This window comes from Eleginops maclovinus, chromosome 14 (genome assembly GCF_036324505.1).
Source record: "Eleginops maclovinus isolate JMC-PN-2008 ecotype Puerto Natales chromosome 14, JC_Emac_rtc_rv5, whole genome shotgun sequence".
Classification (NCBI taxonomy): Eukaryota; Metazoa; Chordata; class Actinopteri; order Perciformes; family Eleginopidae; genus Eleginops; species Eleginops maclovinus.
In genome coordinates, this window is record NC_086362.1 from 14835618 (window position 1) to 14979796 (window position 144179).

The window sequence follows — 144179 nt, forward strand, 5'->3', positions numbered from 1 at the left end:
TCTGAGGCAGTCAAAATGACACTGCTATCCTTTAAATGTCACCTACTTATATATAAATCCACGTTTTCATGTCTCAAGTACATAAATTAGTTTAACTTCATTGTTAGGGACCTCAAGTTACAGGTTATAGCCTGTTCTTTTTGTCTGTAACCTGTCAAAACAGTGATCAGAGTACAATGTTTTTTGGGTTTGCACCATTAGTCACTAACCAACCAGTAACCCTGTCCACTTTCACCTGAATCCTGCTAAGCCTCCTGTGATTTTTTAAGACAATCACTTCTAAAGGGGCGTGACTACAGCCTCATTAGCATTTAAAGCTCACAGACAAGAACAGGGCTGAAACAGAGGCTTTATGGGAGCTACAATATCAGTTTGTTGTTTCAGCCATTCATGAGACATGTTTCTGATATACAGACACCTGTAGTACTATTATTGGAACAAGTATAATAGGGACTTTAAATCCATTAGCACAGCATAGTTTGGTTTAGCTTCTTACTCAGTTTCAGATCTTGAGTACGATCTCACTTGTACTTAAGTACTTCTCATCTTGTACTTAGTACAAAGAGTACTTCTACTTTTACTCAAGTACAAGATCTGAGTACTTCTACTTTTACTCAAGTACAAGATCTGAGTACTTCTACTTTTACTCAAGTACAAGATCTGAGTACTTCTCCCACCTCTGATCAAAGCCCAAGTTACCACAACAGCATGCAGAACGCTACACAACAGTGTTTAGCATGACAGTTTTTCTTCTTGAGACCAGTGAGAAAAGTAAGTGAATTAAAAATGATTTGGAGTTTAAGACAGATATTATGATCAAAGAAATGAAATGCCATAAAGGAATACAGTTCAACATTTTGGAACTATTTACTGAGGGACAACAGCAGTGACTGAGTGCAGCTTTAGTGTTGTCGTCATAAAGAGGATGCTAATGTATCTATGAGTCTATCTTGTCTTTACTGGAAATACATATACAGTATATATACATACAGTATACATCTTTTATCAAATGTCTTGCCTATAATCATCTGTTCTGCTTGGATTCATTCTTAAATGTCACAGAAAACATGTTCCCTCTCTAGTTATTGTCAGAAGCATAAAAATATATACCACATGTACCAGAGCTCAGTTAAAGCGTTTTAATGATAGCACAAATACAGTAATTATCTGCTCATGTTCTTGGCATGCGGGGGGTTTATACTTGGCCTCCCATGCTATTAACCATCGCCTTATGACCTTAAAGAGGCAGCGAGAGAGTGTGTGAGGTTCTGCTGTGGATCATCTTCACTCCGTAGAAAGACAAGACCACAGAAAAAAGAACAAGGGCTGAACCCAGAGCGGAGGCTCAACAGGCTTCAGTGTGCGGTGGCTGTATGAAAGGAATAAATGAAGTACTTAAGATCTGTGGTGGAGGCATGAGTCTGATGAAAGGTGCAATGTGTAATGCCAGGCCACATGCTCCAAACAAATATGGATGCATTTAAACTGCGGTTTATTTACTATTTGAAAGATAGTGTAGAGTAAGGCATGTGTAATAGACCTTGCAATGTATTTAAACATTTAAGGCAAACTTTCAAACTGGCCTCATCCCTTAAGAGTATTGCTAACGGTTACATTATAGGAAACCAATCAAAATGTATGGAGTCAGGCTTCAGCAAAATCAATTTGAAGTCATCTGCTTTAATCAATTACCAGGGCGGTGCAACAATGGACCAAACTGCTGAAGCTCTGAGGCAGTCAAAATGACACTGCTATCCTTTAAATGTCACCTACTTATATATAAATCCACGTTTTCATGTCTTTTATACATAAATATGTTTCACCAGTGTGTTAGGAGAACCTTCAAAAGTTTCAGGTTATATAGCCTGTTCTTTTTGTCCTGTAACCTGTCTGAAAAACAGCTGATCAGATGTTCACAATGTTTTTTTGGGTTGTGCAACCATTAGTCACTAACCAACCAAGCTAACCCCTGTCCACCTTATCACCTGAATCTCCTGCTAGAGCCCCATTGTGATTTTTTAAGACCAATCACTTCTAAGAGGGGCGTGACTAGCAGCAGCTCATTAGCATTTAAAGCTACAGACACAGAACAGGGCTGAAACAGAGGGCTTTATGGGATGCTACAATGATCTGTTTGTTGTTTCAGCCAATCAGAGACATGTTCTGTATATATCTGACACCTGTAGTATATTATTGGAAAAGAGTATAATAGGGGACCTTTAATATCCACTTATGGCACCAGGCTATAGTTTGTGTTTAAGCTTTCTTAGCTCAGTTTCAGATCTTGTGCATGAGTAAAAGTAGAAGTACTCAGGTCTTGTACTTGAGTAAAAGTAGAAGTACTCAGGTCTTGTACTTGAGTACAAGTAGAAGTACTCAGGTCTTGTACTTGAGTAAAAGTAGAAGTACTCAGGTCTTGTACTTGAGTAAAGTAGAAGTACCAGTGTGCAGGAATACTCTGTTACAGTAAAAGTCCTGCATTCAAAATGTTCCTCCAGTGAAAGTAGAAAGTACTCTCATCAAAATGTAATTAAAGTAGCGACAGTAAAAGTAGTCATTGTTTGATTGGTCCATTTCAGAATAATATCTCTGATCTGTTTTATAATTATTGATCATTAAAGTGTTCTCAGAGCTGGTAAAGGTGCAGCTAGTTTGAATGACTTTGTATACTGCAGGGTAGCTGCTGAATTTACTGCAAGTGAACTAAAGTCTGATTTAAGGGTTGATTTGATTATATTTACCATCATTAATCCAGATCTGTAAAGTAACTAAAGGGATTACATACATGTAGTGGAGTAAAAGTACACAAGTTACCTCTGTAGTGGGGTAGAAGTACAAAGTAGCAAGTTAATAGTTAATGTTGAGTACCGTATTTTCCGGACTACAAGGCGCACCTGAATATTAGCCGCAGGGTTCAAAGCTTGTGCAAAAAGTAGCGTTTTATAGTCCGGAAATTACGGTACTCGTCTTGCTCTTGCTTCTATCTCTTTTTCGCGCTAATTCGTACGGCACTACTTTGCCTGGCGGACGGGCATGTGACCAACATACCACTCTTTTCCCCCGGGACTGTGTGTCTGATCACGTGCCCTTCCGCCAGGCAAAGTAGTGCCGTACAACAGCGGAACAAACCAAAACAAAACCTCTTATGATATCACAAAAATCATGAAAAATCCATAGAAAAGCCGCACCGGACTATAAGCCGCAGGGTTCAAAGCTTGTGCAAAAAGTAGCGGCTTATAGTCCGGAAATTACGGTAATTTATTTTCTTTAAAAAAACGTGTATTTCAAAATCTACTGCTCAGTGAAGTGGGCCTACTTGTTTAGTTAGGCCTAATTATTTCATGTAATTTTTTGGAATACCAAAGCATGTAAATAATAGAGAGAAACCAAGAAGCCATGAGATGGTTGGAGATGACACACTTAAGTAGAAATGTAAAGCTTTTTCTGAAGTGATGCTGAAGGAAAGGTCGATTCAAATCAAAAGGACATTTTATGAGACCTTTGGATTTTAATATTCATGGAGAAAATGATACCCTAGTGGGACAAAGAAGTGACTTCCACAGGTTGAAAATGGACTGGAAAAGCATAGATTTTTATCTAAACTAAATATAGAAGCGCGGTTAAACACCGACTCCTCCACAGAGGCATTTTTAACATGTATCCTGCAGCAGGTTGTTCCTGGTGAGATGTGAGACCGAGGAAAGCATGAGCAGCTCTTCCTCGCCCACAATAAATGCGGAAACTGGATGGCTTCCAACTTTCCTTCGATCAGACCACCCACTTAGACTGAAAAACATGTATGGCATAGTTTGTGTCAGCCACTGTAAGCCAGAGATCAACATTTACATTCCAGAAACCAAGGACTCATTGTTCACTGACCTTTTACCCAAACACACTTTGACTCTGGTAAGTTTAATCAACAGTTCATACAAGAAAGAATATTAGATAGATGTTTCATAAGGTTTAAGCCCACTACTAGCAACACATTATTGTTGTGCCAGAAAAAGGGGATTCTCACCTCACACAAACACCGACACCGACACACACACACCCACACACCGACACACCGACACACCGACACACACACACACACACACACACACACACACACACACACACACACACACACACACACACACACACACACACACACACACACACACACACACACACACACACACACACACACACAATATATATATATATTATCAGTCTCAGTTATATAGCAGACCATGTCTCTGATTGGCTGAAACACCAAACAAAGCATCCCATAAACCAATCTGTTTCAGCCCTGTTCCTAAAGTACTGATTATGTGCCTGTAGCTTTAAATGCTAATGAGCTGCTGCTGGCCACGCCCCTCTGTGAGATGATTGGTTAAAAACACAAAAGCGCTCTCGGAGGAGATTTAGGTGGTGAGGTGGACGGGGGTTAGCTTGGTTGGTTATTGGCTAATGGCTGCACAACACATCATAAAAGTGACCAAAATCTGATCAGCTGATTTTCAGACAGGTTTTTATAAAGATGGAAGGACAGAAAGAGAGGGGCTTTTGTTACTGAGACTTTCAGAGTCTCTAACACAGAAGGACACATATTCATTTATAAAAGACATGTTGATTTTGCACAATAGGTGACCTTTAAGTAGAAGTATCAGGTACTTTACTTACTGCTACTTTAACATTTTATATTTTGGAGGCATGTTTTTCCTTTTACTCCATTTTAAGTTTAGTTACTAGCTCCTTTGCAGGTATGGAATTATAATACATAATATAAATCAACCAATACATTATTATATAACACCAATCACATATAATATCAAGTAGTTAAAATAATCCAAGTGCATAAATTGACATTTAATAATTATAATACCAAAATGTAATATTTTAATATTAATATTTTAAAAATTTTAATCTGGAAGAATTAGTACTTTTACTTGAGGACAATTTTTAATGCAGAACTTATTGTAACAGAGTATGTTTACACTGTATTGCTACTTTTAGCTAGTAAAGTGAAGTCTCTATATCCGTCAGACAGATGTGATACAGGTCTCCTGATGAAGCAGAATGGGGTTTATCTCAGCTATAACTAACACACCATGACTTCACTGGATTCAAGCCCAATTCCAAACCACACCCTACCCACTCCCACTCCGTGATGGAGTGAACTCCGTCTGTAGTCTCACGCAGCTGAATGAGGCTCCCTTCTTTCCGGTGGAGGGTGTGAATACAGTGGCAAGCTTTGGGATGAAAAATAGATCAAAAAATTAAATAATAACTAAAGTAAAAATCCCAAAATCTGTAATGGCATTTCTTTATTTGCAAACCTCTTATTTTTAAAATATGATGATTAAATTCACATCGTTTTCTAGACATGGGTGCTGTATATATTCCTGAGTAACATCTGTATGATATTTAATGAGCATCTTGATTTATGCAGTTCACTAGTCTAAATGTTCGCAGGGAACTGTTTGTACACAGCGTGTTTCCTGACGGACACACACAGCGTTGAGTCAATGCAGACTCGCTATTGGTTTGGAACGGCACTAAATGTGACGGAACCTCTGCGCGAAGATGCGGTGCGCGGTGCAGGGTGTAGCGGGCGGTTTGGAATTGAGCCTGTATTTAGGCTAAGGAAATATGTTCGGTTTGAAAAAGATGAATTGAGCACAAAAATAAATGCCTTTACCAAATGATTTAACAGGCTGTATGAACATCTTTTAAACAGAATGAAGATGTCACTGATGGTGGATTGTTGTGTTGGGTTTTGATTGTGTTTTTGGTTCCATGTTACTGTGAGCAGCTGTGGCCGACAGACCATTGATTTTTGAGTAAGGGGTTATAAGACTTTCTTCTCCCTGACCCATTCCATCATGGGCTACAAAAACTGCCTAAAGTGTACGTTTTGTTGGATAACAATTGCCATGAGGGGAACAAAAAGATGAATAATAACAATATGTGCCAAAATTACTCAACCACAAGTTACTTACTAAATCATCTGTACATCATACAGAATATTTATTGTATATCCTCAAAATACACAAGAAACCATAAGACAGAACACAGGGTGAGAAAAAACCTTTCAAGGTCATTTGGAAAGGACGGCACCGTCCTGAACTAGTTTATCAGACTGGCACACGTGTCCTTTGGTACAAATCAAACAAAAGCATTCTCCTTGGAAAACAATGTTGAGGTTCGATTTAACAACTCCAACATCCACAAAATAAATAAAATATTATTTTTTTCTTAAACCCGTAACAGTACCTGTCAGCCAAAACTCCCACTGGCCTTCTCTTTTAAATCTACCCAAAATATTTCACACATTTCAGAAATGCAGAGCACAGGAGCTGTCCATTTTCACCACATTCCCTCTTACAGGGTTTGGTCTGTTCCACAAATATTTTTCCCGGCAAAGAGAGGATGATGTTCTTTCTCTCCGTAGACACACGCGAGTATCCTAAACAACTGCTTCTGACTATGCTTTTGGCATGTTCCATTGGCCCTGGAGCAGAAAATGAGCCAACACAACAAAGCTTTCTCTTGTTTGCAGCCAATAAGCCGGTCGCACATTATTCCTGGATTTGGTAAAAATATACGTTTGATTCCATCATGAGAACTGCCACCTCAGTGATTTGTGCTCAGCTCACATCTGGAGCCACTCAAGTCTTACTTTATACAGTGTCAAAATATGGGAATAAAAAACTGCCAAGTGATGAAGGAAATTATTTGGTGGTGAGCTGATCCAGCGGGACAGCCAATCCCTGCGTCGGTATGACATCAAGAGTTTATGTGCATGCCGATTATAGATGTACGCATTGATTGAAGTTGCGTTAAAAACAAAAATCTATAGAAACAAGTAGGGTTTGGGTTTGGGTTTACATTTTTTCCCTTTAAAACTGTTTGTTTGAAAATGAGGATTATACACAGAAGGCCGTGAAGTAAAAGCAACATGTAGAGTACTTCCTGTGTCTGGAAACTTCAGTATGCTTCAGACACATATTATATACAATAATGAGACATCATTCCTAGGCTAGGCACATCATCTGAAATAGGCAATGTGTTCACAGTCCATTTATGTCTTTACACAATGTTGTTCCTTAAATGTATGTTTATTTTTTATTTTATTTGTGAAGCCCTCAGACGCCAGTGAGAAAATGTTTTATTCTGAATAACTTATGATGACTATGATTTAGGCACAGATTGAAACATGTAGTTCTGGTTTGGATGCAGGAGTGCTTCTGTAGGCTGACTTTGTGATGGATTGAAATATAAATGTTATTTTTAGCGTCACCTTCACACCTACTCTGGCAGTTTTTTTCCCCATTGTGATTATGCAATAGGACATTGAATTTTAATTCAAGTCAGCGACAAATCAAGTGTCCTCAGTAATGCCAGTTGTGAAGTGCTTCAACAAAGTCTCATACTGCTGCTTTTTTCCATTGTTTCTCACACACACACACACACACACACACACACACACACACACACACACACACACACACACACACACACACACACACACACACACACACACACACACACACACACACACACACACACACACACACACACACACACACACACACACACACACACACACACACACACACACACACACACACACACACACACACACACACACACACACACACACACTTCAATAAATAAGACTTACAATGTTGTAAGGCAATGTTGACCATGCATTTGTCCCAATGAATAACAAATTAAGGAACATGTATCGGAACAATTTGCACATTAAAACAACAAGGTCGCAGCGTCCCACTTTTAACTTTTTTTTTTAAATCAAGAGAAGGTTCAAGGCTTTCTGGGTGATCTCCTGATCCACAGGGCTCATTCCCCAAACACCAGGCTCTGCTTTCTGCAGCGGGACCCCCCCCCCCACTTCCATTCAGATAGCTGGTGCAACAGCAGGCAGGACACAACGACTGGCTCCAGCCCCAGTGGGGCTTTTGCGTTGCAGCCAAAGTTGGAGTTTTTTCAAGAAAAAAAGGAACAATGGAAATCCTCCTCAGAGACAGACATCCAGCAGCCAGCTGCTCATAGCCTCAGGACAGTCCAGAGGTTTCCAGGTAACTCTGGAGCTTCCTCACTGTACTTCTGTCCAGGGAGCAAAGGTCGAAGTCAAAAGTAGTGTTTGTGATGTGGAAGTGTCCCGTCTCTTCAATCAGGTTCACAATCTGAAACACAGAGGGGACAGTCAGAGCGCTGTGGTCCAAACCAGTTTGAATTAAATTACTGTCCAAACAAAGAGGGAACTGGACAGGTTATGCTTCAAACAGCTATATATTCATGTACTGAACTATACATAAGTCTGTGAATAACATAAGCACAGAGCAGCAATGTAATGTGAAGGCAGCGCTACACTGACATCAAACTAGCACAGGGAATTCTTACGATGTTAATATGTTTATCTCAAAAAAGGAAAAGAAAAGGAAAAAAGGCGCACCGCCTGAGACAACGGGTTGAAGGCGAATACAACAGGTCAGATATATAGTGGTGTGTCAAATTCAAATTGGTTAAAAAATATTTAGGAAAACAAGAAGTTCTTCACGAAAAACAACTACCTGAACTTCCCTGCAAAGTCGATAGGACATAGTTCATTTATTTATATAAAAGAGTCCTCTCCTGCTGATGTTCAGGTGTATATCAGTATGTAGTGTCTCTACTTTAAAGAGTCCTCTACTGCTGATGTTCAGGTGTATATCAGTATGTAGTGTCTCTACTTTAAAGAGTCCTCTCCCGCTGATGTTTAGGTGTATATCAGTATGTAGTGTCTCTACTTTAAAGAGTCCTCTCCTGCTGATGTTCAGGTGTATATCAGTGTGTAATGTCTCTACTTTAAAGAGTCCTCTGCTGCTGATGTTCAGGTGTATATCAGTATGTAGTGTCTCTACTTTAAAGAGTCCTCTCCTGCTGATGTTCAGGTGTATATCAGTGTGTAGTGTCTCTACTTTAAAGAGTCCTCTCCCGCTGATGTTTAGGTGTATATCAGTATGTAGCGTCTCTACTTTAAAGAGTCCTCTCCTGCTGATGTTCAGGTGTATATCAGTATGTAGTGTCTCTACTTTAAAGAGTAGTCTCCTGCTGATGTTCAGGTGTATATCAGTATGTAGTGTCTCTACTTTAAAGAGTCCTCTCCTGCTGATGTTCAGGTGTATATCAGTATGTAGTGTCTCTACTTTTAACAGTCCTCTCCTGCTGATGTTCAGGTGTATATCAGTATGTAGTGTCTCTACTTTAAAGAGTCCTCTCCCGCTGATGTTTAGGTGTATATCAGTATGTAGCGTCTCTACTTTAAAGAGTCCTCTCCTGCTGATGTTCAGGTGTATATCAGTATGTAGTGTCTCTACTTTTAACAGTCCTCTCCTGCTGATGTTCAGGTGTATATCAGTATGTAGTGTCTCTACTTTAAAGAGTCCTCTCCTGCTGATGTTTAGGTGTATATCAGTATGTAGCGTCTCTCCTGGGAAATGCTTTAATGTTCAGTAAGCTCTTTATTTTTCTCATATTGCCTGTGCTGCAGCACCTCTTTTCACCCTCTGTTTAAAACCAGAGCCCAGTCTGCTCCCCCGAATGGTTAACTGTTACATACTGATTTCACTATATAACAAAGTCCAATGGAGGTTTCAGTTCAGGTTTAAATTATTTAGCTAAAGCAGAAAATCTTCACAAAAACAACTACCAGAGTATTCCATCCCAAGTTGTTATTTTTTCTTAATTCAAGGCTACTTCTCTTGGATGCAGAACGTACCTCAGAATGCAGAGGCACTGATAACACATTATATAGTGAAACATTTCTTTGCTTCTGCTTGCATTCAGAGGTTTGAGGCTGCTGTGTTTAATGACATCATGTTATGGTGTAAAAGGTAAAGTGAAGAACACACCTCTACCACAAAGACACTATTCACAGTAGCACACAGACACACAGAATATACTGTTCTTTGTATCAGTGCTGCATATTGTTCCTTTGAAACCTTTTTAATAAAAAAAAATATATATTTTCTGGTTTGATAACTTTTATTGACTTTAAAAGAATATATCGTGCAGGTATAATTTGCTCTCTTTAGCAAATATTGGAGTTGTAGTTTAGGAGTCCCTGAGGATTACATGGTAACCAACCTACTTTTCTTGGTGTCGGTGCAGTTTTCACAAATGTGGGAAGGATTACAGGCATTATTATGACAGGGTAGATCTAACTCAGGCCCTCGGGCGTCCCTCTCTTTCTTCACTTTTGGTGGCAACTTGGCCCGTTTGCTCATTTTCATTGCCGGATTTGCTTCAACTGGAAACTGAACTCATGCCTTGCTCCTCCGTCTGGAGACATGGCATCTGCATTACAGGACAGGCTGCCAGTTAATCATTCCCATGTCTTGTAGCAGGAAGTGGAGCCACTTGGTGAACTCAGAGATTGTCTTGATTAGCGTGTTAGAGCTGTGCTGTGCTGGACGGGATTTTGTCTTCTCTAGAGCCAGGCGGGTTGTTAGGAGAGCGAGGCAGAACTTGGCAGCCGCTGCTCTGGAGATCCAACAACACCCGTCATCTGATCAGCCCAGAGAATATAAGTCAGAAACACGCAGTCTCTGAGGTGGAGAGGTTAACCAAATAATTCATTGCTTCCAGATGAGAAGCAGATTATACGGGATCTGGTACAGATCACCGCTCCTCTCTGAATCAATGCAGCAACAAGGCTGAGAGCACTCACATGCAGAAGCAGGGTTTCCCGCAGCACTTTAAAGCTTAGGCAGCCGCCTAAGCAACACACGCCTGCCGCCTTAACAAAGGTCTTCCAAAAAAAAAAAATATGAGCGATATTCGCTGTGTTACTCTGTCCTGTTTTCTCTCATTCCAAACCGTGACCAACGCCAGCCTCCTTTCTCTGCAGAATGCATTACAAAAAAAACCCCTAAAATTGCGAGCTTTTCATGCGACAAAGCAGACCTACCTCACCCTGCACGCCTTCTCCCCCCCTATGACCTGCGACTAAGACCAAGCTTTCTGACACTCGGCAGCACATTTCGCTCCAGAATGCCTTGATAGTCTTGAGATTAAATGATACCCTGCACAGAGACAACACACCCTGTGCTAGATGCAGCAAAGCAGCCCCAGAACATAATCGAGCCTCCTCCATGTTTCACAGTAGGTATAGTGTTCTTTTCTTTGTATGATTCATTTTTGCATCTGTAAACATAGAGCTGATGTGACTTGCCAAAAAAGTTCCAGTTTTGTCTCATCTGTCCAAAGGACATTCATCCCAGAAGCTTTGTGGCTTGTCAACATGCATTGTGGCAAATTCCAGGCTCGTTTTTTTATGATTTGCTTTCAACAGTGGTGTCCTCCTCGGTCAGCTTCCATTAAATCCACTTTGCTCAAACAGCGGCGGATGGTGCGATCTGACACTGACTTACATTGACCTTGGAGTTCACCTCTAATCTCTTTGGAAGTTGTTCTGGGTTCTTTGGTTACCAGTCGTATTATCCTTCTCTTCAATTTGTCATCAATTTTCCTCTTGCGGCCACATCCAGGGAGGTTGGACAGTCCCACGGACCTTAAACTTCTGAATAATATGTGCAACTGTAGTCACAGGAACATCAAGCTGCTTGGAAATGGTCTTATAGCCTTTACCTTGAACATGCTTGTCTATACTTTTATTTCTAAAATCCTGAGACAACTGTCTCCTTAGCTTTCTGTGCTCCATGTTCAGTGTGGTACACACCATGATACTAAACAGCACAGTGACTACTGTTCACCCTTTAAATAGGCAGACTGACTGATTACAAGTCTGAAGACACCAGCGATGCTAATTACAGGACACACCTTAGTTTAACATGACCCTGTGGTCAAATTATTTCCAGTCTTTTCTAGGGGTACCATCATTTTTTTCAATGCCAGTTTCCTTATTTTGTTCTTTAAAATGATTCTGTTGAACCATAATTCAAAAACAAATGTCTGATTTTCATTCGTTATTTTTCAATACATTTAATACATTATTTATTATAACTTTTGTCGGATTCAAGTTATTTCAGTGACCATTTTTCTTTCTTTAACGGAAGGGTACCAACAATTGTGTCCACGCATCCATCCATCTATCCATCCATCCATCCATAATCCATCCATCCATCCATCCGTCTATTATCGGCAACAAGTTTTTACAAGAAAAAATAAACTGGGGAATAAAAATAATACTTTTTGGGGAAATGATTTAAGATATTCATTGGGAGTCTGGTCAACATTAAGTGTAGTACTACACGCTGCACCTTTAAGTCCCAGAGTGTTAAATGGTAAATGGACTGTACTTATACAGCTTTTCATCAGGTCTTCTGGACTCCTCAAAGCGCTTAACAAACTACGAGTCATTCCCTTATTCACACCTCCTTCATAAACAGCAGCACCACTTGCTCTAGGGAAGCTAACACTCACACACACTCACACACACACCACTGGCCATGCCAAAACCTTCTGGTTGAAAGACAGCCGCGCCCCCTCGCAGCCACAGCTGCTCTCACTCAGATGATAGATTGCTCATCAGGAACACATACACACCTGTTGCAGTATGTGCCCCTCTCTCAGTGTCATCAGTCTTTTGTGTAGCTCCACCAGCTCATCCAGGTAAGCCTAGGACACACACAGCAGCACGTTGTTAACTTTATGGCCTTAGACATGACACTTTCACACAGAAACGTGATATAAGGCACAGCAAGAGGAACATACGCTCAACCAAGTGTCACCCATTCACACCAGACCCGTCCAAACTGCAGCCTGTCACACAACACGCACACACGCAACAGCTGGGTATGGTTAGAACTCCCAACGTTTACATTCTGAAATATAAATGATTTTCCAACTACAAAACCCCTTTTTTTTTACATTTAGCAAAAAACATTTTTTACATGTTAATGTTATGTTTCTAACCAGACATTGGAATTAGCTTTCAGATGTTTTTAACATGATGTTTTTAGCTGTCAACTTCTACAATACTTCATTCTACCGTTAGTGGTACAATTGTAAGGATTTTTTTTGTATCCCATAAATTCCCTCAAAAACAGCTTTAAGAAAGAAAGAACACCTTTAGACTGTCTGTTTATTGAAGGTACCTCCTGAACTGATAATATTTATTTCATTAGGTATGACGTATTAAGTACTTGTAGGCTATAGAGTAGTTCTCTCAAAGCCGAGTCTTACTCTGTGCTCAGGAGAAAGGAAGTGAAGTCAGTTGCAAGGCACTGTGTCAAAGTCCTATACGTTACTGGAAACAGTTCCTAATCTATTTCATTTGGGCAGATTTATACTGATAAATATAGAGCTTTGTGTACCTTGTCACAATCTATGTTTTTGTTCTTGTCCTGCTTGCTCTGCTTGGGGGGACTCTTCACCTCCAGTATCTGACAGAGAGCAGAGCACATGCAGTCAACCTGGGGTCCCTCTTGATATATAAAATAAACACTCAAATATTCTGATGTCATCTTACCTGGTTATTAGTAGTCTTTAGTATGGGTGGGGCTTCATGACGGGATGGGGGTGATGGTGAGGAGCTGTCACTCGCACTGCCATCACTCAAACTGACCCTGGGGGAGAAGAGAGAGGGAACAAATGCCTCAGTATATCAGAAGAAAACGTTTTAATGGGTGGTATATGTTCTGGTTATCATGTTTAAATATTAAATCTAACAGGTTTAACAAAGGATCACAGGGAAAGATATCAATGTAGAACTTGAACTTGAACTCTGAATCCTGCTCATATCTGCTGCCTGTGTCAATGATGACCTCTTCATGGTGTGTGACCACATTAGCAAGTCTATTTCTTGTGACTGCTGACTGACCTGCGTTGGTGGTGTGTGTGGTGTGTGTGCGCTGGTCGCTCCATGTCAGAGTCCATGTCGTTGTCGTCGTCGTCCTCTGAATCATCATCGTTGTCATCGGAGTGAAGATCCTGCATTACTGACTGCAGCGGGCCCAGCACTGTGTGACGGAGAACACCACAGCATTGGAATCCAGCTCTTTTATTATTCATTTGAAACACGAGTAATAACATGCATTAGCAGCTGATCATGCTGGGAGGCGGAGCCTGTGGCTCTGGTCACAGCAGTTTTAACGCTGTTATTCTATACCTCAACAAATCCTATGAAAGGCCCAACACTAACAAGGAGTCAGCCGATCTGACACTCCGACCACCTTGGAGACTCTAAGCCCAGAGCTGATTGGACTCTTCAAGGTGTTCATTTGGCTTGAAAATATAAAAAAATTATTTAGATGTCATTGTCAAAGCTTTTTTTGCCGTCATTCTGTGAGAAATTTGTGGTAAAAATAATGGGCCAATTTATTCCAGATTTCAGCATTTTTATTCCTGATTTGTTATTGATAGATAACTTTTGTCTTTTAACCGATGCAAATAAGAAACAAAAAAAGAATAAAACAAATATATCTCCCCATTGTCCCCCCAGATAATTCCATTGGAGATTGAAAAACCCATATTGGTCGGCCAGAATTTTTTTTTGCCTTTTCCAGAGAACTGAATAGCCTGGGGTACAGCTTGGATTGTGATATGGTAAAAGTTTATTATGTAAACAATCAGTATACCCCATCTCTAACACACAATTGGTGAGGCGGTGTGTATTCCTGGCAGCAGGACAGTGTTTGGTGGGACTAAAGAAACTACAGTGTGTGTTCATGGTAGTAAAGGAACATGAGGTAGTCACCATGATGACATAGTGCATCCCACATCTTAAAGGTCAAGAGGTCATACAGTATGTACACACAGCGTTGGATCAGCAGTGATATAAACACCAAACCCCCCCACCTAACGTGACTGCAGAGAGATGCATGAGTGTTCATGCATATCCACAGGCTGGAAAAATACTCTGCATGCACATTCTCCACACAGAGGTTGGGAGGGGGGGGGGACTCACAGGATGTGTTACCTGTGTGGGTGGTGGCAGGAATAGCCACCCTTTTCCTGATGATGAAGTCCACCACTGCATCCAGAGAAAATGACAAACACAAGCAGAGGTCACCCTCAAGAAAGCAAGCCCCCAATAATATATGTTTCCCAGATAATACAGACTTTGATAAGCACATAGTTTAAACCCCAAGCTGGTGCTTCTTACTACTTACTAAGCTTACTACAATAAAATAATATGTCTGCAGTTATAATATGAGATGGGGACATTAACATTTTTATTTTGATAAAATGACAATTGAAAATGTATGAATGTTTTTCTAGCAAAATGACACCTACATCTGAGAACTTGAGTTTATTTCCAATGCAATGTGATCAAACTATAATGACTTCATTCTGAGTGGTAGCAAATCGTTTTTTGTGTCAGCAGAAAAATTCAGCCTTTTTGTTCAGATCATGATAGCAGTCCCTCAATTGAAGGACTTTTGAGAATGCATTTAAATAAAAGCAGTTCTGCAAATATTCATTTATGTCAAAGTATGCACAAAGTCAGCAGGTGTTGCATACTTTTATCCATCTTAAAAACAGATCTCATTGAAACATTTCAGACTGTAAAGATGTTTTAACCTAAACTGATGCATGTTCAGATAGTTACCTTGGCGTTTGTGGTGTGTATGAGCAAAGCCTGAACTGGAGCTGGAGCTGGCTGGACTGGGCTGTTCCGACTAGGAATAAAAAGGGAGAAGTGTGAGAAACCAAAATACACACAAAACATTTTGATCAATGCAGTTACGACAAGTATGCTCATCAGAAGGTATTTCCTATTCTGACAACTCACTTTGGTTAGTTTTTTTCCAGCTAAAAAACATGAAACACCAAAACAGCTGGATATGCAGGGTTGGGGAAAAAAAAGATTTCATTTATACAATAATATCTCTGATATGTTTTATAATTATTGATCATTAAAGTGTTCTCAGAGCTGGTAAAGGTGCAGCTAGTTTGAATGGCTTTGTATACTGCAGGGTAGCTGCTGAATTTACTCCAGGTGAACTAAAGTCTGATTTAAGGGCTGATTATATTTACCATCATTAATCCAGATCTGTAAAGAAACTAAAGGGATTAAATACATGTAGTGGAGTAAAAGTACACCATTTACCTCTGAACTGTAGTGGAGCAGAAGTACAAAGTATCAAACAGTACAGTACTTGATTTTATTTGTTTTGCATTTCCATCATCACAGTAGTCCAAAATGATTAGTTATAAAAAGTACATATTCTAAATAAAATAAAGCAATATTCATTCTGTTTTCAAATTTGTTTAGTTTACCCTTAAAAAAAAAATTAAAAAACAAAACAATACCCATCCATAATATTGACATCACTATGTAACACTCAGGAATCTATTGGCTAGCACTCCGACACTGTACTCGATAGGCTTAGTGGCTGGACATCTCTAAGTGGTTGATCAATCACAACAGAGCCAGCAAGCTAACCAATCAGAGCAGATTGGGCTCTGGTTTCAGACAGAGGGTGAAAAGAGGTGCTGCAGCACAGGCAGTATGAGAAAAATAAAGAGCTTTTTAAACATTAAAGCATGGAGACATGTCCCAGGAGAGACACCTGAACATCAGCAGGAGAGGACTCTTTAAAGTAGAGACGCTACATACTGATATACACCTGAACGTCAGCAGGAGAGGACTCTTTAAAGTACATAGTGATATGAACCTGAAAATGAGCTAGATAGGGCCCTTTCAATTAGTCCTGAGGTCAGCACTAAGTGAAGACATATTGGTGTGTCAGAGCATTTAGCCACATCCAACCAACACATCCACACACACTTGCTCTACTTCTGGCTCCATCTGAAGATCCAGGTTATTTTACTACTCGAGCCTCAGGTCTAGACTGGACTACCTCTGTTGGTAATGTATTATCTCTTTAATTTAAACACGACATCTACTGCACTTCTGTCCGTCCTGGGAGAGGGATCCCTCCTCTGTTGCTCTCCCTGAGGTTTCTGCCATTTGTCCCCGTAACTCTGGGGTTTTATAGGAAGTTCTTCCTTGTACGTTGTGAGGGTCCAAAGATTGTCATATTCATATTCTGTACAAATTGTAAAGTCCCCTGAGACATATGTAAAATGTGTGATATTGGGCTATATAAATAAACTTTGAATGATTGATTGATGAGCGCCTCCCGAGAGCCCCGGGCTTTAATTCCCGCCACGTCAGGATTGTTGTCAGTCTGAAGAACTTCTTGTTGTTAAGCCATTGTTTCGATCTTGTAACTATTACAAAGTTTGCATGAAAAAGTGTATGTCTGTTTCTTTTTACAACACGTTTAAACAGCATATATCACAATAAATACTGTCAAGCACAATATAGTTGTCATAAATATAAGCTTGGCATGTCAGTTTTTTAAATGTCTAATAAACCAAAAAACAGTTAAGTGTCAATTTCAATATTAAAATAGCACAGAAATACGGGAAAAGAGACTCAAAGACTACTATCATAATGAGCTACTTGTTCAAACTGTTTTAAGAACCGTTGTGCTTTCAGTAGAACTGTACAGAGAGTATTTCAGATGCTCACACAGATGAGTTACATTTTAGACACTGCCACCTGTCAGCCACGTCTGCTGGCTGCTTTCATCCCAGATGTGCACAGGTGTGAGGAGAGGCAGAGTTTTAAGTGATTCACAGATTCTTTTCACCACATTCCTGACATTTGTACTTCTCATAATGCCTCAAAGCTTCTTAGAGAGAAGATATGGGAGAGAGCAGTCTTCCATGTGTGAAGATTTCCTAAAACCACATAGAATAGCATGTGATTTAAAAAAGGTCACATATTATACTAAATGCCCTGATCCACAAATTTAAAGTCCCATCTAAGGGACCCAATTGGGTGTCATATGGTAATTTGGGGTAGCCATACGGAAACCATGATAACCCTCACCCACCTCACCCACCTTACCAATGATGGTCAGGCATACTCTGTTTGATATCCTCCCCCTGTCGCTCTGTGAACAGTGCTGCTCAACAGTGCACAGCTGCATATCCCTCTCAGCTAAGACTAAAGAATGGATCCTTCCACCTCTCCATGACATCCATGTGCTTGTTTTACTGTTTGTTTAGCTTGCTTGGCTAAAGAAGCTAGCGTTAGCATATAGCAAGTTAGGTTGAGAGAGATCATAAACAATGCGTGATGCGCTTTGGAGCATAATGTGGTTCCACTTGAAACAGCCCTGTAGGTAGCAGGCAGGAACATCTTTTTGATTTCATTGTATTTAGCGGAGCGAGGGAAAAAGTGTGAGGCGACACGTGTGTGGTAAAGAAACTCCCTCTGGAGGGAACACAAGGATTTTAGCCTTTGCAGACCATTTTAGACTTGTTTTCAAAATACTACACATACAGTAAGCTATTACATAAATGTAGTAACTCTTTAATGTTAAAGAGAAAAGCATTTAAAAAAAAACAAACATATATTGTCTATGATTGTGTTTCATGTGTGTTTCTTCATGCTGTGTTTGCGTTGTCAAAGTGGTGAATGTATTTCTTTGGTGGGGTTTTATTAAAACAACTTTCTTTTTTTTAAATGCTTCTTGTGTGTAGTTTCATTCAATTGCAAGTTTTCGCTTGATCTTTCTAAGCTATCCATTAGCCTTGTCCATTAATCCCTTAGATTGAATATCCAAATGATATCTGCCTAAAGTAGTAATGCTAATAGGTTTTATTTCAAACCAATCGATTCCACTGCAGGAGAATAACAAAATATCTGTGACAGACTGTGCTTCTACCTTCAATGTTCTCCTGGGACCTAATTGAGTGGAGATGCTAAATTCAAGTTTCAGATGCTTTTTGATTGGTCGGAAATATTTGATGTCACATAACGAGCACAAATTGAACAACAGTAACCAACCCTTTAATAGTGTTAAAACTCTCTGGTTTCAGTGTCTAGTTTAAGATTTATTTTAATCCGTTGTGGTATTTACACAATTTGTTACAGAAGGGCAATTCATACACTTTTCTGACATGTTATTTAGTCAATAGATGATTGAATATTTTTTTACAGATTTATTTATAATTTACATAATAGTTGGATGCAACCCTACAAAGAAAAACACGAGTTGGACAAAAAGACTAATGGCCCACGTCAGTATTTTGTGGAGGGAGGACATTTAAAGAGGAGATGGAGTCAGTGCACACAGAACAATTAGCAAGAGTGAGCAACATGATAGAAAATAAATGATAAGAAATCACACAGTGGAGCGGTTTTGAGATATCTGTAAGGAAATCAACAACAATATCTATGTTTCTTGTTTTTTTGGTCAATACACAAATCCAAATGTATAAAAAAAGGAGGGTGTTACCTCGAAACAGAACTACAAAGTAGTGAGAAGTGACCTCTAGAAGAATCATGAGAGAAAAAGAGAAGTGACAACAAAAGACAGAGCGACTTCAATGGCTGTCACCTCCTGCCAACAAACAACACACAGCTGGTCTGTTGGTTTATGGGACAGCTTCTTCAGGGAGCCATAAATCTTACCAGCACTCCTTTTAAGGGCTTTTGTCCTGCTTTACTCAAAGCCACCAAAGCTGCCCTCTTCAAAGACGATAAATAGTCTTTAGTCAGAGTTTGTTGGCATCAATCTGGCTTCCACTCTTAACTCTTGGCACAGTTAGGAGGGCCAAAAGAGAAATGCCAGCAAACAAGACTCATCTGACCAAGAGCTTTTGGTTAGCTTGTGTAATTCAGCAGGGGCTGTCCAAACAGAACTGTTTTATTGTGAATTAGGAAGCCGAGATACATTCAAACATAGCCGACCCGTTTATACCAAAATGTTGTGGATTAAATGCATCAGCTAAATTTTTCCTCCTGTTCATGGTTTTCTCAACTGTTTGACAAGTGTAGTATTTAGCTATTCTTTGGTATATTTCCTTAACTTGTCTACCTTGAAGAAACCCAGGAGAATTATGGGATTTTCAAACCAGAACTTTTTGCTTAGTTTTACTTGATGTGTTAAATCGTTTAAGTTTATCCTTAAATTAAGGTTATTTAAGCTAAACTTAAATTAGAAGTTATTTATTTACAATGTCTATTTTATAGCTTAAATTATGTATTCATATTTCTTTCATTTTAATACTATTATTTTTCAGTTTAGGGGAGACTAATGTATCCAGAGGTTAAACCTGGCATTTATTTCAGTCAAACTGTTTAGAAAGAGGCTTAGAAAATATTAATGCAATACAATATTTGTTAGTCATTCCTTAAAATACCAAGCTTATCATGAAAATATGTTAAGCCATCTAGTACACATGTCTCTGTGATGATGTGAATTTGATGAACAAGGGCCCACATGTCACACACTTGCAGGTGACAGATCACTCACATCCAGTGTGCTAAAACAAAGTTCTCATGCTAACAGCCAGCCTGCCTTCCCTTCATGTCATCACCTACTCCACATTTCCTCCTCTCTGCTGTTTCTGGCCCCGCTTTCAGAGGAAAACAGCGAGATCAAACAAGCGGTCACATGAGAAATGAGAGCGGCGCTCTGTGTCTGCCCGCAGCTCGGCCACCCGACTTGCTAGCCTGGGGAGAATCAAACACCTGGCATTTGTCACCCCACATCCCTTTTACAACCAACTCGACCCCCAGTCTCTGTATGGGAAAACCTGAAAGGCATTTACATACAGAGTGGACAATAACACAGGTTCTGCTAGTGCTGAGTAATAACTCCCCTGGCTAAACAAGCTGCTCCTACGGAGAAACATGCACAAATACCCACACTTTATACAAGCTGTAGAGAATAGAACTGAAAATACCATCACATAAAAGAAAAGCGCTCAAAGCACAGGGATTTAGACCTTCCTTCACCCTTTTTCTTCCTTCAAAAGCTAAAAGGATTAAGGGGAACTCTATGCTATTCACTGCCGCCTCTCCCTTTTCTCCTCAGGTGTTGTAAAACCATAAATCTTTCTCGTCTATTATTTGGCTTTAAAACAGCCCGTCTTTATGGGGAGGTCCTCCACCAAATGAGTGTGGACCAGGCAACCCAGTCAAATGTCAGCTTACTTATGAAAGGAGCCACTGTCGTTGTTCTAATCCTGCTCTTAAAGTGGAGGCAGAGAGAAATACTTTGCGTTAGTAAGTGAGCACATGCTACGTCCAGATTTAACTGATTCCCATACGAACAGACTTTACGTTTACAAAAACAGTTATTTGCTGTTCATTCAGAAACAAAACTTCATCTTGATACAATCTCAATTCAGTTGTGTCCTCTTCCTGTTCGGCCACCCAGTTGAATGCAGCTGAACTAGTTAATGGAGCCAACCCCTTCTTCCAGTTCCCCTGCCCAGCCCTCTAGAGTCCACCAGACCTCCATTAAAGAGTATCCTCTCTGTTTGTCATCTGAGTTTATAGCATTTCTACACCAAGGAAGGACTGACCACCAACAAATTCCCCCGCTACCCTTGGAAGAATTGGATATCTTTCCGTAACCCCCTCCCTTCAACACTTTTTCTAGTAAAGTGGTCTGAATGCTCAGAGCAGTGAGTTCAATGTGCTGGACTTGTCCCAGGGTCAGACAGCTGCTTATTAAACCTCTATGATGATGATGGGATATGGGTGTCCACGCTCTAAGCAAACACATCCCTTCAAGCTGCTGCTTCACTAAGCAAAGACACAACAGAACTACATTTCTTAGATGTTGGTTGCAATAACATTTGAAAGTTCAAAAAGAGGTTGAACTTACATCTGATTTGTTGGACTGGTCCCATATCAGAGTCGTTGTGGTCCACCAGGTCCTGGAATGGTGGGAGTGTCGACACCTTCCTGCGCTCTGCCTCGTCAACTTCTGGTCGCAGTTTACTTGGTCGCATCTGCGATCTATCTTTCAAGAGTTTCTTATCTAAATGCGGAGCGTCTGACCCTGAAGTCTGCTTCCCTGACGGATCCACAAATCCCTTTTTACGCTTTTTGGTCAAGAAATCGTCGGCTTCAGAAGTGGACAGACGCTTGTTTAGCCCCGACCCGTGGGTCATCCCCTCAGTCCGATGCTCCTTGGACAAAGACTTGGGTTCCTTGAAGCCCATCTTAGGATTTATATCTCTAAGTGGCTGGTTCTCTTTGGGTTTCCTGGAATGTTCTTTGGGGACTTTGCTGGATTCCCAGCCAGAGTCTCTGAAGGCACTTTTGGGTTCTTTCAAGTCCTTTGGAGGCTTGTCTTTGTGGTCCTTGGAGGGTTTTTGGACTTTGGAGAAGCTGATGTTGTTGGTGCTGGTGGTTGTTGCGGTGGTGAGAAGGGTGGTGCTGCTTCCTTTGGAGCCATCCTGTGGATCAAAGCCAACAAATGAGAAATATCCTGCATTGTTTCAACACATCCTATAGAACAAAATACTGTACATCAGGATTTAGCCTAGCAAGAATTCTAAACGTATGGTTAATGTTCCAACCCATATTTGAAAAAAACACAAGATATTCCAAATAACATTGGGGTGTTAGAGCAGAATCACACAGAACCATGTAAGCTACAGAAGAACACACTTCAGCTCAAAGGATTATGCAAAAGGCCAGAGGGAAATCCCACTTACAAACATAATAGGGCAAGCACATGTCAAAAATGTTTCAAGCCCCTGAAAAATACTGTCTGGAGGATGGTATGGACTTGTCTTGTCTTGATAATACCTAAAGTAGGTAAATTACCAATCACAATAACCCCAAAAAAGGAAAGACAGAGGGGGCAAATAATCATGTTTTCCAAGTGACTGCACTTTAGACTACATGTAGTACTTCTAAAAATCATATTACCAAACAACAAAGTGAGCAAAACCAGGCAGCTAGGTCAAAAGAGATGAGATTTCTCAGTCCATCATTGGGCTGAAAGAGCAAACTCAGGACTTCTTTTCAGCTGTGTTGTTCGGTGGGGTGAGGGGGTCTTTTCCAAAGCCACACATGCGCAACCTTAAAAGTGGAGCGAAGGGCAATGCGGAGAAAGGAGGAAATGCATTCCTTTTAACGACGGGGGCCATTTGTCCCTGGGTCTCACCTTCAGCCCCCTTGTCAATATTTCATCAATGCAGTAAACCCATTAAAGCAGTCTAGACGAAGGGGAGTGTTACAACTCTGCCCAAACAGCACTAAAACCTTTCATTTTGTCTATCTGCTGGTGACCCCTGGACCTCAGGATGTAAAGCTGCCGACTCATTCTAAACTCCAGCAGCCCCTCCAGCGCTCCCCTCCAAGGGCAGCCCGACATAAAAACGCTTTAATGCCATCGCTGAAGAGATCACTAAAGAGACACCAAACCTTTCAACACCGTGACATTGGCGGGTTAGCCAGTGGCCCAAGTTCATGTAAATCACTGAAAGGCCTATAATATTAATAATACTGTTAGCTCATCATAATTACAATCATATAAAGAGTATGTTCTTTACTTTCCAGAGATGCATTGTTTTAAAGAGAGCAAGGCGTCTGGAATTTAGAATATATTTTGGGAGGATTTTATTGATAGGATTAATAGAATTAATACTTAGCCCTCAAATGTATCGTACTATATTATCCTGTTTGATTTCCAACACAGTATTATGTTCTTGATGTTTTTCATATTACCATATTATTTTATGGTCTGTATATTAAGAGTGCTGACACAAAAATGGACAAAAAAAGAAATATGTTTTTGTATTCTAAAAAGGCAATGGCACTGTACTGTAGATATTTTTTGTTTATTCTCTTACTACACTCACCTTGTTTCATACATTTCATTCATAAATGTATTGGTTTGTTTTCTGTTTTTTTCCTCTCTTACCCCATTGTTTGTGCTTTACATTTTACCCCATAAAGTCGGGTCTAAACATATACTCAAACACAAACGTTTTTGAAATACTTCAGGCATGGTCGTAAAATAAGATGATTTTAATAAATAACAGATACAAACTAAACGGTTTGAGACCTTTTGTCCTATAGCCATGATTTATTACAACAATATCTAATGTGTTATAGTACCAGGGCAATAATTCTCAACATGTGATGGAGCAAGAGGGGGGTTGCAAGTAGAGCGTGTGTGTGTGTGTGTGTGTGTGTGTGTGTGTGTGTGTGTGTGTGACCTCCTGCTCCACAAGTAATTTATCACACACACACTGTTTAGACTGGAAACTGTTTCCATGTGAAATGGGCCTCTCCTAACGTGGCTCTTAAATGACACTAGTCAAAGGGACTAAAAATAACACTTAATGGAAACATCATGCCGGCTTATTGACACACATGATTCAGTGCTGCAAGGTAATGCCTCCAATCCAACAGGTAGCTTCTAATAACTAATATTGCTTCTATCATAAGAAGTTTTCAAAGGACATTGTGGGAAAATAGATTTCCAGCATGCTTCTCTGTCAGTGGAGTTGGTGCTTATGGCTCAGCAGCAGCCAAGATTTAGTTTGCTTAAGCCTTTGAAATCTTCCATTTTAAATTTCCTGAAGGTCTTTGAACCGTGAGCCGTGAAGTGAAATATTACAGAGATGGGTGTGGCAGAGAGTGGCAGGGAGAATTTTGACTTGCTCCAGGCAAGTACCTTGAAACGACACTGACCTTTGACCCTTGAAAGCTTTTGCTCTTCTTTTGGTCCGAGAAGGTGGATGTCAGCGAGCTGGGAAGTGAAGGCAGCTTCATGTGCTGGCCGAACAGGGAGGTGGCGCCCTCCTGCATTACCATCACCTGCCAGAGTGAAACCACCAAACCAAACATTCAGAGGAGTCTTTGCTTTAGACGAACTAAAGGAAAATAAGATTTTAGTACCCAAAACTGGCATTGAATGTTTGTTCTGATCCCTGGACTTGTTTGCTGATTCATTAGCTGATTTGATGAGATATTCTTTATACCCATTTAAAAAAAAAAAAAAATGAAATGGGAAAATATATTTTCCAAGGTTTCCTAAAATGTGAGCAATTGGGATTCCTATTTTTTCAGTCGCAACAGAAAAGACTTAAAGACGTTTTAAAATTGCATTTTTTTTAACAGTTTCTTCAAAAAAAGGCACCTGCATTCATATTTCAACATAATTTTCAACTGATATTAAGACCTGACTTCATCACACGAAGTATAACCAATCTAATCAACCTTTAATCATTTAAAAAGCATTATGAATCAACCCGAGGCAAATTTGTAATGTGTGATCGTGTACTTCATAAATACACTCGGTCTAATAGAAATACATTAAGGTTTTGTTATAAGCCTCAAGAAAGACTTACCAGTAATGAATAAGCTCAGTGGCCTTTTCAAAGCCAAGAGATGCAAGTGTATTCACACACACACTTTACCATCTAAAGCTGTCTGCTTTCTCTGGAATATCGTGCAGTCATTACAGAGCTGGAACGATTGCCAGATTATGCAACTAAAGACAACACAGCTGCTTCACTGTCTGTACTGCAGTGCTGAGGGACCTGACTGGAAGTCTCCCAGCCAGGATAAAAGGACTGCTTTTTCTACCCGAAACCAATTAAAAATCACTTTGTAGAGATGTCCAATGCTGTTAGCATTAAACAAGCTTGTCTCATCAATTACCCCCAAAGCATGTTGGAAATCTTACTTTTGAGTCTTCTGAACTTCGTTTGTTAGGATCCCGCTGCTGTTAAAGAGAGGGACAACATAATATATTAATAATCACATCACAATCTATAAAATGCAAAAAAAATAGTATTACTCAATAACACAATACACTGAACAAGGTGTGGTAAAGGATTGAATACAAATGTACAAACAATATACTAAGATCTTTCAGCAGTGGAAATTAAGAATGCGGGTTTCGATATGGTCTATGTCAGCCATTGAGCCTTTCTTGAAGCTAAGAAGAGGGTGCAGGTCAAAGTAAATAGAGAGCACTTAGCTCCAGTCATAAAACTTCCACTACAGGGGTCCCCTGGCCGAGGGCCAAAAGACTGACTGAACACTGAGAAAGCAACTAGGGATGTCCCAAGCCTAAGGATTGTATCAGTCATTGGCTAAATAAAATCCGATCCCTTCTTTACAGAACACTGCTGTGATTTCTCAGCCTGCTTGTGTTGCAGCCTAATGCTCTCATTAACAACAACAACCAAACCAGCATTGTGCTCCATATGTACAAATGACAGTGTGTAAATCCCAACCATTATTTGGTTGCACTGGGGATTAACTGTCCTTTAAAAGAAACCCAAACTTGTACATTAAAGAGTGCTGCTGTCTTCACTCAACTTTCTCAATATCTTCACCAGAGAAACCTTCTCGACACCCACCAATACGTTTTTAAAGTCAGGCCGTTTAACTCAGAATGCCCTACTTGATGTCACAGAGGAATTCCACCCTGCTAACGCATCAATGCCTTTACCCATCATCCTGTCAGACTATTCAGCAGCATTGGACAAGGTTGACTAGATCATCCTCTAGCCAATCAAGAACTAGCAAGCTCTCAGCTTTCCCTCTGCACATTCTCCCTTAAGGAACACAATAACAATACTAGGATTTACTCACTAGTGGAGTCCCCCAAGGTCCTGTTCTCGGTCCCTTCCAGTTATTCATTTTTACTAGAACACTTTCACTCAGTTTTAAAGGACAGGCTGACAGCACAAATGTTTGTCCGTCCAACTATCGGACTTGCCTACAAATGAGCTTATATCCACTCTGCATCCACTACATAGTCTATCAATATACTCCAGCCCGTAAACATAGCTTTGCCAAACGCAAAGATTTAAAAATGTAGAACCTAAAGCAGCTCAGCAACGTTGCTGAAGTTGTTTTTGGATTGTATTCACATGCTTGAAAGCACTTATTTTAAGTCACACAAAAGCCTAAACTACATAATAATGCAATGACACAATTTTTGTCATAATACACAGATTAACTAAGCTCTGACAGCCAGAAAGCTGTTGTTTCTCCCTTCTTATTGGCAAAGAGCTTATACAACACTCAGCTAGTAAGCATTTAAAGTTATTGGGACTGAACTTTTCCAGGAAAAATACAGGGCTGCAGTAGAAGTTGCTGTATGCATTAAGAAATGTCACTCAAGAGCCAGCCCTCCCCCTCAAAACTCCTACCCCTCCAGCTTTCAGCAGCTTCCTGCGAAACTCCTCTGTTGGGTTGTTGAAGGTGAGCTTCTCACAGCGGAGATGATTGACAGGTGGGTGGCCCTCCAGGTGGAGGAACAGGTCGTAATCAAAGCGAACTTTCTTCGGTTCTTCCTGAGGAGAAGCGATAATCCACCCAGGGAACAAGAGAGCAGTCAAAATCAGTTTGTCAGGAACTAACTTACATTAAATTCATTTATCATCACAATGTTGCATCACTAGAAGACCACATTGAGACTTTGTTATGAGACCATTTGCAACTTCCTCTGGTTCTCTAGAATGATAGAATTAGGTCTGCATTTATTCTGCTTGGTTTATGTCACATTATACACAGTCTCAAACAAATAGTGCACTACTGGACATTTTTATAAAAGTTTCAGAATCCTAGAGGGAACTCAAACCGAGCAGAGTCTGGGATCGTAATCATGCTGGAAAATAATATATATTAATGCAGAAAGTGAAAAAAGTCCATGTTGTTTGTCTATCATTTGGTTTCCCCTCCTTTAATGAAGCAAACCTAAATACAAAGAAAAAAGCATTAAGTGTTATTCTGACCATGGTCAACTTGAGAGGTTTGGATATGGTATATCTACGGTTTGTGTCATTTTACAGCAAAACAGTTTCAAGGAATAAAAAAAAGAATCCCAAAATAGGCAAATTAGACATCTGAGAAGGCAGCAACGATGACTAAAACATAAGAATTATAATAATAAATGAATAAATAAATAAAGGAAGAATGTGAAAACCAAATTCTGAATAATAAAAAGCAAACCAAAAATAATTTTAAAAAAAAGAAGACTTAGAAAGGCTATCTTTTATTCAAGACTTATTTCTTTAAGTTTAACAAATATTTTGCTTAAAAAAAGCTTCCTGGTGGACTAAGTGATTAAAATGCTTGCCACGGTATTGGAACATCTTCAGACCCCTTTAAAATCATTTTAAAAAATGAAAAAGCAACAACATACTTTTTAAAAGCCATAGCACTCGGTAGTAAAAAAATCCTGGTGGACCAGAAAGATTAAAAGGGACTGAAAACCAAGCATGTGTTGAGGATGTACCTTATTCCTGAAGTAAACTTCAATAGGCAAGATGAAGCCTGCATACCCAGACTCCTCCACTTTGTACGGGGGATCCTTGATAACTGAAAAGAAAGAGAAAATCACCAATAAATTAAAGTCCATCGACCTTCATCACAAGTCCTAACAAAACAGGGAGAGTAGTTTAAATTAATTTAGTTCAATAAAAAGCAGCAGTGTTGAATCAGTGTCAAGTGTGTGTGTGGTGCTTGCTAAGGGAGAGATGTTCACATGAACACATTATTATTACAAACCCACTTTTCTAGATCAAAAACCAGGTAAAGAAGGGGATGAAATATAAAGATTGTTGCCTTTGCGACTGAACTGAGCCACCAAACCTGCCCACCATTCTCCTGAGATCTCATTAACTCCCATTTTTATTGTCTGAGCCGATATCAACACAAGACCTGAGCTAAATTAAGAGCAGGGCCTTTGAATAGTGTGAATCGACCCAGCTCACGATAAGGTGAAAGCTTCCCACTCATCCCCATGGGCCTTTGGAGACAAACAACGTCTATGAGAGCTCAGGTGTTCCTCCATGGAGGTGTGTGTTTGTCAGCCACTCCCAGTGGACTCTGCAGAAAAGTACCAATTAAGTCCATGTATGTGGAGACCTGAGTGTGTTTACTGGAAGTAGAACTGAAGCAGGTCTTAGTTTGGTTCCTCTTCAGATAATGTCACCGTGATGTTAGGCATGAATGGAGGATATTGAAGATGTCACAAGTTATTTCCATTAATGAAGAACAACAATGGAACAATGGCATTTTAACTTCAAAACATACGCCATCAGTCCATTACCATTAAACTACGCTACCCACAATTGTTATACTCAAAGTAAGATACTGACAAAGCTGAGTCTGATACTAATGACTATTTGTATTACAAATGAAAATTCCGATTTTATTTTCCAACCACTGATTAATGACATGAAAATCCAGTTGATTGTGAGGTTATTTGGCTAAAATTACTTGAAATAACTAACGAACTAACTAATTGAAAAATAATAAAGGTTCCTAAGGGAAGTAAACTACTATGTCAAACTTAGTAGCTTTTTCTGGAACATTCAACCATATTCAAAGGCCTTTCTCAGCTGCATTTATTTACAGATTATTATGACAATTCTGCTCTTTACAAGTGTTGCCGTTGTTATTACGCTTTTATTTATTGTTCTTTTTTAATTATTATAGCAAAAAAGAACATTTGGGATTATAATATTGTATAAAACACAGAATTATGCCACAATAATATACTTTGGAATCATACTAGTGTTATTAATTGTAAACATTAATACCACTCAGTTACAAATACAACTTCCACATTCAAAATTGTACTTACTGTAAGTAAAAGTATAAGCACCAAAATACACTCTAAGTACCAACAGTAAAAGTATCATAATGCAGAATTGTCCATTTAAGCACTATATATTACAAATGATTGTATTATAATAAGCGTTTTTCACACCAATGTTGCTCTTGGTAAAAGTTGGGTTAATTCAAATTACTTAATATGCAACTGGGTAGTTTAACCTATATTAATACAACCATAACCATACAAATTGTAGTAAAGTAAAACTTTAATGTCATAATAAAAAACTCACAAAAGTACAAGTCCCTTAATATTTTTACTTAGGTACAGTACTTGAGTAAATGTACTTAGTGACATTCCACCACCGAATAATACAATGTTTCATACGTCAAGTGAAGCAATATGCTGTGGAGTCGGACTGGGTGTCAGAGCACCCATTAAAAAACAACACCTTTTTTTAAACGCATTACTTTGCTTTATAGGTACAAGTTTTTCTTAACCACATAAGCTAAACCACTTCAGGCCTCTTCAGGGCCGCAGCAGTGATTGATGGCTCGGCTGACTGTGCTGAGGTCGACCTCATTGCTGGGGCCAAGCCATCCAAAACCCAATACCACTGAGCAAATATTATGGGTTAAAGTTAATTGTGCAAGTGGGTCAGGTTCAATTACACCCAGTTAAAACAGCGCATTCACCAACTCACCTTTATGTAAACCCAGGTGGAGAGGGAGATGAGCTGCCCCCCCGTGATGGAAAGAAAAATTCACACTCAGAAGGTCTGTACATGTGTTGCTATATTTGTGTGGATAACTGGGTAGATGTGAGGTCATGCTGAGATATTTCAGTGCGGCTACAGTGAACTCGACGAGCACCTCTGGTTTTTCCTTTTAACAAAAGAAGGCTGAATCTAAACAAATATAGTTGATACAGATTCCTTAAATATGGCAGATTGTGATTGTGACCAAAAAGTCTACTGAAAAGAGACATTTTATAGTAAAAAAATGATCTTTTAAGCATTTCTTGATAGAAAAACCCTCTAATTCAACACTTTTTCTAATTTATCTCAGACATATGTCTAATGAACTGAAAGATTTGGGCACCCTGATGATTTAGCGGTTTAAGTTGCCGCCCATGAACACTAATTCACCTCTTTCATCTCCAACCAAGGACATTTTCCCTATCTCATAACTTTACTGTCCCTGTACTGCTGGAAAGTAAAAGAATACTTTACTTTACATGTAGGTCCATAACCACATTTCAAAAAGTTAGTAAAAGCGCACACTATTGTGGGATTCTTTCAAATTCTGATTAACATGAGAAATTAATCAAATGTAAAAAGAAGATTTTTTTTTTATTTGGTATTCAAGAAGAAGTTAGAAACCTCTCCACAAAATCAGTCAATCTTGTCTTCAACAAGAAGGCCATATATCAGGTCTGACCGGACATATTGATACGTCGCAAATTATTTTCATAATTAATAATGCTTGTCATTTTTTTATACAAAGCAGCCAAACTTTTACTTGTATTAGACAACATTTGAATAAGTCGATGCTAATGATTTTCATAAATGACACTAAATTGAATATCTTTGGGTTTTGGCATATTGTCAAATAACATCTAAACAAAATGCAAAAGTGAATTTAATACTAATATAATAACATTTTACAGAACAAAAATGAAATAAAAAAGAAATGGCTGTTAAGGTTATTCTATAATAGTTGTAACCCTATTGTTGGATATCAAACTAAATCACCAGTAGACATTTTCATTGGGATAGTCTTGACTGCCTTTTATTCATATGTAATAAAATATGTACGCTTAGCAAAAACCCTTCAGCACTAAACCCTGACTGAATACTGACCAAACTGGCCTGATTGTTCCAACCCAGTCAGCCAGCGATCTTTCCCTCTCTACAGGTTGTAAGTGACAGGTTAAGTTATGGTTAAAAGAAGAGAAGTCAGAGCAGCGCGTTGGCTGGGGTTCAGTAGTTCAGGTTGAAAAGGTTACCATTATCGGAAGGAGCGTCTGAGAGGCACAGATGCACAAAGCGTCCACTGACCTGTAATGGAAACCTTGCCAGTGGTCTCAGAAGCTTTCAAAGAAGTACAAGGCTGTGTCATTTATTAACATGGCCTTGGTTTAAACCAAGATGCCAATCACAGAACAATGCCAGTCACTATGTATTTGCCCTTTCTACACAGACTGCTTTGTAATGAGGCCGGTCCAGACAACAGGCCAGCCCATAAAACAAAGGACTAGACTGGAAATAAGAAATTCTTTAGTATAGCTTGTGGCTCAAATATGAGCTCTTTCCGCTCGCTCATTTACTGTAATTCCCGCTTTGTCCTAATGGAGTCATCACAGCATCCGTTGTCCAACAGGCATTGTCCTCATAAAGTAAACAGCGGGGAGGACGCATGGTTATTCATGAAGCCACAAATACAGTCCAGTTTACATTTCAACTGGTAACATGTACAATCAAAAATCTGCTAAAGAAATAGCACAATACGATATGTCAGCAACCCCCCTGCCGCTGTTCTTTAATGCTTTCATCGGTTTTAAAAAAGGCTTTAAATACATAGGACCGAAAACATTTTAAGGGGAGCTTTGAAGAGCTTATCCATTTCCAGTTTGATTGGAGTTGTATTTCAGTTTAAAGACTTAACACCAACCATCTATATTACATTTTAAAGCATGTTTGATTAATATTATAATGACAACCAACATAGCAAAATATGTCTGATGTGGTGTATTAAGGAATGCTGGACTTTTAATGCAAAGAAGCGAGAATAGTCAACTCAATATCTTATCTTTACTGTAGATAGATTTTTTTATAACCAAAAGCAAAGTTGTTGATGTTTTAAACAGTGTCAAAAGGAATATTTTCAATGTCTATCGCAGTGATTTAGTTTGTTTCTAATCTCCAGGATCAACCTACCATGCTCCTAAAATATAGCTTCGGAATGTCAATCTTTGATGATATTTTCTCCCCAGTGATCACTTAAAGATACTAGAAAATAAATGAATGATCAGTTTCATTTCATATGTTTTTGCTGAACTGATACTTTTGAGTTTCAGTTGAGATACTTTAGACATCACCTTAAAACAAATTAGATGTTTTCTCTCACGCTACATCAAAAGCCTAAGTTCTCAAATACTAAATGTTTTTCCCAACACGAATAGAAACTTAAATGAAATAGTGAAAAAAATGGAACAAGTAAGCAGGATTATGAATCAACCAGACATTCAATGTCGCAGTGAGCCTACTCCAGACAATGAAACAAATTAACAGTTGGAGCAGAGCATTAATCAATTCCTGGAACAAACCACAATTGTACAACAGGGTAGAAGTCTGAAAAATATTGACTAGCCATGATATGAGCTGCTCCAACAACTGTGGACGGTGATTAGCAGCTCAGTAGGGGGGGAGGAGTCTCTGGTTGAACAAGCACAGTCCCCAAAAACAACGCCATAGTTTTCTCCACAGTCCCGCAGGAACTCATCTGACCCAAACGACCTAAGACCCTTAAACACAAAGGGGGTCAAGATTAAAGACCCAAACGTAAGAAACATTCAAGTTTGTGTTGTAAGCCAACTTTGGAAGATAAGTGGCCTGACAGGTGGCAAGTCTGTAGTTGTAAAAGTGTGAACAGGGGTTGAAAAAGGCATTAACGCCTCACTTCTCGTCATGCCAAGTAGTTGCACTTGGTTGATTCGGGGCTGATTTGAAGTAAAAAAAACAAGCAGAATTCACAAATCACATCCAAACCAAGAACAGGCAAAGCATTGAGAAACACAGATTCAAGAAAGAAAAATTGAAAGACCAAAAAAAGACAACAACAACATGTTCAGTATGCAAAGACATACCCACCACATGGGACTTAAAACTGATTAGAGAATTGGAGGGTTGAAATGAAGGGAGGGGGTTGGGAAATATCATGGGCATGCCTCAGAGCTTAGGGCTGGGGCTCCTCCAGTCCTCACATGACCAGACATGCTGCTGGTGAGGGGAGTCTTATCATACAGCTGTGCTAAACACATACACTGTTTATTTAAGATCGTTAGACGGGGCCAAGGGAAATGGTATGAATGTAATGATGTCATTAAAATAAAAAGGCTTCATCTGCCAGGAGGTTCACAAAATGTTCATAGCAAACGTTGTAGATTATGAGGTCATCTTCATGGACCACTTATATTTGAGCAGGAGGATGGTGCACATGGAAAGCTATAGACTGAGGTATTGAATCTCCTGGGGAGCATGATTTGACTCGGTAGCACAGAAGGGATTTTGGTTCAAAAAATGAAACTCAAGTTGAAACTCAATTTCGCGATTATAGAGTTTAGGGTATTTACACTATGTTCTGACTTTTTATAGACTTAACATATTAATACATTGAGAAAAATATCCTCTGGGGAACAATAAATATCCACAGCAAACTCAATGAAGTTTTGAACTAGACCAGATCATTTTTTATATGAGGTTCAGAACTATCACTAGTATTTAGTTAAAAGGGTTCAACAGTACCAAATCGCATTGCCACAACATTCATTTTATCAAACAGATTCAAAAATAAAGTAAGCTGTTCTTTGGAAAATATAATGAAAAGCTCCTTGTTATACGCTAATATGTTATTGCCAATATTAATATAAAATATACATATACAGCTCCGGAAAAAATTAAGAGACCACTACACATTTTTCTTAAATCTTTATCTCTACATGTATGGCAGCCTTTCCAGTGTCTGTTGAATTCCAACACAGAGAAAAATTGTCAGTAGTTTATAAAATACAATAAAAAAATTTTTATAAGAATTTAACCCAAAGACAAACCTATAAATTATAAAACAAGACAAAAGTTTAACACTAAAGTGGTCTCTTAATTTTTTCCGCGGCTGTTTATATATATATATATATATATATATAGTTTACTCTGGAAATTGAACTTGTGCTGCAACAAACAATTATTTTGAATATCAATTGATCCATTAATATTTTTCTTCCAATAATTATTGAAATATTTAAAGTAACCGGACACAATTTCAAATTAATGCCAAATGAGGAAATCAAAATTTAACTACCAATGATATGAAAATAAGGAAAAGTAGCAAATCCCCCTATTTAAATGTTTTTGGCAAAATAAAAAAAACAAAAAAAAAACAAAGGTACATTAACGGCTTGGCCTATTTTTGGGAAACATTATTTCTCCTTTTGCTCTATTCATTTAATTGGTACAGGGGGCAACCATGGCTAATTTACTGATTCCTGACTCAAATTCTCCAGCTATGGTGTGTCGAGGTGCTGTAAATAAAAAGGCAAATGTTTTATGGCAGGGCCAAGTGAGAAAGGGTGAAAGAGCTGCCAAGAGACAGCTCATATAAACCATGCTTCAATAAACCACTTCCTCCAACCTCCTTTCATTGACTGAAACCGAGGGAGAGCCGGCATTTACAGCTCAGTTCCTGTTATTTGGTGGTGGCTGCCCCGTCTATCTGTCCCCCACCCCCACTTCCCCATCCTTTCATGCCAGCAGCAGCAGCCAGCCTGCAGCTTTCATGGCTCTTGCTTTCTTTGTGTTCCATCTATACAAGTAGGTATGATTTTGGAGGAATCGTAAAACAATTACGGGCAAATTCCTGCAGCCCTTTGATATTTGCCAGACACTGGGAGAGGGGGACAAGGGAGGTGGGGGGGGTGTCTCAGGACCCATTATTTTTTCTAATCTTAAAGAGGTGTATATATTAGAGAATTCCCTTTTAGTTAAACCTAAACCTGAGTCCTCAAACCATGTGTATCAGCCGATTCAGAGTCTGACCTCACCTGTATTCACCTAAATGTTGATGTAATAACAGCTGGAGCTATGATATTTGACATACAAAAACAATACAAATACAAACAATGAAGGTTTTGAGTAAAACATATAAAATTGATCATCTTAAAGTGTTGTTATAATATGAATGAAAGTTTATTCAGGACAGTTTTGCCTAAAAATGTGCAAAACACGATTGGCTTGAGAAAAGATGTCCCATTCTTGGATTTCAGTTTGGCTCTCTTCACATCCAGAGCATCTTTACCAGAACATGGCAGCTGTGCTTCTGACAACCTGGCACACACTGACCCAGGTTCACTTTGCTATTGGCTGCCTCAGTGCTTACATATCAGTATTAGCTTCTTAAAACCCTGTGTGGGTCAAACCCTGGTTTCTAGCCTCAACTGATGCTGAGCACATCGACTTAGATAAAAAACAAAACACTAATCAGCGTGAAATGTTAAATAAGGAGACTACTTAATACGCACACACAGTAAACGTGTGATTTATTGGCACATTTTTTTATTTAAATAGTATTGCAGTACTGTAACCACATGCTGAACAGTAGTCTGTATAACAGACCACAAGGGCATCCTAGCCCTATTTGAAATGTGGCATCCTCTGTAAAAGTGACGAGTACTGCACTACATAAAGTTAGCTTTAAGATGATGTCACTATTTCTTCCTTTTTGAAACTTTATCCAGACAAAAGAAACCACATATGCACACATGTACAGGAAAACATCCTTCATCTCCTGCAGGATATCAATACTGGTATCATCAGAGCTCAGGAAGATCCCATTAGCAAGCCACAGCAAAGAAGAAAGGAATGATCTGCAGCTTCGGAGACATATTTCAGCCCCGGGATCTGTATCTTATGTGTAGGTCACTGCAGTGACTTGACTTATGTGGTATGTGCACACAAGCCACAAATTAAACCGGAGCAGAAGATGAGGAGAGTTAAAAGGTTTCATGCAAGCCTTTCACAGAGCCGAGGAGATGGCCAGAGGCTAACATGTTGACCCAATCATTAAGGCATCAATCTGTGTGTGTGTGTGTGTGTGTGTGTGTGTGTGTCGTGTGTGTGTGTGTGCGTGTGTGTGTGCGTGTGTGTGTGTGTGTGTGTGTGTGTGTGTATTTACACACTGTAAGGAGTTTATACTGTTGCCAATCTGGCTAACAGAACAAAACGCTCTTTCTTTGAGGAAAGAGATACTGTGGGTGTAAGGAAGTCATTTTGTATCTCAGAGAAGGGATTTTGAAGAACGTAAGACATGAGGTGTACAGTTAGAGCCAGAGCAGCAGTGAGCCCAGGTCAGCTTTATGGCAAATAAAATGCACAATCCTCACACAAAATAAGATGTTCTGCTGTATTGGAAGTTTTCTGATTATTTGATTACTTCTGAGGTAACACACAGCTGCTTCCCACGTCCTTTTGTCGAAAGCATACAGGTAGGAGTAAATCGTGAAGCTCGAAGTGTTGAATTATTTTTATGGGATTACAAATAGATCACAGTCACTTACAATTTCCCCTCCTGGGAAAAACACAAGGGAATGAGCTACTGTTAAACATCGGTGTCTTTGCTCATTCTCAATATAGAATATTGATAAAGAGAAGTGAGATTTCTAATAAATGTTTGGTATAGAAGGAGTTTGTTAGCGACTTTCTTTGGCTTTATTCGCCCCTTCACCAAATACATACTGTGATAAAGCATCATGCACTCTAATTTGGTATTTAACTTTGCACTTATGGAACATAATTCAGAAAATCAAGCTCCACCAGGTTAGCTTTGGCATGAAAAAAACTGTTATCTGTTCGCCAAACCATGGTGAGTTAGCCCAGATGTACAGATCATTTAACAATCTTAAAAACTTGAGGGGGAAGAACTCATTGGGGGATGATATGATTTTCCTGTCAGTTACAGGTGCTGCCGAATGTTTACACCCTGTTTCAACAAGCACAAGCTGCAGTAAACCAGGAATTATCCACCACCCTGTACAAACGGATAAAAGCTGCAGAAATGATCCGACAACTGCATCCTACTACACTAGGAGTAATCTACTGCCCTGTATGAATGCAGCTGACAGATAAAAGCCCTATATAGGCACGAATCGTACTTGAGAACTTTGGTTCCGCATTAAGTGCATCTACAAGCCATTTACTCTACATGAGGCTGCATGCACCAGACCGCGAAGGACCCTAACAAGAATTGTTACAGAGCAACAATCTAAAGTCCAGAAATAATCCAGTACCCTGTTTAAATGATCTGTCATTTAAAAGGAATTACCCAGCAGTAACTCTCAATAAAGAGTAGCGGTGAAATGGTCCTTGCTAAAAGAGCCAGGCCGGTAAAGCTGAAACACCTCCTTACCTTTTTCTAACAGAAGATATCTTGGTTCCAATGTTTTTCTACCCAGCAACAAAGAGCATCATGGTCTTAAAACTAAAAAAAGGAACCTCAGCTCTTGTGCATCTTTCCTCTGCTGCATAGACCAAAGATCCAAAGCTCTTTTCACCAAGCTAGCCCATTTCTTTCCCATTACACTGTCTTACATCTATCCATAAAAGTGACAATCCTCTGAAATATCACAAACACCTTTGAAGAGAAGCCATCTCTAGAGTAGATTAAATGGCAGCCGAGGCTCCAAATGAGGTGCTTAAGCAGCATGAGCCGCTGCCGCCTATTGCCAAAATAGCACCCCCTTCACTGGTTCCAAAGAGCTTCTTTACCTCCATTTGTTCAAACGGCATTGCCATTAGGCTGTCACCATGGCAACGTCTCAACGCTGGCCCGTTAACCGCATGGCAATAATAAAGCGCAGTGGCAGCTTTACTGACTGATTCGTCATTAATCTTAATGTGTGTCTGGCAGCTCCTCTGAGCAGCACAACAAATCACTGCGAGTGTGGGAGGAAGTTCGACTTTCTCATTCCAACCACTGCTGTACGCTGGGACTGCTACACCTTGTGTGACATGTTGAGAAGAAGATCAATCTTTGGGGCAATAGGGTAACAACCGATGGTGAAAAGATGTTTGAGATCCTGTCAGCTTGCCATATGAGCCTACCTGCCGTCAGCATCTTTACAACAACACGGAAAGGAAACCTGCGATCGAGCCAAGTGAGCAATGATACATCTCATTGCATTTTCAAATCTATACAGGGGAGTTTGAAATATGATTATAGCTCCTTAGTTTAACCAGCCCCCTCTCTTTGAAATCCTGACAGGCCTTTGGGAGTCCCTGGACCACATAACAAACGCCTTCCTGCTGAATCAGGAATCGAAGTTCAAACATTTATCAAAGACTGATGGCAGGTATGTGAGGGAAGAGCCAGGATGAGGACTCTCAGCACACAAGGCTTGTGCCTGAATGCATCAAATCAGAGACTTTAAAGATTGTGTTTATAACTTAAACAAATAAAATGTAGGCGTTGCGCTGCAAAACCATTCAGGGGAAACAGGACTAGGTAAAAAAAAAAGTGTTTTCAGTACATTTAGTCCATTAGCCCTGTCTTCCCAGAGCCGTCACACTCAGTATGCTTAATATCAGATTTCCACAGCTCCATAATAACCAACCAACAACAGCTACCTTCATAACATTTAACTTATGTCCCTGCTGTCCATTAAAGTAGAAAAGCCATAAAATGTCCTCAAAGAGTCCGATCAGACTGTAGTTCCGAAAACGAAATGCTAGCAATCAATTCTTTTGGACAGGTTTACTCCGTGCTTACGACGTGTTTAAATGCCTCCCATTGTATGTTAGTGATGGTGAGTTACTATGAGAGACCTGCAGGTGTGTGAAAATAGGTCCTTCCCAAGTGAGAGATTGTTAAATTCAACTCCTTGGTAATGGACTAAATATAACGCTGTGCCCAGACAGCAAAAAGACAAGGTGTGTGTACTTGGCATTGACCCCCAAACTTCCTGCATGTACAGCTGTGGCCCGGCAGTACCCCCAGAGCCAAACACTTTCCACACGGCTCATTTGGATTGGGAAAACTGATTTTTCTATCTAGTAATTTACACATTAGAGGTACTTGTACTTTACCCGAGTATTTGCATTTTATACTTCTACTACATTTTCATTTTACAGAATTAAATTACAAGCTACTTTATTTTTTCGTATTTTGAACTTGGGAAAAATCTTTAAAATATTATTATTTATACATTCAACCATTCAACAGAAATGGTTAACAGAAAATAAATTGGCAGCAAATTTGCTGAGAAGATTATTGTTAAATAATATTTCACAGTTTCAGCTCCTAAAGATGTGAAGATTTTCTGCTTTTGCTTTGAAATATTTAAATATGTTTTGAGTACTTTTATTCTAAGTACCTTTTTCCAATTGTACTTAAATATGTTTTCTAAACTATGAGTCTTGATGCAGTAATTTGACTTGAATTTTAATATTTTTACACTAGGGCATTAGTACTCTCACTAAAGTAAAGATTATGAATACTTTTCCCTCAACTTGCAACATATCTATCACAATCCTTTGGTGTAAATTCAATTTCATCAATTACTCGGCGCTGAGAGTTGATTCATTGACAACAAAACCATATGAATGCTGAAAAAAATTGATGATGAATAAACAAATTATAATGAATAGTCAACACTTCAATAATCTCATAATAATATAAGTCATTTATCAAGCAAAACTGTCAAACATCTTCTGGCTGCAGCTTCTCAATTATTGGGGCTCATTGCTTCTGAGTGCTCTCCATTTGTGTACACTGAATACCTGTGGGTTTCAGACTGCTGGCTGAACAAAACCATCTCTCTGGAAGGTAACCTTAGTGTTTTGGGAGAATGTGAACCATTGTCTATATCTTCTGATATTCTATAAACCCATCTCATTATTGCAAATGGTCATATTTACTAGCAGAGGCAAGACACAAAAAAAGGGAATACTTTGATTAAAAACAGCCGTCACCACTAGCTGTAATCACACTAGGGTTGCGTCTTATGATCTATTGATTGGTGATTAATATGAATGTTTTTCTGATTAAGTGTTTAGTTTATCAAATGTGAAGACATTGTGAAAGAAATGCAACTCACAATATCTGAGAGCCCACAATAAAGTCTTCAATTAGGTTCTGACCAACCGTCACATACCCAAGGATGTTCAAATCATTGTCATAAAGTACAAAGCCGCAAAGCCTCTTATTAGATAAGCTGAATGTTTGGTCAATGGACTCGATTATCTCACGAGTCAAATCATAGCAGTTCTTTGAATTAAAATGTGACATTTTCAATTCTCTTGTTTGTCCAACACACGCTCTAGAACCTGAGATATTTGTGGTTTATATAAACCAATGACAAAGAAAAACGCCAACTGTTTAAGAAGGTTTGACTCAAAAATGTTGTTTCTACCCACAAGTTTTTTCACTATTGTCTAATTATTTACACTGAAATAAATAAATGGCTCAAACTTCATGTGGACAGATGATTCTCAAACTCTGCCATGATCATAACACTCGCTACCTAAATTTTGCAACAAAAAAAAAGTGCCACATTGAGTTTAAAAGAAAAAAAACCTTTAATGTGTTCAGCAGAGAAAACTCAATCTCAAGCTCATCACATGTACGCTTTGCAAAACAGCTATTAGTAACAAATGATTTCATGGCTTTGTTGAATATTCGATACTGATCAATTACAGTTTTCAACGGCCTATTATTTCTTCATAGCAGAACTCTGTATGCGCTGAAAAACTGAAACGTTGACTTTAATTAAATGTATTATGTCAACAAATAACTGTATTAGGTTAGTTGAAAGTAATAATACTAAGTTGAACCCTTTTTTACTAATATTTACACTTAATATTATTGCTTTCAACTAACCTAATACAGTTATGTGACATAATACAATAAATTAGAGTCAACGTTTCAGTTTTTTCAGTGCGGGTTAACTTCACAGTGATGTTGCTCGCTTTACATTATCCCTCACAAAACACCTGAACTTAAAAGTTTATGAATGTCAAATAATGTAAGGGTATATAAAAAGGTCAATTTCATCCTGTGGTGAAGAAAGTGTGTTCTTGTGTGTGAAGTCTAAAGTACCTTTTTGTTCCCCTTGGGGAAATCCTTTCTTCATGTTACTTCCTTGTAATAAGATGCTCCATTCTCCTGAGCAGTCAGTCAAACAGGTACAGTATTTTCCCCTGATCTATAACACTTAAGCCGTTTCAGCTATTTACACTTGAGAACATCTGAAGAGCCAGAAGAGCAGGAAGCACTTTGTCACCAAGACTTCACACACTGGAAGGATCTCATGGCATGTGTCATGGCGTGAGACTTATTGAAGTTTAACTATTCTCCTGCTGGGCGTAAGGTCTTGGTCTTCCAGCCACACACCCATCTATCAAGACCGGGCTGGATCACAAAAGGTGGAGGGAGGAGGATGCAGAAGCCAAGCCTCATCTGGTCCCTTGTATTCAAAGGCTTTTAAGGGGAAACTTCAAACTCTGAAGGTTTCTATATCAGCAGATAGGAATTTGATTCCTACACAGCCTGGATGCAGCGAAGGACATTAATGCAGTACATGTCCAACTTTCTGTGTGCAACGTCTCAAAACAGTCTTCACAGTCCATCAATTCTTAAACTGGTGATTAATTAAAGTCAGACAAATATGTACTTGACACATCCTGACTACAGACCAGCTTCTCAGAAATACAACTTTCAGATGTGAAAAAAAAAAAAAACCTTTGGAGAATTTGGCCTTAATAAAGTTGTGCAAAAGTTTGAAAATAACAGCCATTTTCAACCAAGTAGTCCAGGAACTGTTTCAGGAGCTAACACGTTCCCCTCTGGGCTTCTACCATGTGGAAACCTGTCTAAGGTCAGGAACTGAATTTGGACCCGGGCACCTCTGGTCACTATGCAGGTAAGCTTCCAGATGTTTGGATAGTGCCCCTGAGTTCCTGAAGAGGTTCCTGAGCCCTGGAAACAGTTCCTGGATCACTTGATTAAAACACATTTCCTGTCCAAGAATGTGCTAACCTTCTGGACCATGGAAAGTTGTTTTTTTTATCCTACCAATACAATATTATTACAGACTATTAATTAAACAACCGACATCAGAAGAAGCAGAGAGTGAAGTGAACCAATGGCATTCGCCCTCACGAGTCTAGTCATCCTTTACGGCTCATCACAGAAACATTTTAGACACAGTGTTTTATAAGAGAAGGATCTTTGTTCACCTCCTGCAGATAAAGCACTATGAAGAGTCATTTCATTTAATAAGATATAAAGATTTTTTTTTAAAGCAAAAGATTATAAATGTTTTAAGGGTTGGTTCTCAGTTGCAGAGAACCAATCTTTACATAATTGTTATTCTCTCCATGTGTTCTAACATCGGACTATCACTAACAGTTTTGGTCATTATTGATCCATGTGCTGATTACTTCAATGTTGAATCACTGCTTTGGTTATAATATCAATAGGTAGTGAGGAAATGTCCAATGTTAAATCATCCAATCCAATTGTAAAAGAAAGGATTAATTGTATTGAATAAGCTAAAAACTGAAAATGTTCTTACACAATTCTGTATTAATATTAGGATTAAGGTCATGTGTTCCCTGATTTAATCTTGGCATTGTGGAAACTCTGATTACTAAGTGTGAGAAATAGGAGACAACACAATTCTTCACTAAAGTGATCTAATGTTTTTTAAGCAGCAAGTTCTATTAGAGAAGAAACTGAAGGATAGTTAGAGCAAAAACAATAAGTGCTTTACCAAATGGATTCATTAGCCACCATATTCCTGACTAAAATAGAATGAGAACAGAGACAGACTGTTTGATATGACGGTAAATATCACAGCCCTACAGTTACTAATGTCGACAAGTTACTCGTTTGTAAATGTACAGTTGGAGGTATTGGTCTTAATGTACATATCTACACAGGGAAAAGCACCAGAGAATATTATTCTATAGGGTGAAGTCTATAAATCAAATGTTTATGGGAAACCTGACTCCTATATAATCACATTAGGAGCAACAAAAAGGAATTAACATTGGACTGAAGCCAAGCGTTAGTCTTTCATAAACAAAGCCCTAAAACTTAGGCTGAAGGGGGGTTTAAAAATCCTGAAGCAGAACATATGATGTTTGATCCCTTCCTGGCCAGATGCTGCATTAGGACTCTTTACGGGACACACACACCCTACATGATGGACTGCGAAGGCCCTCCAACACCGAGTGAGTTTGGGTTCACCATCCTGACAGAAACATGACGAATGTTTGGCCGTCAGTCCAGTGCCAAGGGGGTGTGAGAAGGGCTATCCAAGGTCCATTCAGAGCTTCAGAAACCGGACACTGCTGCCTTTAAAAATCTGACCATGGAAGAAATGTTGGACCAAATTCACACGATGTGACTTCATCTCTGCACAGCAACCAATCAGAATACAGCATGAGATCACTCAGAATACACTGATTCATTTGCCAGGTCTATCATTGCACATGCATATTATTTATCATCATCAAAACCTGCAATCATTCATTGTAAACCCTATGAATCGATCAAATGAGTACTAATCTACAACTATTTTGATACAAATGATTTAAGAGTGTTTTTCAGGCCAAAAAGCTGAAATACTGCTGTGTTCAGCTGCTCAGACGTCAGGGTCTGGTGTTCGACATGCATGTTTAAAGCTGCATGCAGCATGCAAAGAAGCTGCAAGCTTAGCGTTGTCGCACAGTGCTGCAGTAGCTTTTAGCAACTGTGTGCATACGCAGAGCATGTGTGTATCCAGGTGTGGTTGGGAGACTGCACACGTTCATGAAGCATAGCATTTAAGTCTAACCTTACACTTCCCATTCTGCAATATGCCTGTTTCAGGCTCACTGGCTTGTGCTTGCAACCAACCAAAGCCAACACAGCAGATCATACCCATCACTGAGCTTCCTTTACAGGACCCAAATCAAGCAGCGCCTGCATAAGGGTTTGTCTGACTCAAACGTTTCAAACCAACCCATACACTCCAAACGACAATCAGCAGACAGACAACAAAACATCCCTTAATGCATGTTTGCATACTATTTCCAGTCTTGCATTTCCATATTCTCAGTCACACATTAAGTTATTTCATTTGCCACTATTTGTGACAAATGATATGGACAACATGCGCACTTAAAACAAGGAAATGCGTTATTTTCTACATTTGTGGATGCCCAATACCTATTTCTGTGATAAAATAGGAAACCGAGCTGCCTTGTAGAAATACTGGAAAGTATAACATACCAGGGGACCAATAAAGCAGGGATAAAAGGTGTCTTACCTCTTTTTGGTTTCGGGAAGCTTTCGTGCAGGTGAAAAACCACTTTCTCCACAAAGTGCTGGATGTTGCTGTGCTCTGGTCCGCGGACAAACACCATCCAGTCGTGGGTAAAGCCTTCCACAGTGGGTTTCTTCCTGACCTGGGCACGATGACCGAGTTCTAGTTTGACCTGAACAGCACCCTGCAAATCAGAACCATGTTTGGTTACTCCTCAACTCCAGAAAAGTACACACACAAGATGCACACAGTTACACATGTTTGACTGAGTATGTAACAAGTTGTAGCCCAAAACCTTACGATGCAAAATGAAAACCCTTACACCGAGGTTTGAGTCAACACTTCTACGACTTGATGCTGCTTTCACTTTTTCCAGTATATTCTACAATCAGTATGTCTTCCTCCTGTCATGCAGACTCCATTCAACAATCTGATCATTTAATGAGGCATTTTTAGACTAATTTACATACCTGCGTGAGCATGCCATTTAATTTTAGGCTTTAGGATACATTTACTCAGAGGTGTAAAGTAACTAAGTATAAACACTAGGATGGGTCAAATGCAGAAGATCTTATTTCCCCACGGGGATTAATAAAAGTACATCTTTCTTTACTGAAGTACAGATCTGCAGTAACATTTTGAGAGACTAGTATTTTAGCAAAGTATTTACATTTTATGCTACTTTGTACTCCTACTCCTCTACAATTCAGAGGTACATGGTGTACTTTTACTCCACTACATGTATTTAATACCTTTAGTTACTTTACAGATTTGGATTAATGATGGTAAATATAATGAACCCTTAAATCAGACTTTAGGCTAGTTCACCTGGAGTAAATTCAGCAGCTACCCTGCAGTATACAAAGCCATTCAAACAAGCTGCACCTTTACCAGCTCTGAGAACACTTTAATGATCAATAACTATAAAACATATCAGAGATATTATTCTGAAATGGACCAATCAAACAATGACTACTTTTACTGTCGCTACTTTAAGTACATTTTGATGAGAGTACTTTCTACTTTCACTGGAGGAACATTTTGAATGCAGGACTTTTACTGTAACAGAGTATTCCTACACTCTGGTACTATTTTTAGACTCATTTACACACCTGCGTGAGAATGACGTTTAATTATAGGCTTAAGCATACATTTATATCTCTAATACAATAACCACTCATGAAGCAGTCCCCATTTCCAAAAACTTCATATGTGTTGAAATCGCTCCCGTTGTTTTCTATTGAGTGGTAACGCGACCGTTAAATGGCTTCTTTTTTATTTTTAAGTAATTAAATAACTAAAACCCTTAAGAAAGTTGAAATTGTACCTAATTAAAGTGCTACGTTTCGGGTGTAACATTATGCCGACTTGTAGGACGGACTGCAACCTTAATTGGAAAATGCTCTAATTTACATTAGCAAACGCATTTCTGCAGGTAAGGAGAAACGTAATGAAGTGCCAGCTCTGTGAGCGTATTTCTGCATTACACTGTTCATTCAACACAGCGGCACGTATTGGCTCTTGCTAGCAGTAGAGCTTAAAATCCTCGTTCCGGAGTGAAAACCACCGACTCCTCCGGTGTGATAAAAACAGAAAAACGTCAAAAAATGAAGCCCCAATGGTACCGGGCTGAAAAGCAAACCTCCCGACTGGTTACTCACCGAGTTGGCCATCCTTGAGGCCCCGTGTTACTGTTATTTCATGGAGAATGAGTTTTAAATGAGAGCAGAGGTGAGTACAGTTCGCCTATGACGGCGGACATGGTATCTCCTGGACTAAAGTCACACTCAAGACTTTCAAAGCCTTGCCGGCTGTCAATTAACAGTAATAAACAGCAGCCTTTCCGGTGTGGACTTTCAAAATAAAACCCCTGCAGTGCGGCCCTCAGTGTGCCTCCCTAAATGCAGAAGATTTAAAAAGATTTAACGGTGTTCTTCCATTTTGTGTAGAAGTGCCATGGTATATATCTTGACCATGAGTCCCGAAATAAAAACTCTACATTGTTTGAAAGTTATTTGTGTGTTTTTTAAAAAAAATAGTATTTGTTATAAATTCAGTTTATTCAAGTGTAAGATTGCAAAGGGGATGCATTTACAAACATGAAGCTCTAAATGTTGGTCAAGGAATTCATTTTTGCCTCTGCTGGGAAATATATTCATCTATTTATTGTTAGCCCATAATTAGTCGCTGGAAAAATATTGCTTCTTTAAAGTATCCAAATTAGCCTACATAATACAGCAACTTCACATTGCAATAGTACAGTGTATTAAACAAGTGAGAACGAGGAAAGACTGGTTGTATGTCTGTGATTCTCAATATTTAATTAACAGATTGAGTGAGTAAAGTCATTCATCTGGCCCTAGGTGTTTAATGTCCAAACCTGTAAAAGCTAAATATGTTTACAGACCTTTACTGGACTCCCATAAGGGTGAATTTACAAGATTTACAACAAAGAAAACAGCTAAATATCGCTCAAGAAGCACACGTAAAAAAAAGCCTTTTGAAAAAACTGCTGTGTTATTAAGTTTAATGACAATAAATTGAATTCATGTCATGTGACACAGATGTAGCTGTATCTATGTGAAACGACTGTAATATAAAATCTGCCCATGTCTATCCGGGTCTGCTCTCAAATACACTGGTAGACAATGATTTCAATATGCTCCTAGGACCAGTTGTGGTTAGGACTAGGAGAATCAATCATACTTTACAAAACAGTTTATATTCTTTATTGTTATCAGCCCTGAATTTAGTTTAAATACAATAACAAACAAACAAAAAAGATTAAGTACAGATTTATTTCCTAAAACACAATATTATTTTCTTCTGGTCCATTATTTCTCATTCTCTTATTTTGTATGTAAAATGTTGGTGTTTTTGGTATTTCCTTGCCTCAATTCGCTAAACCTAATGATGCTGAGTTGGAAAGCGCACGCGCAGCTTGGTGTACACGCTGGGGCTTCAGACAGAGCACGAGACAGTAAGAGCCAATAAGAAAAGAGCAGACACACAATCTTCCAATGAGGTGGCAAGAACCATCCTGTAATTATGTTGCATTCATGTCCCAAGGGAAAACCGGCAAGTAAAGCATGTTTAACAGTTTTAACGAGATGTTCCCGTTCAAAGCAGTCAAATACCAACATTCATAGGCAAATTATGGGATTCAAACAGTTAATTTGACAACATCTGACTTTCAACAAAGAAAGCTGAAACACAACTTATATAAGCTTTTTAGATACAAAGACTATCTTTTTTATAGGACACATGTAAAATGGCGATAAAAGGGTTATCTTCACATTATTCTGATTCTTGTTGTCTTTATGTATTTTTACTATGCTCTTACTTTTAATAAATCAAGTCTTACACCTTTATGTCAGCAGCATTAATACAGAATCACATGATCAAACATTAAGAAAAAAAATAAAAATGTTGTAATCGGAATTTAATAATAACCATTGTATAGAACTCTATTGATACCAATATTTACGTGAAATCATTTAATCAAAAGGGTTAACTTTTATCTGTTGAAATATCCAAAGAGAATTTGTATGTTTCGAAAAGCCAAATGACTGTCAATGTTGAAATCAAAATGAAAGCTCAGTTGATAAAAAGTTACCCAAAGCATAATTATTATTTAATAATACTATTGTGTACCTTATAACTATTATTAGACATAGTAGACTCTCCTGTGGTATTTTTAAATTGGGCCTGATCAGGTCACCCTTAAAAATGTAACAGGAGCAACCTTATTAAATAAACCTCAAAATAATAATAATAATAATAATAATAATAATAATAATAATAATAATAATAATAATAATTACATTTTATTATGGGGAGCAATTCACTTCCTTGGGAACAGATGATAGAAATAACATGTATATGGGCAACTTGTCATTACAGCTCCTGAGAGATAAAGCCAAGGGAGATGGGAGAAGTAGGATACTCAGATCTGAGAAGCAGAAGTAACAGAGTGTAGGAATATTCTGTTACAGTAAAAGTCCTGCATTCAAAATGTTCCTCCAGTGAAAGTAGTAAGTATTCTCATCAAAATGTACTTAAAGTAGTGACAGTAAAAGTAGTCATTGTTTGATTGGTCCATTTCAGAATAATATCTCTGATATGTTTTATAATTATTGATCATTAAAGTGTTCTCAGAGCTGGTAAAGGTGCAGCTAGTTTGAATGGCTTTGTATACTGCAGGGTAGCTGCTGAATTTACTCCAGGTGAACTGAAGTTTGATTGAAGGGGTGATTATATTTCACATCATTAATCCAAATCTGTAAAGTAATTAAAGGTATTTAATAAATCTAGTGGAGTAAAAGTACACCATTTACCTCAAAAAAACTGGAAATACTGAAGTAAAGTACAAGTACTTCTACGGGGATTTAGGTACAATACTTGAGTAAATGTACTTAGTTACTTTACACCACTGCTTTGTGTCCCCATGTCTCACTCTTTTCAAAAATAATTATAATCCATTATAACCGGGAACAATTAAACCAGTTGGCAGTACTGAACAAAAGCTCTGGTTTACACACCTACATGCAAAACATGCTGTTCAAAGCTTCCTCGTTAAGTGTTGATCCACCATGATTTGCAGTATTTTTCATACTTCGGGTTTTGTGTGACAGTCGGTCTCTATCAGTTTTGGTCCTTCAGACTCGCCGTAGGTGCATGTGTGTTTGCGGGAGGCTGGATCTGTATCAATGGGGTAACTTTCTGCCAGCACCATCAATAACTTGTATTTACTTATACTCATCAACAATTAATATGTTACACAGGAATCACAGGACGTTTAATAACACGAAAGCACGGCCAGCTGGTTAGCTAAGTGTTTGTGTAGATAACATGTAGCTATCATTAGCCTGTTCAGCTAGCTATAACTTATGTTGCCAGCTTGTGGGTTGTATTTTTATTTAGTATACATATAACGTAGCCTATTGTCTAACATATATTTGTACTATTGTTCTCTTACGTGACTTGTGTTATCTGTATGACACGTAGCAGCAGCAGCAGCAGCAGCAGCAGGATCACCAGTTTAAGAAAGCGCGCTACATTGAACCTCGTTTAAAAATCACTCTTATTTATTTTCACCAGCCTTTTAGTAAAGACTGTTAGTCTAAAAACTGCAACTAAGAGCAATTTCCAATAGACCAGAAAACATCCTTTAATTCGGCTTGACTATAATCTACTAAACATCATGATTTAAATAAAAACAATCACTATTTAGCTGGCAAATTACGAACCATGGGCTACTGAAACATCAGTCAAACACCTGCTGGGCTTTATGGGAAACAGAGGTGTAGAAGTACTCAGATGTTGTACTTGAGTAAAAGTAGAAGTACTCAGATCTTGTACTTTAGTAAAAGTAGAAGTACCAGAGTGTAGGAATACTCTCTTACAGTAAAAGTCCTGCATTCAAAATGTTCCTCAGGTAAAAGTAGAAAGTATTCTCATCAAAATGTACTTAAAGTAGCGACAGTAAAAGTAGTCATTGTGCAGATTGGTCCATTTCAGAATAGTATATATGATATTGATAATGATAATGATTATAATATTGATGCATTAAAGTGTAATCAAAGCTGATAAAGGTGGAACAAATGTAAATGTACTCCAGGTGTAAACCAAAGTCTTATTTATTATTATTAATTTTATTATTATTATTAATAATAATAATAATAATAATAATAATAATACAAGATGTTATAGCACTTTTCCTAATGCTCAAAAACACTTTACATACAATCGGAACAGAACAACAATTTTAAGTGTTGATTATACTCTTTATAATTAATTCAAATCTGCAAAGTAACTAACAGTACTACATAGATGTGGTGGAGTAGAAGTACAAAGTAGCATAAAATGGAGATGCTCAAGTAAAGTACAAGTACCTCAGAAATGCACTGAAGTACAGTACTTGAGTAAATGTACTTTGTTACTTTACAACTCTGATGAAAAGATGGAAATTAACATCATGTTAATGAAAGTGAAAAATATTTTGTGTAAGCATCTCATGATTTGGATGAGCTTTAAAATGTAATTGTTTTTTCCTTGGCACATGCTTAACCCTTCCATAAAGTTCCATGTGGTTTGAAGGAGGCGGGTTTATGGCCTATACTGCAGCTAGAGAACAGATGTTTATTTTAAAGGAGATATTTTGGCTTCATCTCTCAGTAGCTGGAATGACAAGCCATCTATTTGTACATTCGATGGTATCTGGATAATCTGCTCTAAAAGAACATCTCAGTGTGGCTTTAATTCAACAAGTTGGAAATATTTCATTTTGTTTGTGGTGCTTCCAGGATTGAAATACCACGTGCCTGTCCGGCATGTGGAGCGTGCAGCAGTGAGTCCCACAGTAAAGCCTTCGTGGGGTCATTTCTAAAGCACTGTTGGCTCAACACTGTCTCTGCATTGTCCTCTCTTCTATCGCTAATGCAGACCTAGCAGTACAGGCCAGCCTACATTGTGCTACTGTCAGGTACATGCTGTGTAGAAACCACTGGAACCGCTTGGTGTACAAACTTTATTTAGGTTTAACTGATAATTCAGGGTCTTTTTTTTGGTCATTCATTGTTTTTAGTTGAATATTGACAATTAAATTACTGAAAAAGCCATCAAATCACGCTTTCCTCTAAACCATGAAGGCAGTTGTTTATTAATTTCACCTCAAAATGAATTTGTACACACATTTTTGTCAAACTCATAAAGACTCATTAGAGAATATAAGAAAAACCAGCAGTGATATTTAGATATTTGATGATTAGCAGCCACGTTGTCTACAAACATCAGTTAATGAGCAGATGGCAGAGTTCAGTGTCAGTTTGTAAAGTTGTGTAGTCGCAGGTGCTGCTGACTTACCTGTCAGTGTGCAGCAGAAAGCAGTGTGTGTGGAGCGTACAGCAGCAGGTTGGGGGACAGTACAGCAGAGCAGGCTGACTTATCAGTAAGATAACAGCTGGGGTGGGGGGTTGGGTTTGGGGTCTGTTTGGGGAGGGGGTTGCAGGGGTCTGGCTACATAAGCCTTATTCATACAGCAGTGTTACACCAATGTATAAGCTTACAGATGGGGATAAAAGGACTCAAAGTTGGAGGAAGAGTGCATTAAACGTGGACTTTCATTAAATGTATTATCCCAACAAATGTCACAAAACTGTATTAGGTCAGTTGAAAGCAATAATGTATAGTTGAACCAAATAATTTTTATTTAAACTTGATATTATTGCTTTCAACCAACCTAATACAGTTTTGTGACATTTGTTGGCATACTACATTTAACGAAAGTCAACGTTCAGTGCACTCTTCCTCCAACTTTGCGTCCTTTAATCCACATCTGTAAGCTGACTATTTTAAGACATTTCATTTTTTCAGTGTGACTAAAAGGTTCCCAAGTCAATTAAGTATGTCATACTACAGCATGAACATTTAATTATTATTGTTTTACCAGCCAAATGTCTAGCAAATTTTCAAATTCTGCCAGCCATTCTATGGATTAGAAAAAAATGATTTGGCTGGTGGGTAAACCAATTTCTTTTGCCGCAAATAAGCCAGCATTTGGCAGGCAGATGGTGCCTATTTTGTATATTCAGTGCCCTCTTATAATTAAATGTTTTTATAGTCAGCAGCGGACATATTCAAATTAATACCTCACAAAATTGTGCATTTCAGAACCTCAAATTAGGGCGAGCTGATATGGATTATATCAAATATCCTGCTATTTTTGAATTAATACCTTTATATTGTAACATTACTACATTATAGGGTTTACCGTTTGTGCTGTCATACAATGTTTACGCAATGAGATTTCTGATCAATATTCAACAGTGTCACGGTTGAAGATAAGGACCCAAACGCAGAATAAAATCAAAGGCGGCAGCTAGATGAGTATAAACAAAAGTGAGCTTTTATTAAACTAAAGGGTGATGCAAAAAATACAAAAGACACAGCTGGGGAGGGGAGGAGAAACACAGGTGGAGACAATAAGACAATCAGACACAGGAGGGACCGTCCTGAAGACCTCCCTTAATGCTGTGCAGCAACAGGTGGCTGTTTCGCTCTGCTTCTGTTTCAGAGGCCCACCACCATGATATGTGATCCTAGGAGTCTAACACTGTTTCTGTCATTCAGCTGTGTGAACATATTCTGATGGAGTTTCTGTTCTCAGGCAGGACCCGCAGGTATGATGGAGAGTCTGAAGATACGGTTTGATTTCCAGAGCCCCGTCATTCAAGCCCAGGTAAGACACTGACTCCGTTATGTGTGAGTGAATCATTTCTTCCTATCTTCTGGGGTCCTCACCAGTTTTTCCTCCTATTTTCACTCCAGTCACTTTCTGCTAAATAAATATTCACAATAGAAAAATATGTTTATTCAGAAGAGTATCTAAGTATACACACTTAAAATATACAGAATAAATTAGAATGCTCTTTAATAGACCAACCACCAAAGGGACAGAGCTATATAAACATAGTAGTCTAGTTGCCAGCAGTGTGAAGTCAGAAATGTTGAGTACCCCAAAGTGTTATTTTAGAAATGTATAGTAGGGGTCCAGCACATAGAAACTGCTGGATGCTAACCTGCATATGTTGGGCAATTTGCACAATTAGCACAAGTTTTGTTAATTTTTTTCACCTTGACATTTGTATATTTCTCATTTTTATTTTTAGCTCTAATTATTTGTTATTTGTTATGGTTCTTCTTTATGTATTTTGCTGCTGCAATGAATACATTTCCCAGTTTGGGATAAATAAAGTATTTCTGATTCTGAAAATGAATGGCATTATAGCCATATAGTAAACAATAATAAAAAAAACGAGTTGCCGGATTTGGACAATTTTGGAGTGGTTTTGGTTCATGTATAAAACATTGCAGTTTTACCCAGAAAATGCCAATATTTGTACTCTGATAGGGCTGATTTTGACTCATCGATCCCAAATGAATCAAAATCAACCCACAGAGAGTACTAATATTGGCATTTTCTGGTTGAAACTGCCGTTTCAGGGTAATGCAATAACCATAATAATAAAATAAGTACCATTATTATGAATCAGGACTTTTACCTTTAATGGGTTTTTTTAACACCATGGTATTTGTACTTTTACGTACATGATCTGAGTTCTTCTTCCTTCACTGCTCACAGACATGACGTCCTTAGCCTGCCAACATCACTGATAATAACTGCACGCTTTTGCCTCTACAAATAAATGGCTTCAGCCCGTAACTCCCCCTCAAACTACAAACTGTGATCTGCGTAATAATAGAGGCATAGAGTTGTAAGAAAATGTATTTTTCAACTTTGGACTGTTGCAGTCTTTGTGCTAAGCTAGGCTAACATTGTCCCGGTTCCAGCTCTATACTTAATGAAAGTACCTTACAACATGTTGTATTCTCTTATCGCTACATGGTTCCATCCAAAATGTATTTTTGTGTTCAAATGTCTCTTCCAAACTATAGTTTGATCCATTCCAAAAAGGTGTTCAGCTGATTTAAAGTAACAAGCGTGAACGAGGCAGAAGCAGATTTGACATGTTCACCAAAGAGTTAGCAAACATAACAGCTCGGACCAATGGAAGAGAGCAAGGCTGGGGAGTGTTACATTTAAACTAAAGAGGACCTCTTTATCTCCAGACGGTGAGGACTCTTGTTGCTGCTGTGCTGAAGGAGAAAGGGAACAATGGGCAGATCACACAGTCCTCTCCTCAGGTGAGTTCCACATCAATTCAGAGTCATTCTGAGTGTGTGGCTTAGTGACCTTATAAATTATCTTCTATGCCTTGTCTACAAAACGTGGTTGTTTCATTTGTTGGAGTTTCTGCCTGGTTATGTAGCATTTGTATAAACAGTTTCTAAGAAGCTAACTTGAAAACAATAGCTTTTCAGCTTTACTCCCCAAACAGTGCTATATTGTTGGTGCTGCTGGATGGAGTTGTGTTTTCCTAAAATCCCAACAGACACTACATGTTGTTGTCCACATTTACATGGTGGTCCACTGTAAAAATAAGTGGCAACCTCTTCCTTAGTGCGTTCAATATTTATTTATCCTGGAGATCAAACCAGGGTGGTCGAGCTATTGGGAGCTGGGGTTAAAGGAAACACTGCACTATGGATGCATTTTTTAATTTTAAGCAGTAAACAATGTCTCAGTCTACTGGTTAACTTGAATAACTGCAGTGGATATACAAAGAATAGGCACTGAAAATGTATTCCAAAATTACTATCTGATGAAGATAATCTAGAGTTACCAATTCATTTCCTGTGGCGGTCAATGGACTCAAAGCTCATTGAAAGTGCTGCTCAGCAGTCTTGTGTTTTAATCCCTACTGTGGAGGATATCATAAAGCCTTGAATCAGTCAAATGTAAGACATAATATTTATGATTGATGAGAGTAGTAAATGGGTCAGATTTGTCCCGTACACGACAGGAAGGTTATAGGCCAGTTCTGGATCTAATTCTTAAGTTGTGTGTGTGTTGCTGTGTATTAGGGTCCGGCGTTGGAGGCTCTGTGGCAGCAGAGCTGCAGTGACTGCGCTCTGGTGCGATCCTCCTGCTGTGACGCTGTGGTTCTGCTGGTGGAACAGAATCATGCAGACCTGCAGTATGTCCTGAACAGCGTGCTCAACCTGCTGCCCTCTGCCAGGTACCACACTTTTCCCCTGACCTCAGTGGCTGCCTTAAGAGAGAGAAAGAAAAATCTCAGGGTTGCCGCGGGGTAGTGAAAGGTAGTAAAAGGTAGTAAATGAAATTAGGCCGAATTAAGGCCGGTAAAAAGTAGTGAAAAGTAGTAAACGTCATCTGACGAGATAGTACATTTTTGAACACCAATCCAGCTGGGCGTATGATTTTTTCTATTTGTGTAATTTACGTGCAGGCCTATCTCCTTAAATTACTAAACTTGCGTGGATTTATTTTCATGTTGCAAGTAGCAGGGCCGCGGGAAGTAATTTTGAGCAGGGGGTGCTGATGTTCGCCAAGCCACGCCCCCCTTAGTTATTGTTGCTAAGTCCAACAAAATTTTCGCGGCTATTCAATGATGTCACATGTACCTCGCGCACTCCCTCAATCATTTTAGGTACTATACAGGGATATATTGAGGCGCATGAAGGACCCGACTTGGCCACCGGGCGAACCGATGAAGAGCGTACGGACATTGAAGACATGCTGGCCGTGGTTAGAGGATATCCTGTAGTGACTGCAGCCCGCCCTGGTCCGGTGGCTGATGACTGAGAAATCTGGAGGGACTCTAAGACACTAAATGCCTCAAGCAATGGGTCTTTCCTTATATAACCTACAGTATTATTCCGATCTTGTTCGAGTTTCTTATTCTTGTTATCTGTTCTACAACAAACTTAGTTAAGACTAACTTCCAATTACGCTACTTCATTTACTACCAATATTAACGGAGATAATCCAATATAAACATATTGATTTAAAAAAAAAAAAAAATCATTTTAGGTACCCGGCTAGCTTGCTGTCAAACCTCTTCGCGAGTTCGCCAGTTAAGACATGGGCAAATGCAAATTTTCGGACCTCTGGCTGGAGGAATCGTTGTTTAAAGAATGGCTTAGGCCAGTAGTTGGCAACAGCCAAGAGGCTTATTGCAACGTCTGCAAGAAGACGATAAGCATTACCTGGATGGGGGTGAAGGCGGTGAAATCGCACATGCTATCAAGTAGCCACCAAGCTAGGATGCGTGGACGTAACGCTCAGCTACCGCTGTCACTGTTTTACACTGGCACAACGGCTACATCGACGCCCTCAACCTCAACTGCTCCTTCAACCTCCACTGCTCCCTCAACCTCGCTTGCTCTCCCCCTGCAATACCCTGCCAGTAGTCCTACCACCAGCAACAGGTGCACGACAGACGGTCAGAAGCAGACGCTAGGCACTACCACCTCTACCTTGCAGGCTGAGGTACTGTGGTGTTTAGATGTAGCAATGAAACACCACTCGTTCAACTCGAACGAAGGCATAGGAGAGCTGTTCAGAAATATGTTCCCGGACTCCGAAATCGCCAAATCCTTCGCTTTGGGCAAGGATAAAACCGGGTACATAATAAAATTTGGCATCGCACCCTATTTTAAGAGGCAACTGGTTGAGGCCATAAATAATGCCGGACCGTACGTCCTTATGTTCGATGAGAGCCTCAATCAATCGTCAAAGAAAAAACAAATGGACATACACATTCGTTTTTTGGAGGATGGTTGTGTACGCTCGAGGTATTTTGGCTCACAATTCCTGGGACATGGGAGAGCTGACGATCTGTTGCAGCACATCAAAGTAAGTTTATTTTCCTATTATACTTATTGGTTACATAGGGGAGATTGTTTGCACATTTTCATGGATTTTTGATAATTGTATTTATTTAGCTTACTGTTGAATTTCTGTAATATAATATTGTAAAATGTATGCAATTAAAAAGATGTATCAGCCAACAAAGCTTAGGGTGACCAGACGTCACAAGACTGTAGGTCAAAGTGTTAGCCGTTATGCTTAAATTCGTTCGTTCGTTCGTAAATTCAATCTGACGCTCTGAAAAATAGAATCGCGCTCTGAGTTTGAAAAAGACGAGCGTTCTTCTGGCCGTGAATTTCCGAACTGTTAAAACGTTTCAGAGTGTGCTCGGAGTGGCAATTTACGAACGCACCCTTAATCTGAAGGTTGAGCATGGCTCTGATAAAGCCAAACCTATATTATAGGGATTTAGTTTATTATAGTGAGCCACATTTGGAGAACCAATGATCTAACTTTGACAAAGCAGTCCTTGACATAGGCCTAATATCTATCACTGTGAAATGTATCCCAAGACCTGACTCATGTTTTACTTTAGGATAATAAAGCTAAATGTTTGATTTGAAGCATATACAGTATTACCTTCTGATGTGTATTGAATGTGGTTTACTTAAGCAATACATTAACTTCTGTGTGACAATTCACAGGAATGTGTTGCAAAACTCAATATGAGGCAGCTTCTCTCAGTAGGAATGGATGGCCCAAATGTAAATTTCAAACTCCTGGATCTCCTTCAAAAGGAACATGCTGAGCTGCATGGAGGTGCTCAAGTCCTGATGGTTGGGAGCTGTGGACTCCATACCCTCCACAATGCCATGAAGGCAGGCTTTACAGGCTGGCAAATTGACAAACTCCTGCGCGCTCTCCATTACCTCTTCCACAACGTTCCTGCCCGGAGAGAGGACTACACCAACATCACCGGGTCGTCCTGCTTTCCCCTCTCTTTCTGCGGCCACAGATGGGTGGAAAATGTGCCGGTTGCAGAGAGAGTCCTGGAAGTTTGGACCATGATTCAGAAGTTTGTCAATGCTGTTGAGGATAAGAAGGTCACAAAACCAAACACGGCCTCTTATGATGCCATCCTGGCAGCACAAGGGGATCCACTCTTAATCCCAAAGCTTCAATTCTTCCTCGCCATTGCGAGAAGTTTTAACCCATTTCTCAAGAAGTACCAAACAGACGAGCCAGTGTTGCCTTTTTTGGCAGAAGATTTAACTGAGCTCCTGTTGGTAAGTATCACTGTAAAGATTTTGATTCATTAATTTGAATGTAAACCTATATTAATGTATATGAATGTCTGGGTAACTATCTTCTTGTTGTTGTTGTCATCATCAGAGTTTACTGCGGCGGTTCATCAAAAGGGAACTCCTACAGGACCAAACCCCCCTGCAGCTGATTAAATTGGACATCTCTGAGGAGAAGAACTGGGTCTCCCTCAAAAGGGTAGATATAGGCTTGGGGGCTGAATCTGCCATCAAGGTAATTTTATTGTTGTTTATTTGTTTTGCGGGGTGAATTTGTGAATTATGATGCTTGCACAAATCAACTAGCAAATACAATTTGTTCAGTATTAATATTATCATCACAATAAGTTATGTAAACATTTCCTTTCAAAGAAAGCATTGACATGAATGTTCCTTAATGTTCCTTAATAGGCACTCCTGGGCAAACCAGGATCAAAGATAGGTGAACTCTCTGTACTCCACCTCAGAAAAGAGTGTTTGCAGGGTCTGATTAAGATCGTAAAGAAACTGCAGGAGAAATCGCCATTGAAATTCCCCATAGTTAGGCAGATCACCTGTTTGGATCCCACAAGGATGGCCAGGGATCCAGAGTGGTGCATCCTACAGATGAAGTCATTAGTGCAGGCTTTCATCCAGGGGCAGCAGCTGGCAGGTGGCATTGCAGCTGGTAAGAACATATTTTATAGGGACAGTAGAAGTGGATAAGTTATTCAAATTGATTAAGGTCTTGTGCGTGGAATCTCTTTTGTGGTTTTCTGCTTTTTTACTGTGACAGGTGTGAAAGTGTCTTGCTTTTACAAAATTAAACTTTATGCTCTCATAGCTCTCTATATCAGGGGTTCTCAACCTTTTGCAAGTTGAGCCCCCCTTTCAAAGGTTAGAATATTGTCCCCCCCCACCAACCTTGATGTCAATGCATGATTTCAAGCACTCAAATTATTCTACTTTTCTTTTCTTTTTTGATAGCCACATCCAGTGTTCTTGTGAGTTATGTGATTTTACTCTATCTGTTTGATGTAGAAGGTGTTTTGGCACCTTGCAAGCAGATTCAGCTAAACAAGTCACCGACGCGCAATTGTATCAATTTGTAATTTAGACAAGACCTCCGTGCCCCCAGGTTGAGAACCACTGCTACAGATACTATTATGTGTATCTACGATGTACTGTATGTACTTTTGTCGAATGGATGGTGAAGCAGTTGACTGGAATGTGTTAATGAAATTAATATATCTTAATTTTCGTATCAATGTTGCAGGTGATGTCATCATTCAACAATTCACATCCTTTCTCTCGGTCGTGGGCAGAGAAGAAGAATTTGTTTCCTTCCAACCCCTGAGGCAGCGTCTGGATGTCTTTCTCCACTCCAAACTCTGCACGTCCCACCCTGACCTGCTAAAGTTCTGCCAAAGTGCTCTCCTCCTGTCCCATGGACAAGCCACAGTGGAGAGAGGCTTCTCAGTAAATAAGGAGGTAGAAACGTGCAACCTCCGTGATGAATCTCTCGAAGCCCTCAGATTAATCTGCGATAAGGTAATTGTCTGTGGCGGCGTTCTGAAAGTTCCTCTGACCAAGGAGCTCCTGGCCTCTGCTGCTTCATCGAGGTCACAATACAGGCTATACCTTGATAGTGAGCGGAAAAAAAAGGAGAATGCCACACAGGAGCTGAAGAGGAAAGCAGCAGAGAAAGAGCTGGAGGACCTCCGGGACCGGCGGCAGGTACTCCACAGTGTGTGCCATTCACTCCAAAATGACGCCGACAAATATGCAGAGATGGCCGAGGGAAAGGCAGGAACAAAGATGGCTGAGCTCATCACAAAATCAAACACTTTTCGGAGAAGACACAGGGAAAAAAAGCAGAACTTCTCCAAGTGGATAAAATGATTGAAGAAAAGGCCACACAGTTGAGGCACTTGTGACCCTGCTGGCTAACTGTTGTTTAAGTTCTCTCTCTCTCTCTCTCGGACAGTTTTTGCGTCCAGTTGAAGTTAAAGTTATTTCTTTGTTAATAAGATATTGTAATTACAGTGAAAGTTGCACTTTATTATTATCTAGTTTATTCTTTTTTTTCAAGGCCCTAATTTAACCACTTGAAATTAGTTTTTGTTATGCAATTGTTACTTTTTGACATTTTGAGTAAAAACTATGGACCAAGGCCTGTTGTGTCATCTTGATTAATCCAACTCCTATGGTAGAGTTCCTTCTTACTTAAATGTAGCTCACTAGCTTGCTCAAACAAACAGACACTCACATACACCTACAGAGTCTCTCGCTCTCTCTCTCTCTCTGTGTGTGTGTGTGTGTGTGTGTTGGCCAGTTTTTGTGTCCAGTGGTGGAAGTTATAATTACCCTGTTAAATTGTGATGAAATATGTTATTAATTCGTTTTGGAAAGATATTTCATTACTTTACGCGTCACTTTACTTCACACTTTACGCTGCTACAGTTGCAGCTTGAAGTCGTGCTGGTAGTAAAAAATAAATTGAAGGTAGTAAAAGAGGTAGTAAAAGGTAGTAAATTCAACTTAAGAATCTCTGTATATACCCTGAATCTGCAATAAAAGAGAAAAATATTCATATATTGACATTTCTAAAATAAAATTTGAAAAAAATGTTATATCAAACCGCTCCAGCTGCTCTGATTCTTCGGCCCATCTCACGCTCCATTGTTCCCTCACTCGAGAACAAGACCCCGAGATACTTGATCTCCTTCACTTGGTGTAAGGCTTCATTCCCTACCTGGAGTGGACAGTCCATCGGTTTCCTGCTGAGAACCATGGCCTCAGATTTTGAGGTGCTGATCCTCATCCCAGCCGCTTCACACTCGGCCGCGAACCGATCCAGTGAGTGCTGCAGGTCACAGACCGACAAAGCCATTAGGACCACATCATCTACAAAAAGCAGTGGTGCAATCCTTATCCCACCGAGCTGCAGACTCCCTCCCCCACGAATACGCCTCGAAATCCTGTCCATGAATATTAAAAACAGGATTGGTGACAAAGCGCAGCCCTGGCGGAGGCCAACCCTCACCGGAAATTAGTCCGACATGCTACCGAGGACTCGGACACAGCTCTCGCTTTGGGAGTACAGAGATTGGATGGCCCTGAGTAGAGACCCCCTCACCCCATACTCCCGCAGCACCTCCCACAGTATCTCCCTGGGAACCCGGTCATACGCATTCTCCAAATCCACTAAGCACATGTAGACCGGATGAGCGCCCCCTCCAGGATCCTTGCGAGAGTAAACAGCTGGTCCGTCGTTCCACGACCAGGACAAAATCCGCATTGTTCCTCTTCAATCTGAGGTTCGACAATCGGCCGGACCCTCCTTTCCAGCACCTTAAAGTAAACTTTCCCGGGGAGGCTGAGTAGTGTGATGCCTCTGTAATTGGCACACACCCTATGATCCCCCTTTTTAAAAAGGGGAACCACCACCCCGGTCTGCCACTCCTTCGGTACTGCTTCCGGCTTCCACGCAATGTTGATGAGAGGTGTCAACCATGACAGTCCCTCAACACCCAGACCCTTCAGCCTTTCTGGGCGGACCTCATCCACCCCCGGGGCTTTGCCACTGTGGAGTTGTTTGACTACCTCAGTGACTTCCCCCCCGTGAGATTGGAGTTGATCCCCCTTCATACTCCAGCTCCGCCTCTAACATAGAGGGCGGAGTTGTCGGGTTCAGGAGTTCCTCAAAGTGTTCCTTCCACCACCCTAACACCCTATCAGTTGAGATCAACAATGTCCCATCCTTACTGTACACAGTTTGGATGGTTCCCTGCTTCCCCCACCTGAGGTGTCGGACGGTTTTCCAGCACAACTTTGGTGCCGACCAAAAGTCCTTCTGGTCCTTCCACCCGCTGCTTTCCCTCGGCCACGGCTGAGGCTGCTGCCCTTCGTGCCTGTTGATACCTTGCAACTGCGTCAGGAGTACCCAGGGATAACATATCCCGAAAGGCCTCCTTCTTCAGTAGGATGGCTTCCCTGACCACCGGTGTCCACCAGGAGGTTCGAGGGTTACCGCCCATTGAGGCACCTAAGACCTTGAGACCGCAGCTCCCCGCTGCAGCTTCAGCAATAGAGGCTTTGAACACCGCCCACTCTGGTTCAATGTCCCCAGCCTCCACAGGGATGCCTGAAAAGCTCCGCCGGAGGTGTGAGTTGAAGGCCTCCTGGACTTGGGATTCCTCCAGACGTTCCCAGTTCACACGCACTACACGTTGGTGCTTACCAGGTCTGTCCAAAGGCTTTCCCTGCCGCTCGACCCAACTCACCACCAGATGGTGATCAGTTGAGAACTCCGCCCCTCTCTTCACCCGAGGGTCCAAAACATGCGGCCTCAGGTCCAATGATACGATAACAAAATTGATCATGGACCTTCTGCCTAGGGTGCTCTGGTACCGAGTACACTTATGAGCATCCTTATGTTCGAACATTGTGTTTGTTATGGCCAATCCATGACTAGCACAGAAGTCCAGTAACAAACCACCACTCCGGTTCAGATCGGAGGGGCCGTTCCTCCCAATCACGCCCCTCCAAGTGTCTCCATCATTGCCCACATGTGCGTTGAAGTCTCCCAGCAAGACTAAGGAGTCCCCTTCGGGAGCCAACATACAGGACTCTTTTCAGGGTCTCCAAGAAGGCCGAATACTCTGAACTGCTGTTTGGTGCATAAGCACACACAACAGTCAGTGTTTTCCCCCCCATAACCCGCAGGCGTAGGGAGGCGACCCTCTCATCCACTGGGGTAAACTCCAACAAAGCAGCACTCAACCGGGGGCTTGTGAGTATCCCCACACCCGCTCGGTGCCTCACACCTTTGGCAACTCCGGAGAAGAATAGAGTCCAACCCCTATCAAGAAGTAAGGTTCCAGAGCCGACGCTATGCGTAGAGGTGAGCCCCACCAGATCCAACTGGTAACGCTCCACCTCCCGCACAAGCTCCGGCTTCTTTCCCCAAGAGAGGTGACGTTCCACGTCCCCAAAGCCAGCTTCTGCCGCCCAGGTCTGGTCCGTCGAGACCCTCTGTTTTAACTGCCACCCTTCTGGCAGCGCACCCGACCCCATCGCTGTTTCCCGTAGCTGGTGGGTCCACGGGACGGACAAGCAGAGGTGTTGCCCACATTCCTTTTTCGGGCAGTGCCCGGCCGGGCTCCGTGGCAAGCCCGGCCACCAGAAGCTTGCCGACAAGTCCTCCTTCTGGGCCTTGCTCCAGAAGGGGACAACGGGCTTCCTCCGGGCCGGGTATCCTCGCTTTCATGTGTGTTTGTCATGAGGTCTTTTAAACCAATCTTAGTCTGGTCCCTTACCTGAGACAAATTTGCCATGGGAGACCCTACCAGGAACACAAGTTTCCAGACAACACAGCCCCCAGGTTCATCAGGGCACACAAACCTCTCCACCAGGATAAGGTGCTGGTTCTCGGAAAGGGATTTGGCCATTCCCATCAAGCATAATAAGATCGTACTCAAGTTGAACGCTGAGTTCAGGGGCATATCAAGGGTAAGTGATCTCTGCAGGTGATCCTTGTGTTTCTTTGTAATCCAAATGTGTATTGAGTTTTACTGGTGGTACACTGCATCACCAAACCAAATTCCCCTACGTTCCTGGCTTAGACATTACAAGACACGTCATGGAAAAAAGATATCCATGAATTATTAATAATAAAATAGAAATTGAGTTCATCAGCAATGGAAAATAAGAAGTGTGTGCAGTAATGATTGTGATGATGTGTGTCCATAAAACGTTCCCAGGGGTTGTACTCAGCATTCTCATTGCCTTTCAAGCTAAGCAGAATCTCGTAGGGTGCAACCATGGCATTGACCCATTCACTCAAATCTGGAGACATGTCTATTTTCTGGTATCTCAGGATAATTCTGGACGCTGGTATCAAACCTACCATGATAACAGAAAACACCCTTTTTGTAATATGCACTGTAAAAACTGAAATGTCGACTTTTATGAAATGTATCATGTCAACAGATTAAGGTTAATTAAAAGCTATAATATTAAGTTGATGTAATATTTAAACTTAATATTATTGCTTTCAACTAAAGTTATACATTTATGTGAAATCTGTTGACATGATACATTTAATTAAAGTCGACATTTCAATCTTTTCAGTGTATTTGAGATCTGTCCCCTAATAGACACAACACAGGAGTACTGAGCCAGACCAGCGACTCAGGACTGATACTACTTTAACCTAGAAAGGTGTCACCAATGCACATTCCTATATTGAGTGTAGGAAACTTGCTCAATGCTGTATTCCTCGGAAATTCATAGACGGCTGATGCTCTCATCTGCAGTTCGCAGTTTTGGTTTACCTTTTCGTCAACTTGAATCTTTAAAAAAACTAGTTCACAGGAACACGGAATAGTAGTAATGAGTTAACAAAAATGAAAGATCAACCTTTTCCTCCTTGACATTTAGAGGTATAAATAAAAAGAAGCCACAACTGTTAATATATTAAAAAAATAATGGTTACAAGTATGAGTCTAGTCAAGCAGACTCAACTACTCAGTGGATACATTTGAACATTTAACAAAATATTAGATGAAATATCACAGAGTGAACTGGTACTTTGATCATGTACTGCAGGTAACACAGCACCTACATGCAGAAGCATAATTCAGCTCTCAGTAATATAGGACCCTCACACATTGTCCTTGCCCCCTCTGCTGACTTTGATCCATTAACCGCCCCCCCCCCCCCCCCCCCCCATCAGTGAAGGAGGATAAAGTCTTACTGCAAAGTGACCTTTTCTGTTCTGCAATATATGACTCATCGTAAATGGAAAAAGTTGGGTCGGCATTTTTGAATGACCTTTCTGCTCATGGTTGGTATGACAATAAATAATTGGCCATAATTCTTTTTACACGCCAAAATAATGGAATGTATATCTGCGCAGCACCATCAATATGTTGATATGAACAATAACTGTAGTGACTGTGGAATGGGAAAGAGGCAGGTAATATTGTCTGTTTCCCTCTCTTCTATGAATGTTCCAAGCATCTTTTTAGTTCATTTTTTTAGTTTTATGTATAATAAATAACCTAATTAGAAAACCTGTGTGGAATTTTGGTATAAAATATACACCGCACCTTCCTGTCATCATGATGCTTCCTAAGATAGAAAATACAGTCTCATATGAGCTGAAACACAACAGTGTGCTCCACACCATAATGATAACACAAAGACAAAGATTTTCCATGTTATTTCCTTGACATTTGAAACATACTCATGCAGACTTTGTATTTACCCAGGGGATGAATTGGGTGGTGCTGTGACAAAAAGCAATGGGATTTTTCCATTGAGATTTTGGAATATAGCAGAAATGAAGCTCTGTGGCAAACACACATTTATGATACTTACAGGACGGGACCGGTCAATCTCCACTTATTAACATTCTTAGCATGAGTGAACGTATTTAAAGCTTGATTTTAGGCATCTGACCAAAAGCATCTTCAAAAATGTGTTGGCTATGACACAAGGGAACCAGAAGTGAATGGTTCAGGACTCATTCCTGCACCACTCTATACCCACCTAACTCTTCATTTGTCACCCTGTTTGGAACTTTGGCTTTAAATTCCTTTGATCGAGGATAAAAACACTGAAACGTTGACTTTAATAAAATGTATTATGTCAACAAATGTCAAATAACTGTATTAGGTTAATTGAAAGCAATAATATTAAGTTGAACCTAATATTTTTGTATTTTAACTTAATATTATTACTTTCGACTGACCTAATACAGTTATGTGTAATCTGTTGACATAATACATTTAATTAAAGTCAACATTGAGTTTTTCTAACAATTAATAGGCATAACAATCACTTTGAACTTAATTAACTGCCCTCTTGTGATCATGTGATGGCAACAGTCCCGCAGTAACAAATTACTGATTTTGTTCTCACTTAAAAAGAAAATGCAAACAAGTCTATTTTCTTAAACATACATCTCTAACTGTACAGTTTTCCTCTTTCATTGGAGTCTTTGTTGATCTTTTCTTTGTGTTCTTTTTTTGACCCTCTCTGTGAACAGGAATGTCCAGGGGCTGATAAAGTTGATGGGGCGGCTGCTGCAGATGCAGGCAGATCAGAGAGACGGAGAAACACTCTTCAGCTGTCCGTACTCCATCAGGTCAGTCTTTCTTTGTTTCAATGTCTGTGTTGTATGTTCATTTAACAAAAATCAATTAGCACCTTACTGCCTCATATGCTTATACTTGTGTTTTGTCTGCAAAAGGACAACAAATGATTTATTTTCTCCATCGCCTCAGGTCCTCAGACAAATTCTTCTTTAGTTTTTTACATCTGTGATTCTTAGTGTTCTACAGTTTTGCATTTCTACATGGTACAAGTGTTTGTCTAGCGCTTTAAAGTCAAAACCACTCCACCAGTTGAAAATCTGCTGAAGGTTGTAGATCAACCCTGTGAGAGACTCTGAATCAGCCTGTCATAATAACCCATTGAGGCTGGCCAACAACATCATCTCTGACCCAAACATGTCCTGAACAAAGAATATTAATTTTTACCATCAGATCAGAGATACAGGGTCCCACGATTTAATAAAGTTAGACTGAAGAAAATGTCAGACTTGATCTGACAATAAAGTATTGTTGTATCATATAGAATGTTCTCTGGTTACACCCAGAAATAACTGATAGAGTATTATTCATCCTGACCTCAGACATTATGAACAGGGACTAACCCTGTTATTTACCCCTCGTTTCACTCTGTTTTTACCGGGGAACTGCACAGAGTAGGACACTGTATTAAGAGAGCTCTGATTGAATTCCTTTTCTCTTTGATGTATCAAGAAATATCTGAATTTGCCGACATATAACCATGGTTACAATGATTTTGTATTAGGCTATGCTTCAAGTGTAAACATACTGTATATACGGGAGATAATCAGAGATGCACTGTGGTTAGCTTTTGAATGTATACTTAAATGGTGTATTTACAATCACAAATTCCTGCTGTTGGACTGTTGGAATGCTTTTGAATCAGAAAATAATTTGCGTGGAAGTGTATTGGGACTTTTTTTTTGTTGTTTTGTCAGATTAAGGGCTTACACCGTAACTCAAACAGACCAAAACTATTACCGTGTCCAGCTGTATTTGTATTTTCCATTGCAGCTTCCCCTGAAACCTGAACTTTAAACCACAACTTGTCATGTTATCTTTCTATATATTAAAAACAAACAGGTGTACATGGTATAGATAATAAGGGGTTGTATTCCATTTAGCTGCTTCAGTTTCCTGGTCCTATTGCTCTTGTTGTTGATGGCTTAGGTTTAAACTCTGTCATGGCTTACTGGGATACTGAGCCATTATAAATGTTATTAGTAACAACTTAAAGGGGACACATGTTCTTTTTCAAGTTCATAGTTGTATTTAATGTTCCTTTTAGTACATATATACAGTTGCAATAAAAGGTATGTGAACCCTTTTGAATTTCCTAGTTTTAGCACAAATAGGTCATGACATTCGATCTGATTTTCATCTTAGTCACAAATACAATGTGCTTAAGCTAATAACACACAGGTCGTTCATGTCTTTTTTAAACACACATAGTCAGCTTGGCTGAGTATCAACATGTGTCGCAATACTGACTGATTTAATAACGTAACTTGTGAATATTACTATGTAACCCTCTCCAGCTGTATGCATATCATCCACTGTCGATCGTACAGTAGGTCTTCTGAGATATTTCTTTGTGAGGCATGGGTCAGCAGATGCTTCTTGTGTATAGCAAACTTTAAATATTTGAGAGACAATTATTATAAGTCAAAATAGCTCAAACAACACTTCTAATCTTGTTTCACTGAATAAAACAACGTTTGCTAACTCCTAACTCAGTTAGCTTTTGTTAATGGCTTGGGGTTCACATACTTTTTCCAAGCTACCCAAAAGAATGTTTGAATTATGTTTTCAATATGGACAAGAAGAAAACAATAATTGGTGTGCTATTAGTTAAAACAGATTGTGTTTGTTGATTGTTGTAACTTAGGTGAAGATATTACCATATTTCAGAACACATATTTACACAAATACAGGTTATTCCAGGTTGACTTCCTTCTTCTTGGCCCTGTACCTGTTTCCATTTGCAGAAAGCCCATGTTTGTTTTTCGCGCCTTTCTGTTTCAGGCCTGCTCCAAAAAATGTTTTTTTTCTGATTGGGTTGTGAGAATGGTGTTCCTTTGCAAAGGTATGAATTTGTGTATGGTGAATTATTATTATTATATTGAATATTTGGGATGCACTCATCCTTGGTTTAGATCATGTGGAAATAAGGGTCAAACTTACTTTTTAACTGCTTTTATTAAGAGAGCCATTCTGATTTTATGACCAAACCTATACTATTGAGAGTAGGACTAGTTCTCTGTGGTTCAGGTCAGCCCTCTTCCTCCTCATCTTCCTCCTCCTCCTCCTCCCCCCCACCACCTCTGCCAGGATCCCGGGGCCTCCTTAATCAGTTACAGCGGGTGATAAAGACTGGACTCCTTTGTCTTTTTTTCTTTTCCTTCATGTTTCTCCTCCTCCCTCCTGCTCTCCATGCTCTTCTCTCCACCTCTAACCCTCCTCCCTTTAAACCTTTCTCCACATCTCTATCCCGCCTTCCTTTCTCTCTTCTCCTGCTTCCCATTGTCCTTTTCCTTCTCGTTCTGTCTTCATCTCTGTCTGTGCTGTCTGCGTCTGTCTGGCAGCCTGGTGGGTAGATGAATGTGTGGAGGGCAGCAGGGCGGCGCCGTTGGCCTGGCAGTCTGGCCCTCCATTGGTCGCCGGGCCCTGGCACTGCTGGGTAACTGTAAAGGCTGCAGGATTAATGGAGGATGCACACTGGTGCCCATTGTTGACCGGCTGCTCGATGCTGCCCAGTGCAATCTGCCATTGAGCCTCTGAGCCGCTGCCCCATTGGATTGGATTTGGGTATTTTGCAAATAAATAAGGTCCAGCAGGATAGTCTTCACATGTTGATAACACTTTATGGTTTTTGGCACAAGTAAAAAGCTAATATATGGCTATAAACAAACTACATGACAGTCATATGGCTGTGCGTCACCACCGCTAAGCTAAAGGTGGCTAATGGTCACCGGGATGGCGTTTAGTCGTTGTCTTTAGTCAATAGTTAACAACCTCCATTTTAATGACACATAAAAGCGTAGGGCTTATTGGAGTTTACAGACATATTTGATGTCGTAGATTACAAAATGACAATCTCTTGTGTTAACGAAAGATCTTATTTCAGGTCAAAAACCAAAGACACATTCAAAAAACGGTTGACTTTGAGACAAGAGAACCAAATGGGGTAAAATGCAATCTCATTTTCAGCTTTACGGACTTATTCCTGCTTAACTCTATAGGGCTGATCAATGAATCAACATTTTGTCTAAATCAATATATGAACTAGTTTAATATCCAAACAGCATGAGGTGCAATAATCATTAAAAATGAAATGTGTCTCCAAATTTAGTTAGTAGATTGATGGAAAATAAGTTGCCAAATATATTGATTATACATGAATTGCTTGAGTCTCTAATATTTCAGAAAATGCTCTCAACTCCGATATGACATTTTTCTTCTTTTCTCTGTTTTATATCATATTAGAGTTTACTTTAAGCTTCAGACTGACTAACCAAGACATTTAAACACCTTTCCTTAAAAAGTCTTCACCACTTTCTTACATTTAATGGGCCAAACTTTTTATTCAAGAAAAATAATAATTTGCAGCTCTAAACTAACATGAGTATTGTGATGCTGCAGGGATGTCCCAGAATACAAATTGTATTTCAAAGATTTAATGACTCATGCAATAATAAATTATATGTCTCTGAAAAAACGTGTTCCTCTTGCTACTCAGAATAACGTTTGCAAGATTCCCGTGCCCAAAGAAGAACAACCACCTCCTGGGCCCTGCTGTGGTGTCCTTGAGCAAGGCACTGGACACATCCAATCCCCCCTCCCCATTGCTCCCCGGGCGGTGCACAATAGCTGCCCACTGCTCCTAGTACTAGGATGGGTTAAATGCAGAGGACCAATTTCACTGTGTGTGCTCTGCTGTGTGCATGTATGTGACTAATAAAGAGGGTTTCATCCTCCCATTCTATTCCCATTCCCTCAAGGCGATGCAGTAACAGAATCTGGATTTATATCTGATGGCTCATCAGGGTTGTAACCCCAGGAAACAGACTGTGACAGCAGGCAGATCTTACCTGGCTCATCTGTCTGCCAGCACTCTGATTCAGCGGTGAACTTGGAGTTGAACTACAAGGAGTGGGGGGGTCCGCCTCGACTTCCTGCCACTTCCTTTGTGTGGCGGCTGAAAAGCAGGGAGCGGTGCATAGGCTGATGGATGGGGGCTGTGTTGAAGCCGAGGGGTTAGGAGACAGCCATGGGGAACCTGAGGAGGGGGGGGCAGAGATGGTCAGACAGATTACACTATGTGAAGAGGGGGATGAATCGGGGGGGGCTGCTTGAGTAGTCCATGTCTGGGCCACACTGCAGGCTGCCACATGCACAGACATTCTCAGTCACTTCCGTCCTACACTTAAAATGTGATTGATGGAACGCATCGGTTAAGTGGAGCTGAACCCCCGCCCCCCACACCAACCATTGTTGTGTTAACCTCTGGTCTGTCTGTGTGCACAAAATCTTAACAATACACAGAGGCTTCACCTTTGGATTTGACCCCTGTGTTTTGTCTGGGCTTAATGGGTTTGCAAATTCAACAGTGGTGGAGGCTGGGGGGGGGGGTTATTCAGGACAGGTCAAGAGCGGGAACTTGGCAGTGTATCGAGAAACGCTTGGTATCGGGGCTTGGCTAAATCAGAATCAGAATACCTGTATTGGTCCCACAGAGGCTGAATTGATATTGTGACTGCAAAGGTAAAGTGGCTAAATATTACTTAAGTGGCCCGCATCCAGGTGGTCAACAATAAGTACAGTAACAGTATTCTTTTTTTAAATAAAGTAAGTGTAGCATGAAGAAAGTAGAATGATAGCAGCCGTATAACAGCAGTTGAAATTAAAGTATATATTTCACCGTTTGAACAGATTGTGTTACAGTAGTTGATTTTTTTTATTCCACAGCTGTTCCATAACTTGATTCCATAGAGGCACTCAAAAAGGTGTCACAGCTACAAAAATGAGACTTTTTCTACTAAATCAACCATCTTGCAGTCGTAGTTGCCAAAGTCCAAACCTCTGGGAGCTTAATGGTTGCTATATTGTGACTGTGGTTATCTTCTGACTTTTGCTCCTAATATCTACTTTAATAACTTCTACAATGTACTCTATGGGTTTGCACCAAATGTGAAATGTGTTGTACCAATATTTTGGTATGGATTTTTAAGGTTTCCGGACAGTGTATCCGAATGACTCTCCTGTAGGCTCCCCATGATGTTGCTCTTTAGTGAGATATCTGGTTTTAGGCACGGAGATTGATGTTCCCCACAAGATGGAACTGTGATTTCTTTGGTGATTCCAAACATTTCCTCAAGCAAAACCAGTAAGATCTGTGATACAACTTTTCAGGAGCAACCCTCACCCATACATCACTGCTCTGGAGAACCGAGTGGACTGCTGGCCCACTCTGCTGCTGGAGATTGATGACTTCATCCAGCAGGCTGCTGAGAGGTGAGCATGGCTGCCACATACTGAAGGCCTTGAAGGCTCCATCCAATCAACCTCCTTCACTGCATGACTTTCAAAGCCATCTGTGGCAAGCATAGTTGTCAGATAACTCATCTAACCATCATCAGCTGTTATTATGCAGGACACACAAATACATACAGCACGGTCCTTCTCTCTACAAGGATCAATGTAAGGGATTCTCACATGGTGTCAACCGTGAAGGATTTATGGTGTCAGTATTTTCTGCAGAAATGAACCCGCCTACATCACCATGCTGGCCCCCTTCCTGCGCTACCTGTACTGTGAGCCTCAGAGGCAGCCGCAGCACGCCCTCCTGTGCCACGGTCTCCTCAGGGTGCTGATGCCCAGACACCCAGCAGCCAGATCACTCCTCCAGAACAAGGACCAAGAACCCGTGTTTGAGAGCCTGCTGCACTGCCTCTGTCAGCTGGTGCCACACATGCAGGTAACAAACTGATATCAGAACAGAGCCCTGTCTGCTCGAATTGGTTAGCTGGCCAGCTCTGCTGTGATTGCTCTACCTCTTTATATAAGTCCCGCCACTTACCCTTTGCAGGCCAGTTAAATGCACAAAAAAGCACAGTAGGGCCCCTTTAACAGGTGTTGGTTTCCTCTCTTGTTGACAGGTGGACAGTGTGGAGGCGGTGCTGGAGTTCTGTGGGTTTGTGGACGCTCTGCTGCAGGTTATGGTCCTGGCCCCTGAGCAGCGCTGGAGATCAGAGAGGGTGGGGCTGATACTGCAGCTGCTGTGTGCCTGCAGGCGCTGCCTCAGCTTAAACGCAGACTGCAGGCCTCTTCTCAGCCTCTTACAGCAGCTCCTGCCGGCCTGCCAGCAGGTGACACCAGCAACGTCCTTTTTATTTATTGCCCATTTTTAACTTGTTAAAATAATTCAAATACATGTTTTTTTTATCTCGTCTTATTCAAAAATTGAGCATAAAATTGTATTCTAATTCTGATTATATGTCAGATTTATTTGTGCCAACCTTCATTGTTTATGTGTAAAGGAGCTGCCTTTGGACGAGCTGTTGATGGGCGTGGCCCTTCTCCTGCTGGAAGTCCCTGCAATTCAGCAGACCAGCTTGCTTAATCTGGGTAAAAAATATCTTTCATAAACAAATTAAAGGATATTTTTAGACAGACAAGGGTAGACATACAGAACTCAAGAGATGTTCTTGAAGTGTAATCCTTCTCCTGTCAAACACTACTAAAAATCAGCCCCTCCCCTGACAGCTTATTCATATCAATACAGCAATGTATAATGCATAACTTTAGTGTAAGGAATTTCTTCTTTGGATCAGTATTAAATGTCGAGGTGTAATTTTAAAAACCTTTTCCCTCACCTTCTATTGCTTGTTCTTTATTTGTGAGAAACCACCCCTCTTTTGGTCAGATATCTTGTATTACCACTGAGGTTTTTGTCCATTTCTTATTTGTGCTAAGTAATAGACAGAAACACAGTATTTTTGAAAAAGTCTGCATATAATAACTACACATTGATTTATTATATGGGCTCCCATAGTTGTCATACTGAGTTTCTTTACATGAATTGATCTGTTCTGTAACTTCTTATGAACACTCCTGAAATACACTGCATTTGGTGTTTTCTAATTTAGAACCTGATTTGTCCATATGGATTCTTTAACCCTGGTGTTATTCTCCTCCTCTCATTGGCAGCTCTGAGTTTGGTTCCTGAGCAGGTGGAGCTGGCTCCCTGGTTGACTCCGGTCCTGGTTCTTCCGGTGCTGCAGCTGCTGTCCTGCTCGGGCCTCACCGAGGCGCTGGCTGACCAGCGGAGGCACAGACTCAACCAGGACTTGGCCCACATCCTTCTCCGCAGAATCAGCAGAGAGACGGATAAACTCCCACAGGTAACAGTGAAGATATCCATCCATCCATCCATCTCCTCCCGCTTTTCCGTCAGGGTCGCGGAGGTAACAGCTCCAGCAGAGAGCCCCAAACTTCTCTTTCCCTGGCCACATCAACCAGCTCTGACTGGGGGATTCCAAGGCGCTCCCAGGCCAGCGAAAAGATATAATCACTCCACCTGGTCCTAGGTCTACCCCTCGGTCTTCCTGGACGTGCCTGGAACACCTCCCTAGGGAGGCGCCCAGGTGGCATCCTCACTAGGTGCCCGAACCACCTCAACTGGTTCCTTTCAACGCAAAGGAGCAGCGGTTCTACTCAGAGTCCCTCCCGGATAACTGAACTTCTCACATTATCCCTAAGGGAGATGCCAGCCACCCTGCGGAGAAATCCCATTTCAGCCGCTTGTATCCGCGATCTCATTCTTTCGGTCATGACCCATCCTTCATGACCATAGCTGAGGGTAGGAACGAAAATGGCCCGGTAGACAGAGAGCTTTGCCCTCTGGCTCAGCTCTCTTTTCGTCACAACGGTGCAGGTAAAGCGACTGCAGTACCGCTCCCGCTGCTCCGATTCTCCGGCCCATCTCACGCTCCATTGTTCCCTCACTCGAGAACAAGACCCCGAGATACTTGAACTCCTTCACTTGGGATAAGGCTTCATTCCCTACCTGGAGTGGACAGTCCATCGGTTTCGTGCTGAGAACTATGGCCAAAGCACATGTAGACCGGATGAGCGTACTCCCAGGCCCCCTCCAGGATCCTTGCGAGAGTGGAAAGCTGGTCTGTCGTTCGCATTGTTCCTCCTCAATCTGAGGTTCGACAATCGGCTGGACCCTCCTTTCCAGCACCTTAGAGTAAACTTTCCCGGGGAGGCTGAGTAATGTGATGCCTCTGTAATTGGCACACACCCTATGATCCCCCTTTTTAAAAAGGGGAACCACCACCCTGGTCTGCCATTCCTTCAGTACTGTTTCCGACTTCCACGCAATGTTGATGAGACGTGTCAACCATGACAGTCCCTCAACACCCAGAGCCTTTAGCATTTCTGGGCGGATCTCATCCACCCCGGGGCTTTGCCACTGTGGAGCTGTTTAACTACCTCAGTGACTTTCCCCCATGAGATTGGAGTTGATCCCCCTTCATACTCCAGCTCCGCCTCTAACATAGAGGGCGGAGTTGTCGGATTCAGGGGTTCCTCAACGTGTTCCTTCCACCACCCTATCACCCTATCAGTTGAGGTCAACAATGTCCCATCCTTACTGTACACAGCTTGGAGTGTTCCCTGCTTCCCCCTCCTGAGGTGTCGGACGGTTTTCCAGAACAACTTTGGTGCCGACCGAAAGTCCTTCTCCACGGCTTCTCCGAACTTCTCCCACACCCGCTGCTTTGCCTCGGTCTCGCCTGTCGATACCTTGCAACTGCGTCAGGAGTACCCAGGGATAACATATCCCGAAAGGCCTCCTTCTTCAGTCGGACGGCTTCCCTGACCACCGGTGTCCACCAGGAGGTTCGAGGGTTACCACCCCTTGAGGCACCTAAGACCACAGCTCCCCGCCGCAGCTTCGGCAATGGAGGCTCTGAACACCGCCCACTCTGGTTCAATGTCCCCAGCCTCCACAGGGATGCCTGAAAAGCTCCGCCGGAGGTGTGAGTTGAAGGCTTCCTGGACTTGGGATTCCTCCAGATGTTCCTAGTTCACCCGCACTACACGTTTGGGCTTACCAGGTCTGTCCAGAGGCTTCCCCTGCCACTCGACCCAACTCACCACCAGATGGTGATCAGTTGACAATTCCGCCCCTCTCTTCACCCGAGTGTCCAAAACATGCGGCCTCAGGTCCAATGATACGATAACAAAACCGATCATGGACCTTCTGCCTGGGATGCTCTGGAACCACGTACACTTATGAGCATCCTTATGTTCGAACATGGTGTTTGTTATGGCCAATCCATGACTAGCACAGAAGTCCAGTAACAAACCACCAGTCCGGTTCAGATCGGAGGGGCCGTTCCTCCCAATCACGCCCTTCCAAGTCCCTCCATCATTGCCCATGTGTACGTTGAAGTCTCCCAGCAAGACTGAGGAGTCCCCTTCAGGAGCCCCATGCAGGACTTCTTTCAGGGTCTCCAAGAAGGCCGAATACTCTGAACTGCTGTTTGGTGCATAAGCACACACAACAGTCAGAGTTTTCCCTCCCATAACCCGCAGGCGTAGGGAGGCGACCCTCTCGTCCACTGGGGTAAACTCCAACAAAGCAGCACTCAACTGGGGGCTTTTGAGTATCACCACACCCGCTTGGCGCCTCACACCTTGGGCAACTCCGGAGAAGAATAGAGTCCAACCCCTATCAAGAAGTAAGGTTCCAGAACCGACGCTATGCTAGAGGCGAGCCCCACCAGATCCAACTGGTAACGCTCCACCTCCCGCACAAGCTCCGGCTCCTTCCCCCCCAGAGAGGTGACGTTCCACGTCTCCAAAGCCAGCTTCTGTCGCCCTGAGTCTGGTCCGTCAAGACCCTCTGTTTTCACTGCCACCCTTCTGGCAGCGCACCGACCCCATCGCTGTTTCCCGTAGGTGGTGGGCTCGCGGGACGGTGAAGCGGAGGTGTTGCCCACGTTGCTTTTTCGGGCTGTTCCTCGCTTTCATGTGTGTTTTTCATGAGGTCTTTTTGAACCAATCTTAGTCTGGCCCCTTCGCTGAGACCAATTTGCCATGGGAGACCCTACCAGGAACACAAGGTTCCAGACAACACAGCCCCCAGGTTCATCGGGGCACACAAACCTCTCCACCACGATAAGGTGCTGGTTCTCGGAAAGGTTGAAGATTGTGGGAGAGAAACACAGGGATTTAAGCCTTTGCAGACCATTTACATGCACACAAACCTATAGAACACACTACAGGAGAGGAACACCCAAAAAGAATGATAGGGCATCTTATAAACATGGGGATTTTAGCATTTTCAGACAGTTTCCTGGAAGATATCCAGATGTCCATTCAGACGTGAAGATGAATAACATTTTTGGTTAAGGAGTTAAAATTGAGACGGAAAAAACAAACCCTGGCTTTTTCCACGAAGGGTGTGGTTTCTGTTTTAATGCTTAAACTTTTTCAGTTGAATCACAGATTTGAGCATGATTCTAATAAACTAATAGCCATTTCTTCGTCTCTTAGTCTAGTCCACCATTGGCTCTTCCTCTCAGCTCCTGGTACAACGAGCTCAGCGTGGCGCTGTCCATACTGCGTAAAGTGACGGGTGATCCCGCGGCGGCAGCCGATTGGCTGCTGTCCGTCAGCTCGGCCCTGTCCTCCGGCCAGAGTCAGCTCTGCTCCCTCAGCCTCATGGTGACCCATCTCCTCATCACAGGGAGGGAAGATGTCTGCCAGCTGGCTCTGAAAGCCAGCCAGGCCCTCGCTGCTGCAGACCCCTGCCAGGTACACAAAAAGTGTTTTCAATTAAAAAAGCCAGATTTTTAATAAGACCTTTTTTACAACAACAAGCAGAAACATGTTCGCCTAATATATATTTACATTTGTAGTGAGAATTGGCATTCGCTAAGTTTCTATTTTGAAATTTATTTGTTACATTTCATATAAATAAAAATAAACTAATCAATTGTGAAAGGCATAATGAGGCATATCAGGAATAAATATTCTAAATGTAAAGAAATTCTATTTTTTCAGTTTATATATTTTGTCTAAAAACAACATTTAAATTAAGACTGGTAATGTTTTTTATTCTTTACATAATACATGTCATTCATGTTATTCAGTGTTAATTCATTTATTGTGATTGATTGAATGTATATTTTCACTTCATGAAAAAAAGAAAGAAATACGAAATACAGCTCTCATAATGGATTCTGAAGATAATCAACCTTTATTGACTACATTTCAAATGGATCCTTTGTCTGTTTAAAATGACTTATTCCCACATTTACAAGCACACACACAACCCGTAAATGACATCACTGCTAAATCAGATAATAAAATATTGTGTTTTATTTTATTATACTCCAATTCATGGGTGTACATTTACCAAAGTGTTTCTTTTCTTAGTGTATTTGGGGAAGTTGCAAAATTCATGGTAAACAAAAATGGTCAGCACAAATGAGAAAAATACATTGGCATCACAAGTAAAAAAAATCGCAGTTTAGATGCGCTCATGGATCTTTTTTTTTCTCAAATGTTATAAGTAAGCCATTAAAGAGATGGATTATGCCCATTGAGACTTTCATTGTCTTTAAAAATATATTTTTTAGATATAAATACATATGCATTTCCTGGGGAATGCTACCTTAACTTTAGCACATGGTTCAAGTGGTGAGGTGAAGATGATTTGCATTTTTTTCTTTTGGGGTTTTTTGGACATCAATTGAAATATATTCTCTAAAACACTTCCTTTAAAGAAACCCTTCTAGCCTTCAGCTGCTGGGTTTTCTACAGTTCTATAAAGAGAGGGTTTGAACTGACAGACCTAACAAAACCCAGAGGGGGGGTGGAGATGGAGTCACAAGCTGCAAAAGATGATGTGAAATATCACATGGTGTTATGGGCTGCTCATTACCCGCGCTCGTTAGACGCCGCCGACTTTTCCCCTGCTGCTCTAATTGCTCCCAGAGTGCCACTTGGCTCCGGTGGATGATGGCTTGGTAGAAACGTTATTGGCATATGCAAAGAAATACATATAAAATCATCCATAATGATTCTGTAGAATAGTATTATGAAGTGCTGATCCTGGGTCTGAAACTTTCTGAAGCCACATGAGATATGCTCTTTAGTTTCTCTTGAAATGTATGATTTATTGAACAATCAACTCTGGATGACTTTCCAAAAAAAACAAATAAATCAAAAATCCAAATATCACTATTGTGATAACACAATCGTCCAAAAACCAGCTAAAATAATTATGCAAATATTGGATTACATGAATATCTTAACAATTCTAATAATATTGTTTTGTAAATAATGCTGTAACTCAGATACAAACCAGTTGGATTCAGTATTTTCATGACTAATGGTTAATGGCTCCAATAAGTATATTGATTGCAGTTTATGGTTTAGGGTCAACACCCGGCCTTTCAGGGATTCATGTTGAAGGAAATCTCCCTTTCCCTCTTCTACACCTTCCCTCTTCCTCTCAAGCAGGTGAAGGGGTTGCTATGCAACGACCAAGGTGCAGGGCAGCAGTAAGTGCTTTATGTTAATGACGGGCTGTAACACTGCAGAGCATGTGCACTACATGCAGCCAAAGACCCTAACTACTTCCTGTTTCTGACCTCCATAACAAATGGAATAATGAACAGTTAACCCTTGGCTGTCTTCGTTCCATTCCAATTGAAATTCAGAGGAGCTTTATTAGCATGACCATACCGAAAATATAGCATTGCCAAATCATGTTGTACAAGGTTTCACAACCACAACATAAAAAAAACACTAAACATACATGTAAACGATAGATAGACGGACGGACGGACAGAGGGACAGACAGACAGACAGACAGACAGACAGACAGACAGACAGACAGACAGATACTTGATTGATCCAACTATCCATCTATTTCTCTACTCATTTAATTGGGAGATGATTGTGGCACAACAGCAAAACATTAAAGATACATGCCAACAATAAATGTAATTAAAAATCTAAGAATGTGTGTATGTGGTCACACTACTCCTGAGGTTACGGCGGGTAAAAAACTTCTCTAACTTGAATCCATAGAGCAGGTATGAAATAACCTGGGAAACAAATGACCACGGGGAGAACAGTCAGCTCATGTTTTTTCTCTAAAATAACCACAAAAAAAGGAGCAATTTTCTTACTTCAAGATAACTGAGAAGACAATTTACTCCTCGTCCCAGATGTAGGAGCAAAAATGAGTGACTCTGAGATAAAAAAATAAAACATGTCCCTTTGAGAACGGACAGTTAGGTTTCCTTCATCATGCTCCCCTGTATCTGCAGGTCCCGTCTCTGCTTCCTGTGCTGATGTACAAACTGGGGAGGGAAAAGAATCCCGCCCTCGCTCACGCTGTGCTCAACTGTCTACCAAACCTCGGGACTCATAAGGTACACCACTGTTGTTCTGACAGAAACACACACACACACACACACACACACACACACAGAAATACAGCACCAGACACCTTGCTTTCACACAGAGAGAAATTGACATTAAAGTTCACTTTGTATTATAAACCACAGCAAGCTCACTTTGAAAGATTTGTCTTTATTGTTCATATAATGAATATAAAACAATCTGAGAATATTCATCATACTTTCCCACTTGATTTTAACCATTAACACACACCATGTGCTTGTTGCAGCTCTGTGTCCCAATGGTGCTGCAGACTCTTAACATGCTGGCCAGCGCCCCCAAGCTGAGATCAGTGGCAATGCGCCTCCTGACCGCTCTGTGGAAGAAACAGGTCTGTGGTTGCGGTCGAACTGTCCAAAAATCAGGTCTTATCATCTGTTCCTAACCACGTTTCCTTGACCTCTGTGAGAAACGTCACAGGGTTAAGCAAAGGTGATATCATCAGGACTTAGGAAAAGATTCTGCAGTGCTTTGAGAATCAGACTGCACTTACACTATCCCACGTGTTTATGACGCGCCAGCGAATGTTATAAATGTGCGTCTGCTGTGGGGAGCTACAGTTTTCTGTACAGGACTACTGAAAGACTCTAGAGTCTCTCCTATACTGTTGTTTAATGCTTTATGAACGTGGACAACATAGAAAATATAGTCTCTTTAACAAGGTTAGGTTTAATGGTTGCTGACACTCACCCTGCGGTCAACACGTATTCATCCATACGAATCCCAATACGTATGATTGTATGAAAATATTAAAATAAATTAAAATGTTATGCAATATAAGTATTACTTGTTAGGCTTTCATATATCTATCACTGTGTATTGACCATTCAAACACTTTTAAAATGTTTAAGAAACCCCACACAGCTCAGTAAACACTGAGAAAGGTTGACTTTATTTGATCATTTCAGTAAAAAAGTAAGGTTCATATTCTCCTTTTGATTAATATAGAGCTGAACGTTCAAAACAAAGCACTTTGGCAAGGTACTGCATAAGTTGTAAAACGCTTGATAAATAGCGTACCTTTCATGATATAATTTCTCGTGATGATCGATTGTATTGTAAATGATGCGGCTACAGCACTTTTTTATTATTATAGAGGACATTTTCAAAGCTCCTTTCCTATCATACAGACTAGACTAGAGAATCAAATCACCATGGCTGCCACTGAGGTACTTCCAGGTCATTTCAATCCGTTAGGAACCTTCCTAAGCTAAACTGACAACAACACCGCATCCCATCATACTAAATGACCATCATCAGATAAGAGGGTCAGTTCAGTAGAGTTTTTTCAGGTACTTATTATAATAAGTGTATTGCCTAAAGTAAATGGTGGTCCACACACCCCTAGTTGGGAGAGGCACTTCTATTACAACCTATTCGACCCACCTTATAACAACATGTGTAACAGACTTTTTATCCAAATTAATTCTGTAGAACAGGGGAGTGTTATTGTGAGACTCATCTGTTTTAAAGGGTCAGTTTGGTTTCACAGAAGTCCCTCAATAACGCTAGGAAGCTGTGGTGGATCAGTGACCGCCTTTTTCTGCGAAGAAAAATGACTGCTATTGTCCATGGAGTCTGGTAGCTTTGAAGATAGCGCAGTTAGCAACTGTCTGATGCCAAGTTAGGGCTGTAAAAATGCTCTATAAATAGTGTACTTTAAATCTGATTTTGATTTGTTTTAGGGGGCCCTTTCTTTTGCGTGGCTCAAAGTTCTGCTACTGCAGTACAGTGCTTTGCCTCTGTGCTGCTACTCTCCAAACCACTCCTACAGTCCCGCTCCAGAGCATCTGAACCCTGCCTGTAACATTTTTCTGCCTTCTTTAATATTCTTCTTGTATTCTCCTCCGCCTCTTCCTCAGGATCGTATCTACCCTGATCTGCAGCGTCTGCTGGGCCAACAGGACAGCAGGGGGGGGCTGGGGAAGGACGTCCAGTGGGAGCAGATCCTGTCCAGAGCGGCCTGCCTCAGAGACATCTGCAGAGAGAGGTCACACACACACACACACACACACACACACACACACACACACACACACACACTAGAGCTGTGCAATTAATCTTATTTTAATCTCGATTACGATTTTGGCTTGCAACGATTATGAAAACAAAGTCATCGAAATAAAACAATTATTTCGCTGCCGTCCCTTTCGCAATGATGCTCTCAATTTGTCTTGCGTTATACATCCCGCCCGCCCGCGCATGCCTGCCCCCTCCCTAAAAGCCCTCTCAGCCAGGTTGTGAGTGACATTAGTTGTGTGAGTTTAGCGCGAGCGAAGAATGCAGAACAAGACCAACTTGTGAACAAGAGTATCACAAAGTGGAATACGAGCAAGCAATATCACAACAACAACAGAAGTAATGCCCCCTCGACTTCATCCACCACATCACAGTCATCAATTAAGGACGCGCTGTACAGGGCAGCGGCCGACTCAACCAGCAAAGACACCCAGATATAACACATGCCATCACATCCTACATCGCTGAAGACATCAGTTAGCACGGTTAGCAACCAGCGGCTTAAAAAGATACTGTTCACATTTTTTTTTTTTTTTTTTTTTAAAGCTCAATGAATGGATGTTTTCAAAGTCAATGGATAATTGTGATATCAATATTGAACAAGATAATTGTGATTATGATTTTTGCCATAATCGAGCAGCCTTAACACACACACACACTGGACGTGGCATTTATCTTCACTTTTGCTGTAATAATGTACACTTCCCCTCGGTGGGATGAATAAAATAATTCTGATTCTGATTATGTGTAATAACAATTCCGTTAGGCCTTACCAGCATGGGGGGGACATGCTGGCTGCCATCACGCTGACTCTGCAGCAGTGCACCCGACCAGACATGGCAACCCCTGCTGCTCTCGCCCTGCAAGGACTACAGGAGCTGTGCCGGGCTGAGGTCACACACACACACACACACACACACACACACACACACACACACACACACACACACACACACACACACACACACACACACACACACACACACACACACACACACACACACACACACACACACACACACACACTGAGTTTACACATGCTTTTCAGGTGGTGGACATTGTCTCGACGTGGAGAAGCCTGGGACCCCAGCTGAGCTGCGACTCTCGTCCTCAGATGGTCAGAGTGGTCTCTGAACTTCTGGCTCTGGTTCCCCAGCTCGCCGTCAAGTCAGAGGAATACCAGGTTTCTGATCCACCTCATGATCAATTCACATATTATTCAACTATATTTGTAAAGCTTAGAGCTAAATACAAATCATTCTCAGGGTCACTTTTCAATTCCATAACAGCATCAGTGTGTCTTTCTGGGTTGCCTTGAATCTATACATCACCAGAGGTAGGAGTAACTAAGTGCATTTAGTGCTGTACTTCAGTATAATTTTACCTGATTTTCCATTTTATGCTACTTTATACTGCTACTCCACTACATTTAAAAGGGAAATAATGTAATGTTACTCCAACCCCAGTTATTTAACATCTTTAGCTGCTTTTAACTAAAAGCATCTTTAAAAATGAAACTAGGAGACTACCTCTTTAAGTCACAAAAGAGTCTAATTAAATATTTTTCAAAAAATAAATGAGAATTGACAGTAAGTAAAATGTCCTTTCTTTTATAACTTTGTTTTTAAATGCTATTTTATTTTATTGTATTGTTATTTTGCCTTGTTGTTAGGCTGCTGCAACAAAACAAAAAAATCCCAAATTGGGATCAATAAAGTAATTATATTCTATTCTAAGTAAAATGCTGCTTGATGCAACAACATTATCTAGAAATGTCACATACAGTATATAAATATAATTATATATACACAAAAAGAGCCTGTTTCTTCCCAATGAGTACTTCAACTTTTTATTCTTTTAAGTACCTTTTTCTGCTAGTGGTTTATAACTTTTACTTAAGACTTAAGGACTTTTACTCGTAATGAAGTATTTTGACAACAGTGTATTGGTACTTTTACTTTCAATTGAAGCGTCTGAATACGTCTTCCACATCGCTTTTTTATATTTATATTTAATTAGCAGTTTTGCAAATCAGAAAGCTACTGAACTTTGAACTGTACTCTAACTGTGCTTCTTGGTCCTTCCAGAAACTGAAGGAGGAGGTGGTCAGCTTTCTCTGGAATAATGCTGTGAGCAAGGTCAGTGTAACAATAGGACAGATGTTTCAGCACACACAGCCGATATCTTAAAGGAGCATAAAGGTTGCTAACATGTTACAAATGCAACCAAACCGAACACGTTAAGTAGACAAATGTTAAACTGAGCACACGGTGCATCCTTAAAGCTGCTCTTATAGAAGAAGAAGACAAAGAAGAAGAAGATGAACCTTTACGTAACCTCTGGCTTAGTTATTACACACACACACACACACACACACACACACACACAGTTATATACACAGTATACAGGAAGGTGCACAGATGTGTGGTATATATATTAACTGTGTAAATGAATATGTTATTTTATTTGAATAGCTATGAATCCCCACATAATTATCAGTTTATTCAGACTTAACTGATGGCACTAAAAGTCAGATGAAGTTTGATGATATGTTTAAAAAGGTATTTTAAATATTCTTGCATGTACAAAGCTATGATTGTTGCTGTCCCAGGATCCAGAGGTGGCCAGCTGTGGCTACAGAGCTTTGGCAGATTTTCCTGAAGAGGCCCACACAGTGAATCTTCTTCCTGAAGCAGTAAGACTTCTCCTCACACTCTGTATACAACATTAAATTACACATTCAATCCTTTTTTCTCCAAACCAAACTTATATTTGTGACTTTTCTTTCCAAAAATGGTAGTCCAGACTATTATTTGGGATATGATATGTGAAAATTCATGGATGCATTGAATATCCACCCATTAAATTCTATTGTGTAGCGCTCCAACACATTGTACGTGATAAAACCGAGGGGCGGGACATCTCTAAGTAGTTAACCAATGGCAACAGAGCCGGCCAGCTAACCAATCAGAGCAGACTGGGCTCTGGTTTTAGACAGAGGGGGAAAAGAGATGCTGTAGCACAGGCAGTATGCGAAAAACAAAGAGCTTTTTGAACATTAAAGCATGGAGACATGTCCTAGAATACAAATATGAACATTAAAATGACCAGAATAGTCCCCTTTAAATGATCCACATCTCTTTATCCTCAATGTGGTAGTCAGTTAAGCATCTGATATTATGGGATGTTTCGATAACCTGCTTATATCATCATGTTGTTTCTGCTGCTTCTGTCACTCTGCAGGCCAGACCAGCTAAGCACCCAGAAAATGAGGAGGAGGAACAAAATGAGGAGGAGGAGAAGGATCTCTCTGTTCCTGGTCCATCCTATGTGAAGCTGATGGCTCTCACGCCTGTGTCCGTCCTGCCAGGTACAGTACCCCCCATCTCTGATTAATAACAGCAGCGGCAGACTAATGAATGATTGTGTTTGTTGTGGGAGTCAGAATCAAAATTCTATTTGGCCCAGCAACAGGGAAATGTACGGTATGACAACAGTGAGTGTTAGTGCAGATTAAGTAAAAAGAGTAGACGTACATACAGCGGATAAAATAAGTATTGAACACATCACCATTTTTCTAAGAAAATAGATTTCTAAAAGTGCTATTGACATGACATTTTCACCAGATGTCGGTAACAATCAATGCACTCCACACATGCAAACAAACCGAAAGCTTTATTTTCTTTCTCTGAAACCAGTTTAGAGTGTCCTTGGCTGTGTGTTTGGGATCATTGTCTTGCTGACATGTACCCCCTCTTCATCATCCTGGTAGATGGCAGCAAATTTTTATTAAGAATGTCTCTGTACATTTCTCACATCCTTCCTGCTATGATATGAAGTTTGCCAGTGGCGTATGCTGAAAAGCAGCCCCACATCATGATGTCTCCTTCACTGTTGGTAGGTTGTTTTTGGGGTGATGTTCCATCTGACCTCCAAACATGGTGTTTTCAATGGCATCCAAAGAGTTTAATTTTTTTTTTTTTTTCATCTGACCATACTATATTCTCCGACATGCTCCAACATGCTGTGCGTACAGGCCATGGCGGAGGAGTGCATTACTCATTGTTTTCTTTGAAACAATTGTACCTGCTAATTCTAGGTCTTTCTGAAGCTCAAGTGGTCCTTGGCTCTTGGACGAATCTTTTGATAATTCTTTTCACTCCTCTGTCAGAAATCTTACGAGGAGCACCTGGTCGTGGCTAGTTTATGGTGAAATGATGTTCTTTCCACTTCCAGATTATGGCCCCAACAGTGCTGGAACATTCAGGAGTTTAGAAATCCTTCAGTGCCATCAGTACGTTTTGCAACAATAAGGTTGCGAAGGTCTTGAGAGAGCTCTTTACTTTTCCCCATCATGAGATGTGCTGACACCTTGGTAATGAGGCACCTTTTTGTAGGCCATGTGTTGGGGCCGAACCAGCTGATATTAATTTGCACTGACTAGGATTGCTTTTTCTTGGCTTTCTTTGCCGTTTTGCACCTCCCTTTCTTCATTTGTTTTAAATACTTTCTCCCTGTGTCACTCATTTTATTACATATTTCATTTCTGAACGTATTTGTTTTGGTTTCTTTGCATGTGTGGATTGCATGGGTTCAATGGTTTCAATCGTCAGATGCACAGTACGAAAATCTTAGGACCCGAGCTCCTCCAACAATGCAACAAATTATAAATTATTAAAAAAGTTATGAAACAAAGAGTTCTTACCAACTGCTGGTGAAAACGTCATGTCAATAGCCCCTTTAGAAATATATCTACTGAAAAAAATGGTGTTCAATACTTATTTTAGCATAAAGAAATATATAAAAGTATGCACATGTTTCAAATTCAAATTTTCAAACATTTTCAAACTTTCTTTTTTACTACATTTTCAAATTCAATTCAAAGTCAAACAAATAAAACACCATGGTACTTAGGCAGCAGCAAAGTGTATAGTGACAAGGAAGTGATCCTATAAAAGTATTGAAATATTGAAGTAGCTGGTAATGTTTACGGATTATAAGTAAATTAAAAGTGCACAAAGGTATGATGCACAATGTTGCTTAAAGGGTTTGATCTCTGCTGCTGTTTGATGGTAGTATTTCAGTCTGACATATTTTAAAAACTTCTTCTGTTTCTCCCCAGCCTTTGAGATCTTCCTGAGCTCGCTGGTGAAGCAGGAGATGAACAAGATGCCTCGGGGGGTTTACTTCTCTGCCCTGAGGGGGGGGAACCTGCGCTCAGACCAGGGAAAAACAATGGCCGGAATTCCATCTTTCATGCTTAGAACCTATGAGAAAAACAAGCAGCCTGGGCTGAAGCCCGGACTGGCAGGTATAGCCATGCTAAAGATGGAGCCTTTCTGTTGGCATGCTTTGTGTTGAAATACATTCTACAGGAGTGTCATTGTGTCCATTCTCAGCGAACGTGTGCCCTACATATTTGGCAAAGATATGACGTTTGGATCAGACTGACTTACAGAGATCCTTTCTTTAAAGTTAAATGCACTAAAGAAAATGAAATGTTGACTTTAATTAAATGTATCATGTCAACAGATTTCACATAACTGTATTAGGTTAGTTGAAAGCAATAATATTAAGTTGAACCAAATATTTGTTTATTTAAATGTAATAGTATTGCTTTTCTAATGTAATACTGGTATGGGAAATCTGTCGACATGGTACATTTAATTAGAGTCAACGTTTCAGTTTTGTTAAGTGTGTCGTTGCTACAGCGCCACCTAAGGGTCATGGTCACTCATTACTACATGTTTGTACCAAATATGGTTGCAATGGCACGAAACATTCAGGAGGTATGACCTCTGTTTTGGGAATAAAAGCTCTGCCAAAAACGCTCGAGTAAAGGTTTAAGGCCTAGCTATAGCAAAACTATAGGAAAAAGTTGGTCTAGAGGTGTCGGTCTGGCTCCAGCTGTCAGGAAATCTATTCAATGAAGGTTGAAATGTTTATGCTTGGTCCTGCCTTACGTGCTCATAGATTAGAGTGTGTGTGTCTGTGAGTTTCTGTGAGTGCGTGTCTGTGAGTTCCTGTGAGTGCGTGTGTGTGTCTGTGTGTGTGCTGTTGGTAAGAATTATATTTATCTCATACCCAGCTTTGTTTTAACTTAGTTTTTATTTCTGTTCTTTGTCACTCGAATTACCTTTTGAAAATCTATCAAAAGCTTTTTTAGAAGGTGTTTCTTTTGAGCTATTTCCTAATGATTTTAATGTTTTAATAAGCACCTTTAATTGCTGCTTTGCTGACGTGCTGCATTGTTAAACATGCCGTGTTGCAGCCGGACTGTTGCTGAGCTACGAGCTGCCGGTGCAGATGGACCGTGAAGGCAGAGCCATCGAGCGGTTCCTCGTCAGCCGCAGCCGCAGCTACCAGCAGACCCTGGCAGCCCTGATTCATGAAGTGCGTCTACATTCTACCCTCACACCCCTCCTCCTGTTTACCAATTACATGTCTCGAAGTTTACACTGCTGCTGCTTGTTTCTGATGTAGGTGAACATCCAGCTGTCTGAATGGCACCGCGCCATCCTGCTGCCCCAGGCCTGGAGGGGCTTCATGAGCCGAGCTTTCCACGCTGCTCTGCAGGTTGGTGACATATTTCTAGAAGAATTGGTCAAAACTACACGTGATTACAGTTTATTCCACAGGCCATAAGACTGTTAGACTCCTGAGCTCTGTGAAGTGCCTCCTGCAACACGATCTTGCACTATTGTATCCTACTCAGTTTCTTCTTGCACCATTTTTTACAATTGTTTTATTGTTTATGTCTTATATATATTTATGTTGCATTGTTGGATGTGTTCAGGGTCGACGTGCTGATTTGGGGATGCAGCAGAAGCAAGGCAAAGAAGAGCCACAGGAGATCCAGTACAAACAGCACTGTGCCTGGCTGTGGTGAGAATAACACACACACACACACACACACACACACACACACACACACACACACACACACAGTGATCTACCAAAGAGGTAAGTTGTAGGATGTAGTAAAAGGCAAAATGTGCGGGCCAAAATAAACAAAATAATGATACTTTTTAAAGTTGGTTTGTGTTATGTCATTCATCTTTTTTTCTTAACTCAATTTTGGGAAAATGAAGCAAATCTGATAAATGTGCCTTTTCAGAAAAAGGTTGCTAAATAAGTTAATATCCTTCAGTTTCTTTTCAAATGTAGCTAGGATTACTTTACATAAAATAAATAAAACCATTCTTCAGGACAGGTAGAAGCATTTATAATTTAATTGCAAATGTTTATACACAGTTAAAAATAAAGATACATAATTATAATTATCAGTGTGCTGCTTTAGAATTAAAGGTTTTTTATTGACCTTTTTGCTAGACATTTGAGCTTCAATTCCCTCTCCATGAAAGGATCTGCAATCAACAGATACAAAACAAATATGGGTTCTTCTTACCTTACACCATATTGGTGTTATTTTAACATAAACACACATTTTCACACACACCTGCTCTATCAGTGAGGTGACTGGTGCAGTCTGAGATAAGTGTGTCAGTTTGAATACATGCTGTTCCACATCATTAGCAGGAGAGGGTCCTCTTTTTCTCCTTTTTGAAATGATTTTCTTCTCAGGGCCAGAGATCAGCTGACCGACGTCATCAAGACTGCTACAAAGTGAGTCCTCTAGATTCACACAAAAGATTGTTGAGGGGGTCTGAAGGTCACACCTTGATAGAATTGTGGCCTTCCGAGTGTCTGTGCTAACAGTGGTGTGTTCTGTGTGTACTTAAGGGACAGTCCCGTGGTTCAGGGAAACTCCATCCTGGCTCTGAGTGGCCTGGCTGCAGTGCTGGCTAAATATGAGAGCAACCTTCCTGCTGACAGCGACGGCAGCATCAGGGTGAGAGACTCACCATATATGTTTCACAGGATGTAGATACAGTGGCAGGAACAGTATGTGAACCCTCCGGAATGTCCCGGTTTTATGCATGAATTGGTCATTAAATGTGATGTGATATTGATATAAGTCAAAAGTATAGACAAACACAATGAGCTTAAGCTAATAACACACAGGTTTATACTTTTTATTTCTTTATTGAACACACCCATTGAACATTAGCAGGGCTGTTGGAACAAGCATCAGCAGATGCTTGTGTATAGAAAAATAAACTATTTGACTATAAGTCAAATTAGCTCGAACAACACTTCTAATCTTCAGAATCAGAATACCTTTATTTGTCCCACAGAGGGGAAAGTAGCAATAGTTGCATCAAAGAGCCAAAGTCAGCTTAATATTTATGAAGAAGCATGCGTAAGTAAACAAATATTAATATTAAAGATACAAAAAATAGAATTGACATAATATACAAAAATATACAACCTTGTTTCACTGATTAAAACGAGGTTTGCTAACTCCTAACCCATTTAGCTTTAGTTAAGTCTAGGGGTTCACATACTTTTTCCAACCTACACTGAATGTTTGAATAATGTTTTCAATATGGAAAACAACAAATGGATATTGTGCTATCAGTAAAACAGATTGTGTTTGTCTATAAATGTGACTTAGATGAATATCAGATCACATTTAATGCATGAAACCAGGACAGTCCAAAGGGTTTACATACTCTTTCTTGCCACTGTATTTCATGTTCCATCAGCAGCGTGCGATCTACAGTATCTCTGTCGGTGTAAGGCTTTACCTTGGGTTAGCTTCATGAGGGTTCTTTCTGACTGCAGGTGCTCAGTCTAATACTAAAACTGCCTGTGGTTCTCACACACATTGCAGTTACAGATAGATCACCTGATTTCTGGTTACCGCACCGGCCCACACCGGTCTTGTACCAGTCCGTGGCGGGCCCTCGCCAAAAGGAAAACCCCCAGTGTGACGTGGTGGACACGGCTCAGACTTGTGACGCCCTCTTGAAAATTGATATGGAAAGAAACTGCAATGGCTCATCAATCCGCCAGGTGGCGCATTGATGGACGCTGCCACCATTGGAACTCATGAAATAAACAGCTGGAAGTCGAACACAACCGGTCCCCTACATACCTGTGCCCTGAGCAATAGGACAGCAACACTATATGGCCCCCACAGTACGGACTAGTCTTAAAAACATATTCCAAAGTGGTGAAATTATGTTTTTTAAGGAATTATACCGCACTCTTCTGCAGTAAACTTCATACTGATGAATAATATCTGGTTCTGATGTTATGCGTCACTGATAAAGGCACAGTATTTTAAAGGAACTAGTTCAACAGCGGTATTTCAAGCTTAAACTCTGAACATAACCTGGTCCGGATGCCATGGCAATATAGCCAGGTTAAAAGAGAGCCAGCTTCAGAGTGCGGAAAACTCTGGCTTTAGGCTCGACATATCTCGCTAACTCACTAATCTGGCTTGGTAGGACCCCCCTGTTCTCTCTTGCTTTCAAGTCCTCTACCCCTCCCCCTTCTTCCTCTTAGCTCACAACTGCTTTAACTGTTATTCTCTCTCTTATTTTCTTGTAGAGCATCTTTGAGCACTGGGAAACGCCCTGTATAAATATGATGGTTAACTGTTATTACCCTTCTTTAATAAGTCTCTTACACTCTCTCTCCTCTGCAGGCGGGACCAGAGTTTGTGCCCACAGCCAGCTGGTTGACCATGGTGCTGAACACGCTGCTCAGCATCAGCAGCAGCAGCTACCAGCCCTCAGGACAGGTGTTCCCATGGTTCCTGCACGTGAGTCAGTTTGCTTTATGAATTTGTGTCTCACTTACTATAAATGTATGCCAGGTCACAGCGGCTAGACCTTCTAACGTTTGAATCCAGTGTTCAATCCTACTCTTGATATTGCATTGAGGTTTAAAATACAAAACTCACCTTTTAATATGTATATTAAATAAATGTTACAACAAGGGCTAGTCCTGCTTCATGAAGTGATTTTGGTTGTTGCATCATGGCAGAAAGAAAAAAAAGTATTCAAATGTGCATTTCTTCAGTTAAAACGTTTAAAATCACCACATATTATATCCATCACATTTCAAATGACCCTAAAGAGACTAAACCAGACGTTTGCGAATAGATTTGTTTATAATATCAACTTAAAGTGAACCAGTGGTCAGAGCAACACAGTCACAGAGCAGCGGGTTCACCAGCAGGAAATATTGTGATACACAACTTCCATAATGTGGATTAAACATAGAGGTGAAACATCAGCAGATTCATCAATGGAGAGTTAGCATCACCAACTATTTAGAAAATGTGTAATTGTTAGTAATTTAGTAATTTTGAAAAGAAAAAAATCATTTTATCGATAAAAATAATGAAGGAAAATAACTGACAACTCAATAATACAAAATAATGCCTTGTTGTTCTTTTACAAGCATCATTTAATTGCTGCTCGTTTTTCATACAGGAAACACAGTCAGATTTTGTTTATTTTAAAATTTGAATTCCAACACTGACTCTCCTTAGATCCCCAGAGGATACTTCAGGCTTCATACCTACAGAACCCGCACAGCAGTCTTGATTTAAGAAAGACCTTCACATTTGAATCCTTACTCTTAGGGTCAGGGTTAGCTTCATGCAGGAATACGTGTCTTTGATGAATAGTCTTCTGAAATGTAATAAGCCTAACAGTCCTGCAGGTGTCCTTGCCGTTTTCTATCTGTTGCTTCACTGAGCCGTTTGAGCAACACAGCACTAGTATATTATTCTTATTCTATGGTATGTATGTTCACACCTATGATTTCATGTGTGTTTAAGTGTATATATTACAAAGATGGTAAAGGGTATTGATATAACCTGCTTTATTGTATGCCTCTCTGTGAACATCTCGTCCACAGTTGGTGACATTCTGATCATTATTTCAGAGATACATGTGATCAGCACGGCCCCCTTTTCAGCTATGGGAAAGTTCCAAAACAGAAACATCCACTAAATTCTTTTTTTGGTATAAACCCCCAGCGCTCCTATTCCGGGGAGAACACAGCGAGTGCGATCGCCCGCTCCTGTGCCAGCTTGGCTCTGTCGCTGCTTGTCCCAGTGTTGGTAGTGTGGCAGAGGGACGGGATGGTCCAGGTTCTGTCCGCGCTGCAGGCCGGCCTGCCGGGCTCCAGCGCTGCCGAAGATTCCCAGGCCGTGCAGTTCCACTCCGGCCTGGCGCTGGGCATGGTGCTGTCCAGCCTTCACCAGCAGCGCCTCAGGTCTGCAGGGATGCCTCAAACACACTCTGTAACCCAGGGGGTCAGGCTCACTTTAGCTCAGGGGCCACATACAGACAAATTTGATCTCCAGTGGCCCGGACCAGTAAAATCATAGCATAATGACGTATAAATAACAACTATTTAAATGTTCACATTTACAGAACTATCTTTTTACAAATCAGTACGGACGATCTGCAAATGTTTAAGTGCAATTTCAACCAATGTATGCCTCGGTTTATCTTTTACACATGTGCATTACAGCTTACAGATCACAGTGTGTCTGCAAAACATTTAGTCACTGGTATCTGGAACTGAACAATATAGTATTTTACTTTGGGATCAAAACGTTAGTCAAGCTCTAGACATTATTTTACATTCATTTCCACATGTCCTGACACACCAGCATACAAACTAAAGTGAGAACTATGAAGAAAGAAGGTCAGTTATCCCACTGCCTTGTAAATGTATAATATTTATACTTACAAAATACATAAAAGCTGTGAAAATGACAAGTAATGTCATCCCTGCCGGATTGAACCCTCTGGAGGGCCGGTTTTGGCCCGTGGGCCATATGTTTGACACCCCTGCTGTAACCCATCCTTTATACTCTGTCTCTCTTCTCTGCAGTGACGTCTCTGTCCAGAAGGACACTGATCTCGTCCGCAGCTCTCTGGACGCTCTGGAGAGCAGTTCCTTCAACCCTGACCTGGAATACAAGTCAGTGCTGAGCCCTAAAACATGATGTGAAGGGGGGGAAATAATATCCAGATTATAAACTTGCATCCTGAAATCACACAATGAGAATCACAGTTAAATCAGGATTCCTTTATTCATCCCGCAGCGGGGGAAATTTACATTGTGAGAGTAAAGGGACAACGCAGACAAGCACATTTTAAAGAGCAGAAACAAGTAAACAGTAAACATTGGAGAAAGTTCTCCAAAGTAAGTAAAAGACTAAACCAAACTTTAAAAACGGCAAACAGACTACGCTTCTGCCGATTCTCCCTCCTCACAGTCACAGTGTTAAAGAGATGGTTTTAAGAAGATGAAAAGGCAGGAAAATAAAATAACAGTCTCATCTGTTGTGGAAAAACTTCCTCAGGTAAACAGGTTTACTCTCAGACTATTAACTGCTCTGTCCTCACAGAAGCTCCATTGGAAAACACTTTGTAAATCAGATGTATGGAAGCCAATATCTGCCAATATTAGTCATTACAAGTTATTATTTAAAAATAATGACGTAGTTCTAATTTATTTTTACTAAGTATCTCAACTAAATTGGTCAAAACAATGAAAACTCTCAAAATATGAAAATATAAAACGTTTTTAAAATAATTAATTATCTGTAAAATTTAAGAAATTTGTTCTGAATTTTCTTGACACTGAGACACAGTTTAAAATAACCTAACATCTTCAAATAATTAATATTTCTCTAAATAATTAGGAACTTTCAGAACAAAATATAATCAGTAGAATAGAAAAAATAGAAAATATGTGTTCATTGTGCAGTTTTATAAACCCAGGAAAAGGGGCCCTGTGATCAGGCTTTTGTCAATGTTACCCAGCTTTACAAAAAAAATGTGTTCAAAAAGCATGAGAAGGAAAGGAATTTTATGAAACATTTTAAAGCTTGAAGATAAGTGAAAAAAGGACAATATTTGCTTTTTTGAATATGAAATGGAGTCAAGACATAAGATGCATACAAATGTGAGTACTTACCACCACTGTCAACCAGTAGGGAATAACAATAAAATACAAGTGATTTTCCCAATAACCAAAGAGCTACACATTCGACTTTACAATACAATGATACTCAGTCTCCTCCTCTCCCCGCCAGCACCGGCTGTGTGCTGGGTCTGGGTCTGGTGCTGGCTGCTGTCTGCAGCAGCGGACAGACGGAACAGCACGTCAACATCTCCCAAACCCTGGACAAACTGCTGTCCAACTTGCAGGACAGCAGCGGGCAAGGTCGCATGCTGCAGGAGGTACAACCCCCCCGCACACACACATCAGTTTCAGAGGTCGCACAGTGTTTGCTGTCCTTTTGACACACATTTGTTGATTGTTAACAGTATGTTTTCACCTTTGGTGCAAGTTTGCTTTTTTGAAGAATATTGTTTTAAGAGTCGAGCAAATCACATAAAATAAAATCTCATAACAACTCACTTCTGGATGGCAGCGAACAACAAGTTTGTTCAGGTTTTCCCTTTCTATAATCATGAACCGTTATACACTTTTTTACATATTGTAGCCTACATGCACTCACTCACTAAATATGTTTGACTTTTAATTTAAAGCTACTGTACCCAATTTTATTTTTTGTAAATGGTACACTATGTTTAGATGTTATATGTTTAGCAGATTATACGAGTGGTGTGTTCTTATTTCTTCTTTATATTTTATGGTGTTTAAAATATCTTCTGAATATATTTATTTTCTACTGAGGATATGTATATATACTGTTTATTTTAATTTCATTTGTATTTGATTCTATTTTTAAGAAATTGTTCTAATTATTGTATTGATTTTCAAAATGCTCCTGTGAAAAAACAACTTTACGACTTGGGAGAAATACAATACAAACTCACATCATTTAGAGTTAATCAAAAATGTTTCACCTACACTAACTGTGAGGAGATGGGGTTCGAAAATGTTTCTATAGACACAATGATGCATCAATAGTCAAAATGTTGTGAAACAGAAATAGTGTTTCGCAATAACCAATGCTGTAATACACCTGAAGGCAGCATGGGAGATGTCGCCCAGCAGGCTGAGGTTGTAGGCTATACGTGAGATAAAAAGCCTAATCAGAAAATGTGTGGGAGTGAAATGGTGTTTTAGGATTTTGTGTCTCTAAACATCTGTCTCCTGCAGGTATTGGCGTACTCTGTTGGGTGTGTGTGTGTATCGGCCTTCAGCGCAGGCATTATAGATGCTGCCAAGGCTGAGGAGGTCATGACTTCTCTGCGCACCCTGACCGAGGAGAGCCAGCAGGTGAGCAGCATGGAGCTCTGAAGGATCTTCTAAGAAATGATGCTAAGACAACTACTGAATTTTAGTAGCTGTTATGTATTTATTTTTTTTATATATATTTTCTATGTATACATATTATACATTTACAGGGCTGGGGGTAACTTAATCTTCTTCCCTAATAGTTTCCACTTTAGTTTGTATGATGTTGTGTCAGGAAATAAATAATTCTAGATCTTGACAAGTAGTTCTGATCATAAAGTAAAATACTGCTCAGTTCCACAGACTGTGATCTGTACGAAGTAATGTGTAAATGATAAACCGAGACATAAAATGGTTGAAATTGCACTATTTGCCTTAAGAAATGTCAGGTGAATCAAAATGATTAGAAAAAAGATAGTTCTTTAAATGTGAGCATTTTCAGAATGTACTTTCTTGCACTGAAACAGAGGGAAGGAGTTGTGGTTAGTTGTAGCTTATGCCGTGGTTTGAATGGCCCGGCCCACTGGAGATCAAATGTGTCTGTATGTGGCCCCTGAACTGAAAGGAGTGTGACCCCCTGTTCTGACCCCTGTCTCTGTGTGTGTAATGTGTGTTTCAGACTCCAGGCTTCTCCCTGGCTCTGGGGTTGGTGGTGCACGGTCTGTCCATGTCCGGCCACGGGAAAGCAGAGGACATCTACCCTCGCCTGCTGGCTGCCTGGGTGAAGATCCTACTGGCAGAGGTACACCCTCTGCATGTCCTTCCTGTGCACTGCTGTATCAGAAACACAAGAGGGAAGTAGTGTACAAATACTTCGTGACCAAGTAGATTTTTCTGGTGTCAGGTCTTTACCCCACTATTTATTCTCCTGACTTTACTTTTACTCCTTACATTATAACACGCATACCTGTGCTTTCTACTTCTTACATGTTCAAAACAGACTTTAGTTTGAATCTGCATTTGTGCCGTGATCATTATTATAGTAATTTCTCACCTGTGGTGACTATTGCCACTCAATATCACAGAGAGATTGGCTAACTGGGCAAACCAGCGTGTAATCTCCATTAACGACCAAGTTTTAGCTTTTTCAATTCCACTCATTACCAAAGAAAAACAGCGTGTACGGCTACACCGTCAAAAAACTGTTGCTCATTCCAGTTCCAATCACCGCACCTGTGTCGGTGTGGTCACCTATATACCCAGTGCCCCATTGCGCTGTCTAGTGCTCACAAACAACAACTAAAACATACAAATGGGCGCCCTAATGTCATACAGAAAGCACGTACGGTATACCCATCATTTCCTGGTCTCCTCTAAAGAAGAGGGACCCATCATCCTTTAGCAGGAGGCAATTGCACCCCTTATCTCAAACTGCACCATCATCCTACAAAGCTCTTTCAACGGAGCAAGGCAGAGAGCAGCGGGAAAATGGCTAACATCAGGGTTAGAGGCAGACGGGTGGAGTTAATGAGACGACTGAGAACAGACACATGAAACAGTACTCATTATCTTCATGCTGATCGATTGATTACTAAGCTAATCAATTTAAGTCTACTTTATTTCCGTCTTATTCCTTTAACACATCTGAAACTAGCCAGGATTCCTGGTGTTTAAGGTTATACTTAATCTGCTAAATAAATATACTTCACAGTGTGCTGAACGGCTGTGTGTTTCAGGGCTGTCCCACTATGCAGCGGCTGGCTGCCGTCAACGGGCTGGTGGCTTTAGTGGGATCTGAGAGCTACCTCTTCCAGGTGAGAAATCCTTGAATGAAAAATGATTTACTTAAAGTAAAATATTATTAATGAAGAGCAGTTGTTGGCTTAGGTATTATTGTGATGTTTCTTATTAGTGCCAGGATTTTCTGACAGGAATTGCTACTTATTTCAAATCTACTTTCTGTGAGAGAATTATCTTGCAAGGTATTTATGGGAGTCTAAAAACAAATGCACCAAAAGCTGTAAAAGTGTCATCCCCTGGTATTTCCTCTTTTTTAATGTTTTTTTCTAAGTTTTTATGCATTTGTTGAGAAATAAAGGCTCTCTTACACTTAGGATTTGGGTGAGAAAACAAAGACAAGGTGTTTGTATTGTGCCATAGGTAATGGATCATAACATATCCAGTATAGAATTACTCTGCAGATGCTCCTGTTCAAAATAAGACCAATGTATCAGTTTGTTGAGACACAAGACAAGCCAACATGTGGTCTACAACTGACGAGGTAAGCCACCTCAGAAGGTGAAGAGTCAGCAGTCAATGATGGTGTATAAAACTGTGAACAGAATAGGTTTCCCCCGGTGGAGATGATGATACAGAGTGGATATCCTGCTTCACTGTCTGTTACTGACTGTTGTGTCGTGTTGAACAGCAAACCAGTGAGCTGGAGCTCTCCTCTCCGCAGCAGAGCCGACTGAATGAAGTGATCCGAGCCATCACACAGGTATGGAAATAATTTTAGGACTGTTTTTCATTTGTGAAAAGTTGACTTTCCCTCTCTAATTATTATTTCTGAACACTACAAGATATCAGAAGTAATTGCCAAAACTTCTGGTAATCAAGTGTTACATTTTCTTTCTGCGATTACCATCATCAGGCTGAAATATTTCTGATTCAATGTGTTATGTAAAAGTTTAATTAGTATTAGCACATTGGAGACCCTGTTACATTGGGTTGTTTTGTCTTTGATCTTATTTTTCAAGAACACTAATTCACTCATTTGTATAAAGTGTTTTCAGGTTGTCCCTTGAAGATTTACATTTAATTTAAAACTGTAATTACTCTGCCTATTAAATGTAAATTGTATACAATTTTTACATTTTGTGACTTGATAGGCTGGCCTATCATAATGTACATGTATACTGTGTATTCAATAGATATCTATATAGATACACAGTACATCATTCACTCTGATATGTATAATTGTACTACTTTGTTTACCTTCAACTTTTATGTATATCTTTGTTGTTTTAAATTGTTCTATTTCATGTTACCTTTACTTGATGTCTCATCTACCTGCTGCTCTGTTAAAAAAATGTCCCAAATTGAGATCAATAAGGAACATCTTACCTTTTTACAGATCATAACGTTCTCTGGAGCCATAGGCTTGCAGTCCAACAGCGCCTGTTTGGTCGGTCATTTGCATTTGGCCCACATGTCCACCAGTCACAGCCACACGGCAGGTAAGAGCAGCAGCAGCTGTTGTGGGTCTATACAATCAAGAGCTACTACTGTGATATCTCTCTCTCCATGTCCTCCTGTCCTCAGTTCCTCAGGACTTCAGTTACCTCTCAGAGAATAGTGTCCTCAGATCCATCATTGACTTCATCACAGAGGCAGGAAGAAAAGGTTTGTTGACTCCTTTCCTTCCAATAAGTGTGTCTTTGGGGGTTTTGTCTAAAATATGTTTGTATAATAAAGTTTGACTGATTAGAATGTGGGGACTAAGTAATGGTGGAATTCTCATTTGTTATATTTCAAGTTCTAATGTGTTTTCTTACAACTTTAAAAAAAATATTCCTGTCAGAAACTCTTTCCCACCTGTTATCTTAGATGAAAAAAAGTCACTTAAAAAAGGATTGTGGGATAAAAGAAGGTCCAACCTGTTCTCAAGCTAGAACAACAGAGCAGAAAAAATGATATCAGACTTAGAAATTTAATTACCAGAAATGTATCTTTCTCATTGCCTCTTGGGGCTTACGTACAAATTACACTTTACGTTATAAAATACAGCTTTATTTGTGTCGCGCTTTCATACACTAGCTGCAGCTCAAAGTGCATCATGGCACACAACACAAATTAAAAAAGAGAAGAAGAAATTGACTTTAGGTCGGACGGTAAAACCTTTTTACACACTTAGCGTTAGCACTTAGGATAACTACATAATATAACAATTTAACTGTTTAAGGGACACAGGATGTAAAAGATATGATGATTAAAAATAAAAAGCAATAAAATAAATAATAATCCCTTTCTGTAAAATAACGGAAGATATAAGACAATATGAATAAAAACAATAAAATATAAAAACCTATTGAATAAATTAAACAAACAGTTACAGTATAATAGTAATAATAAAATACGAATAATAAAGATTAAAAGACCAACTTAAAATGGAATGTCGCTAATGAAACTATAAAATAAATATTTTAAATAAAACATGAGAGACCTTTAAAATAAATAAAACAATATAAAAATAAATAAATAATGAAGAAAATAAACTCCATTTCAAAAGGGGCGTGTCGCAAATAAAAAGCTATACTAAAAAGCTGTGTCTTCAGCTGTCGTTTGATATTGTCCACTGATTAAAATACATTTAATAAATCATTTCTTCTTGCTTTTTGGAATATCCAGGTCCAGAGTTTGCCCCTCCAGCTCTAGTGAAGACAGCTCTGACCCCGCTGGCATCCGTTGGGTCCAGTTTCCAGTACCCCCCCATCAACTGGAGCGCCGTGCTGTCTCCTCTGATGAGACTCGGTTTTGGTAAGAGTGATCTGGCTGGTTGTTCCAGAGGGTTAGCAGAGTCAGAGCACCGTGTCAGTGTCTGTCTTCCCCACAGGAGAGGACGTGCAGCATCAGTGTGTGGTCCTCGCAACATCTCAGGCTCAGACTTCCCAGAGTGCATCTCTCTTCCTGGGCTCCTGGCTGTCCCCGCCTCTTGTGCACAGCCTGAGTGTAAGTTCCTCTTGAGTAACATTAGATATCGAAGTGCTTTTTGAGCATAGAAGGAACTTATTCAAACAATGAATTAATTTTATTACCTGTTTTATCAGATGAAGAAAAAAATGTTACTTAAAAAAGTTATCCTGGTAAGTTGAATTTCCCTTGGCAAACTTTTTTTCCACCGATTTCACAGATGAAATGTATTTTAAGGAACTTAAAAGATTAATTATATATTTACATATAATTTTAATTTTCTAAGGAACCTGGAACAACATAACATGCACACTCTTCCCACTCCCACTGGTCAGTGACAAAGAAAATCAACTTTACATTTTAATTATTTCTTCGAATGTGAGAACAAAGCCAACATAACCAAGAAAACTTCTGGACAAAAGTAACTGAACTTACATCAACAAAAAAACTAAAACCAGAAGGCTTCTTACCTAAGCTCCTACCAAAAACAGGAGAAAACCAAAAGGCTTTTCACTCCTACAGCTTCTCACTAAAGCTAAAAAATGTCACCATTTCAAAAAAGATATTACTTACTATGACTAGCGAATTTGCCACACAGGCCTGCAGATTCAGTAACTCTACTATAACCAACCATAACTTAGGCCTACGGTATCACACTAAAGAGGTGGACCAATCCGGACGCAGCAATCAGGATATTGGCCCAATCAGCCAAAATAGGCACCACCTGCAAATACACACACACACACACACACACACACACACACACACACACACACACACACACACACACACACACACACACACACACACACACACACACACACACACACACACACACACAATAGGAGAGGAACCTGACAGCAAAAACAGTGACTTAATGTCCGATACTTAGAGAATTGATCACCAGATTTTTGTTTTTGCTTCTCACAGCTTCCCTGCATGATGATTAACAAATAAAAACGTTATTTACAAATGTTTATGAAAATGTGTAAGTAACTTAAATGAATTGTTCAATTCCCAAACAATCACCAAACAGTAAGAGCAAATTTATAAATATTAATATTCCCAAATCAAATGAACATCAGTATTTTACTCAAACTTCCTACCTGCTATAGATTCCGTTAATACAAAAGCTCACATACAAGAACCTAAGTTGAAGTCCTAAGATAACAAAATGCAGTGAGCATCTCACCAGCAGAGTTTATAGTGTAATATATGTTTATGAGGGCTGTCAAGCGAATAAGATATTTAATCACGATTAATCGCATGATTGTCGCAAATCATTTGCAAGTTTTGTATCTATTCTAAATGTACCTTAAAGGGACATATTACTTGTTTTTGTGAGTGGAAAAATATGATTTATAATAAATAAACAATGTTTATTTATTATAAATCAGTCATTTTTGTATATAATATTTTTATAATCATAATGAATTATAAATTACATGTTTTCAGTACCGTAACAATTGTTATTGCAACAATCCGGCCAAAGATAAATATTGGCGAGTCCCTGGGAATCAGCGCTATGCTTGGCCAGCGAGTGAGAGTTGAAACTCTTCGTACTCCGGAGGAAACTTAATCCACTTTGCATTACGTACATATCATCTCGGTCTTGCCGAGAAAACCACCCGGGAGGCTTTATAACCAAATAAAACATGTAGTGTGTTTCTGCTGTCAAACACAACGTTACCATGGTTTCCTGGTATTTTCCAAACTGCGGTGCGGGCCGATGTTCACAGAACGCGCAACGTTAAAAGGAAGTTGCGTTAACGCGTTAATAACGTGTTCACTTTGACAGCCCTAATGTATGTACATGCTGTACACAGCACTGTTAACTGAGTACCAGAAGTACTGATGTCTTATACCGAGCCCTACCGGTTGGACCTGACTCTGGGTGATGTGTCTCTCCCCTTCAGTTTCTGACCCGGGCTCACCTGTATGAGAGTCTGGGTCTGTGGATGAAGCATGTGGCTGAGGACAAGCTGCAGGTCCACACAGAGAGTCTGGGTCTGCAGCAGTTCCAGGACGACCTCCGACCCCAGCGCCTGCCCCTGTGCCGCTCCCTGCTGCAGGGCCTTGCTCAGGCCATGGCTCTCCCAAACCCCCCCAACAGCTGCTGGAGCCTCCTCTGCTCCACCACGGAGAAGATCTTCACCCTGCTGCCCAACCACATCAAGGTACCGACCTGAAACTCTCCGGCTGCTGTTGGAACAGAGACATCCTAATGTGATGTGTTGAAAAGAAGAGTGCTGCATCAGCTGTGATTGTAACGGAACACTCACAAAGAGTGTCCTCCCATCTCTTCTGCTTTTGTTCAGGATCATGAAGTGGATTTGTATGTTGGAGTCGCCAGATGTCTCTCTGAGATGTCTGATGCAGAGATCGACCGGATTACAAAAGTCACAGAGGTACATTCTAAATGCTAACACTTGCTAAGATAAAAGTTGTTGTGTATTGCTTGTCTTAAATACAGTGTGTATTTAAATGATTTATTTGGGCTGGTACAAGCTAATCGCCAAAATATGAATATGTATCCTATAAATTAACTTTGCTTAAATTAATTTTTTCAGAACAGATGGCTGTTTATCTCATGCCTGTGCCTCTGTACAAAACTCAAGCTGGAGTCAGGGTTGGGTTAGCCTAGCTTAGCATAACTACCGGAACCATAGGGGAAACTGCTAGCCTGGCTCCGCCAAAGTTAGAATATAAACCTAGAAAACTTGCTAGGTGCTGTAAACATGTTGACTTCTATCTGTTCTGTACAATGCCTTAACGCCATGAATTGTAGAGTAACACATTGAAGGAAGATCATCTGATGGCTTTCCTAATCTGTTAGCAGAAACTAAGATAACCCCTGCTGCTGGCAGGGGGTCAGCAGCCTGCCACATAGCTATTTTGACATTATCACTAAAAGAACAGTCTGTACATTTGTAAAATAAAATGGGTATTGTAGTAAATAAAGCTTTGCACTGTTTAGACTCAGATGGAGAAAACCTGCTTCGTCCTGGCTTACCTGGCCTCCCAGGGCAGAGTCCCCCTGCTGGGTCTGAATGACATCATCGCTGGGGTGCTCCAGGGTTGGCCAAACCACAGAGTCGGCTGGCTCCTTCTGCAGACCTTTTACCAGTGTCGCCTGGCAACCAACCCTAATACAGGTCAGAAACACGTCAACTTCAGGACCTTTTTATGCATTCACTTCACACAGGGAGAGTGGCAAAACATAGTCAAAAATACTCTCCATTAAAGGGATATACACCCAGAGGTTTCTACTAAAACATGTAAAGATGCTTACATTCTTGATAAAAAAAATCATATTTCTCTCCCTATCTGTCCCTGTATTTCTGATTCCTCAGTAAAATAAGTATTTGGTCACCTACAAACAAGCAAGATTTCTGGCTCTCACAGACCTGTAGCTTCTTCTTTAAGAGGCTCCTCTGTCCTCCACTCGTTACCTGTATTAATGGCACCTTTTTGAACTCGTTATCAGTATAAAAGACACCTGTCCACAACCTCAAACAGTCATACTCCAAACTCCACTACGGCCAAGACCAAAGAGCTGTCAAAGGAGACCAGAGACAAAATTGTAGACCTGCACCAGGCTGGGAAAACTGAATCTGCAATAGGTAAGCAGCTTGGTGTGAAGAAATCAACTGTGGGAGCAATTATTAGAAAATGGAAGACATACAAGACCACTGCTAATCTCCCTCGATCTGGGGCTCCACGCAAGATCTCACCCCGTGGGGTCAAAATGATCACAAGAACGGTGAGCAAAAATCGCAGAACCACACGGGGGTACCTAGTGAATGACCTGCAGAGAGCTGGGACCAAAGTAACAGAGGCTACCGTCAGTAACACACTACGCCGCCAGGGACTTAAATCCTGCAGTTCCAGACGTGTCCCCCTGCTTAAGCCAGAACATGTCCAGGCCCGTCTGAAGTTTGCTAGAGGGCATTTGGATGATCCAGAAGAGGATTGGGAGAATGTCATATGGTCAGATGAAACCAAAATAGAACTTTTTGGTAAAAACTCAACTCGTGTTTGGAGGAGAAAGAATGCAGAGTTGCATCCAAAGAACACCATACCTACTGTGAAGCATGGGGGTGGAAACATCATGCTTTGGGGCTGTTTTTCTGCAAAGGGACCAGGACGACTGATCCCTGTAAAGGAAAGAATGAATGGGGCCATGTATCGTGAGATTTTGAGTGAAAACCTCCTTCCATCAGCAAGGGCACTGAAGATGAAGCGTGGCTGGGTCTTTCAGCATGACAATGATCCCAAACACACCGCCAGGGCAACGAAGGAGTGGCTTCGTAAGAAGCATTTCAAGGTCCTGGAGTGGCCTAGCCAGTCTCCAGATCTCAACCCCATAGAAAATCTTTGGAGGGAGTTGAAAGTCCATGTTGCCCAGCGACAGCCCCAAAACCTCACTGCTTTAGAGGAGATCTGCATGGAGGAATGGGCCCAAATACCAGCAACAGTGTGTGAAAACCTTGTGAAGACTTACAGAAAACCTTTGACCTCTGTCATTGCCAACAAAGGGTATATAACAAAGTATTGAGATGAACTTTTGTTATTGACCAAATACTTATTTTCCACAATAATTTGAAAATTAATTCTTTAAAAATCCTACAATGTGATTTTCTGGATTTTATTTTCTCATTCTGTCTCTCATAGTTGAGGTATACCTATGATCAAAATTGCAGGCCTCTCTCATCTTTTTAAATGGGAGAACTTGCACAATTGGTGGCTGACTAAATACTTTTTTGCCCCACTGTATCTCTTTGAGGGCTCTTATGAAGCAAAGTATTTTCTGATTGGCTTGTAAGGGAAATATGGCGCCTCTTAGCAAAGGCAGTTCTGTGTTATTCTTAAGCTATGGGAAGAGGTACTCAGATGGACGGTTATATTTTAAGAGACTGCATGTGACATTTTGAAGGGGAGGCTAATCTGAATGATTGATCTAATATTTTCTGACCTGGAAGCCCACAAAAAATGACTTTGCTTGTCTTACTTTACAGTTGGTCGGCACACCAGATTCCATAGCATGTTCATAATGTGTTGGTACAATTACTGAAAGCTCATTTTTTTATGATATGTCCCTTTTTAAGTTCTCAAAACTTAAAAAATGCTATTTCTAATGTGACCACTAGGTGACATCAAAGTCAAATCATTTTTAATTTCACACAATGCTCACAATCATTTATTATTAGCCCGTAAACACATAGAATGACTACATTTATTTTTTCATTATTTTACAGTGTCTTAATTTCTATCTCTCAGCGAGTCCACAGTTAGAGTTGTGTTGTTTGTTTTAGGCGTTTCCAAACGAATGGAGTGGCTGTTGGAGCTGATGGGACACATCCGAAATGTTGCCCACGGTGCAACCTCCGTCACATGTGGAGACACGAAACTGGTATGTGTGTAAACCCTGCTGGCAAACTGCGCTGGGGTTCCTAATAGAGCTGGCAGTGTGTAGTTGTAACATGCCACAGATGATATTTCAGCACAGAGGTGTGAAGCTCTGCCGGGGAAATCTGCCATTGCTGAGAGGGTTTGGAATGCAGTCCGTCGGCCCTGTCCACTTACATTTCTTAAACACAGGGTGTGTTTGGGTCTCCTGTGACTCGTTTCAATTTAAAATGAGTTATTTACCCTCCAGTATTTTTTCATTGGAACAAGCCTTCATGACATCCTCCACAACAGCTAGATAAACAAGACAAAACTGAAGGTCTCCCAAAAATAAAGTGTATAATTTAGTGTTCGGGTCTTGGAAGATCCAGCAGTGCATTGTTGTTGGGGACTCTGGGTCAAATTTGGGTCAATAAAGATTCATCTTTGACCCCCCCCCCCCCACCCCAGATCAGAAATCTTCCATTTGTCCCGCAACAGGAGCATTTGTACAGCCCTATGTCTGTTACAAATGTATTTGGAATAGCCTTTTGGAGTTGCAGTTTATTTTACCTGAGGCCTTATTGTTGTGCTCCGTGTTGCTGAGCATGGTTAACATCACTCACAGTCAGCAGGTTGTAAATGTCTCTACCACCATGACAACAGCTAGTACTATAAACAAGACAAAAGAATACAATAATGAACCTGAATCACAGATTTCTTGTGTTGTTGTGCAGGCCACAGACTTCCTGTTCCAGGTGTTTGCTGCAGCGGTGGTTTCCTGGGGGGACCACTCCATGCCCCTCCTCTTTGGCATCAGGGCCCAGTGGTTCCCATGGCAACCCGGCTCCAAGCCCCAAACCCTACAACACGGTCTGTACGGTGAGGAGTCCTCCACTGACCATGCCCTGCCGCAGTGCATGCTGGGATTGCCCCACAGCCTGGCTCTGCTTCTGAACAAAGAGCCCTGGAGCAGCCAGACACCCAAGGTGAGTGTGTTCTCTACTGCGATTTACAAACAACAGCTTCACCATGGTTCCTTTTGATGACAACCTGTGTGTGTGTGTGTGTGTGTGTGTGTGTGTGTGTGTGTGTGTGTGTGTGTGTGTGTGTGTGTGTGTGTGTGTGTGTGTGTGTGTGTGTGTGTGTGTGTGTGTGTGTGTGTGTGTGTGTGTGTGTGTGTGTGTGTGTGTGTGTGTGTGTGTGTGTGTGTGTGTGTGTGTGTGTGTGTGTGTGTGTGTGTGTGTGTGTGTGTGTGTCAGTTCATAGACTGGCTTTTCAGCATCACAGAAGGTCCTGAACAGAGTCTGTCAGCCACAACCATCAACACAGCCAAAGGTAACTAAAAAGAAAAACAAAATCGTACAATACACAGTTTTGAAAATCCATAAAGCTGTGGAGACGATAGGGTTTCAGAAGTTGTTACTAAATTACACATTCACAGAGATGTCTCTGTCCATGAAACATGATTTCATTTAGTGCTGTAAATTACTCAGACAGTGTTTCGATGCTGCTGTCAGGGACCAAAACAACTACTCAGATCCTGTACTCGAGTAAAAGTAGAAGTACTCAGATCTTGTACTCGAGTAAAAGTAGAAGTACTCAGATCTTGTACTTGAGTAAAAGTAGAAGTACTCAGATCTTGCACTTGAGTAAAAGTAGTACTCAGATCTTGTACTTGAGTAGAAGTCCTCAGATCTTGTACTTGAGTAAAGTAGAAGTACTCAGATCTTGTACTTGAGTAAAGTAGAAGTACCAGAGTGTAGGAATACTCTGTCACAGTAAAAGTCCTGCATTCTAAATGTTCCTCCAGTGAAAGTAGAAAGTATTCTCATCTAAATGTACTTAAAGTAGCAACAGTAAAAGTAGTCATTGTTTGATTGGTCCATTTCAGAATAATATCTCTGATATGTTTTATAATTATTGATCATTAAAGTGTTCTCAGAGCTGGTAAAGGTGCAGCTAGTTTGAATGGCTTTGTATACTGCAGGGTAGCTGCTGAATTTACTCCAGGTGAACTAAAGTCTGATTTAAGGGTTGATTATATTTACCATCATTAATCCAGATCTGTAAAGTAACTAAAGGTATTAAATACATGTAGTGGATTAAACCTCTGAATTGTACTGGGATAGAAGTAAAAAATAGTACAAGTATTTCAAAATTGTACCTAAGTACAGTACTTGAGTAAATGTATACTTAGTTACTTTACATCAGTGGCTACAAAGATAGAAAGACAAAGCCTTGCACAGAGGCTTGAACATACATTTTCAAAAAGCTCAACAGAGCTGCTGAAAATGTAAACCGATTGCTTCACAATTCAAATAAATGCATGGATATAATTCTATAAGATGTGAGTAGGAATAACAGAGGATTCTAGCATTCAGAACAACTAAAGCACCAGTGGTAATAATGACAGAAATTATCCACATCTTATAGAGTCATTATTACCACTGCTGCTTTAGTTGTTCTGAATGCTAGAATCCTCTGTTATTCCTATTCCTATTCCCAACTTTTTCATCCCTGATGAGTTTGCATTCCTGAAAATAGCAAACAACGTTCTCGGCACAAATGAGAAATCTGATCGTCATTGTGTTTCAGCCGTCCTGGTGGCCCTGAAGTCCTCCGTTGAGTTTAAGAAGAAAGCTGTGTGGACCAGAGCGTACGGATGGTAGCCTGGGAGAGCCATGACAGACATTTACCGTGACAACTCTTACAGGTGTTCTTCACAAACAAATGGCTGCAGTAGAAACAAGCTTGGATTGCTGGACATGTGTGAGGGTCACAGCAGAACATGGACGTTTATCCAACAGAAACTGTAGCTCTGCTTCTCATACAGCAACGTCAAGAGGAATGTGCTCCATCAAATAAAAAGTTCACATATTTAATGATGTTGAATTTCATTCTATGGCTCTTCAGTTCAAGATCTTCCATTAACTATCATTTTAAATGTTCGCATATCTGCACAACAAACTTGCTGAATTTTTATAAGTAACAGCATGGTATACACAATAAACTTCAGAGGGAATTCCGTCCTAACATGCAGTCTTTACGTGTCATTTCCTTTTCATCTTCTTGTTCCATTTCCCCAGTTGGTGATGTCTCTCCTTCAGTAGTTGCCAGACTGTAACAGAGGCCCCTAAAGAAAAAAAAAAAACATTGTTGTCAGTTAGGTGTTTGAAATTATTGCCAAAAACAACTGCAAAAAGATTTTTTTTACAAAAAGAATAATACAATGGTCATTATAGCGAAAGGAAGCCCTGATCCAAGAATCTGTAGGGGTTGTGTTTTCTGTACAAAATATGTATCTTTCTTTACATTTGTACGAGATTGCGCCTCTGTTATTTGTCTGCTTTGGTTTAAAAAGCAATACATGATGGTATAGAGTGACTGGTTAGTGACCATCACTTGCACGCTTCTATTCACAATATCTTTGTATTTGGCATCTTTTGTGCTCCATACCTACAGTGGCCTGTTCCTTCCGATTCTGCAAAAACTTGAGGTTTGTTGGGAATATTTATTTTTCATGATTTATTTGTCGATTCAATTATCATGACAAAAGAAAGAATCACTACCACAGTAATCACTTTTTAGAATGTAATATCATTCTGCATAGTAATATAAACCACTGTAGTGGAAGTAGCTTTGAATAAACCCCTCGTGTCTTGAATCCTTGCATTGTTTGACCATAGTGCTGTTTTCAATGTGAATGTTGGCTCACTCCTCATACCGAGAGCCAGAAAAGGCAGGTAGACCATCAGGAGGAAGGGAAGGTGAATGTGTGTTGACAGTGTAGCTTTCAGAGGGGATGAGTCTGCTGCTGTTGGCTCAACATGGAGCAGGACCTGGTAGATAGTGAAACCTGAGGAAGGTATAGAACATATACAAGATGCAGAAGTTTTCATTTAAATCAAAACTGATTTTTAAAACCATTAAAGAGCACCTATTCTGCTTGTTCGGATGTTCTATATGTGTTTGCATGTGAATGGTCTGCAAAGTCCCTGTGTTCCCTCCAGAGGGAGTTTATCTCCCACACACTCCTGATATACACCTGAACATCAGCAGGAGAGGACTCTTTAAAGTAGAGACGCTACATACTGATATACACCTGAACATCAGCAGGAGAGGACTCTTTAAAGTAGAGACACTACATACTGATATACACCTGAACATCAGCAGGAGAGGACTCTTTAAAGTAGAGACTCTACATACTGATATACACCTGAACATCAGCAGAAGAGAACTCTTTAAAGTAGAGACACTACATACTGATATACACCTGAACATCAGCAGGAGAGGACTCTTTAAAGTAGAGACACTACATACTGACATACACCTGAACATCAGCAGGAGAGGACTCTTTAAAGTAGAGACACTACATACTGATATACATCTGAACATCAGCAGGAGAGGACTCTTTAAAGTAGAGACACTACACACTGATATACACCTGAACATCAGCAGGAGAGGACTCTTTAAAGTAGAGACACTACATACTGACATACACCTGAACATCAGCAGGAGAGGACTCTTTAAAGTAGAGACACTACATACTGATATACACCTGAACATCAGCAGGAGAGGACTCTTTAAAGTAGAGACACTACATACTGATATACACCTGAACATCAGCAGGAGAGGACTCTTTAAAGTAGAGACACTACATACTGATATACACCTGAACATCAGCAGGAGAGGACTCTTTAAAGTAGAGACACTACATACTGATATACACCTGAACATCAGCAGGAGAGGACTCTTTAAAGTAGAGACACTACATACTGACATACACCTGAACATCAGCAGGAGAGGACTCTTTAAAGTAGAGACACTACATACTGATATACATCTGAACATCAGCAGGAGAGGACTCTTTAAAGTAGAGACACTACACACTGATATACACCTGAACATCAGCAGGAGAGGACTCTTTAAAGTAGAGACACTACATACTGACATACACCTGAACATCAGCAGGAGAGGACTCTTTAAAGTAGAGACACTACATACTGATATACACCTGAACATCAGCAGGAGAGGACTCTTTAAAGTAGAGACACTACATACTAATATACACCTGAACATCAGCAGGAGAGGACTCTTTTAAAGATATTATGCTGCAATCCAATAAAGAATACTTTCTTGTAAAGTTACATTGGTTCAGATGCTTCACCAGGACACACACTAGGCCAGTAGTGAGGAGATAACTGCAGAGGCTGGCATTAACTTTCATCACACACTTCCTGACATTTTATCATTGTCTCTGCTTTGACAACTGGTTTCCTGTCTGCTCGCAACACTTCCGTTTTACATTACCAGTCTTCTACTCATACCAACCCTCATATTTTTCAGCCAGCTACAGTATATCTACACGTTTATGGTTTAAATGTTGATTAATGTTACCTTCAATGGCCACTGTCAGGATGTATATGGGGATCCAGAGTGTGTATCTTATCCACAGCATGGCGATGGAGGGTGTATCCATAACACACAGCAGCTCATGTGGGTACCTGTCATCAAACAGCACACATCCAAATATTAACTGAGGGCCTACTGGTGCATTATTACAAAATAACTGACAGCTGATTTAATTATAAGATAAGCACAACCTTTTATTAGCACAGTAAGACATGACTCAGTTCCCACAAGGCTACTGTATTACACAACTCAATTTCACTCTAATATGTATATCTAATACTCTACTCAGCTACAAACCAATTTATTCACAATCAAGTTCTGTAGACACTCTTCGGAAAATACTTGAACTACGCCGTTAGTATCTTATCTTGCGAGTTTGAAATCTGCACTTATCCCTATATTCCCTTTGTTTTTATGTGTATACTCTCCGCACAATTTTTATTCATCATTTGTCTGTATTGTACAACTATCCCATTCTTGTCTGAGGGGAATCATTTGGAAAAAGGATAAACTAGAGGTCAAGATCACTATGACCTCTCCTGAACGCCATATCTTCCAATTGCCTTTAGGGAATCCTTTCCTTAAATTTGGCACGGGTGTCCCCTGCAACTCATCATCCCTGGGCAACATTATAAGTTGTACACAAAATGTGTTTAACAAATTTTAAAAATTGTACGATAAAAGCAGCTACATTCGTGTAAGATCTGACATTTTGCAGATGCTTGTGGTGAAAGGAAGAGTCATGTGCATACCGTAGGAGGTCCAGAATGTTCCACAAGAACAACTGTGCAAAAACAACTGGTTTACTCTGGAACTCCTCCAGCAAGATAACCATGATCAGCAGAATGTTCTTCTCCATAACCTGACAAACAGACAGCATGAACATTCCAGCAAGCACTGAAAAAGGATGAAGTCATCTGGAATGCACATTTGAGCATTCACACAAAAAAGAATTGAGTGTGATACACACTTGCACAAAGCGAGGAAGGAGTCTTGCTTTCTCAATCCCATCTGCGATATGGAGGAGCTCCAGGATGGAAAGCAACTGACACAGACTCATCACAAAGCCCACTGAGTAAAATGTGTCTGCTAAGGCATCTGCAAAGAAAAACATTACATTTTTTCAGAATGACCAGTCAATATTGAAAACTTTAGCCTATTGCCACTCTTCTGAGTTGAAACAAAGTTGAATTAAAGAGCCGCCTGTTTTGATAAACCTTACCTTTACCAAATGTGAGAAACCTGGCTATGTTATTGGCCAGTATCCATGTATGTCCACAGAACTGGAACAGGTTATACGAGAAGATATAGGCGAGCCTGAAGCTGAGCCTGTAAAATAACAAAATAAGCATTTGTTTTTTGTTGTTTGGCCTTTCACACTCTGGACATCTTACCCTGCACAGGTTTGACCAATTATTATTAGTGGCTTCCTGGCACGGCTCATGGGCACACTTAGAGTAAATGAAGCGGTCGTCAGTGGTATCAGTTACAACTCTGATCCTCCTGCTGTGGCAAGTCAAGATGTCAAAAGGATCTGTTTAATATAGAACTGCTAATGAGGATGCTCTTTGATTATAATATTCTCTTAAATCATCTATCAGGAACTATTTCGAGTCAATTTAATTACATGGAAACACAGATGGAAAGTGCATTTTCTCAAAAAGCATTAAGTAGTATACCTTTGAAGTAGGTTCATTAGGTTATCTGATATCTTGGACTTCCTTCTTCTTTACATTTGAAAGGTCTTAGATAACCAGAAGGTAAAAGCAATAAAACAGAATGCTTACACATTATTTAATCAACTATTGAAACTCTAGAGGAATTGTAATAGTACTATATAGTTTAACGTTTTCTGAAATATATGTATTTATTTTCTTCCCTACTGTTTGATGAGAACTTAAGACCGCCGGTGAATACAAAGCCTGAAGGTGATTAGCTTAGCCTACATGCAGCATAAACTGGAAGCTAGCTTGCTCCAGGAATTCTTGCACTTGGCTTTTTTCTATTCTTTTTGGGTAGGTATAAAGAAGATAAGAAATAAGATGCAATTTGAGTTCACCGCCTTCTTCTTTCAGTTTGTATTATTTGATTAGAAAGAGTTACATGTTGTTGTCCTGCAAAGATGGCAACGGAAAAAGGCCCCAATTTGAAGCATCACTCTTCAGAAACCCTACAATTGACCTCACGGAAACTACGTTCAAATTCTGTAAAGTGTAAGGTTGGAAGTCATAACGGCCTCCAGGTCTTTCTAAACACAGAGAATTTTGATTGATATGAATCTCACTTTTTTAAATTAGTTAAGCTTCTAATACTTGCATGTTTTACTAGAAGTACAACTTTGTGTGTACTTGTGTGTGTATTTTCATCATTGCACTTCTACTTTTACTCATAGATGACTTGGCTACTTCTTCCATCGCTGCAAGGTAATGCAAAGTTTCTCTCTCAAGGGCTATCTATTACTTTTTACACCGATCCTCAAACACCTTCAGAGAACTTTAACAGCAACTTGGGCTCCATCTATTAAAAAGAACTATAAATTGGACTGCAAGATTTTATGTTTTCTTCCAGGTGGGTTTTCGTTTCTCCATGCACTCTAACAAAAGGTAAAGGTATTGTGTTTACACTTTCATGACTTCTTTTGGTTAGAAATGAATTAGGCACCTTTAATTTTGCTATTCGCATTAGCTGCACCACATGGCTACTAGCAGTCCTATATTGTATGTATAGTTTATATGTTCAAATGCACATATGGTCTATAATCTTCAATATTGAATAGGTATTTTTGTTGTTATTTAAAACATTTGGGAGTGGTGCACCTAAGCCTCTTGTTGTGGCCAAAATTAGTATTACAACAACAAACCACTTACTTTACAAAAGTTTGTTTACTGACAATAGATACGTTTTAAAGTCATTTATAATCAAATCAAAATTCTCAAATATTTTTAAGTTGTAAACAAAGAAAACAAACCATTTAGAACAGATTTAAAAACATCGCCAGATGTTCCCTTGCCTCTCAAGGCTTCCCTATGTGTCTCTTGGTCTGCTAAATGCTAGGTTAACCAGATTGACTTTGTTTGTCATCTGTATGCTGCTGGACAGGCAGTGGTTAATCAGAGCAATATGAGAGCATGAGAGTTAACCGACAAATAATAAAGTTATGATCTCTAACACCAGAGACTCCACCCTTTGTCAGGGTAAAATAAAATGAATATGGCTAAAATAGGTTTTAATTTTGAAAGTTTTTAGGTACAAAAATGTAGAGCTGTGTAGTTTTACAACTCTGTGCATCACTTTTATAAGCTCCTTTTGGATGATAAACATGCAATTTAAGAAGCAGTCTGTCAGATACATTTGAGCTCTAAGCTTCCTTTACAGTATTAAGTTGTTCATGCTGGTAAAATAATCTTTGTATACTTTAAGCCTTACATTCGACAACACGCCCTGTGAATGAAAAACATTCCTCTCATAGCGAGAGCTCAGACACTGGAGAAAACTCTGATTATATTTACTTACATTCTCTCAAAAGTCTCCTTTTGTTGCAGGTAACAGGGGCATCTTATAATTCCTGTGTGAGCAGTATCATTTTGCGGTACAGTCCGGAGCTCCTTGCAGCAGTTTTCTCCCAGTAAACTGTGACCCGCCTCTTAGTTCATAGCAGAAAAAAATGCTGCAATATCTGTGTTTTGTACTGTTTCCTCAGGCTGATTGCAACAGTTATTGCTTTACAGCGAGTAGGAAGTGGACATTCCATGTGTGAGAGTGACGTTGCACAGTCCCAGCCAACGGAAAGAAAACTGTGAGTGTGTGTGTCTTATGGGAGAGAGGGAAGAGGGGGAGAACAATGGGCCACACACAGAATGCTTCAGCAGCTGTCAAACCATACCTTTTTAAACACCACCACCAATCAGGCTCTCATAAACTGGACTTCATGGTGGAAGTTCTGGACACACTATTTTATTGTATTTGTTTTACTGACAAATATGTTAGCCCTGCTGTGCCCAAAACTGACATTTTGAATTTCCTTTCCTGGAAGTATTCTCTAGGCAGGTCTCAACAACAACCATGAAGCAATGATTGTCAAACAGTTGGGCTGAAAGAGAGTTTTTCTGAACATATTCCATATTTTGTATTTTTGTACCTTACTATTATCATCATTTTAGCGTTTTCCTTTAAACATAATAACTTTGAATGTTGTGTATTTTTTTCATGTGAAACAAAAACTTCCATACCGTACCACAGCTTTACTGAAAACATACATATTTAAAACAAGAAACCTCAAACTTCGTTCACTTTTTTAAGTTTTAATTTTAAGACTCAGGCATTTCCTAAAACTGAGGTTTTTCATAGTTTTCTACAATTGTGCAAATATAATAGTCAAAAGGAATTGCTTTCAGTAAAATAGCATGCACTGCTCTCTAGTGGTGGAAAGAAATCAGGGATGTGAATCAGGGTCATAGGGTACAGAGAAGGCGTGTTACAGGTCTGCTCTGGTTACTGTGTGGATGATACCTCTCATATGAAGATCATAAAATATCGAAAAATACAATAAAAGTAGTGGGAAAAAGTCTGTTTCTCTAAAAGAATCAACTCAATTCATTTGAACCCAACTGTCACAACTGATTAAAGAATAATGATTGTGTTCAAAAGTGATATGTCAACAATAACAATATGAATTCCTTTTGAAAATACGTTAAAAACAAGATATGCAAGTGGTGACATTCACCTGAGCAAATCTTGTGTAGTTAGCTTAGCTTAGCATAAATAAAGGGAGCTGGGAACAGCTGGGCTCTGTACAAGGTTTGAAAAAAGAGTTGATAAACATGTTGCATTCTGTTGGTTTAAAGAAGATAACACAAAATCTAACAATTTCCTATTTGTGGTCTAGGGTCAAGCATATAAAGCATTTACTCATTATCACAATCCTACTCAAGTTTAGAGTGAAGAGCATGTAACTAATATCAACATGGTTTTATCTCTGGCACATCCCTGTGCTGTTGAAAGCCAGCAGCAGATGAAGAGCATATTAGTGTCAGGGCCTCGGCTGGGTGTTAGCATTATATCCTCTCAGAAATTCTACCACATTTTCTGTAGCTATCAAATGCTTGGCTGCACTCAAGAACCCTGCGATAATGTGCATGCTGTATTAACTTTCTGCCACTACTGCAGAGTCAGAACTTTGATATTGGTCCTTAATAGCAAGTTAGAATGTGCTTTTTAGGAATTTATATTATAGCTAATTATTAGCTAAAAGATCCGCTGTTTCAATTTGAAAAATGCAGAAAATTGTTATTTGGCCTTTTATTATGATATGAAAGCTTAGCAGGTTAGTGACTGCACAAAGAGCTATCAGCTTTTATGCCCGGCCTGAATTAGGATAGCTGCATTTGCTAATTAGCTCACAATTTACCAATGAAACTGAATCTACAGCCATGCTAGCATCTCTGTATGTCTGCGGTGGTTAGCTTAATGCTATTGTTAGCGTGCTTGCATGTAACAATAATCATTCAAACATGCAATGATAAGCAGGTGTTTGTTTATCATGTTCACCATCGAATGCTAACATTGGCTAATTAGCACAGAACAAAGAGTAGGCTAAGATAAGATAAGATGGAACTTTATTTTTCTCCGTGGGGAAATTCAGGCGTTTATAGCCCGACAGGGTCTGAGTGAAAAACAGGACGGTAAAGATTCACACAAGGGTTAAAAAATATATAAATAGAATGATATAGTAACTGTTGAAAATGTTGATCATTTGAATGAACATATACAAATTTGGAGGTATGTTTACATGAGTTATGAGAGCAGGTTAAAGTCTTGTGTGGGTATGCATGCTAGGTCATAAACCAAAGTCTTAGATCATTTAAGACCTTGACATGGACATACAGTGGGGCAAAAAAGTATTTAGTCAGCCACCAATTGTGCAAGTCCTCCCATTTAAAAAGATGAGAGAGGCCTGTATTTTTCATCATAGGCACACTTCAACTATGAGAGACAGAATGAGAAAAAAATCCAGGAAATCACATTGTAGGATTTTTAAAGAATCTATTTCAAATTATTGTGGAAAATAAGTATTTGGTCAATAACAAAAGTTCATCTCAATACTTTGTTATATACCCTTTGTTGGCAATGACAGAGGTCAAACGTTTTCTGTAAGTCTTCACAAGGTTTTCACACACTGTTGCTGGTATTTTGGCCCATTCCTCCATGCAGATCTCCTCTAAAGCAGTGAGGTTTTGGGGCTGTCGCTGGGCAACATGGACTTTCAAATCCCTCCAAAGATTTTCTATGGGGTTGAGATCTGGAGACTGGCTAGGCCACTCCAGGACCTTGAAATGCTTCTTACGAAGCCACTCCTTCGTTGCCCTGGCGGTGTGTTTGGGATCATTGTCATGCTGAAAGACCCAGCCACGCTTCATCTTCAGTGCCCTTGCTGATGGAAGGAGGTTTTCACTCAAAATCTCACGATACATGGCCCCATTCATTCTTTCCTTTACAGGGATCAGTCGTCCTGGTCCCTTTGCAGAAAAACAGCCCCAAAGCATGATGTTTCCACCCCCATGCTTCACAGTAGGTATGGTGTTCTTTGGATGCAACTCTGCATTCTTTCTCCTCCAAACACGACGAGTTGAGTTTTTACCAAAAAGTTATATTTTGGTTTCATCTGACCATATGACATTCTCCAAATCCTCTTCTGGATCATCCAAATGCCCTCTAGCAAACTTCAGACGGGCCTGGACATGTACTGGCTTAAGCAGGGGGACACGTCTGGAACTGCAGGATTTCAGTCCCTGGCGGCGTAGTGTGTTACTGACGGTAGCCTCTGTTACTTTGGTCCCAGCTCTCTGCAGGTCATTCACTAGGTCCCCTCGTGTGGTTCTGGGATTTTTGCTCATCGTTCTTGTGATCATTTTGACCCCACGGGGTGAGATCTTGCGTGGAGCCCCAGATGGAGGGAGATTAGCAGTGGTCTTGTATGTCTTCCATTTTCTAATAATTGCTCCCACAGTTGATTTCTTCACACCAAGCTGCTTACCTATTGCAGATTCAGTTTTCCCAGCCTAGTGCAGGTCTACAATTTTGTCTCTGGTCTCCTTTGACAGCTCTTTGGTCTTGGCCATAGTGGAGTTTGGAGTATGAGTGTTTGAGGTTGTGGACAGGTGTCTTTTATACTGATAACGAGTTCAAAAAGGTGCCATTAATACAGGTAACGAGTGGAGGACAGAGGAGCCTCTTAAAGAAGAAGTTACAGGTCTGTGAGAGCCAGAAATCTTGCTTGTTTGTAGGTGACCAAATACTTATTTTACTGAGGAATTTACCAATAAATTCATTAAAAATCCTACAATGTGATTTCCTGGATTTTTTTTCTCATTCTGTCTCTCATAGTTGAAGTGTGCCTATGATGAAAATGACAGGCCTCTCTCGTCTTTTTAAATAGGAGAACTTGCACAATTGGTGGCTGACTAAATACTTTTTTGCCCCACTGTAGGTGTAAAGTCAGAAAATATGACATTTCAGTTTGGGCGGAAGTGGCCTGACCAGACTAACATAGATACTGACATACTGTAGTCATGTCATGCTAGAAGTTAGCCTCTTTAGCGAGCTGCAGCACAATTCAAAATCACAGACTGCTTGTTCTCTGAAAGTAGCTTCAAAGAACTCCCTCAAGAGCCACTTAGAGTCATTTACTATCTGTCCTGCGTACTGCTGATGTGTAAATGTATCTTAATGTACAATCAGATGATGAGTGAGCTATTAGCCTCTAAAGAAGATGTCTTGTGAGACCAATATAGCTTTCACAATGTAATTCACGACTTCTCTGAGCTTGATCAGTGTTACATATGACCTAAGTGTTAAGTTTACTGTTAAGCGAATATACTGTGACTGTCACAAGGACTGCAGTATTTCCAGCAGTGGGGTATTCATCATTGCTCTCTCCTCCGTAACCACTTATGTTTCCTTCTTAAGCCTTCCTGACTAATGTCCTACATGATTGAACGAATGCTGTTTTAATGTGGACTCCAGAAGTAACTGTATATCCTCAAGACCTGCAGCCACCAGCCCTCTCACTAAAATAGTACACTAAATATATCCTGTTTGTGCGGATGAGTTTTCAGTAATTCATCTCCAGTTAATGTTTAGAGCAACACCTCACTTATACTGTTTGGGCCAACAGATATTGGAAATTTCACCAAATCTGTGAACGAAATTATTAAAGTGACATTTTGCAGAGGTTTGTTCATAGTTTAATGACTCTATATGTAGCAGGGCAAGATAACCCTGCTAGGACTCCCAGGGGAAAACATAAGCTACTGGCGCCTTTTAACCCCCTTTTGCTTTGCTTACATTACAGTATATCTGGCACCGAGTTTACTGTGTGTAATTACACTTAGATGTCAATTTAAATAAAATTATTATTATTTGAGTTGACAGGGGTTTCATTCTTTTCTTTCTTTCCTTTATATTTCCGGGTATTTCAAAAAATGTCGAGGACATTGTAGACATGGGGAGAGAGGTAGGGTTATATGCTTATAATGCTACACATAATGGGTTAAAGAAAGCCCCAGGGGAATGTCATTTCTGTGTATTTTATTGTCTTGATGCCAGATCATAAACTACAACAGTTTTCTTGTCTTTTTGCTTGCCTGTTGCTATGATAAAAAAAAAAAACATATGCCTACCGTGTGCCCTGAGGGCACCACCTGTTACCAAAATATACTCACCAGGCTCCGTCTACCCCTGTGCCCAAAACTGCTTTCAAAACAAAAGCATAAAACATAAAACAACCGATTGGCTTGGATTACACAAAAATAAAAAGTTAGATTTACTATAAACAAAGACAGCAATAAAATAAATGTTTAACTATTAAATAAATAATATAAGTCCGTATATGGCTCCATCAAGCTATGACCATCCTCGATAACAGCCTTTGTAAATATGTCTTCCCTCCAACACACACACACACACACACACACACACACACACACACACACACACACACACACACACACACACACACACACACACACACACACACACACACACACACAGGAATTTGAATGTGTAGTAAATTATTTATTTATTTCAATGGACCCAAGCCAGTGAAACAACAAACCACTCTGCACTTCTATTAAAACTGCCCACTTTATGATGCAATTTCCCTCTTTGTCTGTATAAACTCTATGTCATAATATGGTTATTTTCTGTTACTTTGCCAGACACATTTCCATTATACATGAATGTAAAAGACAATAAAGTATTATGAATCTGAAGCTGAATTAATTAAAAGACATGACAAGACAAAACTATTCAAACCGGACGCGATGCAAGGTGCAGCGATTCATCAATAGAAGGTGGCTGTACATAATCTGTCACTGTCCCCTCTAGCGTCTCTGCCCAGGTGTGCTGCGTTGCTGCAACGAGGTCTCAGACGAGCTGCAGCTGGAGGAGGAATATGGTTAAAACCTCCAGTTCAGCAGCAGAAGAGAGAGGCCTCTGGCATGGGGACTGCCTCTTTGAACATTTCACATGGCGATTTTAATCAATGCTATGGATCTGATGATTTTAAAGGTGTCTTTTGTGTTGTATTTTCGGTCAGAGGTGGAATTTTATTAGCCCATAGGGCCACCTAAGGGTGGGGCGTAACAAATGGGGGCTCATCCGGTATTGAATGTCCATGAAGTGAGGTAAATGTGTATTTGTCTGTATCTAGTGGCCGTTGTTTGCTTTGTAGAGATTTTGTTTGGGTTAATGTGTGGATATCAGTGTTGGGTGTAACGCGTAATGTATTACTTTTTGCTGTAACGCAGTAATATAACGCATTACTTCTGAAATGTGGGTAATATAATACCTGTTACAATTCTCAGTAACGCAATTACAACACATTTTAACCCGAAATGATGTGGTGTTTAGTTTCTAAGAAATCACAAACATCGCGAGACATTCCGACACCAGAGAAATAATTGTGCCGGTAGAATAGTAACTTAGTAAGCCTGTTTACTATTGGTTAAGAGGGCTGCAGAAACAGATTCGCAATGCAGAGCTGCAGGCTCGGAGGAAAGAAAAGACGTAATGTTACTGGTATCACATATTATTTAGCCCACTTAAACGGAGCATGAGTTTCATGTCTAGCTCTTTTCCTAATGGCCAGCATGTAGCCTACTGCCAGATAGATAGATAGTTTTAATTAATGACCTGCTATAAACTATATTTTAGCATTTAAAGCCCTACTTTTGCAATTATTTTGGTGAAAGTAACTCAAAGTAACGCAAAAGTAGTGTAACGCATTACATTTCAGAGACAGTAATAATGTAATATGTACTCTATTACATTTGGGAAGTAACTTGCCCAACACTGGTGGTTGTTGCTGTGAATTGATTGTTCCTCTAGCTTGCAATTTTCAGTTGAGCATCCTGACTGGTTAGTCACCGGGCAGGTTTGAAGATTTGTCCCTTTTTTGTTTTGCCTTTCTTATTTTTGGTGGTAATCCCGGGTTGGGTTTCGCTTCATTGTAGGCTATTGCTGTAGGTTATATCCATGTTCTACAGTGCCGCCTCGAGCTCGACAGGCTACTGAAGACTGGCTAGGTTAGTTAGCCATCTCCATCAGTTCAGGGTTGGAGTGCCTCACTCTCATTTTTGCACGGCAACTTGTGACTCTACTTTTTCTTAGGCCCTTCTGTGTAGCTATAATAAATGCACGTTCAGCAACGTGAGGTTGGTGATCTTTTAGGTGCTGGTATCTGCACTCCACATTTGTTGGGTCACTTTCTGGTTGCTGCTTAGGTGTAAGAGGGCAACATTTGTATGTAGTTTACTACAGTGTGACCATGTGTGTTGTGGTTGTTGCGGTCCATTTTGTTGGGTCATAGTGTGTGTAGTGCTATTGGTGAATGGCTGCAACTTTTTTAGCTGGTCTTCTTGTGGTGATCCTTTTATATTAAAAACGCCCCCCTGTGTTTAAAGGCCTTCACGTCACAGGTTCAGCCTTCACTCATGTTATTCCCCAGAGCTAACTGTGTTGGTGTGTTTTTATATATATACATACATATTCCATTAATAACTGTGCAGTATATACCTGGCTGCTATATCTCTTACAGGTTGTTGTTGTTGTTGTTGTTGTTGTTGTTGTTGTTGTTGTTGTGTATTTTGTGAATTGTGTAATTATTTTTTTAGTTTTCTATTTTTTATCTTTAAATATTTTCTTTAATGCATGTTTTTTTTAAAGCTGTCTGACAGCAGTTGCCCTTGGCGCTTGCCTGACCTCCATATACCCACACTCCTGTCCTTAATCACCCGGTCAGCTCTATAGTATATTTAGCAGCTCACTCACTCCCTTTGCAAGATTATCTGCTGCAGGGTAGTCCAAAGTTCTCATGCACATTAAAAAAGTTAGTTTTTAGCACTTTTTGATGACTAATGGGAATATGCTGATCTTTGACATGAAGAGGTCAAGTGTTGTATTTGATAATTGCTGAGATGCTGTTGTTCAGTGTAATAAGAGAAAATGTTTGCACAATCTATTTTGCATGGAGTCTCGTACAAGGAAATGTGCACTTTTGCAAATCTTCATAGAACTTTGACAGCGAGAGCTGCATTGGCAACTTCTGAGAGTATCATAAAATTTGAGCAACAACTGCATTTCCTCCTTGTTTATACAGAGAAAGGCTTAGAAAATGGTTCATGTCCTTTTCAATGTGAGGGAAACCTCAAACTCGTTGGTTCTGTTCTAAGTGATGTGAGCTCCATTTTAACAGAACTGTGAGTTAACACAAAGTTAGCATTAACCATTACAGATGCTCAGTTTATTGTTATCACAATGCAGCTTTTGCTTTTCGCTTCATCAATCCAGAAAAATATTAGACGCACACAACAAATTACTTGGAAGTCAAGTGAGTGAAGAAAACATAACAATGATTGCAAGTTGAGGGTGGCATTAAGGTTTATAAAGCATATGTGAAGCATCCTGTGCTGCCAACAACACAAAAACAACTTTTCCTTAAGAATTTCCTTTTGTCCATAGAAAGTTAACATACTCATTTTAACCCAAACAAGGAGATTTTCCTGAAACTACCAGTAGTTTGGTGGCTAACTCTGTTGGAATGATGACGCGTGTTAGATGATCAGTGAAAAGCATAGAATGGGTAGACATGACATGGTAAGTGTCAAAAAGTCAATGTTCTTTGTAAGGAAGTGAAATGACAAGAAGGGATGACGGCAGGTTTTTCTGTGGCCCTACAGAACAGACATTTCAAGCATTCTGTGGCTTATCATGTGGATATTAATAGTGATGCTCAACTCACAGTAAACAACAGTAAACAATTGGCAGCCACAGCATCAACAGAAGCTGACAGCAGTTACTACTTTTAGAAATTGTTGAAACAATATTTCTAAAGTAAGACTTAGTAAACATAAGGGTTCTTGCCTGGCCCATGCTACCCTGCCATCATCTCATAAATATCATGCCAGTAGTTCTTCTGTTCTCCCTTCAGACAAACAAAGAGACAAACTGAACCAAACCAAAAACAAAACCTTCTTTGAAATGGAAACTAAAATGTCTCCTGCCCAGTATACCTGTAGTTACAGACCTTTAAATCACATACATATTCTCTGCCGGATTCGTTTCAGAGTCACGGCTCACTGCTGTAGGACATGGGTTGGACACTCAGTATTTGACACAAGTGGAGCTGAGTTTCCACCAGTTAAGCTCAGGGTCCTCTCTGGTTTCTCACTCAGTATTACTGTATTACACTGCTGGCAGGGATTGGCAGGGACCTTTTTGTTGCCTACCAACAGCAAATATCACAACCCCCCCTTACCCCCCATAGCATGGTGGTGAGTTCAGGGCCCCTGCCAGCCAACCATCGGCATTCCCAGCTATTCATTCCAATTAGACGCTGAGTTTGTTAACTCTTCTACTTCTAAGGGTTATGCTAAGTCGCTTTTATTCTCCTACAGGGTTTCTGTAATAGTTTTCAAAATTACTTTTCAATGTGATAGCATTAATTGGTGAAAAATGTAATTAAAGCTGCACTTAGAAAGATCATTTAATAATTAACGTTCATATTTACTGTGTTTGTGACCCCCTTATGGAATATATTGCTGGGCCACCAGTGATATTGTTATGGAACCAGGAGTTAACATTTGCATTGACTTTATTGTGTTCATTTATGCATACATCCTAAATGCGCTAATATACTATATGGTTGAATCCTTATATCATATTTAAAACAAAATTAACCAATATTTCAAGTTTTCCATTTAGCATCTACTTCACAAAGATTACAGACACATTTGCAAACCATCTTCTTCTGTCGTCTGTCACTGATCCGGAGAGTTTCTATATCTGGACAGACCAGAGCTTCAGAAATGACCAATATTGTTACATTTGGGGTAAATTTCCCCCCATACAAAATTGCTGAAATCATGCCCATCGTCGTATGAAATTTGCTAGGTGAATGTAACATAAAAAAACGTTTTAAAAAAAACACTTGGAGGTGTACTGTAAAACAAACAGGAAGTTAGCTATTCAAACAGTGATGAGAAATGTAGAATGTCCAACAGCAACACTCAATAATGCTTAATCATCGACAATTGAGGTCTTAAAAAGATATACAATATATCTAAAAATAATTTAAAATGTTTAAATATAATAACATTTTAAATGATAATTTTCTTTATCACACCTGCAGATTCCCAAATGAGCATGAGGTTTCCAAGATAAGTGTCAAATATCTCTAAACACATAAAAAAAATTCCAAAAGACTTGACGTTTTATTATGACGGATAAATGAAATGTGACCTACTTCTGTTTTGGACCCCCCGACAGCATCCAAAGGTCCCTGGCACTCTCAAAAACTGGCCCCTACTGACCCAGACTAAACCCCCGGGAAGGAACAGCAGTCAAACATGCACAGTGTATCAATCCTCGTGGGGGTGTGCTGTTGCTGAGTTGTTGTCACTCGAGTGTTTATCTGCCAGACTGCCTTCATGTAAGGTGTTAAAAAACCTTGCAAACATTCCCTGCTGTCGAACATCGCTGCACTTTCCAAATTTTTATTTGGTGCCTGCTATATTTGAGCTTGGTGTAAAAACACAGCCGGTGAGCAGTCTGACTGCAGGATCAGTGATCTGCAGCTCACAGAAATTAGGTTTTATTGGACTCATGTGTATTTGACCTTTTCTTATTCTTTAAAAATATTTAAAACTGTTCCTGTATCTTAGCACCTGTGATATCTTCCTTTTCAATGTGTGTCCTCCAAAACATTTAGAACAAATAATCTCCCAAATGTATGTTACATAGAATAAAAACAAAATATTTTAAAAAAGGGCACAACAATACATATATAAAAATAGCAGTCTTGGAGACATGAAACGGTTGAATATATGACAATGAATGAATATTAAACGGTGCAAATATCTACATGTAGTGCAATAAGTGTCCATAGCAGCTTAGGGTCCTCTCCATGATTCCTATTGGTCCACGAACCACAGCTTGAGAAACATGTGGCCTAGACAGTAGTTACTGATGTCTCTGGTCCTTTTTAGATATTCATATCGCAGTGAGCTGGAATGTTTGGAGCGCGTCCCTTCCCTGTCATCGTGTCTGTCTAACCAGGCGAGAGGCAAATGCGCGCAGACCCGTCTCAGACTGTAGGACTGTGGAATCCTGGGTGGCTCCGTCTATGCTGTTTCTTTCGGACTCCAAATGTAAAGTTAAACCTGGAGGATCAGCTATGAAGGCAGAACAAAGCTGTGTGGAGACGCAGGCGACAAGGGAGGTCAAGGATCTGTCCGAAAAACCTGTTCAGGAAGAGGAGGATGCCCCGGAGAAGCAAGACGAGATGAAATACGTCGATGTGGAGTTAGTAGACGTAAACACAGGTGGGGGAAAAGTGGAAAAAGACTGTGGCTTTAGAGAAGGAAAGCAAATGTCTGTCCTTATTAACAGCGGTGTCGCCGAGGATCTGCGTGCAAAGGAACCAAAACTGGAGATCAAAATCGAGACTAACAAGAAAGAGGATTCTGAAGTTGGGAAATGTACAGAAGATGTCAAGGAGATTCCTTCTGATCCATCCTTGTTATTGGATTCCCCCTGTATTGATGCAAAGTCAGAGAATCAACCCAAATCAGGAGACAAAGGTGAGCGCGTAATTACGCAAGGCGAAGTGTCCAAAACGGAAGAGAACACAAACACGCCCAGGGGTAAGGGATTACCCTGCAGGGACACTGATCAGTGGAGGAGCGAGGATGATTATGAGGAGGATGATGATGTTAGTTTGGTGCTTTCATACGCCTGTGTCCCGCGCGTCACGGAGGATGAGTCCCATTACATTACCACGCACGAGATCCAGCTCTCCGAGCTTTCTGACCACGAGGAGGACTACGACCTCGGGGTGGCCTCCTCCGCTAGCTGGGACATTGAGGAAGACAACCAGGTGTACTCTTTTGTCGATTATGCTTCTTTTGAGGGTGATGAAGAGGTGGGGGGCAGGGGCTCCCGCGGTCCCGCAGCAGGAGTCAGCACTCTGCTTGAAAGTGATCTGTGCGACGTGGCCAAGTTCACCAGCTCAGATGAGAGTGTGTCAAAGCCGCAGCAGCAGCAGCAGCAGTGCAGTGGTAACAGTGCGGGACAGATCCACCTGTCAATCAGAACCACTCGAGCTATAAATGACCCTAGCAACATCCAAGAACAGGGAAACATCCTTTATCATGCCAGGCGATCCGAGGACATGAGTCGATATGTGTTTAGGGGAGTTGACGGCAAGTCGGAGACGTTGTGTGACAGGGCGAAGTGTTTCATAGCCGCGCCCGGACGCTTGCACTTTGGCCGCAGGTTGAGGGGGAACGAGGTCATCGAGGTTTCCAGCGGTGCGTCCAGCGCTGTCAGCGAGCTGGACGACGCTGACAAGGAGGTGCGCAACCTGACAGCCAAAGCCTTCAAGAGCCTAGCATATCCTTATCTTGACGCCATTAATTTCAGCACATCAAGTGAATCATCATCAGAGCACGGGAAAGGGATAAACAGGTGGTCTACCTTTGTCGACCTGAAATATGGCAATATGAATATATCAAATGGACTGGATAAAAGTGTACTTTCCCATCAAAACTCAACGGCCTCATTTGAATTAGCCAAAACTATAGACAATAGAGGTTATAAGGGCATTGCACTGGCAAGCATCAAACCGCCCACCAGCAAGATGTTCACTCTGAATGGCAACCCCCACAGCGCATCGTCATCTACAAAGCAAATAGAGCTGATGGGGGAATTCAGTAAGGGCCACGGTGGAGTGATAAGACTCACAGAGACTCTGAATTTTCGGTGCAATGTCAAATCGGGAATGTCTGGGGAAGAAAGGCACACTAACTTTGCACAAAATGCTGCAGGATCACGTTCCACAGATGAAGTTACCAACAGTTTGCCAAGCGGCAAGGGGAGAGGGGCCAGCAAGTCGCCCTGCAAAACCATGGAAGACACACACAAGAAAGCCATATTCGCTTCGAGTCTGATCAAAAATGTGATTTCTAAGAAGATGCAGTTTGAACAGGAGCGCAAGATGGAAAGAGGGGAGATAATCGAGGCGCAGCGGGATCATGCAGCGGGCTTTACGCACCAAGAGAGCGACAGCTACAGGGAGAAGGGAGGCAGGGAGCTGCACACACAGAGCTCCAGGTTTTCTGAGAGCAGCTCAGACTACACCATAATGTGTCTGGATGAATTAGGAGACATTGTGGACAGTGGCTCATGTGATTCCAAAAGTGACTCAAGACGCCAGGACGCGACCGCTCCCGCTCCAGAAACTAATTTGGACCCGGTAAATGAAGCTGGAACTGATACTAAAAAAGGCGCATTGGAAGCGCCCAAAAGCACGCTGCTTCGAAGCCAAAATAGCGCATTCAGATGCTGGAAGGACGAGGAGGTAGAGTTTCAAAAGGATCATAAAAACTATCAAAGTCTGGAGAAGTCGCCTTCAGCTAACGAGAAAGAGGGCGAGGGGGATCAATACTCGGCTGGCAGCGGGAAACTGACTAAAATGTCACATTTGTTTGTGCCAAGTATCCAACTGCTGTCCAGTGAGGGAGAAGAAGGACAGCAGCTGCTGAACAGGAGTTATTCTCCATATGGAGATGAAGGAGTGATCCAAGAACGCTCTGATAACAAGCTAAACATCGCTGACTCAAGGAATGTGGGCAAATCTAAATCTCCGGAAATAAAAATTAACTTAAGGAGCTTCAGAGACAATAACACGGAGCATTTTGGCGTCTCCAAGCTGCGCACCCCTAATATAGCCTGTAACGCAGCTAACCTTGGCAGAACAGATGACTTCAAATGCCACGAGCTGGCTGCGGCTCTAAAGGGTGAGTCGACGGATAAAGTCCCGCATTTCATGGTTAGAGACATTAGAGATAATAAAGCAAAGCTGCAAACGCCCATACACCAAGTCAGGGACGTGCGTAAATTGGTAAAAAGTACGTATCACTTTGTTTCTTTGGATAACAACGAAAATAAATCCAACTTTTTATCTGCTGACCCCCATTCAGAGCAAAAGAAGCAAATGTACAATCGAAGTACTAATTCTGTGTCCCCTATAGTAATCAAATGCCAGTCTGTGAATACAAATAATAATGGAAAATATTCGGGAAATACGGATTTATTTAAACGGGAGCAGTTTGACATAGACAGGTTGTCTCCAGAGGGCGCTAAAAATGCTCCTCTGCAGATGGCAGAAGGGAGAGCACACATTGGCAACCTGAGTAATTCCTCAGAAGGAGATATTGCATTGAGAACTGAAAGCAGAACACCTTCAAAGAAGCAAGAACAAATTGCAGACATCATTGATAAGAAACCTGAATCAAAAATAGCAGGTCAGGGGGCTTTGGAAAAACTCCAGGCTGCTGTGAAAACCATGGAACAGCTGTATACATATGACAAAAATGAATGGAAAAGGAAGAATGAGTCCAATGCCCTGGCAGACCGCCATGTGCTTTCGCTGATAGCCAGTGGAGACCATGGAGGACCTGAGGAGGATGCAGCTGGTGGGTCCAACATGGACAAAACTGTCAGAAGAGACTCCTTTCCAAACAATGCCAAGACCCCACCAGTGATAGCGCCTGGCACTGACAGCCTGCTGAGGTCCATGCAGGGTAACAGTTCAACTGCAAACATGTTCAGCCTTAGCTCCAGCCTTAAGGCAGCTGCCTTTGCAAAGCAAAACACCAACACACAAACCACACCTTACATCCACAAAAGCTTTGTCCCAAAACCTTCCAAGCTTCCTGTTTCCTTAAAAATCTTCCCTACGAAGCTACGTGGAAATGAAGAAGCTCAATCAAAGGAGGTGGAGAGGCCTGCACGGGAGTTCCTGAACGCCTCAGCTGACAACGAGAACTACCTGACCATGCCGGTCAAGTCTCCCGCCAGCAGCAACAAACAAGCATTGTCTGCCGATAGAACCTCAGTGTACATGTTTGCTACCCAGAAACAACCGACCCCTCCTTCAGGACCTTTGGGATCATTTGTGGAAAACCAGAACGCACAGCGCTCCAGCATGGTCATGGACACACGCTCACCAGAGGTTCCTCCTGCAACCATTTACCACTCTTTACCGATGGGCATGTCCGTCAGTCAGCCTCAGGTGTACTGCTTCTCTCCAGCAATCACCCCAGCTCCTATGATGGAACCCTTCCAAGCCACCCAGAGGAAGATGCTGCTGGATCCCACTACTGGAAATTACTACCTGGTGGACACTCCTGTGCAGCCTGCCACTAAACGCCTCTTTGACCCTGAAACAGGCCAGTACGTGGACGTGCCCATGCCTCAACCTCCCATGACCCCGGTGCCAATGCCCATCTCACCTTTGGCGCTCAGTCCAGGAGCATACGGACACCACTACATGATCTACCCAGGCCTAATGCCCACACCGGCCGTTATCCCGGCCCGGACTCTGGTGCAGTCACACATGTCGGTGCATTCAGAGCCGGACAGCGGAGACAAAGCTTTGTCCCAACAGACTGAGGGCCTGTACATGGAGAGCCCCTTCTACATGGCCACAGGAAAGTCTCCCCACGCGTCCTACGGGCCTCAGCAGCAAGCCGCCGCCCACAGGCATCCGCAGGGCTTCTCTAGTGCCAAGCAGCCGGTCATCAGCATCAGCTCCCAGCAGGGGCCCCGCATCATCGCCCCACCCTCGTTTGATGGGACCACCATGAGCTTTGTGGTGGAGCACAGATGAGCGGCAGCTTACCTGGACAGGTGACTAGTTTCTTCAGGTAGGATTTGTATGTACGTACGGTGTTTGGTTTGAGTATTTATAAGTAAAACAGGAAGGTGTATTGTGTCATCGTTACATATACGTATAATTGTATATGATTTGTTTTTGTAGTTAAAAAAAATTGCATTTTGCCATTTTTGAAAACACTTTAAAAAATGGCAAAATAATATGGTAGGGTAATATAAAAATCTGAAATTATATACATTTTAATTTGGACATTTATGCATTTCTTTGTCTCCCACAAATCTTAATACAATGTACAAGTGTTTTGGTGTAGTAACAAACATGATAGTGCCACTGTCTCTTGTAACTGTAACAGATGGTACGATTGAGATTGATAGTTTATGAAGCTGGAAAAATGTACCAAAAACATTCTGATCCATCATCCATACCAGCTTTCTTTTCCAGCTTTTCTCAAAGTTTTAAAATGTGTGTTGACAGTGAACATTGGAAACATAAAGAAAAATTAAAAGTGCTGATTTAGATTTTAAATAGTAATTTGTGGTAAAATAAAATGAAGCGGGATGAAATATGCCATAATAGCAAGTTGAGTCCAGAAAATGTGTTATTTCACGTTGCATGTGTTTTTTTCATGTTTTCATATGATCATTTATTTAATGTCTTAATCATTTATTTTGAACACTGACTCCAGAGGCCCTATCTACCTCAAAAACTATTTAAGTCCAAAGAGGTTTGACGGCACACTCTCCATGTGATAATTGAATGTCTACCCTAAAGACAACTGAATTAATCAATTTTTAAATGTTATAGTCCCATCAATTAGATAAGGGCATTAAGCAAGCAACCAGTCATGAACTACAGAATGAATCATCCTGGCAGAGGAATAGAAACCATGCTCTGGTATAGTTTGCAACTGAGCACCTCAGCAGATGCTGGCACTCCAGCTGTGAATTCTGATAGCACACAGATACAGAGGATTATCTTGATGTTAAATTCTTCAGGGGCTAGCTGGTTGAATGTATGGTGGATATACTGTAATGTGTTCAGGAGTAAAAGCTCTGCTATGGCAGGAGTTTGTTATGTGCATACACTGACTGCTTCAGCTGCTGCCGGACATCAACAGGCTGCCTGGCGGGTCAGAGTCGTATTGGGGTCAGCGGGCTTTTTATAGGAGCAGTCATTTAAAGACAGAGAGAGTGAAGAGCCAGGTTCACATGGCCTCCGATCAGCAATTACATAAACACAACAGGCAACATAGCAGCAGAGCATTTGGAGTTCCCCTTCTCATCTGAGACCCGCATACTGGAGGGTTCAGTGATGTTTATAAAGAAACAGATAGCCTGCAGTTTGATAGTCTCGAGCCTGGAGACGTGCTATTAAGTGGAAGGCTGTTGAAATCCTGCAGATTGGATGCAAACTATACTTGACAAACGATCATGTACTACAAGCAGGCCTGTTGCCTTCCACTGCAGCAATGATCTTGCACATTCTTCAGAAAAGATATCCAAATGCAATCAGCTGTTGTCAGTGGGATCCTTTTTGGGCTGCAGGGACAGAGGTGTTTTTAGGGTGTGAGGAGGCTCAAAAGCAGTTCAAGCTTGTTTTATTGTTATTTACAGAGCAATTAGTTGCAGATTTGAGAAAAAAAGATATGCTAAATGTTAAAACCATTTACATATGAAAGACCTTAGATGGTAGGCTGACAAATAATTCATATTAATAATTCATGGTATTTATTTTTACACTCTTCCAACTGCTTGAATCGCTTTACATTACATATTACATATATGAGACATGTTATACATTGAATACTGTGGATAGTATCCACATAAAGGGTGACGTTTTTAGACCAAATATATGGAAGTTAATGTATGTAAAAAATCATGGTGCAGCATATAGTCTGCACATGGAGAAATGTGTCAGTACAGAGCGTTGTGTAACACCAGGAAACACAGAAGTGAGAATCTAACATTTTGAACCTACACTGTAACTTTTGTCACCATCAAACGATGTTAAATAATTAGCTGCAACACATTAGCATGTAAGCCTTGTGAGCAGCTTAAATGCTGTTAGCATGATGTATTTTTTTTTCTTTATTATAGATACAACATCTAACATCAGTTTTGTGCAAACCACTGTCCATATAAATCTTCACATGTTCATCAAGACTTCATGTGCCAGTGATGCTATTGGCAAATGCTATTAAGAGCACTTTAGTTTGATATTGACTTGAGGCTGAGTTTCCTAAATCTGACCAGAAAATGAGGACTGCTGTAATAGGTATTCAAAGAATACAATGACTTATTGTTTGATAAGCCCTAAACTGGATTTACTGTCTTATGAGACAACTTCCAATGAACCACAGCTAATAAAGACAGGAATACTAAGAACACCGGTGATTGTGGACTACAGCCATTTGGACCTGGTGCTGTCAGATAATTACCTGTGTGAACGAGCCAGGTCGGCTCTCAGACAGACAGTCTTTAAGTTCAGAGAATATTTGTTCCTGTCCTGTTTTAATGTTTGAATAGACAATTATAAAGACTATGAAAGTATTATGTTTAGTTTGCCTGACATTATGCACACTAAATATTTTTGAAAGTGAAAAGCAGCATACTAGTTCCTGATTGAAGAACTGCTTTCAATACTATGGATTGGCAGTGCACCTGTGGAGTTCCTCAAGGGTCATCTCTAGGATCCCCCCTATAAACGCTCCGTTTATGGGAATTTAGTTTGGCTATTTCTTATCAAAGCTATGCTGTCGATGTGAAGTTTTATGTTCTTGGTAAACGTGTAACTTTTCAAATCTGTCAATTTTACATAATTCTCTTAAGGAGATCAGTTCCTCAGTCTAATAGTTTTCTGCAGCTAAATCTGCCTTGATTCCTAAAAACTCATACAAATCAACCCTTTTTTCCCTGTCTCACATGACTTTAGGGCTGCAGTGCATTGTGATTAGAGTCCAAACGCTGTAGCTCCAGCTAAAAAGTATAAAACTCCCATACTTTTCCGGTCCTTAACCCCTTATAATCAAATTGTTCTTTGGGGTAACTGATATGTGTATGTGAATGTGTAAATGTTGGCATGCTGGTTAAAGGCTCTTTAAGAGATCAACAGACTAGAAATGTGCTATATAAATGCAAGTACATAGACAAAGTCCAAGAGTAGCAGCTAAATTAAGAGGAATATATAGATTATATTGCTATATTTCTTCGATCACTGAAAAAAGAACCCCCTGAACCACCAGAAAACAGTTAACATCAAATGGTGTCATTCTGAGTAATGTTGAAAAAACTAAAAGTCTAAAACAATCTGAATATCAGCTTTATTGTAAACAAAGTTAGGGAATTTACTCTCACACAACATATTCTAAAATTAAAAAAGGGCTCTAAGCCTTCTGAAATATCAGATTTCTAAATGTTTTTATAACTTTTTTGCTGAACAATTTTGTCATTAATAAACTTCCGTACAATTTTTTGTAGCTGTTAATGTTCATTTGAAACTAAGTGTCTGTTCTTCTTCCTTCCCAACAGGGCCGGGTTGGGGGGATGCTGGACTGCCCTTGGTTTACTATTTTCATTTTCTACAATTGTTTTTTTTATTGGCTAAAGGTGATTGTTTAGGCCTCTTGTATGAAAGGGCTCAATTACATCCCATATAACAGTTTTTAACTTGTACAAGATATGTATCAAGTATGTACTTCATGGTTTACAACACAAGGCGAAAATATCATTTAATTTGTCAGCTTAGATAACTGCTCTAACTTTGCTGCAGTAGCACATTAATAATCACCCCCTAACACAATCTTTTTGTCTCTTATTGTTGGGTTTTATGCAGTGTCATGACTTTGTCACACAAAATACTATTCATAGAATGTGTTTGTTGAACTTGGTAGACATCCTGGAGGTCTCTCTTTGTGTGTCTCTTGGTAATTAATGGTCTAATGACCACATGAAGGCTGGTTGTGTCATGTTGAGGGGTTTTTTAATTTAGTAATGGATGGTTGATAACACAAAATCCTTTCATTGTAATGTAAAGTATATGTTTTTTGTCTTTCAAGCATTTAGTGCATGTAAATGGACTGCAACGGCTTAAATCCCAGTGTTCCCACAAGAGGGAGATTCCACCACATTGAAAAAATAAAGAGCTTTTTGAACATTAAAGCATGGAAACATGTCACGGCAGAGACACTACATACTGATACGAACCCAAAAATACAAAAATAAAATTATAAAATTAAGTGTACTATAATACATTTAAAGGTGTAAATAGCAGTGCAGCTTCAGGATGCTAGCAGGCTGTGAAAAGAGAGACCTCGAGGTGACCCTACGGTTTGACCTGCAGACTGATGTACTCTGTAGCCCCATTATATATTTGTGTTTCATTGTTCAAGGAATTATTTTGACACTCACTAATTGTTTTGTACTAAATAATTCAGACTGTTGATCTGCTGGCCAGTTCATCGTTTCCTTTTGAAACTATTTGTTACTTTACTGACAATGATGTAGTTGTTATAAAGGAACTCATTTTTTTTCTAACAAGTTTTCATGTTTATTATTATATTATGTTGAAATGAATAAGATACAGATTATAAAAGTTGTGTTGTTGTTTTAGTCGTAATTATGATGTTTGCAAAAAATGCTAATGCGAAAGTGTTATCAATGTTTTGGATTTAAAATAGGTTTATCACATTATGATTGTGTTAAGGAATAAATTGTTCATTCAGATTGAAAAAAAGTCTAAATGAACGGGTCAGTCAGCCCATACAAAATCCTGCTGATCTGTGCTCATGGGTAAATACATTTGATTTTAGTTGGAAAACAAAAGTGTTGGATTTATTAAATGTTTGATAAACAGATTGCTAATGGATTTCTAAACCCATTCAATAATCTGCTGACAACACATAACACTATCACTTTTTGCCGTTTTTAGCTTTCAATGTGATATAAGTCTTCCAAAACTATGTATATTTTTTGAAGTCTCCACAAATCATTTATTGTCATTTAATCTGCACTTTTTCATTTGCCAAATTGTATTAGTTTGTCAAAGAACTCTCTGGCCTCTGCCAATAAACGTGTACCACAGGATGTTGCAGTATTTTGCAAATCACATTGTAGCAGCCGCTGAATGTGCATGGAGAGTAGCTCTTATTTTCCCTTATGTGCAACACACGAAAATTACATTTGGTTGTATAGGGGATTTCAATTCTTTATAAGTGTAAATAATCATTTTCACAGTTCTAAAGAAAGGCCTGCTGTTCTGATTCAAAGCTTTGCACAAGGACCCTCGAACAGGGTGGGGGTTTGAAGGCCGCCCTGCTGCAGGGTGGTTTCATATTTTGAAGGTTTGAGAAAGTCGATGTGTTACGAAGGGAGAAGTAAGCACATTTGTGACCTCTGAAATGGGGAGAACTTTTATTTGGAATCAATAGTGAAGGTACGATTAAGTGTAGAAAAGAAACAGAGCAATCCTGTCCCAAAGTGAACGTAGTGCTCCAGCCTAGTTTAGGTTTGTTATTTTGATGTGTTTTGTGTACAGTGTTGTATCAAAATTGTGTCAAGAATACTGCATGGGATGTTTCATCAGAAGCTGTGTTGTAAAATGCTGTGTGCAACTGTAATAAACACAAAAACGTTTTGCAGAACGGTCTGTTAAGTTTTTCACAGATAGTTGTTCATGCGTGACCCAAAGTACAAACCAGTCTAAATAAATTTATCTTACCTTTTAATTAGTTTTCCATTTTACTTGCATGATTTTTTTTTAGACTTTGCTAGCCAACATAACATATGTGTACAATTTGGATTCTTAAAGTAACATTTTTTTGCAAAGAATCACAGAAAAACATAATGTTATCCTACATTTCTGGAGTGGGTCGCACTGTAGTGTAGGTTTTATCAAAAAAGCACAAAATTCGATTGGGCCCCACACAACGGAATATTTAAATAATTATCGTTTTGGCATTTGTACAGGCAGCACTGTTTCCTAGCTACAGAATGTACAAAATCAACAAATCGCAAACTCTATTTTCAGCAAATAAAAATGTCTGTGTTGACCAACTTTACAGCACATCGCACAAAGATCAAACACAGTCCCGTACCAAGACACTTAGGAACTCAAGGGATGCAAAACCAAATATGACAAAAGGTCAAATACCAAAATTGATCAATTAATGAAATAAATAAATGACAACTCATTGCTCAAAAAAGATGTGAAGTGTGAATGAGTGTGTGCTTGTAAGAAGTTGGTATGTCCTTTTACATTAGGAAAATATTCCAGTTACATTTCAGATTAGTGCAGTTAAGGTGGATAAGATTGTGTATGAATTCAGAGATTTGTAGGGGTGGGAATCTGGAAAGACAAAGAGACGGAAGGCCTAGGTAAGATCACAGAGCATCACCAGCAGATCAAAATATGATGTTGAAGATGAATTGTATTACAGTTTTTCTATAATCAAGACTATTGTACAGCTGCTCCTGGTATCAGTGATACCAAAAAACTGCCTGGTTGACCAAAAAAGTCCCCAAAAATGAAGCTAGATTAATGAAGTGGAACAACTTCCACATCTTTCCTCTTTGAGTCTTTTTCCACAACTATCTCTGCTCCTAATAAATGTTGATTTTTCCACAGTTGAGTGTGATCTCCTCTCTTCACACTCACAGGTGTGGATCATTAGATCTTCCTCCAGCTCTCAGGAGTGGCTTGTTAAGCCCCCCCCCCCCTTTCTGCTACAGCATTTGAACACAAAATCCATACACAACATTAGATCAGTTATTGAGGGTACAGGAAGTCTGGTGTGTGAATACTCACTTGTTAGACACTTTTATCCAAAGCGACTTACATACATTCAATACTATGGACAATCCCCACAGGAGCAATTTGGGGAGAAGTGTCTTGCCCAATTCTTTATTTACTGACTATTTCTACTAGATCTGCTGCTATATTGTAAAAATATACATTATTTTATACCGTGGCTTCAGTGTTATACAAAGTGTTGTATACTGCCATGGCAGTGCTGGGGCCTTGTCTACTGCCTGGATAGTCAAAGTAGCACTGAAGTGGCTCCAAACTAAACAAAGTAGGACTATTCACTTAATAGCTGGAACTGGAATAAAGACTTTCTGGAGGCAGTCAGTCTTTCAGAGACAGACATTGAGTTCGGACCTTTTCAAAATGCCATATGGTGATATAATATGATGTGCAACCTGACCTGTTGAGGCGTCAAGGTTGTCTCTTCAGAATCATTTGTTTTTGTCCACAGTTGACCAAGTTATAACTGAGACAGGATTACATCTCTGGTGTCCATTTTCTAGGAGTCCCATTCAACCCTGACTATTTACTGGCTTCGCACTGATGAAGTTGGAATGTGTGCTAAAGTGTTAGAGGCGCTCCTGCCGTCTGTGGGCACATATAGAAACTGGGTCATGAAGGGATGTCTGACACATGCTCATGTTACAGAGCCCTAACTGTAAACACAGATCATCATCATAAGCACTAACACACACACATCAGCACCTGGCTTTTTTCAGGGCCTTCTTTGTTCACAATCTCAACTGATCAGCATCATAACTATGTTTATTAAATGGCATTTGAGTGGGAACATATTGTTTGGCCAGCTAACATTATATCTTGACAGGCACAATCTTGATGACCCTCACCCAAGTGTAGTGCCATAGGTTTAAAAAAGGTTATTAAAGTTCAAGAAATAACTTATTGCCATCAATCAATTTTTAATATTAATATGTGGTACCAAAATGTAACGCCGGGAAATATCATTTAGAAATAATGATAAGTAACATGATCAAAAAACAATAGATGTATTAGGAAATCAAATATCCTTCATTAATGGATCGATTCCAAAGCACCCAGCGAAGGTAAATGAGGCCGGCCATATGCATGCCAACACAACAAAGTCGTTTTTTGTTTTCATGTAGTTCAATTTAGTTTTAAAGGCAAAAATATTACCACTCATATAGACATATATATATATTATAAGTCGACTTTATTGTCAAGCTTTCAGTTTGTGTGTACAGGCAGAGAGATCAAAATACTGTTTCCCACAATCCCGAGGATTAAAAATACAAATGTGTATAAATAATTTTAAAAAAGCTAATGCACAATTTCTAACACGTTTTTTTTTTTCATTATTTGAATTTCTTTAAATAATGGTGGTTTAGTATTGAAATTTTTTATATCAAATTCATTTTAGTAAAAAAGTAAATGTATAAATTAAAACATTTATAAATGTAGTTTCAGTGTGCCGCTCCTCATCCCAGCAGGGGGCGGCAGTCCGCCGGTACGCTGTTAAACCTGAAAGAAGAAGAAGAGAGCCTGCATGTGGAAATGTGTGGCTCAGATGAAGTAATTGTTTAAGGTCTGTCTGGCTGTCTATAGTTATATATCATAACAGCGTGGTGACGTTCTTTTAAAAGGTTTAGTTTGGTTATAAAAATAAGTCTACTATTACATGCTGACAGTTAGCTTCCTGCACAGAGCAGCCAGCAGGCTAACATCTACAGCTAGTTTACACAGCAGCATTAGCCACCAGCAGGCTAACATCTACAGCTAGTTTACGCAGCAGCATTAGCCACTAGCAGGCTAACATCTACAGCTAGTTTACACAGCAGCATTAGCCACCAGCAGGTTAACATCAACAGCTAGCTGAACAAGCAGCATTGGCATTTCTGCTGTCACATATGGCTGCTGAGAACGTGAAAAGTGAGGCCATACCCCAGCAGGAGAAGGATAATGGAGACAGTGAAAGCAGTCAGAGGACAGTGAGCAGTAACAGAGAAGCTGATGACCAAAGTTTGTCCAAAAGGCAGAGAAAGAAGCTCCAGAAGCAGCAGAAATGGGAGGAGGAGAGGGAGCTAAGAAAGTAAGTTAATATGAACACTTTCAACAGTTCTCTATCAATGCATTTAATTATAGAGGTCCGACAGCATTGTCTATGGATATAACATATGCTGTTGTCCTTTCTATGTATTAAAGTGCTATTTTCCATGGTTGACAGTAGGGATGGGCATTCGATTAAATTGTCTTATTCGATTGTCGGGAGAATTAACGATCGATTTTCGATTAATCATTAATATTTTTATATTAAAATTCACTATTTATAGGCTATATTAAAAATGCAATGAACATTCAAAAAACAGCGTGTTTCCTCATTGAGAGATTCATTACAAGATGAACAACTCTTGTGGCAGTTAAACCGAATCCGTTCAATGGTTGAACTTGAAAATATGCGCTGCTGTGCTCTTAAGCAGCGGAGCTTGCAGCTAGAAGCCGGTGCTGATGAACACAACTGACCCTCGTTTTCTCCCAAAATAATAATAATAATAGTATAAAAAATAATCATGTTAAACAATAACTTAACCAAAAATAGATAATACTTTTAGTCTGACAGGTTTTGCCAATTATAACTCAAAACTATCCAAAAAGGCACCGGAGTCGAGAAAGAGGGTGAGAGAGAGATTAGCCAACCTAACAATGAATTAGGCTAATTAACAAAGCTTCATAAAAATAACCAGTAACTCACATAAAACTTCAGCACCAGTCTACTGATTTTTCTTGAGCAAGATAAGCACGTTAACATGCTCTGGGGTCAGACGCTAGCGCAGCCTAGTGACCAGTGGCGGCTGGTGAACATTTTTTTGGGGGGGGGCGCAGTTGGGCGGCACGGTTTAAATAGCACTTTTTTAGAGGTTTAGCTTAAGACAGTTGGTTAGGTGGCTGCAGTGCCGCTGCTAGCCATTTTGGTGCCCTAAGCATAATTCCTTCATGATGCCCTCCCCCCCCCCCCCCCCCCCCCCAATAAAAAAACATTCGCGGAAAAGTTTAACTTTTTTATTACCAAACATATAAAACAATAGCAGCAGCAAACACACAGCAAAACAACAAACTTTTGACATTTGAAAGTGCAAACTTTCCTTCAGTAACTTTGAATAAATTACACTAAATAACATCAATAAGTACAATCAATAAAATCTTAAATAAAACAAAGATTTAGAGGACGAAAAGTCACAACTTTACTTACTTTGTAAACAGTAAGGCTTTGTAGAACAGCTAAAACACATTCAAGTAAAGTGCAAAAAAAGTGTTATCAAAATAAATCAAGGACATCCTTTTTGAGAGAGCATAATGCTATTCTTTAACAATCAAGCATTTCTCTATAAAGACTCTATAGAGGAACACGTCTGCATTTCCTCGCTGCAAAGTCATTAATTAGGTCATCATAGGACAGCCTCTGAGCCACTTCACCATTAATGCTGATGACAGCAAGACCACTTAGACGTTCCTGCCCCATTGTTGAACGTAAGTAAGTTTTGATGAGCTTCAGTTTCGAAAAACTTCGCTCAGCAGAGGCAACTGTAACAGGGAGAGTCAATGCGATTCGAAGAGCAACCCAGAGATTTGGATACACCTCTTGAAGGCGATTCTCATGGAGAAATGAGAGCAACTCCAAGGCAGTTGTTTGTGGTGGCAGTTGAGGAAGGTTGATGATTTCCTGAACCATCTCAAGTCCATCAATATCCGAATTTCCTTTCTCAGTCAGTGTCTTCTGCACTTCGATGCAGTTTTTTTGCAGGTTCTCCTTGGACATTCCGTGCACTCTGCTGAAATCAAGCAGCACTCCAAATTTGTCTCTGACCTGGGTCATGGTCTCAAAACGCTCCTGCAGTGACATCAAAGCGGAGTCCACAACACTGTTGAATAAGGATACCTCAAGCCTTTTGAGGGCATCACTGAAGGGCTCGTCTGCAGCCTCATATGCAAACTGCTTTCTTGTGTTCCTGAGCCTTTTCTCCTTGAGCTCTGGCTCTATGTTCATCGCCTCGCAAAGGTCCTTGGCAGTTGACACTGCCTGAGCAAACCCAGAGTGCCTGTATCTGGAGAGGGAGGTTTTGGCATTGTCAATGAGCCCGACGGCAATGTCAAGCTGCATTGAACTTGTCTGCAGGAGCTTGTTTACCTGGTTAGTGGTTGTAAGAATTTCACACCAGACAACAGAACAGATCAGAAATCTGAAAGAGGCCACTTCTTCTGCCAGGGCTTGAGCCTCTATTTTTGCAACAGAGTCATTGACAGTTTCCCTAGCCTCGATGAGCGCATTTTGGATTTCTTTGATTTGACTTCTGACAGCTGTGACACTCCTAAGCCTGCTCTCCCACCTCACATCACTCCATGATTTCACAGTTAGGTTGATGTGTTTTGTCAAGATGCTCCACCGCTTTGTAGCTCCTGAGAAGAAACAAAATAGCTTCTGCAAATAGCCAAAAAAGCCAGTGGCATCCCTGGATGACTTCGCAGCATCAGCTATGACAAGGTTCATAGAATGAGCTGCGCAAGGAACAAACAACGCCCTCGAATTCAACTGTAGCAGTCGGGCCTGAACTCCTTGCTTTTTCCCCTTCATGTTCGCACCATTGTCGTAGGCCTGTCCGCGGCAATCATCAAATGGAATGTCGAGTTCCTTTAATTTGTCTAAAAGGACAGTAGACAGGTTCAGGCCAGTTGTTTCAACCACCTCCATATACCCAAGGAAATACTCCTTGATATTTGGCTTTGGCTCCAATTCAACAATGCGCACGATGAGGGACATTTGCTCCTTGTGGCTTATATCAGGTGTACAGTCAAGAATTATGGAGAAATATTTCGCTTCCTGAATCTGTGTGTGGATTGTTTGCAATGTTTTGTTGGAGACGATCTGGATCAGCTCATTTTGTGTCTGCTGACCAAGATAATGTGTTCGGGAGCTTTCATCGGTTATCTTGGTCAGGTGGTTCTCCATCACAGGATCAAAACTGCCTAAAAGTTCCACTTCTTTTAAGAAGTTGCCATTGTCTGGTTCATACAGACACTGTGAAGAGCCTCTAAATGACAAATTCCTTGAGGCAAGAGATAGGGTTATTTTCAGTAAGCGTTTGAGAACATCTCGCCACCTTCTTTTTTCTGCCTCCAGCAATGTCTGTTCCTGGTAGTCTATTGTCGTATTTGTCTGTAAACGTGTGTCCAGTTCTCTCCATTTAAACATGCACTGGGCATGGTCTGAGCTACATTCATGACTTATCAAATTATTGTTAATGTTGGACCAGTCACCGTTGCCCTCTGCAGTGAGCTTTATAGCTTTCAAACTGAAAAGCTTACACGCAAAACAGAATGCAGCATTGTTCTGTTTCGAGTAAACAAGCCAACTTCTCTTGACTTTCTCTCCATTTGAGAGCGTTTTGAAATGCAGGCTACTATGAAACGCCCTGCCATCTAGTCCCTTTGGAAAATTAAAATCTGATGGGACTCTAAATGGACCTCTTCGTACGATCTCAACACGATCCGCATCTAAAATCCGTAATGGCCAGAGAGCAGGATCAGTTGGAGAGGGCAAACCCGTTTCTACCTTGTCACCTTCTGACGGACTCTCAGTGACAGGACTTTCAGAGGTGGTGGTTATCTGCTGTGTATCTGTGGTGGTTGAGGGTGGTTGATCAGGGCTTAGTACTGTTGCGGGGTGTACAGACCTGCTTGCTGGCTGGGGTTGATTGGGTGAACTTGTCGATGGTTCTTCCTCATCTGTGTCCTCTTCTTGGCCTCGTGCTCCCGCTTGAACGTATTTCAGCATTGACCCTGCATTAATTTAGAAATACGAAGAAAAAAGATCAGTATAGAAAGAGACAAAATATTCAAATAAAGAATCTTATACCAAAAAAGAAAATAAAGATTTAAAACTGAAAGCATGCAACCAAGGAGCTCTCCCCCTTTATTACTTATATATCAACTATTTGATCAATCTTATCTAATCTAATATAAAAACATTATAGAATGAGTTGCAATATTGTACACAATTTAATAATAATGTTTGCTTTATATCATTCATAATGGATATTTTATATTTATATCTTAACAACAGGAATAAAAGGAATAAAAGCAAAATGATACACCTTACACAAGACTATTAAACTCTACATTTAATTGAATACAATATGGTTAGGAGGGCATTTTGTTTACTACAAAACGTTTTTCTATTTCACCGACAGATGTCGTCCATGCCTTTGCATGATATAAATGCAATCAAAACGCCAGTTAATTTAGTCATGTATCTTCTGTCACTCTCAGATATAGCTAAGCTAGCTGTAGCAGTAGCTACAGGCTTCACATTATCACGAACCCTTTTCTGTCCCATTGCACATAGAACACCTAACCTTATTTATGTGAGACTGTAGCCTATTTTGCTGAATTCTACCGAATGACAATCCTAAAGATGGCCGTGGGTTTATTATGCATTGGCATTGCAAACTCCAAAATAAAATATACTTTCTCAAATGCTATGTAAACTTTTCTAAATGCCTGGCTAAACACTATTAATTTCACGCCACACAGTGATAAATGGTCTGAAGCCAGAATTGTTAGCCTACCTAGTGCAATGACTGCTAACTGTTACTGAGAAAGTATTGGCCACCGTCACGTCAAAATAAACCATAAACTGTCTACTATTCAATATCTAAAGTAAAGTAACGGCTAACTGGCATCAGTTACTTGCAAAATGCAGTTATAATTTTTAACAGCAAAATCTCAATTTAGCTTGCGCCTAAGTTATAACACATATTTGAGTTTGCTAACATTAGCAATAACGTCAGCTAGTTCAAGGTGTATGCATAGGCTAAGCTTTACACTAGCTGCACATATTTCCCGTATTTAAGAAAGATTAAACGTGGACACTTACCTGCAAGTGATGCACGGGCATCATCTCGCTGTTTCCTCTTTTTTCTTTTTTCTGCTCCTGACTCCTGTTGCCTTTTCATTTCCAAAAATGTCGAGTAA

The 144179-nt window shown here is 40.3% G+C and overlaps 6 protein-coding genes across 10 annotated transcripts in view; 4 read left to right on the forward strand and 2 right to left on the reverse strand.

The window, feature by feature from the left end:
- Positions 1–5976: 5976 nt before the first annotated feature.
- Positions 5977–46247, reverse strand: mllt3 (MLLT3 super elongation complex subunit). Its single transcript, XM_063900423.1, is given in 15 exon segments — positions 5977–8192; positions 12556–12627; positions 13326–13394; positions 13481–13577; positions 13832–13970; positions 14930–14983; positions 15563–15632; positions 21654–21675; positions 21677–22230; positions 24482–24607; positions 25479–25517; positions 26959–27102; positions 28047–28129; positions 44451–44631; positions 46109–46247. Coding segments are annotated over 15 exon segments (1794 nt in total). The 5' UTR covers positions 46121–46247; the 3' UTR covers positions 5977–8060.
- A 2834-nt stretch (positions 46248–49081) lies between these two features.
- On the forward strand, positions 49082–109391 carry focad (focadhesin). Of its 3 annotated transcripts, none has more exons than XM_063900420.1 (44): positions 49082–49161; positions 52615–52686; positions 54078–54152; positions 54933–55087; positions 66019–66117; positions 71516–71617; positions 71864–72080; positions 72262–72471; positions 72643–72730; positions 73313–73506; positions 76673–76933; positions 79462–79566; positions 79824–79925; positions 81457–81584; positions 82380–82506; positions 82662–82796; positions 83701–83751; positions 84225–84308; positions 84857–84983; positions 86736–86924; positions 87885–88006; positions 88097–88189; positions 88410–88498; positions 89198–89239; positions 89357–89465; positions 91170–91286; positions 92514–92752; positions 93380–93469; positions 94590–94737; positions 95627–95746; positions 96324–96446; positions 97381–97458; positions 98073–98144; positions 98781–98883; positions 98969–99049; positions 100055–100183; positions 100260–100375; positions 102253–102513; positions 102655–102744; positions 103314–103491; positions 105652–105749; positions 106462–106713; positions 106987–107062; positions 108323–109391. In XM_063900420.1, exons 2-44 carry the CDS (start codon positions 52630–52632, stop codon positions 108394–108396), a joined length of 5406 nt encoding a protein of 1801 aa, XP_063756490.1. In that variant the 5' UTR covers positions 49082–49161; positions 52615–52629; the 3' UTR covers positions 108397–109391. The 3 variants fall into 3 exon arrangements, with proteins under 3 accessions (XP_063756490.1, XP_063756491.1, XP_063756492.1); XM_063900421.1 differs by lacking the exon at positions 49082–49161 and adding an exon at positions 50880–50931; XM_063900422.1 differs by lacking the exon at positions 49082–49161 and adding an exon at positions 50908–50931 and having other exon boundaries at positions 52619–52686.
- On the forward strand, positions 57419–60135 carry LOC134875782 (uncharacterized). Of its 2 annotated transcripts, none has more exons than XM_063900425.1 (3): positions 57419–57968; positions 58075–58218; positions 59239–60135. In XM_063900425.1, exons 1-3 carry the CDS (start codon positions 57432–57434, stop codon positions 59317–59319), a joined length of 762 nt encoding a protein of 253 aa, XP_063756495.1. In that variant the 5' UTR covers positions 57419–57431; the 3' UTR covers positions 59320–60135. The 2 variants fall into 2 exon arrangements, with proteins under 2 accessions (XP_063756495.1, XP_063756494.1); XM_063900424.1 differs by having other exon boundaries at positions 58395–59248.
- Positions 108592–114901, reverse strand: hacd4 (3-hydroxyacyl-CoA dehydratase 4). Of its 2 annotated transcripts, XM_063900426.1 has the most exons (7): positions 114653–114900; positions 112362–112468; positions 112110–112237; positions 111892–112001; positions 111125–111231; positions 109452–109583; positions 108592–108860 (listed from the first exon to the last, which is right to left on the reverse strand). In XM_063900426.1, coding segments are annotated over exons 1-7 (669 nt in total). In that variant the 5' UTR covers positions 114655–114900; the 3' UTR covers positions 108592–108777. The 2 variants fall into 2 exon arrangements, with proteins under 2 accessions (XP_063756496.1, XP_063756497.1); XM_063900427.1 differs by lacking the exon at positions 109452–109583 and having other exon boundaries at positions 114653–114901.
- A 10969-nt stretch (positions 114902–125870) lies between these two features.
- c14h4orf54 (chromosome 14 C4orf54 homolog) lies at positions 125871–130367 on the forward strand. The gene has a single exon (XM_063900875.1). It carries the CDS (start codon positions 125871–125873, stop codon positions 130365–130367), a length of 4497 nt encoding a protein of 1498 aa, XP_063756945.1.
- Positions 130368–138649: 8282 nt separating this feature from the next.
- trmt10a (tRNA methyltransferase 10A) overlaps positions 138650–144179 on the forward strand; it is a 14895-nt gene continuing 9365 nt past the window's right edge. The window contains exon 1 of the mRNA XM_063900492.1: positions 138650–139242. Within this exon, the coding sequence (XP_063756562.1) occupies positions 139061–139242 (182 nt within the window). The 5' untranslated portion in view covers positions 138650–139060. The remainder of the gene's footprint in view (positions 139243–144179) is intronic.

Coding starts and splice junctions, on each gene's coding strand:
- focad (XM_063900420.1), top strand. CDS start 52,630: ATGATGGAGAGTCTGAAGATACGGTTTGATTTCCAGAGCCCCGTCATT. Junction 82,797..83,700: donor TCAAGTCAGAGGAATACCAG/GTTTCTGATCCA, acceptor TGGTCCTTCCAG/AAACTGAAGGAGGAGGTGGT. Junction 105,750..106,461: donor CATGTGGAGACACGAAACTG/GTATGTGTGTAA, acceptor GTTGTTGTGCAG/GCCACAGACTTCCTGTTCCA.
- hacd4 (XM_063900426.1), bottom strand. Junction 112,238..112,361: donor GTTTCTCACATTTGGTAAAG/GTAAGGTTTATC, acceptor TTTTCTTTGCAG/ATGCCTTAGCAGACACATTT. Junction 111,232..111,891: donor AACATTCTGGACCTCCTACG/GTATGCACATGA, acceptor GTTTGATGACAG/GTACCCACATGAGCTGCTGT.
- LOC134875782 (XM_063900424.1), top strand. CDS start 57,432: ATGGATGGCCCAAATGTAAATTTCAAACTCCTGGATCTCCTTCAAAAG. Junction 57,969..58,074: donor ATTTAACTGAGCTCCTGTTG/GTAAGTATCACT, acceptor TGTCATCATCAG/AGTTTACTGCGGCGGTTCAT. Junction 58,219..58,394: donor GGGCTGAATCTGCCATCAAG/GTAATTTTATTG, acceptor GTTCCTTAATAG/GCACTCCTGGGCAAACCAGG.
- c14h4orf54 (XM_063900875.1), top strand. CDS start 125,871: ATGAAGGCAGAACAAAGCTGTGTGGAGACGCAGGCGACAAGGGAGGTC.